Consider the following 126,459-nt stretch of genomic DNA (forward strand, 5'->3'; position numbering starts at 1 on the left):
GCACTAGGGCAGAGCATGGTCAGGCCAGCTCAGTTTTGCTGCCCACAGCCTTGCTATGGGACCACAGATGGGACGTGGCCCAGTGCTGACTTGCAAGATGCTCGGATCCCCAGTGAAGACCAATGGAGCCACCTCCTCCTCTGCTTACACCCTCCTCTACTGAGGCTACCAAGATGCTGACGTCAGCACAGACACCTGGGTCCCCTCCGCCACTGCAGGACCAACCTGCTGGTTTCTGCCCCAGGCCTCTGCTGACAGGTGGGTACCCAAAGGCAGCAAGGCTTAACAAGAAAGGTTCATGCAAAGGAGAGCTCAGAATTATAGGATGTTTAACGTTAATGGGGATCAGAGACCATAATGCTAGGCTCAGTTCTTATGCTAGTGGTAAAGCAGGCTTTTAAATCACAGAAAAATAATTATCCATAGTTATACAGTAGCATTGTTATTAATAGACTCACAAAATACCATGCCTAATTGTAATGTACCACAATACTAAATGTATGTGGGAAACTGAGGCACAGAAAGTCAATGTCAGAACTCATCAGTACTTTGATCATCCCTTCTCTGTTGAATTATCATGTGCTATCCTTGCAAGATGCCTAAAAGTCACTGCTGTCAAGGTCAGCGGGGTCAGCACCAATGTTAGGAATGGCGTTTCCCAGCTCTGTAGTGCCTTGCTCAAGCTGCAGCTGTGACCGCCCTCCCCACAGAGGCACAACAGCCCAGGGAGTCATTTTGTCATGCTGAATCTTTCAATGTAGCACATTCACACTTGCTGGTTGGATGGTCTTCCTCCGTCAGGCAATTTATTTTAGCATCTTCTCTAAGCAGTTTTTTCTTAGAGCAAATACAGCATTTTTTCAAATATTTTTACATTATCGCAGCAGAGCTGATCTGATGATAGCCAACTAATATGGGACTTTGCTTTTACATTTTGTGCAGTCTGCAATGAAATTAGATGGAGGGCTCCTGAGACATATGCATTTTAAGTCCTTGCATATTATACCAGATAGTGCCAACAGATATAGCAATGAATGAGTCAAATTCAGAAGTGGAGACTTAAGAGTATACTGCTGTTTCAATGAGTGGGGCAAAAGCACCATAATTTCTCATTACTCTTGCTCTGAGTCACGCATGAGAACTCTCCTGCAGACCCAAATGAGCTCATATACCCCTCAAGTGCAAATAGGAAATGCAGTCCTCTCTTCTGGACATCAACTACCAATTTGTGTGTTGCTTCTTACTATTCAGATCATATTGTGAGCTGATATCATCACTTTTGCCATTAAGTTTATTGTTTTTATTTATACCAGCTGGAGTAATTCTTTTTAACAGAGGCTATCGCTGTTCTTTATAAATCTTATCACAAGGATAAATCAAGAGTAAAATATATTTTTTGCTAGTCTACGAATCCATAATTGTCATTTACTCTCTGATGGTTTATGCAGATGAGGATCTTTCCCAATACATTTCTACACATACAAAAAAAAACAAACAAAAAACATATGCTTCTCTAGAAAACCCAATGAATTTTAAATTGAAACCTTCCAGATTTTCTGTGCATGAGGGCTGATTTTATTTGCACATTGAACAAACTCCTGGAAGAGAAACACATTCATTTTAATACCTACTGCTGGATCTTAAACCACATTTTCTTCTATATAAAGGAAGTCTTCAGGAAAAACAAAATTAATAGAGTATTTGCTCAAAAGCCCTTCTGGCTCCAGGAACTTTCTCTCTAAAACACAACATGCTTAATGCAGCTGGGCATCTCTTACAGTTGTTGCGGGGGTGCAGGTGCCATTGAAGGATGCTGTGTGACATGGGGTACGGGGTCCCAGCACCTCAGGCCCACATGCCCCCACCCCTTGCTTTTCCAAGCATCAACCCAGAAACTCCAGCTGGGCCACAGCTCAGTGATGGCTCCAGCTGGTGCAATGGTCACCGGGACTTGGGCAAAACGGCAGCAAAGGCAGCCTCACACACCCAAGCCCTTGCTTTTAGTCTGGTGCAATGTAAATCTTCCTAATGTACCAGTGCTTTAGGAGAACATAAAGGACCTTATTTTAATCTGAATCCATAGCAGAGAAAACAAGGTTTCATGAGCGTGGTACTGTTTGGGGGAATATTGTAGCTTCTTCTTTTTCCCCTAGTGTGATATAAAGGTTCTATTAAAAGAGAAAATATCAGTTTCTTAAAAAAAAAAAAAAAAAGTAAAATTGATGCCCTTTCAAAATGAATAAATGTCAGTCCAAACTGATGGCTTAAGTTAAATATTAAAGATTAAAAAAAAATAATAAATCCCCTGAACTAGAGTTTGATTTATAAAGTACTGTTCCTTCAGAGAGGATTTGTGGAAGCAAGAACTCACTCTGTGTTGTTCTTTGTAAAAGAAAAAGAACAAAATCAATTTTTATAAAGCAAGATTATTTTAGGAGTCAAGTTATCAGAAACACCAGCTGTATCTGGGACATCTGTTTTTCTCTTCCCCATCCTTTCTCTCATAAGGCAGCGACTCCGGAAAAGACTGAAAAGGAGACCAGAGCCTGCCCAAAACTAGGTTATTACTGCTTTTCTTAGTGTGATTAGGCTCATATTTATTGAAACCTTACCCATTTTCAGCTAACCCGAGCAGCAGAAGCCCAGCTCTCTTCCCCAGACCCACGTATGCTGCAGCCAGCAGCATCCCTGCTCCCACTGGCTCATCTTCTCACGCTGTCCTCAGACCAACAGCACCACACCATTGGGCACATGGGCATCCACCACCCAAAAGTCACCTTTCTCCCGAGGGGGACCCTGCTGTGTACGGGAAGGCACTTGTTAAGAAAGCAAAAATACTTAATTATTTCTCCAGAAAACCCTGGACTCCCGAACAGTTAATTACAGGGTGATGTATGATAGCAGTTATGAACCTTGTACCCCCTTTTCAAAACCAACACAGGCACAAGACAATTCTTATTGGACTTTGAGCTCCTTAATCTCCCAGGCTCTTCTGGAAGAGATATTCACAGCATCTAACACTGTTACACAGGCTTTTGGAAAACATCCCCATCTTTCAGGAGCATGTATCAGGTCACAGCCCAGGAGACAGCGATTATTAAAAGCCCTTTATGCATGGCCAGTGGTTTACATCATATGGGTGGCCTGGTACCAAGCCTTCAACTGCCCAAAGCAACCCAGATCCACTGGATCTGATGAATCAGATCCGGATCTAAACTAGGTGAGGAGGTGACCCAGGTGCCTAGGAGCAGATAGGAAAAGATGAGTGAGGGGAGCTGTTGTGGGGCTGCAAAAGGCAGCATGGAGTATAGGAGAGCTTAAAAGATGTACCTTGCTTCTTCGTGGTGGACACAAGCTGCCCATGGTAGTGGAAGAGTTAATCAAATGATAGCTCCCATGTGTGCATGTCTCACAAAGACTGTCTTTCACTGGTAGAAAAAAATGAGAAAACAGCTGCTAAAGAGAGAAAAAACATGCTATATGGAAGCAGCATTAGAGAACTCCTCTGGGCTTGCAGTAAGTCACTGGAGCAAGTTTGTTCTTAAATGTGTCTGAAATGCCTCCAAAGTGAAACATGTTATTTTAGAGAAGGATGTTTTTATATGGAGCATAAAAGGTATTAGCTGCCAATAGAAGAGCATGGCAAAGGAAAATACTGAAGAACAACTGGAGACTGTATTAGTGGTTATCATGCATGTCAGCAATCAATATTAGAGTCTTGTTAATGCTGCCATGCATGAATTTAAACGTATTAAAAACTCAAATGGACTAAGGGAACCCACATGAGTATAATGAAATCAGTTCATTCACCTGCCCCCAGACAATTTAGAGAGCAAGTTTTCACTCCTTCCATCCTGAATCTGCAGCCACTTGTACAAGTGAGATCACATCAGGATTTCAAACATCTGGCAAAACCCAGAAAAATGTTCAGATCAAGTTGGGCTTGGCTCTGTGGCTGCAAACACAAATCCTGTTACATGTTGCACACTGACAGCAGGATAGAAACAGCACGAGGAACTGCTGGGACCTTTGGTAAAGCAACCCGCACAAAACTTGGCCTGGCTTTCCACCAAATGCTCATGTTTTCTCTGAGCTCAGAAAGAGAGAGGCCGAAGGGCTGTCCTTGACTGTTACTGTTTTCTCCATGTTTATTTTCTCTCCAGAAAATGTTAAAATACTTATCCAACTGCTGCATTTTAGTGCTGTCTATGCCAAAGGGTCTGGGACTATTTTACAGCTCTTTCAGAAGGTTGTTTTTTTCTGGAGGAAAAAAAAAAAAGCACAAACTGAAAGGAAATTGAGGATCTGAACAACTAGGTACACTTCAACTTGAACTTATCTGAAGTGCTGTTAGGCAAAACAAAGGGAATTTATTAAAGCAGAGATGTGCCTCTTGCCATGTGCCTTCCTGAATGCTCCCAGATGCAGATGCTAAGGCTATGGGAAGTGTATCAGGGATCCAGCCTGATCCACGCTAATCAGCACTGGGCAAAATACCCCTTAAAAAGAAACAAAACCCCCAACAACAACAAGAAAATCACACTTGGAAACCTTGAATATTCCTAGGCAAACCAACCCAAAGTTTCATCTAGCTCTACCTCACCAAATGAGCCCAAAACCTTTAAATCTTACAGAAAACCATCAGCCTCCAGTCACAGACTTAGAAAGACAAAATTCACTTGCTTTTAAAGGTTAATTTCTAGCCATATTGGAAGATACTTTATGTGGATGGCTCAGTTGGCTCCATTATTAATTTAGCAAGTTACAAAACTGTTGGTACACCATGCTCTGCACTGGACATTCAGCTGTGCAAATTTTCCTCTCAACACTGGCATTTCATTACCTGCTTCTGTTGATTATTCAAATTGCATTAGATGTCAAGGCTTGCTAGATTCAAAGACCTAAGATGAAGGCAGTTATATCCATCACAGACAATGCCAAGGAAATGAGTACAAAAGCTAAACCATCCCTCAGGATAACAAGTGAATAGTATGATGTAAAATATATCCATGCAATGCTTTATTTAAGTCTTTCGAAATGTCATGATACCTTAGATTTAATAGGGGGAGGTGGGGAGGAGGGGGAAATCCATCCAGTTTCAAGATCATGTCTATAGCCAGAGCTCAGCGAACTGCACTGTTTTTTGGTTCTCACATATATAATTCATACCTAGCTCACCTCTGCAGTACAGACACGCTCCAACCCTGTGAAATGGGAGGCATTTTTACAGTAGAGAAGCAAAGGAACTGAGAAATCACACTTCCATCTCCCTCTCCAAAGAGAGAGCCTGGTGCAAGTGTAGGTCCAGTCCCCAGCCGCCCTAGCAGCTTCAAATGTCCTCCCCGGACAAATAAGAGCTGAACCTGAAGATAAAGCAGCCCCATGGCTGCTCCAGCCCGTGCCCACCCAGCCTTCCCTCCTGCCTGGGTCTTCCCGAGGGAGCTCCCTTCCTGCCCAGGAGGTCTCCTGTGCCAAGGGCAGCCTTGCCCAGGGACCCCGCCAGCAGCACCTCAGTGCCCCCTCCCCTGCCAAGGCTCCCTCCTGCCTGCCGGCGTTTAGAGAGTCTCTCCAAAGCAGAGGTATTTGATCCCATGAACTCACTCCGGCACAAACAATGGGAAAGAGCCTGCACAGACAAAAAATTGAATTTGCGTTTGTTTAATTAAAAAAGAAAGAAAGAAAAAGTGGAGATTGCCTAGTTACTTTCTCAGCTAACCATTTTAACCTCATTTTCCCCTACTAAGTAAATACCTTATGCAATTTCTGTGCTAAAAGCAGCTGAATGTCAGAGACATTGATATTGGCTCCAGCCTTTGTTTTTGTAGGCTTCATATCTACTGTTTTGGCACCACACTATTGGTTCCTATTAGTGTCAAAGTGCCACTTTCTGTTTTGGTTTTGCTTGGTCACAGAGCTCAGCCCTTTGGAGGGCAAGTGCCAGCCAAAGTACTTGGGGCAGCTAAACTGCCACGAGAGGAGACATTCCTCATGTCCCTAGAGCATCCTCCTTGTGCTTTCAGGGCACATAGAGGTAACCAATGTGATGGGGAAATTATTCCACATTAATTCACTGCCTCATTTTGTACTGAAATTACTATGAACATCATTGCCATCAGGTGCCCATCCACCAGCTGGTGGTGAAGTAGCAGGAGTTACATCCCCACCATCCTGGCTTGCAACCACAATTTCAGTTTGAAAGATGACAGTTCTGTCAAATGAGAGAGGGAAAAGCCTTTGCCCTGCACAAGCCCTAGGCTCATTAAAAGATCTTTTTTGTGATAAACTCCTTCTGTATTTAAGGCATCCCCGTCCTTTTATTTCTGTTAACTTCTCCCAAAATACTGGATACAGTCTCCAGGTCCCTGCATGCTCTCTCAAAAAAATGTATAAAGCATTTTTTCCCCCTTCTATGATGATACACTGTGTAAAGGTACATTAATCACAGAGTTCATATTCATTTATTCATGCCATTACAGACAAGAAATATTCTTTGGGTTTGAAGGTTTCTTTCTTTAACAAATGAAGGCTGAGGTGCCAAAAAAGAAAAAGAAAGAAGAAAACTGGAAAAAAAAAAAACCTACATCAAAATATTAAACATAGGAGAACATTGAGCCAATGCACTCATGGATTTCTTGCCAAAACCACTTGAAAGACTTTCACAACTGAAACCAGGATAGAATAAAAGGACTGTAAATGCTAAACGCACATGCTGAACAGTTAAAAACAAAATAAAAGGTGAACAGAAATGCTGACTGAAGAAACTTAGCTGTGATCCCAAGGCATTCCTGCTATCCACAAGAGCCCAAGCACTTCTCAGAGGCTGGAGTTACCCTTCCCTTGTCAGGCAGTGTGAGGACAGGGGTCCTGTTTGGGTCACAGACAGTGAATGACATGGACAAATCCTCTTCTCTGTCCTCTGCACTGTGACAGGGTGAGCAGACAGGGGAGAAGGCAGGAGTGAACTCAGATAACTTTTTCCCTACTCCCAAGACCATAGGACACCATGGGAAGGAAAAAAAAAGACACCTACTCTCAGCTTCTGAGCAAGGAGGGTTCTCCATAGGCTCTATATCTGGGCAGTGTAGGTTCCCCTAACAGGGAAACCACTGACCTCCCATCTGTCCCTTGCTGCTTTAACCAGACAGGGACATGTGTTTCTTCCCTCCGAGAAAGGTCAGCCAACGAAGGCCAACCCAAAGCATGCACTAACCTGGAAGGACGACAGTGCCCCAAGCCCACAGCTCCTATGGAGTCTGGCCGAAGAGGATTGCTGGCACTTACCCGTATCAAGGACAAGCAGGGAGTTAACAACTCAGACAAAACCAGGTACCAGCATTTCTTGTAGCCTCCTGGCCATGCAGCTCCCCTTGGCCAGCTGAAGCAGAGGTAGGTGGTTTTAATCGAGATCTGGATTTGGGAGAGCAGAACACCCTCGCCCACAAGCTGCCAAGCCACAGTTAATTCACAACCTTTCCCACCACAGGGTCAGGTGCAAATCACTGTCCTTCTGGGAGATGTTTTAGGAAATTCCTACTCCGGAGCCATCACTCTCCTCACTGCCAAGAAGGATGTTTTTACAGTTCTTTATCCTTCTCACGGGAAGGGTCAAGTGTGGTGGTAGCTGGGAATTAAAACAAGCAAATGGAGATCAGTTCAGATTCAGGGCTCAGGGAACAGTCAGCAACTTCCTTCCCAAGGAGCAAATGGGGTTGAGAAGTGTGAAAGCAGAGAGGCGTGAACAGAGCCAGCATTAGGTCCACACCACCTGCCAGCTCAGCCTGATTTGAAGATGACTCAACACCAGATTTTGACTCAAGAGCACCAAAGACAAGTGACCAATGCAGGTTTGGAAGCAAACAGCAGGCACAGCCAAGAAGGTGCAGTGAAACGCAAGAGCTTCTTCATAGAATGGTTTGCATCAGAAGGGATCTTGGAGAGTCCAACCCCCCACCATGGGCAGGGACCCCTCCCACCAGCCCAGGTTGCTCCCAGCCCCATCCAGCCTGGCCTTGGGCACTGCCAGGGATGGGGCATCCACAGCTGCTCTGGGCAGCCTGGGCCAGCGCCTCACCACCCCCACAGTGAAGAATTTATTCTTTGTATCTAAATCTACCCTCTTCTAATTTAAAGCCATTCCTCCTTGTCCCGTCACTACCTGCACTTGCAAAAAGTCCCTCTCCAGCTTTCTTGCAGGCCCCTTTAGGTACTGGAAGGCAGCCATATCTCCCTGGAGACTTCTCCAGGCTGAAGAACCCCAACTCTCTCGTCCTGCCTTCACAGGAGAGGTGCTTCAGCTCTCTGATTACCTTCATCACCCTCCCCTGGACTCGGTTCCAACAGGTCCACGTCCTCTTGTTGTCCATACTAAGAGGCTAACAAGGCAGAGTGGTCTGTGAACACCTCTTGCAAGAAGATGTTACCCACAGGAATGGTGATCACTCTCAAAACCTAATTAGGTCTTGCCTACACCAAAATGTCAGAGTGAAATAAAGGTGTCTGATCCAAATTTGCCAAGTGCCTCCCAGCATTTCCAATAACAGACACTGTGATTTTTGACAGAACTGTTATGTGTGAAGTTGAGATCTGTTTGCAAACTGCAGATGATGAAGACATGATTAAGGGAATAAGAATCACCCTTGGAGATGGTGGTCTTAATCTAATAGTTTCCATTCCTTGAATACTTGCCAATGTAAAGTCTGTACTACAGGCCATTTGCAAGTGACCAAGGAAACTTAAGTTGCCAGTAATTTCCTGTAACAGCCAGAAAACACAGTAACCAATAAAACAGAAGGAGAATGCAAATTATTAAGTCTTCCAAAACTTCTTCTTCAAATTCCAAGTTGGCCATTATTTTATAGTTAATCTTCTGTCCGTTTGTGGTGATGAGGGAGGCAGATGTTTAATTAGTTTTAACAAAAAATTCCATTAAAAATTGTCTTGCTTCTACTGAACTAGATTTATAACCTGTGTAGACAGGGACAATTGAAAAGCCAGAGAAAAATATTCTGTGGGGAATCCAAGAAAATCTGTATCTCAGAACATTTTCTCCTGCACTCGGGGACCTTCAAGGTCTGTACAATCGAATCTACAAAACACGTGCATTTTTCAGCTGTCACCATCACTTATTCACTTAACAAAGGAAAAAGAATAGCATAATTACTCATGGGTCCCTTTTTTAATTTGCAGGGTTAGTGATGTTTAAGAAAAAAAAAGAAAAAAAGAAAAACACACTGATGTATTACCCCTGCACTTAGAAAAGTAAGAAGATCGCAGTGTTTCCAGGCAGGTAGGTCCAGAGGGGAATGCTCAGGAAGCATTACAACCCACAGAGTTACCCCAGCCTAGTGCTAAGATCACAGGGTAGCATTCAGTTTGCAACACTCTGCAGTTTTTGTTTGCATGTTTTCAAGTAATACTTTGCACAGGGACTTGTTTCAATGTTATTCTGCCCAAACCACCTCATCAAGGCAATTTGTACACTCATCCTCCTCAAGTACAACTTCCCCAGCATCCTCAATTCAGCAGATGCAGCAAGCAGAAATGTTTCTTTTCTTTACTGTACCAAAAGTACTGTACTGTACTCAGCTACACTAGTGCCACTTTTTAATAAAAGTGTCTTTTCATCACAACCCCCCCAGCTGTAATAGGAAAACCCTCCACACACAGACAAACTGTTTTTAATAACTGCAAGCAGTTTCAAGCTAGTGTTTCAGAATCATTTATTTTACTATTATTCTGTTGAGCACAGAAAGACCTACTGTCCCAGTTATTTTGCATCTTCAGCCCTCCCAGTGCCCCACAAATACTGCTGTGGCTGAGAACAGATCCATTGCCAGGAGACTGGTAACGTGATTTTCCACTTGTTGCAATTTTCTTTCCTCTTCTGCTAATTAACACTGCTATGAAACTCTGTATTCTCCTCAACCTAAAAAATTTTAACATATGCAATAACATCAATAAACCTCACAATTAATTATTTGCAAATACCAATAAAAGCATATTTGGGGGCACTGAACAGCAACATCAATGTAAATTGGGCTTAGATATTAAGCAGATAGGGAGCTGAAAGGACTTTCTTTTGATCACAGAAAAAGCCTGTAAGCACAATGAGACATGGGCCTCTTTCAGACTGCATTCTCATGTTTACCCATACGAAGGGAAAACAAAAAAAAAAGGAGAAGAAGAATTACAAGCACATTTCTTTCAGGGTAGATTTCAGCCTTATACAAAATTGAAATTGTCTTCTTTAAATAACACTACCCTCTTTGCCACAGTAAGCAGCAAACTACATTAGCCAAGACTATTATTTTAAAATGCTGTTAAGAAAAATAGGTTTTACTAGTAAACACAGTCCTGTGCCTAGACTGGGCCTGAGAATCACAGAATTATTTAGGTTGGAAAAGACCTTTAAGATCACAGAGTCCAGCTGTTAACCCAGCACTGCCAAGTCCACCACTAAACCGTGTCCCTGAGCACCACATCTACACCTCTTTTAAACACCTCCAGGGATGGTGACTCCACCACCTCCCTGGGCAGCCTGTCCCAGTGCTTGAGTACACTCCTGGTGAAGAAGGATTTCCTAATGCCCAATGTACCCCGCCAGCCCCTCAGTGTCCCCCCTGCAGTGAGGGCCCAGCGCTGACCCCAGGATTCCAGGGGCGGCCGCACCAGTGCCCAGCGCAGGGGGACGGTCACTGCCCCGGCCCCGCTGGCCACGCTGTGTCTGACACAAGCCGGGCGCTGCTGGCCTCCTTGGCCACCCGGGCACACGGGGGGCTCATGCCCAGCCGGCCCAGGCAGCCCCCCAGGCCCTTTTGTACCCTGGATGTGACCCCCCCCGCCGCTCCCTGGGCCCGGCGGCGTTTTACCCCGGACAGAGCCCCCGGCCCGGCCAGGAGCAGCCGGGCTCTCCGGGAGAGGCTGTGGGAGACACTAAACAATCCAAAAAAAAAGCTGTGGCAACGGTAGAGCTTTCCTTCGTGCAGCTCTTACCTGGAGCTAAATTCTCCCCCCAGGCTCAGTCTCTTCAGCCCTTTCCCAGGGGGTTCAGATGCATCTAACTGGAGATTTTGGCCTCTTTTTCAACTGGAGTCAGGCTTCTGTAGAGTTATTGCAACACCCAGCACACTGATCACTAATTGCATCATTACAGGCTGCATCATTATGTGCTCACAACCTGTCCCCAGTACCCCCTTGCCCTTCACTAACAAACCTCACCTGGCTCTGGGAGGCAGCCTGCGAAGCCTCACACCTGACCAGGGGTACAAGCCGTGAGTCAACATACACAGGAGCAAATCCTGCCAGAAAGGGGTCACTGCAAGGAAACACCGTGAAGATCTTTGCATTTCCACCAGAGCCAGGTTTCCCCTGGTCCTCAGGAAAGGGTGAGCATGGAGGTGGGCTGCAGCCACAGGGCTCAGCTCCAGCCCCTGGATCCTTACCACTCCCCATAGCTGGCCTGACCTGGCAAACCTCCACTCACCTCGAGGCCATTCCCTGCTCAGAAATGCCTAGACAGTTTAGATTATCCTCCTTCCTTTCTGAAACGTGTCTTGTACTTGTGTCCTGGGCAGGAACAGTTTAGATAGCATAAATAGAAATAACAGATAACTATAAAGCAAATAGCAGCAGCATGGAGGGAACTGCATCTCCCAGAGCGTGTTAAGGCAGTGTTAAGAAACACGGAACAAGCTGCACTGAATATCAGATCAGGAAGGATGGCTTTTTTCTTCCTCCTCTTCTCCCTGGTGAAACCCCAAGGCATTTCTTGCTCAGTTCTCCAGCACACTGCCAGTGCCTCTTTTAACAGAAACTTGTTTTCAGGCCAAGCATGGGAATGGTAAACTCTGGTTAGTCAAGAAAACAACCTGCTCTCAATACTCCAACAGGTGCTGGGGTTTTCTAAACTTCTTTACTTTCCATGGCAGCAACCTACAGAAAGTCCTAGAAGGATGACTCTGTTTTCCCCTCCCTTTCCCCAATTACAGTCATCCCTCCTTCCTCATCAGCTCAGACACAGGTCCCCTTCCCCTGAGCACATCCCATTTGCCAGCCTTCCTCAAAGACACTCCCATCCTCTTCCTTTTCTGTATTTATCACTCCCATCTAGTATCTCCCACTTCATCACTTAAGTAAAGGTTTATAGGAAGGAGTACAAAAGCACGTTGTGGGTATGGTATAATGGCCTAAGGAAGCTGTGAAGAACCACTCATCAGAAGAAAGAAAAAATATTTTGCTACACCATGTCACTTACATGTTTGGTCTAATCAGTGGGGATGGGTGGAGAGTGTTGTTTGCAGAGGTTTCAAGTGCCCTGCATGGGTTAATACAGCAGGACATCAAAATACAAGGGAGAAAACAAATGCAAGATGTACAGTGATACTAACGCCACAGCAGACCCAGGAATTTCCTGCATCTCAAACATCACTTTTCAAGGGGTGGGTAGATTCCCAGAGTGTTGTTTTGCTCCACTCAAAGCAGAGCTAGGGTCCCTGAATATAGAGAGGGGAAGTGAAGAAAAACCCTGGGGATGTTGCAAAGAAGCATGTTCAAGGTGGTGATGGAGTTAACAAAAGTTCGGCCCATAGAGGAAATTGAATGGGGCCAGTGAGAAACAACAAGGAATCTTCATAATACAAAGATGCTGAGCAAGTACATTCAGGATCTAGACGACTTTGGCAGGATCTGAAGCCAGCCCTAGGGTAATAGAAACGCTGCTGCCCAAACAAACTAGAGCAAGCACTGAGATGCTGTTGGGCATATAAAGCAGACAGCAAAAAAAGGGACAGGGATTATTGTGGCAGCAGGCAGGTTCAAAGTAAATCACTAAAGACTGGAAAATTATGCCAGGAAAGAGTCACTGCATGCCCTGCTTCTCTGTAATCTCTGCACAACCTCCGTGGGCCACCGTCTCAGGCTGAGGTCTCTTCAATGCAGCATCTACCATGGGGGAGCTTGTGCAAAGTGGGGATGGAATAAAAAAAAAAAAACCAAAAAAAACCCAACACACTTCATATGGTCCAAAAACAAAATGAACACTTAACTTCAATTTGCACTCAAAAAGGTGGACTTTGAGCTCTCAAACACAAATAGGGTGACTAATATGAATGAGTTAATAAAAATGGAAATCACCTCCATCTGAAGTGGAAGTAAAACTCAAAGCTTAACGCACTGAAGTTCAGGGGACTGGGTAATTCCTGAGGATAATGATAATTAAAAAAAATAAATCTATCAAGGCATAAATGGCAGTGTGCTAGGAAACAGCAAATGTAAAACTGTGTTTAAGAGAAGCCCATTAATCTGACTGCAATAGTGTGCAAGATTTCCTGAAGAAGTTATGAAGGAAACAATAATTAAAAGATATGGTGGTTAATGGAAAGCAGTATAAAATGTAGCATGGGTTTACAAAGGGAAGCTCATGCCAGACTGAATCCAATATCTTTCTTTAAAAAGATAACTGGTTTTCAACAAGGGAAATGTTGTAGTCTAATCTATTTGGATGTCTGTAAGGAGCTTGGCAATAAAACTGCATGAGAAATTGCTAGTCTGAACTAGAAAAAAAGAGGGGGTGCAACAAGAATTATTAGCAGGTGAGGAACTCACCAAGGAGGTGACCAGGATACATGCAGAGGGGTTATAGCTCCTGGAAGAGGCTTGGATCTCCTGGACTGAGCTTGAGGACAACCTTGTCCGGCACTTTTAGTGCCAGCACTGGCTCAGGCAGGTGTGAACTATGAAGGCAACTTGGGTGAGAGACCAGCACCAACAAGGCTGAGCTTTACTGCACAGGGGCCACAGAGTGATCTCCAGGACTGTATTAATAAAGTAGGTTTCTAAAAAAAGACAGATCTCTAAATTCACAGTCATGCATTTGGGTGTTAATGAACATCTGTGGTCTGACATGAGAGCTCATCAGCTGGAAAGGGAGGACATTAGCCTATCTCAGATTAGACAGGTGACACCAAATGAGAGGCAGCCATGAAAAAGAGAAACTCAGTCCTAAAATGTACTAAGTCTGGAACTTCTACTAGAAGTTACCCAAAGCCTTTGTGCAACATTACAGAAGAAAGCAGCAAGATGCCCATTGAGGATGTATGCACCATATTGTTGCTTGCATTTTGGAAAGTTTGAATGTCACACATCAGACATGCATGATGACCTTTCCAGCCATGGCTATAAAACCACCACCTTGAAGTGAGTAATACTATTCTTCAAAAAGCAAAAACCACCAACCAAAAGCCTCCTCAGCTTGTGTTTGGCTGAAAACAAACAGCCAACAGATCCTTCCGGGTGCCACACACAAGTCTCAGCCCAGCATTCACCAGCTGATAGCTGCATCCCACCCGCCACAGACTGCCAACAAAACTTTTTCTCCATGTTAAGTTCTTGCCCTCCCATCTTTTACCTTAGACAAACCTTAAAAAATAAATTAAGGCCATTGCTGGGTTTCTATGGTTGATGAAATTCAATTCTCACATCTCAGGTACTTAATAAAACTACACACAGAATGAGCTTTATTCAGGGAATGTAACAATTTATTGTCCTTTGAAGTAGACAAGGACAGTGGTGTAAGTGTCCTTAGCTTTGGAAAAGTTCTGCAGAAGTTTTATGTCATAAAACATTCAGTTTCTGATGTTCCCCGAGCCTGCAGTTCTCTCCGTAGCTGCAGAACAGCTTTGTTCCTTCACATGGCTTCAATCTATCCTCTGTCTGTTCTCTGCAATCTCAGTCACATCGCTGCAAGTGACAAGGTGTGAAGTTTGCTTCATACGGACAAAGAGGAGACCCAGATACTCTGTCCCCAGCTTTGAGCTATGGATACTGCTAGGGCACTGAAGATGGACATCAAGCATGTGGCAGACCATCTACCCTACAAGGATCAGCAGCGTTGGCCCCCACCCACAGCTGGACTCACTTCAGTGATGTTTTGCAGCATTCAAGGCTGTTCTCCATAACTGAGAGGGAAACCCCTTGAAATCTGCTATGAGTGTAATTTAGAAAAAGACACCCATTGGCAAAGGAAAGGATTTGGACCACTTCCTGCCATCAGACAGGGAAACAGTGTTTATTTATTTTATAGTGTATATTATTTGTGGCTGTTGATCAATACTGTACTGGCACCAGTCAAACCCAGCACCAATCTACTGTGGAAAAGCCCAACACAAAACTTCCCTGAGCCATGCCGGCCAAGTCCAATACCAAAGAGGAAAGACATTGGTCTGGACCATAGCTAGCTGTGTTGCTGCTTGGGAGACTTTTCCACAAAGACACCTTCTCCTTGCATTGGAGGAGCATGCTCCCACCGTGAGTTTTCCCCAGGCACAGTGGCTTTTCAGCTCCACAATCACAAGCCAGTGCCTAGAAGGCACAATTTTCCCTATATTAGCAAAGTGCTAGATACTTCGGCAGCATAAAAGTGTCTATATAGCTATTCAAGAAATAAAATCAGGAAAGGCTGCACACACGAGTGGTACTAAACTGCCATAAAATTGAAATCAGGCTGCATTACATTGCACAAACTTTCCCCCAAACCCACTCCAAGTAAGGTTATTAAATAGAAGTGACTCAAGTGCTGCAGAGGAAAAACAATATGAAAATTCCTGAGAAAGCCAATGTATAATTTTCCCATCTCAAGGCCATAATGTGGCAGTGCTAGGAAGGTTTCCTATTTTGGAAACATCAGGCAGGCACATTCTGTCTTCATCCCAGCATGCTCTAATCAAAACCATCCCAATCTCAGGTTCTGCAGCTATTTGCAGGAACAGCCAGCAGCATGCAAGCGATCAGAGAGATTACAGGAGAGATGAGTCCCAACCAAACAGCCTTAGCTGGGTCTCTTACCCTCCTGAAATGCATGTGTCTCTGCTTTAATATCTTTGTCCACCACTGCACAGACCAGATGGGAACAATACAGGCAAGCTGTGAGCAGTATGGCCGAACCAGGCTTTCCAGGCCATCAGTCTGGATGCTAAAGATAATGTGGTTTAACCGCACTTTCTGTGGCATGTGTTGCAGCTTCTGGTACAGTGAAGAAAGCAGGGAGGAGGCTGGGAGCAGGGTGGGAAGGTGCTCAACCAGCCTGGAAAGCACCTGCAAAGAGCAACAGAACTTAAAGTTAGAAGTTTGCTTTCCAACAGGAGACAGAAGAAAGTCCAGGCCTGATGTAATTTATGGTTTAAACTGTTTTAAAGAGGCTCAGCTATGCACCGACGCATGCCTGTGCCCTCCCTGAAACCAGAGGTTTAGACATTGTGAAATGGAAATCAATGCCAATGAGCCAGAGCTCACTTTTCATTACAGAAATAATGAATAAACAGCTACTCCTCACAAAGGGCAATAGAAAACTTTACAAGACCATCCACAATTTGAATCTTAACAAGCTTAAAATATATGAATACTACAAGCATTTTATCTTTTATGAGAGGGGGAAAAATATTAATTTACTGCTGAAGAATATTCTGATTTTTAACCTCCTGTGATGAATCTCTCAGAGAAAATCAAATCACTTTGCATTACTACATGTATATCATCATATCATACGGAGGTACCATTCAGAATATAATTGAATAAAGTTTTTAATCTTAGATTACATTCAAATATAAGTAAACAGTTTTCTCACTATTAAAAAATATCACTCTTACTTAACAGGCGGCAGATGCAATGACAGCTTTTAAAGAGATTGTAGTATTAAGCTGAACAAAATGACAGAGCTGATGGTATCTCTTCAGTGGTCTTTAGAAAACAAAGCTTGCTTGCAAATATTTAAGTCACTGTCTCAAAAGCTCTCTGGGAAAGACCAGCTATACACGGAGATGGTCAGAAATTTATAAAAGGCAATTGAGTTTCATATGCAGAAAGTTAAATGTAAGGTTTCAAAAAGCCACAAGAAAATTGATACAGTTTATCAACCAATCTCTTACCATTTCTCTTAATTATTCTCTTACTCCTATTAGCTTTTTGAGGAGAATATGGGCGGCAGGAGTGTTGGACTGGACATTTAAAGGTCCCTTCCAACTCAAACTATTCTATGATTCATATGAGTAACTTGTCCTGAGAGCCGATATTTATTTGAAATTATTATTATGGGAAAAGGCAATATAAAACCTTGGTAATCAGTTTGGGGTGGGTTTTTTTAATTATTTCTGCTCATCTCCATAAAAGGATACCTTGAAATACTTCTCTTGAAAACCTGTGATAGCTTTCACCAAAAGCCTTCTTTTAAAGAGATGAAAGAAGTGCTTTGTTTCTGGCACAAGGGCAGCTTGCTCAGATGTCCCCAGTCCCCCAGTTGCCCTCTCCGGTGTCTGGTCCAGCTGGACCCTCACAGCCCTGCAGAGAGCACAGCCATAAGCCTCAGTGAAGCTTATGGAATAGCTAATAAAACACAATTAAAATGCCAGTTTTCTTCATATCCTGCCTGTAATCAGTGGTTTGCTGCCCACGGGCCCCCATGCCCACCAAGCAGGGGGAGGATGGGCTGCAGTGCTGACACAGGGAGATGTGCCACTGAGCCACAGGGCAACACAGCCCCAGCACCCCCAGACTCACAGCAGCCATCACAAAAGCAGCACCAAAGAAAGCCTGCTTAAGGGTGTTTTTTCCTCTCTGGCTCTCGGTTGAACCCCCTTAGGACACAGCTCTCGCTTCATCCATGCCTGTCCTCTCACTAAGCTGAGCCCCCCAGAGACACTGGGGCAGCTCAGGTGCTGGTGTTCAGCACTGCCTCTTTTCATCACCTTTTTGGGCACATCTGCCCTTCCAAGGATTTAAGGAAATCAATATCCTCGGGTCTGTGAGTATAAGCAAGAAACAAGGTTCCTAGGAAGAAGCACTATATTTCATTAAAACAGTGATGAAGTTAGGGAAAAAAAAAAAAAAAAAGCAAAATGGAAAGGAACATACTTGCCTAGGAGCCTTCCTCACTGCTTCTTACCTTAATACAGATACTGCAAACCTCCTTCTCTAGACATACAAACATTTAAAGAGTTTGCAGAATTTGCTGAACACAGTGAAACTGGCTCCACCTCAACACAAGAGGTCCCACAGTACAACCATCCTGCAATAATATCCACCTGAAAAAGACATTGCTTTCAAAAACCAGCATGCCTGCTAAACTGAATGGTATTGCAGAGACCGCAAAATTCCCCCAAGATGGAGACAAAAATGCAATCGTCCACCGACAACCAGTGGCCTCCAGGTTAGTGCTGACTTCACCCAAGCCAAGATCCCCCAGGGATTTCTTTGGGTGTCTGTGCTCCAGCCCCCCACCTCACTGCCTGATCTATACATCAAAATATACCCTATGCTGCTGCCCTGCACCAGGCTTAGTCCTGCTTAATCTGCATGGTGCCCACTATGTCCCCGTGAGGTTGGGAAACCCCTGCTGTCAGAATTGCTCTCTGTTGAGAATGGTTAACAATCCAATTAGCTGAAAATTAGCTGGTTTTAAGGTGCAAAGCAAGAAGATATTTAAGTCAGGAGGAATCCTCCTCTTAATTAACTTTGGTGGAAAATAAGTTTGTCAGATCAGGTATGGATGTTTGTTTTGGTTCACTAGGTTTCTTAATAAACACATTAGCCATAACATACTATGCTGAGCTTAATTGCACAGCTATAACAAAATTTAATAAAGGACATAGTTAACAATTGCTAAACTGCAGTTGCCTCTGTTATTGCTCCCAGAGTTATTACACACTGTAGTGGTCACCTCATTACCCTGGGGTCCGAGCAGAGCAGGGACTGCATCAACCCGTAAGAGGCAGAAAAGGGGAGAGACTAATATACACTTAAATAATTGTGTAGCAGAGTTTTATAAATTTCAATTTCTGTTAACACTGCTTCCTATAGAGAGCAAACAGCTTCAGCTGGCATAGCCCATGCTTCTCCCACCCAGGAGCCATTCTGTTCCCTCACCAAGAGCTGAGATCACTGTGAACTTAGCTGCAGAGATGCTCCAAGCACTGAGGACCAGTCCTGCTAAGCTCTTCAGCAACACACCAGGATGGAGGATCACAGCATCAGTCGCTCCGGTAGGGCTCTCATAGGCCAGGGAGGAGTAATGAATCATTTCACTTCAATCAGTACATGCCTTCAAGCATTTCTGTCCACAAGCTGCTAAATTTTGGAGCCAAGAGCAGAAGGAAGAGGTACAACCACCACCTCCCTACCACCATGGGGCATGCCATCACTGCTGTAAGGATTATGAGGGTTTGCCCAGTTCACCTATCGGAAGGGCACAGCCAAGCAAAGCACATGCTTTGTTGCTCAGTAGCAGCATTACTGGAGCCTTAGACAGTTTTTTGAGTAGTACTTGCCCATGTGCTGAACAGGACTTGAATAATGAGGAGCACTCATTTAGCAGAAAGAGGAATTAATACCTCCACAAGCATGATCTTCCTCTGGCAAGAGAAGAAATCCAGACTGGGGCTATTGGGGAGCCATCCCAGCATGGTACTAGCACAGAGAAACTGATGATGCAGGAGCATGGCAAGGGCAGAATGGGTGAGATTCTACAATCCCCTGTGCCAAGAGCAGCAGGGAGCAGCTCTGCACACATGCTAGAGGAGACATGTCCCACCCCAGGGAACCCTCCAGGCACAGCCCCACCACGCACGTTCCACACTCAGTACAGGCTGACCCAGCCAAGGCAAGGAGCAGCAATGACAGAGACACAAATAATTCTGGTGCTGTCTGACACAGCTTCGACTTTCTGTTCCTCCTGATAAGCTGAGCAGCAGCAGTTGATCCCAACACATACATACAGATATATAGATAGTATATGTGTACATATAAAAAAACACATGTTCATGTGATTCATGAGATGGACATCTTCCTTCTCTACCCATATCCCTCAGTCAGCACACAAATTACCCACAGTCAATCAATCATTCTGCTATCAGCACCTATCACCATAGATTAACTCCAGTGATAAGATGAAGTTTAGATATAGGCCTCCAACCTCTGGCTGGTGCAAATGAGTTTACACAGCCCGTACTCTTGCAATCCCATGAGAAGCAATAATACCTACTACCTCTGGTTTAATGATGAGCACAGACTGCATATCCATACTTTTACGGATACCTTGGAGAAAGGTGAAGGGAAAATGTACTCCATAAGCATACTGATGAGTTATATAGAAGTGCTCCCAGTACCTATTAGACCGTCTAATATGATGTAGCCTATTAAGGGGAATGCAGGCTGGATGAATTACTGTACTCCGTTCATTTTATGAGCGGCAGGCAGCGAGGCTGTGGACAGAAGGAAGTTCTCTGACTAAAATTTAATCAGACAGAAGACAGTGCAGAGAGTTTTTGCTGCTGTTTCACCCATCACCCCTCAAGAGGAGATAAATGATCTTTGCTCAGCTGTGCTGGTGGAGAAGAATTACTGCCACACTGAGGGAGAGGGTTGAGGGCATTTTCTCCACAAAATAGACTCCAAGAGCTGTTCATTTGCTTTTGCCTCTTCCCAAAGGCCAATCGTGTCCCAAGCCATCCATTGCACATGCCCTCAAAATGGTGCCATTTGTTCCACTCCTTGGTAAAGTCCATTTTGGTCTAAAACAGCAGCAATTTAACAAAGCAAAATAAATTCAACTTTTGGTAGATGAAGCGTATTAGTCATGGAAAAGGTCTGCAGTTTTCCTCCCTCCACTTGGAATTGCAGCCTGTACTTGTCCTCAGGTGGTTCAAAGCATTTATGTTTGGAAATACTGGTTGTCTGCAAGTAAAATTATGCATCGCCATTCAAGGGAAAGGGCAAAAATTCTCCCCAAAGATTTTGCAAGGCATCTGATTCCTGGCTGACCATACACCTCTCCAGACCACACAGGCATCACTGATGACTCAGCTAGCATTTCCCCACTATTTACTGAATATTCTCTATTCAAAGGTGGTAACAAACAGCAGAAAGAAATAACCCGTTTCAGTTGTGTCACAATAGAAAGCCCGAAGAGCATCAATTAAGGTCAAAGGAAAGATTTAGGAGGACTAAGAGCACAGGTGCAGTCAGCAGCAAAATATTGCCAATTAACAAAAAAGTGCACAAGATGTTCATTCTATTTAAGGTAGTTAAATATTGAGATTAAATGTTATGAACTATTAAACAAAATTAAAGCCAAAATTAACTGTCATGCATGCTATGCTTCTCCTTATAATGGTTTATTAATGGTGCTGGCTGAGGAGCACCACACACCACCGATGCTGCTCCCCCCCAGGGTCTGCCTGTTAGATCTCGTGCACTGGGCTCCCCAGCAAAGCTGCTAGGCAAGTGCTTGCGGTTCAGGAGCCCAGCCTTGTCCATCTGAGCTAGAAACAGCTGGCGATGCATAATAACCAGCAACCATCTCCAGAACATTTCAAGTGACAGCTCTTTTCAGAGTAGCCTTAAAATCCCCTCCTTCCACATGTTTGCTAATTAGTCACTCCTAAAAATACATCATTTGCCCTGGAGACCAAGAGGATTAAGTCAGATTATTTTTTTTAAAAAAGATGACATGATATTTTTATAGGAAGAAAATCTGGAAAATATATGGAAATGAACAAGCTCTCCAAAAAGGTTCTCTAATTTTAAGTGAAGACTGTTCTGCATCACCAGCTGTTTATATGCACTGACTGAAGGCTTAATTGACAAGGGATAATTGCTTATTCTTCCTAATATATGGTGGATTGCATTTTTCTGATTCAGCACATCGTGCTGATGAGAAGCCTGGCAAAACATTTGTGACAGAATCAGTTTGGAGAGCAGGAGCGATACACACTTTTCAACGGGAGCAGGTCACTTGGCTACATGACTGCATCTGCCTTGCCCCAAGCACTGGAGAGCCATGCTGAGTCTTGAAGGAAGCCCACGGCATCACCCTTGAGGGCTGGGTCTCCATGGTGCTACAGAATAGTTCAGCTGGTAGCGCTACAGATGTACCAGCAAATCGTCCCTGGTGCAAAATCTACCATCAAGGAAGCACAGATGTGTTCTGACTGTACAGCAGGACCAGAGGTCAAAACTGCAAAAGAGTTTTAATGTTAGGAGTATTCACTAGTCAGGTGAATGTATGATCTACTTAAGACTACAAGCATTTAATAATGCTGTTAAAAATTAGCAAAGGCCGATAATTGCTTTGCAGAAAATATAGCACAAGGAATGAGTGGGAGGAGGATTTAAACCTCTGTAATACCTGAAAGGAAAAGATATTTGTCCTTAAAATGCTCCACAGCACTTTAAGCTGGGAAAAGGTTTTTCAGAAAGGCTCTTATGGATTTGAGAAGTCCATTTCAAAATCTTTCCAGAAGACTTGGAGATTAAGTTGGAAGAAGTTATTGTTGGGTGCCCTCAAGTCCAACCGATTTCCCAGGCTCAGCCTGAGAGCAGCAAAACTCTTCCTCAGTTTAGCATCACTTCCAGGGTAGTACAAGGTCTTGTCAGCGTTGATGGAGAGGTCCTGTACAAGACAAGAGGACAGAATTCTTCCTTGATCAAACACCGGGTTTGGTGCTCAAGCAATTGCTTCAGGCAAGTGAGGCAGACCATGGTAGTACTTTACGGATGTTCTCACAACCCACCCCAGCCCTACTGACTTCAAAGGTTTTGGATGAGGCTGTAACACTTCAGGAGTATCTCCAGCTCTATCTTACCAGCCGAGAAGCTTCTTTGAAATGTAAGGCAAGGATATTCTGAAGCTTGTCATTTTCTGCATGTTCAACTTGTTTCAGTGGGAAGATATTTACCTAATCCTTTTTAACTCTGGCTACAGAGAATAATTGGCCAAGACTGGCAGATAAGCAGTTAAAATTCTCCAGTTCCTTTTTCAATTAAGGCTTTCTTGAAAGTAACCCATGTCACATTTAATGAACTTAAAATAATTAATGCTTATTCAGTAAGTTTCACTGGAATTAATTTTTGCTTTATATCCAAACAACACTTCTGATAGGTTGAAATACAGTATCTCTTAAAATCTGCTGTTGGGAGATGTAATCTATTTCCTTCAGATTAATGCCAACATTAGTGAAAACATTTTTTTGAGCAATGTCGCTGTTCAAAAAAACTTTTAAAGGATGGAAAGTAAGTTACATATGCAGAGGTCCAGGGTTCATCTTCTCTTGTGGGGCACACAAAGGTGTCTTCTTGCTGGCTGTCATCACCACATGTGCTTGGGATGGCTGCTGGGCACACATGGGTCGAGGTTCACCTTCCTGCCTCATGATGGGACAGGGCTCACTGCATGGCCACCAACTGACCGAGTCAAGGTCTTTTTGCTAAGTCTGCCTCCAGTGCGTGCATCCCACATGATCACTTGTTGGGTTGCGCTTCACAGCTAGATGATTCCTGGCCACAGGCTGTGCCCAGATTTGCACAGGCACTTGAAAGCATCCCGATGGTCAATTCTTAAGAAACACCCTTCACACAGACCTGTGTGGGAGTTAGTAATAGCATGCAGCAAAGGGCAATGGCAGTCTGTCAGCTAGTGTGATGTTTTGCCCTGGCATAGCTTCAAGTCAAAGCTGGACAAAGAGGAATCAACGTTGGATGTCATCACCTAGATGTTAAGATTGAGTAATATTGTCCTAGCAAGTGACACTGAAGAATCTCAGCAAAAGGCAGAGAAGCACGAACAAGATGCAGATTAATAACCACTTTGGCTTATCTGTTCTTACCTAAGAGAAGGAAGAATCTGTAACAGCAGAGGAAGTGGTCCCAAGCAGCAGCAGAAGCTTTAGGAAGCCTTCTAAACACCCACACCCCCAAACCTCTTTACCCATACTTTGGCAGTGTGTTTGTCTTGATGGAGAGGTGGGATACACCCGCTTCAGCACCCCAAGGACGGTCCCTTATTCAGTGCGACTCAACATGCAGCATTAAAGTCTTTGCAACACGACATGGGAGCACAACACATGTAAAACATCACCATTACAGGTTTCTGCTGCTCAAGTCAGGAAGACAAGAAGGGAATAGTGGAAAGCTATGAGGCTGGATTGTGTCTTCGAGGCATTTTAGGGCTCCAGCAGTGATGCCAAATTAACACGAACAGCCAGTGCCAAGAGCACTCCCAAAGCACAAGGTACAGATTACTCTGCAAAATACAGACATCAGCTTACTATCTCCATGTGGTGTGTTTTCCAGAGGCCCTGCTGCATCTAAGTAGAGCTGTTTTCTTAACCTACTGCTGTAGGCTATGGGTTTAGAAGCAATACAACAGAAAAAAAGGGAAAGAAAAAAAAAAGGGGGGGCATAATCCAAAGAAAATAAACCTGCACTTGCTCTCAAGAAAACTGCTGGCTCATTCATCAGCCAAGAATTGAATGGCAATGGCTGCTCAGCTTGGGTTTCACTGTGCTGCCCCATGAAGAGGCACTTCCAGCCTGAATTCACTTGCTCTGCGCACTAAGGGGTCATTATAGATACACAGTTGACAGAAGGCAAATAGTTTGAGATCCATTGAGCACTCCTGCTGCACGGAGGCTATGCAAGCTGTCATTCACAAGACAGGGGCGTGATTGCAAGACACAGTGTCTCTCCCGCTAGCACAGATAAGATGACCAGCCAGGACACAGCCCGGAGTCCCTGTAGACATGTCCTAGCCTCCATCTGCACCAAGTCCATATTGCAAGGCATACTTCCCTGAACTCCAGCCTGGAGGTGGGCCCTCTGTGCCCATCGTGGCCTGTCATTATTGCTGTCATCAGAGCCCAGTGCTTGGAGTAGTGACAACACCAGCATGGTTCTCCCAGCTTGTACTCAAGTTCATCCTCAAAGGTACAAATGAGAGCTGCAAGGTGAGGCACCTTCAAAATATACAGATCACACCAGCCCGTCAAGGTGAGGTGTCCAGAGTCAGCTGCTGTATGAAAACAGATTTCTCCATCAAACATTTACTTTGATCCTATCAGTCTACATTCAGCCAGTCCTGCTATCTGCCAGGGACAGTAAAAGAGGTACAAGAGACATCAGGGCAAATAGGAAATCAAAGATGTTTCCTCTGCACTTCAGAATATAAAAATTGAGGTACATCCGTAACCTCAAGAGCTCTTCAAGTGATACTCAGAAAAATGAGTTACGATGCACATTTAAGTCAAAGAAATTACTCATGGCTGCTGAACATGAGATACTGTTAAAGCCCAGTGGCACTGCTGAGCAGCTTTCCATCTCCCCCGTTGTAATGTCTCTTCATGCTGCAGTTAATGGGTCACAAGGATGGAGGCTCACACCTGTGGGTTAGTCAAGGTGCTTGACATCAACCTGTGAGATGGAAACACAAGGGACAGGTGTTTGGGGGGCAGCTATGTTGATTGGCCTCAAATTTGTTTCTTATTTTGTACCTTACTGATGCAAACTAATTTCTGCAGTGATTTGAGTGATGGTAGCTGGCAGCTGAGGGACAAGGGAACTGGACTGGCTTGTCCACACTGGCCAGGATGGATATCTGCTGCAAGAGGATCAGGTGAGCTATTAGGTGATAGGGAGCAGGAAGGGTTAAAATTCAGGCATATTTGGCATTACAGTATGGTACCTCTAATTAGGATCACACGCTGGAGACAAGAGAGGGACAGCCAGTTTAAGACCCAGCACAGCAAACAGCTCAAGTCAAACTGTTCTAGTTTACAGGCACTGCTGGTCTTACCCAGGGTTGCTGGGAATACACAGAGCAAAAGGCTCAAAGAAAGCTGAGAAAATGAGTAAGGAAAGTAAGTGTGCTAGGGATGCAGACCATGTAATTACAGGCAGAGACACCTGGCTGGCTTAAAGACAGAGGTAATTGAACTTAAGTTCATTAAGGGTCTAACACAAGACATCCAATGAACTCAAGTGTCAGTACTAAATAGAGAGTAGGAAATTAGCTCTTCACATTCAATACCAGTTTGTTTTTCACATCAGGATCCCAACAGAGCGGCTTGGGCACAGCTGGGAATGGGAAGTGAGCAAGAACATTTTCCTGCAAGTTCATCTAGAAGGGACAACACAAGGGAGACCAGGAGACCAGTCAAGGCACTCACAGCAGGGACTTGCAGTCACAAACCTCTGTCAGCTTTGCAGCAGCTGGGAGATGCCTCTCCATGCAGCAGCTCTGGCTTATTATGGCAGCTTTGCACAGTGCTACACCCTGCCTGAAGATGAGTCTTCCTCGTATCTCCTGCCAACACTGCCCACAAGCTCACTGGCATGCCTTAGCCGGGGCAGCAAGGTCTCTGCTCTGCTTTGCAACAGCTGAGGAGTCATTCCTTTAGATACACCACTGATTTCCACCTTGGAAAATTTAACTCGTTTAAACCAGTGGTGGTTTTCCTTTGCTCTCCTGGGTTAAGTCTCTTCACTGTTCAGACTCTTCAAGCAACATCAGGATTAATAAAAGAGGGAAAGAAAGGAAGGACATATATTAAGGTTTAAAGGCAACTTTTATAGCTGGAGACTTTGGAAGAGAGTAGAAATCCCAAACACACTGCTTCATTCTTCTAGGACAATGGCTTTTGGATATTCAGATTGTACCTACTTTTTGGTCACCAAAAACATTTATTTAAGAACATAAGGGGACCCTTGTTAAGGGCATTCCTTGCCCTAAAAAACCAGGAGACACTCTGCCTCTTGCAACCAGCTCCACATTCAGACAGAAAATAGCTTTTTCAGCCCTAAGCTCACAGCGTCCAAGAAGCCATTGACTGTGCTGGCCAACCCCTACCTAATGGGTCAATGGGGACAGCACAAGGATCTTAGTGGGGCAGAACAAAAAGGTTTGCAGAGGCACTAAGCTCCAGAAACACACTGGGTGTCTTGTACCTTCTTCACACTACAAAACTGCCCGGGGGGGGGACACAACAAAAAAGACCCACCATAGTCTACATAGATTGCAGCAGCATGCTTTGGACCAACATTCAGTTTGTGCTGCCACCTTGCCTATACGAGTTCCTAAACAGAGAGAGTTTTCAATCCCAACCACCACCTAAAGCGAAGACACACTGCAAGAAGGCAGAGAGAAAGCCACTTCCCTAGGCTGTATCAAAGCTGTTGGCAAAGACAAAGGGAGAACCTGAGCCTCTTCATGCAGGAGGTGCTGAACAAACAGCAAGCTGTGCCCAGGAGCAAGGCCGCTGAGGGCACCAGCTGCTTTGCAGAGCTAGACAGAGCCATGCGTGGCCATCCCACTCTTGGTGGCAGCTCATGTTCCAGACCACGGTTGGAGCCACCCTCAGTGTCACAGGTGCTGCCTCACAGCAGCATAGGGATGCACGTAGTGCTTCAGAAGAGAACAAGCTGCCTCAGACAAACAAGAAAACTTGAATTCCTGCCCAGCAAATCATCCCCTTGAAAGGGAACTTTCAGATCAGCATTTATTAATTCTGGAGTGTGATTTTGTTTCCAAGAAACTTTGTCGGCTGCAACAATAAAAAAAAAAAATTGCTGGTTTGGCAAAGTTTCTGATTGAGAATTCAAGTGACAGCATGAGTGTTTTGCTGATAACGAAATCATATACTTTTTTGTTTTATAGCCACTGCTATGTGCCGCACAGTATTTATGGGATGTGCAGACAAAAATCTATACACTCAGCACAGCTCCAACTTCTTTCCCCTGGACAGACCTTTTCCCTACCAGAAGTTTTATCTGATCAAAGTACAGATGTTACCTCCCAGAGGTCCAACAAACCGACAACTCTGCTGCACGCATGTGGGCCAGCTCGCCCCTTCTGCGTGGGACCAGGACAGCCAAGAGGCATGAGGCAATGCAGGTAAGAGCTGCACAAGGCGCATCCTCATCCGTGTCCATGAAATCCTGTTAGCTGGGGTGCAACAGCCCCTGAGGGCTGAAGTCAAGGAGGCAGAGGACCTTGCAAAGGGACATGAGCTAACAGGGCTACTGCTGCTTCAAAACCCCCAGGTTCCCCCCAGGTCCTCACAGAGCCTCAGCTCAGCCACGGCAGCCCCAAGCCAGAGCCTTCCAGCCACAGCATTACTTTAACCAGCATACAACAAAGCCTTCACCAAACGAATCTCACTGGGGAAACTGATCTGAAATTTAGTTTAGCCAGGGAAACACACAGTTGTCTTGCTCCTATCACAAGGCACATAAAGACACACTTAACAGCTCAGTTTCCCTCCTATATTTTAATTTAAATCAAATCAACATTAGCCCAAATAGATGCTCTCATATAAGGTGTTTCTAGGCAGCCTAGTTTATGAGCATTGTTTTATCTGACTTGAAAGTTTTTTGTGGTTTGTTTTTTGGTGGTTTGTGTTTTTTTTTAACACCTCTTGCAGTTAAGACTGGAAGCTTAAGGCAATTTCCAGCTCTAGCTCTTGCATTGCTCAGTTTGCCTAATAGATCTTTGGGCAATGCTGCCGATTACTTGATTGTTACTAGATCTCACGTTGCCACCTCTGAAAAAACAGTGTGTTGACAGACACCATTGACTGTAGGTCAGAGCAAACAGCTGGCAAATGGCTACTAGTGTTTCTGTGGAGGAAGCAAGACTATCAAGCCTGGAGTATTTGTCAGACTGCAGGAGAGCTGACTTGCCTGCTAAACAGGGTGGGTCAGGGATTTTTCCTCCATTCAGACAAGGAGGGAGTAGGAATCTCATACAGCAGTTTTCTGGAAAGGAACAGCTTTCCAGTCTAGCAATAGCAGCTCTGCCTGAATTACCACTATCCTGACAGCCAGGATATATTGTCTTACTACCGTGAGAACAAAATTCATCGATTTGCAGCTACAACCCATACCATTAATCATCTAGGTCCAGAGATTTTACTTTTGTGCATCTCCAGCAGAACCCTTTGATATTTAAAAGATGTCTTTAGCCCCAGGTGATGGCTCTGACATGGAGGTTCAAGAGCAAAAGCCAGGACCACATGTTTCCATTTAGGCAAATGACCATGGTATGAGTGGGGGGCACGGTGAAGGGCCTCGACACCCTCTTTGATACCTGCCTGCCTTAAGGACATGTACATGCTAGAAATGTAAAAGTCTTCAATTCAATTGAGAATTGCAGCCTACATGCACGAGGTCAGGATACCCTGCTGAACTGTTCAGGTCCATGTTTGCCAGGTAAAAGCATCCCAGGTACATACAGGCAGGGCACTGCTCAAAAGTTGTGATGTATCTGCAATCATTACTGAACACAGCTGGTTTCCTTCGTTTCTCAGTTAAGCTCATCAATCCATAGAGAGGCTATTACTGTTATTGATGTGCCTCAGACCCCAGGGGTCCTCAGACTTCCAACCCCAAGAACTTTAAAGTCATGAATTAAGCCCTAAGAGTCATTATTAAAAGAGCTCCAACCATTGCATTATTTTCATCTGCCGTCTGTTTAAATGCTTCAGGCTATACTTAGCTCAAGGTTTCTCTCCACAAGAGCTAGAAATGTACTTGCTCTTAATGAAAAAAAGTCCAATCATCCTGGAGTTATGCAATGATTTGTATTAAAGTTTTCATTATTACGATACTCGCAGTGTAGGCAAAACGCTCCAGTGCTTCCAGCTTGCCCTTGAAAACATATTGCCTAAGGTGGGGAAGGATGAAAATCCAGGATCTGGCCACAGCTCATCTCACATAATTTGTTCCCACATACCTGTGGAAGACAGAAGTGAGGCCATGCCACAGTTCACATCAAGACAGTGATTTTCTTAGGTGTTTGCCTGCACTCCTCGCCTTTGGTTTTAAATCACTAGATTGAGACGAACTTTGTTTACTTAACTTTTCCACTTGGATTCATTTCCAAGCCACCAAAAGTGAACTGCAAAGTAGACCACAGCTTCAGTTTCCTAATCTGCTCCAATGGATCCACCCCACTCCTCACAGAAAACAGCCTTCATCCACCTGCTTTCAGCAAGAGCAACGTTAATGGCAACAAACACGCGGAAGAGATAATATCTGCCTTCAAGAATAAAACCCTTTAAATTTTGCATTTTCCTCTTTATCAGACCTCATTTCCCCCAAGTCCTAAAGAGGAACAGAGCTAAACTACAGCTGATTAAAAGATGTTCCCTTCAGCGGTTACAGTATCTGAAGTCCATAGACTCCAGCCAGAAGGAGCCCCTTTAGATTTTAATTACTTCTTTAATTCGTGTAGTAGAAAGTTTGTGGTTACAAATTAGGACCCAGTACTCCTTGAAATCAGCAGAAAAATGGCACTAAGATCAGGCTTGGCCTTGCAAGGAGCAGGGTGGTGGGGTGGGAGAATCTTTTTGAGAAGGCGGTGGGGTGGGAGAATCTTTTTGAGAACAGCCTTAATTTCTATATTCAGTAGGAATTCAAGAAAAATCCAGTATATTTTTCAAGCCAGACAGCGCTAGTTTATTTTCTGCTTTATAAAATAATCCTATTGGAAACATCTCTGTGCATACATTCAGTAGCTCTATTTCAACAGAAAAAGAAGCCCTACCCAGTATTGTAGATAGCTTTAACAAATATTGAAAGGACTGCTATACAAATACCATGGCCCTGCACAGCACAAAAATCAAGAACAGCAGCTGGAAGGTGGATGCATCATCTCCATACATAAAGCACCCCACTCTCCTTCCACAATACCCTCACTAGTTCCCTCTATACTGGGACCAGCTTTAGTCAATGGCAATATAAAGCCGATTTATAGCAAGACATCAACAAAAAAATGTGAGGAACTCACACATTCACATTTCTGGTAAGATAATTGCTTCATTAAGGAATGACACCATTCACTAAAGTCAATAAAAATGGTCTTTATTTGTAAATGAAAGCCCACCAGAACAGCTGTGCCTCGTACTGTGCTCTGAGCAGCTCCATCTTGCATGGATTGACTCCGAAAATTATGGACTATGACACCTGGGGGTCTTCACATCACTGACAAGGACCAGGCACTTTGCACAGCGCCCGCTGCATTTTTTTGGTGGCTAGACAGCAACACAAAAACCAAAAGCAATACATTTATCTTAAGACCATGAATAAACCCTGAGTTAAAGTAATTTGCAGATTCAAAACACACACGTCCTGGCTGAAACAGTATATCCTGCTGCTGATATCAAGGTCTCCCTTCTGAGCAGCACTGAATGCTCTAAAGCAGCTGTATCACTCACAAGGGCACTAACAATTCCTTTAATAAGTAATTTTCAAACCACCTACCACACTCAGCCATTCATGTCACCAGTGCTCGTCCCCTGCTTTACCCAGGCCCTTTGTTAAGGCACAAGGTGACTGACTGGAAGCTCTTTCGGGTGAGCCAGTTTTCACAGAATCTGGCTTCAACAAATTCTACATAGCCAACCGGAAAATTAAGAACTGCCTCTTTTTGTCTGGGATATATTAAGGCTGAAGTGGTCTTTATACTCAACATACCAGTGTTATCTAATCAATTGAAGATAAATTTAGAGTTTGAGAAGATTTTCTTTCCTAGGAATTGACCTGATAATTAAAGATGATGTCCTATGCGTTACTTCATCCAGTGCAAGAAAAAAAAAAACAGCTGTAGCTTGCTATGAGTGAATTTTGGGTGCTTGAGGCAACCTGACCTATTAAACACCACTCAGTACTACTGTTCACCAAGAATGACTATATAACTTATTTGCTTTTCATTTGACTATGCGGGAGAACTGCCATAGTTATTATTTAAATACCTTTAAATTGTGTGAGCTTGAAGTGCAGAGGGGCAGACTGGACCATGCAAACTCCAACAGCTCCACATAGCTCCCTAAGGTCATGATGATGCCTCCTCTAAAGTCTTCCTGACAAGAGACTGAAACACCTTTGGATTTTTCTTCTCAAAAAGACAACAGCACAGTCTCCAAGCAGTCAAAGGTAGTTAACAACAGTAAAACCAGATCCAACTACAGGCATTCAAATTCCTGTTTCAGGTAACCAGCCATTTCCTAAACCAGGTAGAAAAAAAAAAAAGGCTGAGAAGCCCACGCCAACATTCCCTCCAGAAACCTGCAGGGTCTGTAGAAATACCCCCACAGGGACAGAAAAAGCATCTTCGTGGAGGCATCTTCCCAGCATCTCCAGAGTAAGCCTTCAATCTCTTACTGTGCTAGGCAGCCAGAACTAACTTTAACACAGCTGCTTTGACATGCCAGTGAGGCATCAGAATTTCTGGGCAATATGGACAAATCTGGCCCGATATCCTTCACCCTCCTAGTTGCTAGAGTTGCTTCTCGGACACATGGTACTGATTGGCTGCAAGTCTCCCACCTGCCTGCAGAGATCCTGAAACAACCGTGTATTCATTTCAGGGAAATCATTGAAATAGGGACAGGAAAAATTATAGCCCACCAAAAAAACAGGTTTTATTTGAGCGTAACAGATAGTTCCCCCCCAGGAAGATGACAACCTTTGCGTATTTGTTGATAGAACAAGGCGATGATATGACTGGGACACAGGAGAGGCTAATGAGTTTATGCAATTATTACAGAAGGTCTGCTCAGGAGAAGCCGAAGATTAGTGTCATGCTCAGGCAGCAGGTAGGGGATCTGAAAAACACAACAAGCCCAGGCATCCCAATTCAGGAAAGATCTAATTCAGACTGGACCAGGTACAAAGAACCAGAGATGTTTAGTTAATCTCACAAAGGAGATTAAAACCAGCTCATTTTGGTTTGCAAATGAAAGACCAGGGGTACAATTACAGCTTTGAATAGATCAGGGAGATTACCAGCATCAGGCCCTGCCTGCTTTTACATTGAAAGCCCCGAGAGCTGGGGTGATCTCTGCCTCCAACAACAACGTGCAAGACAAAAAAGCAGTTATGGCACAAGAGGAATTTTTGCCCTTAATTTCCAGCACAAACTCACTGGTTAAATGTCTAAGTGTTAGATGAGGGCAACCCTGGAAAAGCTTCCCCATAGGAGGAGAGGGAGAAATAAGCATCTCCCATTAAAAGGCATCTTATCTTGTAGAGAAGCTGACACAGTGGCACAGGCAGTAGCAGCCTGATACGGACTTCAATTGCTCTTACTTCGACAGCAATGTCTACATCAGCCTTGTTTTACCCCTTCACTGATGAGTGTCTTTCCCCCAGGAGGCTGTCTGAGCACATCCCAGCAGCAGCACCTGCTTGCAAGCTCCCTGAACAGGACGGGGATTCTTCCTCAAACCCAGACACTCAAACTGCTTCCTTTTTTCCCTGACCCCACACAGCGATTTGTGTGAACACCAAAAGCCCCAGCAGCATCTGCAAAGCTGTTCATATTTTTCAGTCTTCTCATCACTGAATATTTCCATGAAGCAATTGCAAGTTTTTCAGAAGAGGAAGGGGGGAAGCAAGCTTTACATATTGAAAAATTAAAAATTTAGGGGCAGGATAAAACTAATTGAATCTTATGTTAAATTATACAACTGCAGGAACGCCAGTGCAATTTTATCATTCATACTTAGTCTAATAAAACCCTCAGGCCTTTAATTTATCTCCACTCCAGTACCATTCTGCATCACAAAAGGGTTTTGCCATGGAGCAGAGGTCAGACTCGCTGCAGAGCACCACGAGCTGTAAGTACAGCCAACTGGCTTCAGCTGCTTCCCCTGTGAGACTGACATCAGGATGCTCTTTTCTAAGGATAAATCAGAGAGAAACACAGCACCCGAGAGCTCATTTGCTTTCATGCTCTGTACAACTGCTTCGCTGTCAAAAGTGGGAACAAAACCATGCAAAGCTAGAATGAGCAAGTCTCAGCTGGGTTTGCAGTTCAGCACAGCATCCCCAGCACACAGTGATAGTTCAGGGCTTGTGCAATTGCTGCTCATCAGCAGGACAGGAGGAACAGTTTTCCTTTTTCCAGTGCCCTGGTCCATCCCCTCACGTGTCTTTGCATGGCATTCATCCCAGCTGCTATGATGCCTTCTCTCCCTCTTTCAGCTCCCCTATTACCATCTTGATTGCCTTCCTCAGCATACCCCAGGCTCTGGCCACACAGCCCACACCCAGTGCCAGCACCCACCAGCATCGCCACCCCAGCCACCGCAAACCAGCCCATCGCCATAATTCAGCAGCTCCATCACCACCACTCACTCTTGGAGGGATATCCTAACAGCACAAACTGCATTGCTATTTTACAGGATCTCCACTTTCTTTTTAAATTGCTCTGAATACAGCAAAGCTCAGCTAATCACCCCCCTTCATCATTCGTCTCACCCAGATTACTTGGGGAGCAGGAGGTGGCACCATAGTACAGAGAAGAGCAGACAGCACAAGACAGGGAAGAGAAATTTTTGCCCATAAAATGCTTTAGCTATCATTATCCTCAAAGGCTAAAATCTTATAAGGCCCTGGAGACACAGATACCTTTAATTTCCAATGCACTGAAGCAGATGGCAGTAGGTAATGCAGAGGGAAACAGGAGCTCTCAGACCTCACTGAACATGGTTGGAGAGCAACAATATTACCATGATAGCTCTTAGTGCCCTGTTTAAATCCAAGTTGTTACAGATATCATCCATTTTCTGGGGCAGTAGTAAGCACAGCATAAAGGCAAGTCAAGCTTTGAGACAGTCAAGAACAATACACTAATTTTTCCTTTTGGTAACCTGCATTTAGAGGACCTCCTGTAGACAACAGGCAAACTCAAGCACTGCAAGGTGTTTAAGCCAGAGAAGCTGGCATCCTCTGGATTTACCCAGCTTCCTCAGCCTAGTCCAAAATTGCCTGTAAAAGGGCAGGGCTGCATACCAGACAGTTGTCAGCAGCACAAGAGAACAGCTAGCTTTGAAGCTTGCGTAACCTGCAAGACCTGCTGTACTTCAGTCCCCAGACCTGTACAGATACAAGACAGATATTCTGTGCATTTTCTGGACTAGAGATTTATTCCATAGTTACTTGAGATCAGCATGCCAGCTGATCCTTGTTAGCCCCATGACCCTGTACGCTTCTGAAGCCTTGTTTTGAGTTAATTGTCCCAAGATGGGAATTCAACATGTGGAAGATCCACATGGCTCCACCTTCTTGAAATCAGGGTGGATTTTGATTTTACGCACCAAGTTGCTCAGTGAAACCTTTCTACCTCATATCTATTTCCCAGCAAGATTCGCAGGACCTTGCACTTGAAGGATTACTGATCCCTGTCAGTCACTCACCCCACTCAGACCTCAAGCTCAGCCTGTGTACCACCAGTCTGCCAAAATTGGGCAGGGTATAAATTCCACATTGCATTTTAAGACAATTTCAACTATAAAAAACGAACGAGATATCAAAGAGCTGACTAAACAGTGGCAAAACCGACACGTTGCATGGTTTTGAGGAATTAAATAATTTCCCTTATTGATACAAGCTATGCATTCATAAGCAGCTCAGTGCCTCACCAGCCTCCTGCCAGACTGAATCATTTCAGCTGGATGATGAGAAACCACAAAAGTTCAAGGTTGCCACAAGAGCAATCAGGCTTTAGGTCTGGAAATACTGTAGACAAGTAAGCAAAATATCTCTCAGCCTCAGGACATTCGGGATTTAATTTCATCTAATAAAGCCAGCCGTGTGCGATCCATGGCAGCGTTTGGCAGCGTCGCAGGCAGAGCGAGGCACATGCTGATGCTCGCTGGAGGTGGCAACTGCCCAGCAGGGTGGGTCCACGTGAGCTCTGCAGGGGCCACAGCCTCAAATGGCACAGGAGCACAGGGCTTCAGCACCCGTGGGATGGAAAGACTCACCAGGTACCAAAGTGAAGTAATGAAGAGATCATTACTTTGCTGCAAAGATGCCCTTTAGGTAGTTCTTACCTAAAAAGTTTTAGCCTATCCCAGGATGAAAAGGACCACCAGAGCATCTCCCCCAGACTGAGAAAGGCAATGTGACTGCACTACCTTGCTGCCTCCACAGGCACATCTCAGCCAGCAACTTGTAGAGCTGCACAAAGAAGGTACATATGGTCAGGGACCACCTTCAAAATATAGCAGTTTTGATTATTTTTTGTTCCTGTGCCAGACATATGGCATTTTACCTTTTGTTTAAATGCCATCAGCTTCTATTCCCATATTGTTCCTATCCAAAACTTGTTCTCTCTCTCCCCCTTCAATACTTTAAGCTGCAATGGAACTAGATTTTTTCAAAGGAAAAGTTCATACCCAAATAAATACGTCCATGTCATAAGATGAGTGATTATACAGCTAAAGCAGTGATGTTTTCTGAATTAATCTTACCTAAATATTTCATTTCTTCATTTTGAATTATGAACCTCTTTTTACATAAATACTGGTAGGCTTTATGGATCATTCTTGAAAGCAAAGTTTGATTAAAAAAATGTAGAAAACCGCTTGGAGAAGAGGACTTCAGTCTTTATCTAAAGGACAGGTTTTGCTATCTACTGAAGAACCCATGGCAAGATGACAGATAGGTCACTTATTTTTGATAGTGTTTTTATTTTGACTAAGAGGACTATCATAAGTCTTATGCTACTTTTGCCATTGTTAGATTAATATAATGAAACATTTACTTCAGTATAAACCCACTAGCATTGCCAGGGGCTATCTGGTACCTGCTGTTCTGGAAGGATTCAGCACTGCATGCACCTCCTGTATTGTGGAATTCATTGAGAGCTGTCAATACATATTTCCTTCAGAAAATCAGAAAGCAAAAGATACCCTGTGGCAGACAAGATGCACAACTGATGAGCTGCAATCAGTATAAATTAGCACCTGCAAAGGATAAATCCAATACACAAGGAAAGAGAAAATATCAATTATGACTATCAGAAAAAAAAAAATCCAGGTGCAGCACAAACTTGAGGAAGTCACAAGACTTGTTTACAGCAAAACCTGTTCAGCAGCCGAAGCTTTGCAAAAAAACAAGACTCTGCTCATATCTACTGAGACACCACGAAGACAGGTATACACCATTACAGCTAGGCAAACCCAGCTCCCTTGTGCACCATGCTAGCTTAATCTACACTTACAGGCTCTCTTCCTGGCAGAATCACTCATCCACAAAAGGTGGATGTATCAGAGTCCTGAGAAGCAGCAGCACCTACCCCAGCTGCTCAGAGCAGCAGCACCGTGCAGGCAGCAGAGGCTGTAAGGGTGGCACAGGGGCAGGCAGCCCCAGCACAACACTCCGTGCCCTCCATAAAGTAACGGGGTCCCCCTGCCTGAGCTGCAGCACCCACCGCAGCAGTCTCCTTGGGGCCAGCAGCTCTTCCAGAGCCAGGCAAGGTGGCTTCCCTGCTGGGGCAAGCTTTTTGAAAGCTTGGGAGGGTAGCAAACCTTCTGCTGCATCTTTCTTGCACAGCCTGTCTCTCCAGCCACCTGCCGGTCAGGGCACCATCTTTCTCTGCTATTAGTTAACATGTAGGAGCTCCTGGAAAGCCCCCAGATAGCACGAGCTGCTGGAGAGCAGCCTGGGAGACTGCAAGGAGACCCTGAAGGCACACCCTTTCCTCCAGTATGGGACACTTGTGATCTGCTTTTCCTGAGGTCCCTGGTTTGGGATTCTCATCAATCTTCCCCACAACCAGCACTCCGTGTTGTCTGTGCACTGGCCCCTGCATCCCAGGTGTTTTCCATCTGTAGTCTGATATGCAACCTTGCTCCAGCCACCAGGCAGGACTGTCCATGCTCCAGTGTCTCCCACCTGCTCTGACAACCATGAGGTCAGATCCTGCAATGACCTAGGATAGCTCTAGATCTTGGTGTCTTGCCTTAATAATCCAGCTAATATGGAAAGCCTCTCCCACATGATGCTGGATGTATCTGGTCCCCAGGTCCTTTCCACTTTGCTTGGACCAAAGCCAGATGCTCAGCCTCCAGCTGAGCACCATCTCAGAGGCTGTTTCAGGGCTGGCTGGAAAGGAAGAAGTGTTAGATCTTCCAGAGGACTAGCTCTGCAGGAGGCTTCTGCATGTTGTACAGGTCCAACAAGGTCTATTTTTTCTCCTGTGGGTTGCTGTATGGCCAGGACAGAGACCCAAACTGGGCTGGAAGTGCTCTAATAGACCATGCAGATGAAAAAAAGGAGATTGGCATCAGGAGAAGGACAAGCACAGCCATGTCACCAGGCATCCCAGCAGGTGACATAAACCATCTTAATTACAAAATTCATTTAGAGCTCTCTGTTCTTACTACATCCGCATGATCTGGGTAGCAATCTCATCCAACAGCTCTTGTTAACTAGGACATAAGTACTACTAATTACCAGCAGGCCTGAGGATGTCTCCTTTCCCTACTACCCCACTTTCCCAGGCACTTTGATAAATACTGAATTTCCTCTTGCACTGGGAGGGATCATATTTGCAAACCATTTGTAGTCTAAGGCCACTTTCAAAATAGCTTGTACCACCTGATAAGTTTATCCTACACCTTGACACTTCAAAAACAGCAGCTTCAAACATGTTTTTTTCCTGACCAGTTTATCAAGATTTATATCAGATTTGGGTTCTCTATTCCAGCTAGACTTCTGCAATTTTTCAGTATTCTGTTAATCAAACCCCAAGAGGCCCATGAGCCCCAGGCATGACATCTGAGATGCTCCTGTGTTATGAAGCAAAGAGGTAACTGTGTCAGGTAACAAGCGGGAAGAGAGTAGTTTGTGAATACAAAAGAAATAATTAGAACTCAGCAATTTATTGGGAACATGTATGTGCTTTTGTTGGCAGGAGAATGTCCCTGGCTTTTTTAATCTTGGGATGCGTTGATGTATTGTGACACTTTGTGCTTTTCGGTGCAGTGCATTTCCATCCATTTCATTCCCTCAAGTGGGGCAGGCTTTCCAATGGATTGTCACCATTTAGTAATTACAAATATAAATGTCACCGCTGTCAAATAATATAACGCACCTCACGCATCAGGACACAAGCTGTTTAAAATCAAGCTATTATAGTAAAGCTGCCGCCGTGTGAATATGCCCTGATTAAATTCACAGACATTAATCATCTTTAATAAAAACTGAATTTTGTCAAGGCAGCAATGAACTTTCCAGAAGATGTAGGAGCGAAATGATGTTTCCAGAAGGCACTGTTCCTCCAGGCATTGCTTTAGCACTGGAGAACAGCTTGAGTACATAATGTATAGCATTTTATGAAAAGTGACTTCCACACAGCAGTTCAATACTGCAAAAGCCCTGAAAGCTGCAACCCTCAACATATGGCAACTGCTCACCTGAGCACAAGTGGAGCCATCGCAATCCGTAGCGTTGTCTGCACAAGCGCAGCCCTGGCAAGCTGAGGCCGGGGTCCGCAGTAATTGGTTTTACCACGCTGTCAATCCCACCCCCCAGGAAGAGGTTTCCCTGCCAACCTGCTCAGCACCAAGACAGTTTCTATTTTCCACGCTGTCAGTCTCCAATCCTATCAGATTTCAGGCTGTAGAAGATAGATTATCTCGGCAGCATTACAACGGATGCACTGCTGAGGTTGTCCAGTTACGCAAAGAGAAAAGGGTAAATTTTCCCCTATGCCTTTCTATCCGTGTCAGACCCATCTGCCATCGACTGCTGTGTTCATCTTTGTCACGCCTGGGAACTGCAACTCTACCGAAGGGTCTGCAGCATGCATTAATTAAGCGGAAACATGGTTTGACAGAAGGATTTAGTTTATCTTTCCAGAGAAGGGATATCCTGGGAAAACAAGCTATGATTATTTCCCCTATATATTAAAGAAGTTATTCTACATCAGGATCAAATTGTAGTCACAGAGTGGAGCAGCCACTGGGCACAATGATAGATTGCTGTATCAGTTGTACCTGTGAACCTTATTTACAGAAGCACCACAAAAATATTTGAGCTGGCAGCCATTCCATTTTGAGAGGAAATAACAGCTAAAAATGTTTTCTATTCTGCAGAATATACAACTTCTTAAAAAAAAAAAGCTTGTGCAAAACATGTCTTTCTCCTCACAGTCCTTCAGCTCCTGCCTGCCTTCATCAGTAAAGAGAAGAATCTTAAAAGCATGAAGTATTCGCTAAAATACAGACGACAAGTAGATTGAACAGTCACATCAACGTTATCAGAGTCTAATTCTGAGACCAAGAGCAGATGAAAGAGGATGGAAATCTCTTTCGGAGCCAGATGCTGCTCAGCCTCAGCTTGCTGCATATCCAGCCAAGTCAGAGGCTGCGTTCTGGATGTACACCATTGGAGCTGGGTTACACCACCACTGAGCCAGCCTACTTGCACTTAAAACACTGGTTTCCCAGGTGGGACTGAGCCTTCCCAGTTTCGGGTGAACAGAAACACTGGTGCCAGCCATGGGGACAGCAGAAAATCCCTAGTGACGTGGCAGAGCTGCAGCAGCTACCCAGGGTCAGACCAGCCCCAGAGGCTAAATTTATCACCCTTCCCCCCCACTTCAAACCCAAGATGAGCTCAGACCCCACACACAAACTGGGCACAGCCACAGGGACCTCCCTGCTGCTCCCTACCCTGCCCTGTGCTGCTCCCTCTGCCACCCCAGTACAGCTGCACATGCAGCTGCCCAGCAAAACCAGACTGAGGAACTGATCTGAGCTAAAAATAGGGGCGACTCTTTGCAAAGAGTCTCTTAAATTTAGCTTCAGAAGATGCAGCAAAATTCTGCTTGAACGAGGCTGGTCCACTGGGAATGAGATGCCTCCTGACAGGAAGCGCCCACTGTGGCATGCTCGGCTGCTCCCAGGAGATGTGGGATTTCTCCGTGCTGCCCTCGTGCACATCAGCATCACACGCTGCAGAGCCTGTGGTCCCCAGCAACACCACGGTCCTCTCCTGGGCCACCCGCTCCCAGGCACAGCCAGCCTCAGCACAGACACAAGGCGCTGCAAGGCAGCTCACCCGACCTGCCCCAAGGGCACCTGTTGGCTTCATCACATAGTCTTAGCCAACAGCAAAACCTCCTAGATTTTGGTGTTTGCTATTTTTTTATAATCTTTCCTGATCAGCTGAAATATGCATCCATACATTCCACAAAAGTCATCTCTCTGCAGCCAAAGAGAAACAGACGGGTAAAACACAAAGGCGGCAGCGTTTGTTATAAATGTAACACCCAGAATCCACAGCCCTTCTGCTTCCAGCCCCCCTGCCCCAAGCAAAGCATATTAACAGCTCCACAGCTCAGCCATCTCTTCCTGCTATAAATGCAAATCAGAAGAGAAACTGTGCCAGGACACAGACTACATTGCCACCTACCAACAGAGTCAGGGCTGCACATGATACATTAAAATCTCTCTTGGGTGCTCATTACAAACTCAGGTCAACATTCGACTTCCCTGGCACCAATGGAGCAGCTCTACCAAAAGATGCTTGAACCACAAAAGTTCACACTGGCACAGCCCCATCCCCCCAGGCACACACCCTGAAAGACCAGAGAACTTCTTCATATTTAAATAGGTTTGTTTTCTTGCTTGGTTTGCCCAAAGACAAGCCCTTTCCTGCTCCTCAGCTCCCCACAACAAGAGATTGAGTCCCAAAGCAAAGCAGCTGTTTCCAGTACAAACAAAACCAGAGTAGTCACCACTATAACCTACGATCCAGGCTCCCAGGCAGCTCGGTCTTCCCACAGCCATCCCCCTTCTCTGCAAAGGCTCTTCATCCTGAAAACCTCCAACCTGAGCTCCTCACCCACCATCACCCCTCTGATGTGGGGAAGAGCCTTTTATGAACTCGTGGCCCTTTACAATTTTCAGGTGGCCTGGATTCAATGCACCAAACCAAGCCCATCTTCTCCACCTGAAAGCACTTACCCCAGTCTCCTGGATTGCCCAGGGAGGGAATGTGTGACTTTTATGACATATCATTTGTGTTCCTTCATGGGAGAAAGAGGAGAGGTCAACCCAGAGGCAAGGGCTGATAGAGTGTCCAAATGGAAATACTTCTGGTGTTTTGTTGGGTTTTTTTTTCTTTCTGGACAAAGAAACAAATTTTTCTATATGGTAGAAATACAAAAACATTAGGGGTAGATTCAACAGCAAAGCACACATCTTCTGCCCAAAAAACCCCATGATATGTGGGTATAGATGTAATGAAAGCATCTGTATCTCACTCTGCACTTCAGCAGCAGGGTGTCACTGAAGCATATCTGCCTATGCCACCGATGACAAACCAGCACTGCTGCTCCATCTGTACAGCCAGGTCAGCAACGGAAGAACAACCTGAGTCTACTCTGCCTCATAAATCACCTGCAAAACTGTCCCGTGCAGAAAGCCCCTGCTGCAGCCAGGGTGGGGGAGGCAGAAGGAGCAGAGCTCGGCATCGCCACCCGGCCACGGGGGCCCGCGGGGCTGGTTAGCAGCCACAACCCATCAGAATCTGATCTTGAAGCACGGTGTGCTGTCTTGCCCTTCACTTTCCAGCCCCTGTTTTTAATGTGCAGAGTTAAATTAGTTTGCATTACTTTCAGAAGAGAGAACAGGTCCTCGGCAGCCTCCAACGCTACATACCTGTCGGCACTCGCTGCTGTGGTGTGACGAGGCATCCCCTACTCTTATCCATACATTATAAATGAAAGCCACAGTAATAGCCGTGCTTTACAATCAAAGGGAACCTTCTCGTGGACCACTGCAGTACAGATGCTCTTCAAACCATGTCTTTGCTGTGCACATGCAAAATGTGAGCTCACTGAGCTCACACGGGCATTACTTGCAGGACTGGAGCCTCGAAACCCCTGCGTGTGGCCAGCTCGGGGCAGCTGCAGGGGCTGAGAGCAGCGTGTCCGCTACAGCATCCCCCAGGTGGTTCTAACTTACACCGGGGTGTATGTGCACCTGGATTCTCCCTCCCATGGCAATCCAGAGAGCACAGCATCCTCCTCATCTCCATAACCCCTGCACGAGAGCAGGAGTGGGCACTGCCACCTGTTTCTGTGGGGCTGGGAGAGGCACTCACCCTGCTGAGAGGGCTCCAGGAGGTAAAAGAGTAGTTTTGCCAAAGCAATGGCTGTACACACAGTCCTTTAGTGATAACGCAGCCATAGAACTGAGCTCTGATCTCCACAAATATCCTTCTGATCTGAATCTGAAAATCTTTTCAAAACCCTTTCACACACCTCAATTATTTTAACCACTTGGCCATCAGGTTATCGTATCGATTTGAACACATACCGATTATTTAAGTCAACTGCCTCTTAAAATTCATTTTCGGTGAAAGGTCAAACCTGCAAATTGAAACCAGAAGCAGCACATTATGCCTATCGGTATTGTGATCCGCACACAGGTTCATTGTTATGTTTCTGCAGAAGTAATTTCTCTTGTCAAATTTTGCTCTGTATGCCAGTGTCACTGTTACAAGCTCTATTAATTAAGCGGGCTTTTCATTATTATTAACAGAAAGCTTTAAATACCGCAGTCTCAAATAAAATTACATTAAAAGACATTGGGGCTTACCTACCTATAGGACACTGCTCCTGATGTTCAGAGAGAAAGGAAAAGAATTAAGTTTGCAGCTGGATGTGCATTTTATTCAGCTACAGAAGATCTGAGGAGCTTTCAGGCTCCCTATAGAGAATAACAGTGATAAGTGGTACCCTCCTCCAAAGCTGACAGCAACATCCCAGTCACACAGGCAGGACTGCATCGCTTGTAAAGCGTGGTGGCGTCTGTGCAGCTGTGAATCCACTTGAAGCCCATCAAGAGAAAGAGGCCACAGGAATGGCCTCTCCATGTCACCTTGAAACTTCTGTCAACTCCTGATGAAAGGAAGCAGGAGTATGACAAACCTCAAAGTAGCCTCAAAGCATTTACGCTGCTCTCTCCCTCAGCAGGCAGAGCTGGGAAATCCCACCTTGACTTGCTTGGGGTTGCCCTGGGGGTAGCATCTGATTTTAAGTTCCAAGACAATTAAAAGCCAGTTACTCATGGTTTGTTCTGCCACTGCTTGCACATGTCTTGCACACCCCAACACACCCACTGCCCTTTGCATCTTTCTTTTATGTAAAAGGATAAAAGTAGCTTATGCAGTAAGGGTGGTGTTGGCACACAGGGGGGAAACATGGCATTTCTCCCAGCGTCTCCGAAGTGTTTTTTTTTCCTGTGACACTGACCCTGTAACTGTCCCAAAAGGAAAATTATTTTATTCCTGACTAAAAATTATTTGAAAGGAAGTCAGCAGTTCAAGTGGGAAAATGCTGGCATTCCCCTCGGGAAAACTGGAAACAAGCCAAAATGGAAATTTTCATTTTAAAACACTAACTTGAAATAGGACATTTGCATTTCTGCCCTCCAATAGCAGTAATAGTTTTCCTGTTAAGATGTTTTTAAAAAGGTTGTGTTTTGGTGGAAGGAGGGGGTGTTTGATACTTCTGATAAGAAAATCTGATCTCTGACCATCTCTGAACATCTGAAAGTGTTTTGAGCTCTTTGCAACACAGCCTATATTCTCATTTCAGGGTGCTACACGTTGCACAGATCAAGCCAACACATTTTAAGCATCTTACGAGTAATTCAGTTCATTGTGCCTCTCCCAGCCCATTGCACATTGCACCAACACAAACCAAGGCTGCACATTAATTGCAGCTACTTCCATAGTTACACCAAGATTTCCTAATAGCTCTTTAAGACAATTGCCAGCAAAAAGTGGAACAGAAAAGCCAAGAGAAGGCGAGGCACTGTCGGTGCCAAGCATAGTCGGTGGTTCAGCAGGCACCCACGGACAAATGAGCTTTTCTTGCTAAAAAGTTTAACCTTTTCTTCTTAAAGTTCTCATTACTTTCTTGTAAAAGAAAAAAAGATCAGTGGCCATCTATAAAATCTTTTCAATTTTCTTACATTGTATTTGCTGAAGAAAGGAGCCTGCCAGTCCCCAGCGGGTCACGCCAGAAGCAAGTGGGAGTGTGAGGGTGTTGCAGGGAGGGTTGGTGGGTGTCCTGGGAGGGTGTAGGTGTCACAGGGAGGGTGCGTGGGTGGGTGTGACCCTTACAGCTCCATCCCCAAATGTTCTTTGTCCTCTTATCTGTCACATCCAAATGCATTTTTGTCTGCTGTTGAGCACAGTTTGGTTTTCTTACTGCATTTGCAACAACAGTGGAATGGCCAAATTTACTCCACAGTCACCTCTCAGAAACATCTGCTGAGGGATTTAACACTTGCATCCTGAAGTCCATGTTCCCAGTCCCACAGAGGGGCTGGACACTGCTGCCTGGCTGACAGCGGGTGAGAGGCACTACGTGACTGCTCTGAGCAGCATCGCTTCAGGTCCCCAGTGTTGGCACAGGCTGGAGAAGGATCCCAAAGGTGCAGGAAGGGAGAAAGGGAATGGCAGGATGAGGACAACAATTTTAACAGCTTGCTGAAGCCATGCAGAAGTGGTCTGGGGATGCGGAGTGACATCCCTGGAGCTCCAGTCCGCAGCTTGCTGTTAGGTAGCAGAAATACACCTCGCTGGGGAAGACAGATGAGAAACTCCATCCAGCTCTATGACTGGCTCTAGGTGTATAACCAGGAAAGAAAACTCACAGGGAAATGTTTGTTCCCTTGCACTCACCTTTCTGGTTAAAACTGAGACAAATGTCACTGAAATGAGAGGAAAAGTTTTCATCCTCAGCTAATGTTTGGAACAAGCAGAGCAGCCAACTTCCAGTTGGTTTCGCTTCCCAGCTACTCGTTTCCAGGAAGGTCTAAGATAGTGCGACTTGCATAACGCAAAGGGCATGGTTTTTCTTATTCCTGCAAAACCTCCCTTGAAATTAAGCCCAGGGAAGACTATACTTCTTGTTACAGAAGAGTTGGTATCCTAAGTGGGAAGTGTTGGAAAGCTGCAGGTGAAGGGGCTGCACCCGTAGCAGATGTCTCTCTGCGGCGCATCTCGTGGGAAATGAGGTCTCTCCTGACACCAGGAGCACAGTGCAAACAGCCACAGGAAAGGGGGTTCAGGATGGTGAAAGGCATCAAAAACCAAGAGTCCTGTTTGAAGGGATGCAGTGTTGGTCCTGCTTCTGGTTGGGTTGGGCTTAACTTGTCTCTCTTTAGAGTTATTTGAAATACCTCTGTACTCACTGCCTCCAGAAAGGGCCAGTGGAGGGGACGAAGTTGCTTTCTCAGTGCCCATCAGATTGCCGGTTCAGCTGCAGGGGTGGCTGCTCCAAAGGCAGGTCGGGGCCTCTCTTGCAGCAAGTTTTGTGATGCAGGCACATATCTACCAGGAAGAGAGCAGTGTGACCAGGCCAGCAACACTAGCAGATGGTGAGGATCTTCCACCTCAGCACAAGCCACAGGGCCATCACAGGAGGAGGGGAGGCTCAGCACCTGCTCTTTGAGTCTCACATGGCTCCATGCATGTAAAGGGATGATCCAGGAGCAGGAGACACACCACCCAGGGCATCGCCTCCCCCTACCATGGTCTCTGGAGGCCATCACAAGCTTTTGGAGGTCTTCACTGGGGATTGAAACTGCACCATTTGGGCAAAAAAATCCACAGGAAGGACTAGTGCCTTGGAGCTATCTAACCCAGTGGTCAAATTCCAAATTCCAATATCCCTTCTCCACCTCCTTTCCTTCCTTAAAACAAGAATAAGCAAGAACCCAGGCCTGGGCAGAACTTCACAGCCCGTGGCAGGCAACTGCTGCCTCTCTGTATGGGATTCGCAAAGGGGAGGCATCTCAGGGCCACTTCCAAATGACCAGCATCGATGTTACAACTATTTGGCTGAGCTCATCCCAGTGCCAGTGAGATGGTCCCTGGGCAGGGTACGCAGCTGATGCAAAACTGATGCTACACTTGATCTTAGCTGAAAGGCCATTAAAAAGAAATCAGAAGAGACTGGCTGAAAGCAATTTATGGGGTTACAAAATGATGTATTACATGCACCATGGCTCCAGGTTTGCAGTAATTTAGGCTGGTATTGATTGAGGAGAGACTGGGGCATATTCCACCACCTTTTTAATTTCAGTCTGATTTGGCCGCTGCTTGCAGGTCAGCAGGCAATTTGATGAGACAAAAACAAACCAAGCATTAGAGCAGCCTAAATCACCCGCTTTTAGAAGTACCTTGTAAATAACTTTTAAGGCTGAACAAGGAGAACAAAATGAAAGAACTGGCTATTAAGGAAATCGAGACTGAAGTTTCAGGCTGAGAAAAAATAGTTTCATGGCACAGTTAAGAAGGAATATCATTCACACATACCATCGTTGCCTGCCTTTATTTTCCCAAACAAATATGCTGTCTTTTTCCTCATATTACAGTGCTAATTCTGATTCAATGTGAACTGATTGGATACCAAAATAAAGCCAAAGTACACACAGTTTCTAACAAAGGCCTCTAATCATATCATTGCGGCAATGGGATGGATGTCTTGGTGGGATTCCAGATTATTCAAACCATGTAATGGCATAGGATTGTCTCTACACGCTGAGGAAAGGGATGGGCTGTAAATGTGAGTGTAAATCTCCTCTAAGGGTAAATCTGGGACCGTTTTTCCCCTGGAGGTAGTGATTATAGTCCTAGGTGTACTGGCACATGGGAGGTGTTAGTGAGTAGTGGAAACCCATCAGTACTTGAGGTGGGGAAATTGCCCATCAACTGACATCAGGGAAGAAAACTTGCCACGTACCAGGTGATATTCAGGAGATGAAGCACAGGCAGAGGAAGTGGGAGGAAAAGGTCTTTTAATTCTCCATTAAGTCCCTTTGATTCTGGGTTGAAGTGGTCCCCTCCTCACAAAGCTGCATTTACGTGCATGAAATCCCAGTCCCTTTCCCCTCTCCATGCTAGAAATCTGCCCCATGCGTTACCCCTACCTTCCCAAACACATCCCCAAACACTTCCACAGTTTCACAGGGTGAGAGGGTGGAGGAGGGATGTGGCAAAAGGGAAAACTGCTTCAAACCGACGAGTGTGCCTGACTGCAGACTGCCTCCAGTGTCAGCTATGGCCCCCGCTCACCTCTTCTGTGTTTGCATATTGACCCTGTGTGGGTCATAGGCAAAGGTCCAAGTAAAGATGGTCGATTATGTAGCTTATACCTGCCATAAGGTGTTGGATATAAATGGATTTCCCAAGTTTACCGTGACTATCAAAAGCTTGTGCACAGGTGAAGAGACACAGAAAGCTCTGATCAGACTAATTAGCACTTTCCTGCAAGAAGGCTTCTCTGATCTCTAATCACATGCTCATTTCAGTCTTTTAAAATTGTGCTTGTGAGGCTCTTTTCTACTTTCTGCAGGTAAAGGGAGATGTGACCTCATATTCTGTCACACATGTTGAGAGAGTAGCAGATGTGATGTCCAGCTTTGCTGAAGCTCGGGAGGGAGCAGGAAAACCTGCTTTATTCAGGTTTTATTTCAGACCAAGCAATTGCTGAGGACCCAGTTCTTTATTTCTGCCTAGTGGGGCGTTCAATCAAATAGCATCCCAGGCAAGATGAAGTCCCACAATTTTGACTCAAAATAAAATCGAGTGGAGTGAGGGAGGATAACATCTCCTTCCATAGACCTCTGGAAATGATAACCTGCTCCCAAATATACACATGTGTTGGGAAGGCCAGCCTAGCCAGGCTCTGATGGACCCTCACAGCTAGCATGGAAACTGTAGGCTCAGCTGCCAGTGAATCTGCTTCCACCCTTCTAGTAATTAGTTGTACAATCAAATGAAACCACCTGAGCATCTTGTTCCTTTGCTTCAACTCCAGAAGTCAAAGACCTCAAAAGTTATTGGCAGTTTTAATTAAAACTAGCTTTGAGATATAGAGCAACCTGTAATGGTTATGGCTCATTCTAGATAATGCTGTAATAACCCTCGCACATATTAAATATAGCAGCAATATTGTCCACCAGAGATGAGGACATTAGCACAAATAATCAGCCTCTCTGTTGCGGGGAGGGCGCCGAACCCAAGAGTGGGTCTAAAACAAATGCATAAAAGGCATTTGCTCCTGAAAAATAGATATCCTGCAGCTCCCTGCCCCCTTCAGCATCCTTCCCAGAAAGCCCCCGAGTCTCCAGCAGATGTAGTTCAACCCCTTCTTACTCCCCGAACAACAGGCTGCCAGTGGGAGGCAATTTCCAGGTTCCTGCCCCTGCCCGGGCACTGCTGGACAATCTCATTCCCAGGAGCCACGTGCCACCGGCACAGCGCTTTAGCAGGGAGGGCTGCAGGCACCATGGCAGGTGTGCCCACAAGTTCAGCCCTGCTCAGCTTTTCTGACTCGAGGCCCCTGGCTCTGCCCAAGGGGTTGCAGCGAATGCAGGGCTCAGCTCAGTTTACCCAGAACTTAATGTTCAAGCAGGCTGATAAATAAAAAAAGTGCTGGTTCGCCGCATTTCCGATCTGGGATGGCCATGCTGCTCCAGCAGAAGGGCTTTAGTTGGAAGCCCATGAGGCTCTGCCTTGGCCTGGAGATGCAGAGAGCTGCTGCAAATTAGCAGACCCTTGCTCTGAAGCAGCAAAGCCCAATGGCTCTGCAAACATACCCAATGCAATGCCAGAGGGACATAGAGAGGGTACTTCAGGAACACCCACCTTCTGCTCACCTATAAATCTGCAGCGTGGCTGCAAGTAACTAAAGTTCCCTCCTGTTGGTTTAAAAATTGGAAATGTTTTTCTCCCTGGTGTAAATCCACTGAAGCCAACACATTCAAGGCAGCCACACAGGGAGTGAATTTGACCCAGGAAAGTTCATTGCACAGTCTCAGGTGGGCATTGCAATTGTCCAAGTCAAATGGCCCTTGCAGCATTAGTCTGGTGCAATTTTATAGGGCAATGGAAAATTTAGTTGTTCCCTCACATGAACAACAGCCAAATCTTCAGTGCATTTTCTAGGGAAATAACTTGTGTTCATCTGAAAAACCTTAGAAGACTGATTTGATTTGAAGCGCGCCTTTTGTGGACAATGAAAACAGTCCATTGGAAGGAACTCTAGTTGAGTATCACTAGTAAAGGCATCCAAGATCACTTATTTCTTTTGAAAACTATACCTCTTATTTCCCAGAATACTGAGCACATGCACAGAGCTCGCTGAAACAAGTTTTTGCTTAAAAGACCATTTCAGTGAAAAGAATTGTGTTGGTTTTGTTTGGGTTTTTTTAACTAATGAAACAAAATATGGCAACACTTCTCCTTTGAGAAAAATACAAAAATAAAACCTACTTCCTTAAGAGTTCTTATTCCTTCTTTGTCCTGTGCCTCTAATCACGTAATAAAGACAAGTGAAAAAATACTTTTTTTTTTTTACTCAAACTTTGAAAACATCTTCACAGGATTTTTTTCAAACTTTCTAGGGAAATGCTCAGCTTTCCAACAGATGATAGATACATACCTTACTTATAGAACTATAAGCTCCTACTAACTTGAAATCTCTCACATATGAAATGCACTTCACTGACCATTCTGTTAGGAACAGTTCATCCTTGGGAAAATATTATTGCTGGAATGCTACACGAGTCCACAGCTTAGAGCTGGAAGATGCATTTAAATTCTCTGAAGAAGCTTTAGGAATTCATTACTTGATATACCTTTGGGGGAGGGAACACATCTTTTTTGTGCTACAACAGCTGAAAGGATTAATTGATTCTTTTCACCAACAATTCATTATATTTCATCATGTGCCTTTTATGTGTCTGTTCTGTTGCCCCACTGCCTTGGTAAATATTTCCTAGCTGCAGGATGGCATCTTTGAAAGAAAGAGAGGGGCTCTAGCCATTGCTCTGTTCCCAAAGAATGAAAGTAAAGTCAAAATTAAATGGGAAAACAACTGTCACCGCAACGACAATCAAACTGCAGACTGTATTAGCACTTTTCTTCTGAAGCTCTGGAATAAGGCAACAAGATGCATGCATTTCAAAAAAATAATTATAATAAGACTGTCCTAATGTGAGCAGTAAGAGAAACTGTCATTACAACTGACTTACATGGAAGCGCACAAGCAGAACAGGTAGCCTAAATGACAGACTTTTTATTTCCTTCCCCAATCTGAAAGATTAGGATCAGTGTGGTCATAGCAAAATGCAAGTGTAAAATCCAGAGCTGGATTTCAGTTTTTCCCTCCAGAGGTGGAGAATATACAGAGGCAGGCTTTTGATTCAGATTCATTTTGTAAAGGAAATGTGTAAGTCTCTAGCTTTATCTGTTCACTCTGGTTCCAACAAGTAAATAACCTCAGCCTCCCTGATCCCTGAGGAATGATGATTTACAGCACTGGTAATGTGCACTGAAGAAAAATACAACTTGTTCCTGAAAACCACTGATTAAAGTGATCATAGCAAAGCCAAATATCCTTTTATCACTCCTACCTGCTTTACCCCTTGTTACTTTATCCAGCAGCACTGGCTCCGATTTAATCTGCAGGAAGGGTGCCTGTCTGCAATGCTGATCAACACCATTCAGCCTTTGCAAACATTTACCAGTGCCAAGGGACCTTCTGGTAATGCTTTTAGCAGAAATATTGTTTAAAAAATGAATTGCTAAAATATGAACTTCCATAGAGAAAGCACCAGGAGAAGAAAAAAAAGGGACGACAAAACCATAGTATCCACTGCCTACTCACTGTCAAGCGGCACTGCGAAGGGTAAGAGCTGTTGAAGCAGGAGGGAAGCACAGCCTGGCAGATCTGTTTAGTCCTGTCTCATCCACCATCACTGCTGCAGTCCCTGCCAGGAGCCTGTCATGGCAGAGATCCATAAAGGGCAGAAGCCACTAGTAATGGAACTGAGCATTCAATTCCCATTTGGGCAATTGCAAATCTTTTTCCTGGTCTGTCTCCCCTCTCCTGTTGCTGCTCTGCACTGCCCCATTTCACCTCTGGGTGAAATGTTTTTCTCATTTTCTCCCGTCACACTAGGAGTATATATGTTATAGCCTTCATGGAGAGTAAGGACCATACAGAATGTATGGGGAAGACTTCAGGAACCCAGACCATTTCATTTCTAATAACTGAGAATGACAGGAAATTTGGGCTAGAACAAACTCAAGAGTTCCCCCTGTATTAGTGAATGTCCCTGGCCAGGATGAAGTCTATCTGATTCACTCCTGGCAGGTGTTTGAGAAGGTTTCCATCAATGGACCCTACATGACTCCCCAGAAAAACTGCACTAATTCTGCCTCCACAGCCAGCACAAGTGTCCCCTCATATCTAACCCAAACCCACTGCTTTGCTCCACCATGGACACTTGAGAACTCTGTAGTGTCCCTATGTCTGCTTTGAATGCAAGCATGGCTTGTAAGTCCCTCCACGCAATCCACACCTTTGGCTAGCGGGGTCTTCTATCTCCCAGAGATCCAGCAGGGTCCAGTGGCTGGAAGCTGGAACTCGGATTAGAAACAGGGTGCAAATGCAAACAATACAGGTAGTTTAACAGCTGGGACAATTTACCACAGGCTGTGCTGGCTTCTATGATGGGCAGTTTAAAATTAGGATACCGGATGTTTTTAAATGATCACTGTGCTTCGCTAAGGAATTAATTCAAAAACAACCTCTTGTCGTTTCTTAGCGTTTAGCCTACATTACTGTGCTATATTATCATATAATTGGTTGTTAGGTCAGGATTGCAACCTGGCAGGTTCCTCTTCCTTGCCTAATTAGTGTTTCTTCCTCATTGCTCAGCGTGGGACTTGGGGTTTTTTTTCCCCTATAGATCTCCATCTCCTGTGCACACCCCCTCACAACGCAAACTTATTCCCTTTCCCTCTGACAACGATCCAGCCCTCCACATGCAGAAGAGCTGCCGTTTGCTCACGCAGCCTTACATGAAGTTTCTAACAACATGAGCTGTTCAGTCTGATGAGCTTGAGGCAGTCAGAGTGTTTCAAACTTGGCAGCCCAGGCCAGCTCACCATTCAAACACTGCACATTTCCCTCCTACCTCATCGGCAGCCCTCCAGTGACATTCTTATGGGTCCCTTCCAACTTGAGATATTCTGTGACATGAGTCATTTGCCTTCCCTTCCTCTTAAAGCACAGACTTTCCTGGGGCCAAGCCAACACATGGCACTGCACAGAGGCGTGCCACATGAAGACCTAGCTCTTGCAATGACAAATCCTCCCCTATGGCATGACTGGTCTGCTGCACTACACCCCAGCCCTTGGCTTACTTAGGGTGTGAGCTCTTCATAGCGCAAGCCCTGCCTGTCTTCAGCTGTGTACAGTGCTTGTAAATCCATGGGGCGATAGCCAAAACAGCATCACCCTAGTCATAATGCAAATCTCTTATTTCTCTAGCACCCTCAGCTAGGCTCAGCCAACTTCCTCCTGTATTTTGGCCTCAAAAACACAGCTTATTTCTCATCTCAGGCACTGGTCCTGCTTTTGCAAACTCAGGTATGAAGGCCAGCAGAAACTGGCTCCCTGTGCAAGACCACATGTGAATATTGTGCCAGGTCCTAAACAGAGCAGCACCAGAAACACTGGACAACAACAAGCTGGAACAGAAACAGGGACAAACTCGAAGGGGTTTGCAGAAACCCCAAATTAAAGCAGACTGAGATGTCTGGCACGATGCATCAGGGAAGATGAAAAGAGTTAATCTGCATAGCCTGGCTGGACAGCACAACTTGACAGCTATAGCCTGGACTCGAAGATGAAAAACTGTACCCTGGTACAGGGAACTGGTATTAGAGGTAATGAGGTGGCACTACTTTAAACAACGAGAGCTATTTGAGCAATTAGGAATGGCGTGCAGTACCTGGTTTACTTATACCTAGACATAAATTTGTAGAGAAGGGAACCTGACCTTGTGCTGCCCCTACGTCCAGAGCAAACAGAGCAAGCACTTGCTGGGACTGTGCTATCCTAGGCATCACTGCATGTCCCACAGCGTCTTGCAGGGACATTATTTGCCCCAAATAGGACACAGATGTCTTCACAGATTCCTCCTTAGGATGGCTTCAGGTTGTATGTGGTAAGGCATTACAGGATACATGGGGGTGTTGCATTAAAGCTGGCAACACAGGTGCAAGGAGTACAGCTCCTGGAGCACACAATTCAGCTCTTCTCGAGAACCACGCTCCTTCCAACAGCACAGATGTGGTGTACCCAAACAGCCCAAACTTTGCTGGCCCCGAGGAGTGGGGGAACCTTATCAGATCAGCCTCTGATTTCCTTTACTTCCACAGCACAAGAAAATATGCAAAATAAGATGACATTTGGCTTCTTGCAGAGAACAGCAGATAATTTAGTCAGATTAAAGTACAGCCTGGTCTCCCACAGAGACGGTCTCTGCATGGCTGGGCAGCAGCCTGGCTCCACTGGAACGACGCTGCTCGAGCGCCTCTCTGTGGATCTGGGCTCCTCTTCCTCCCTCTCACATGCCTTCTCAATCCACTAACTGATTTTTTTCATTTTCTTTTACTTTTTTAGAATAGAGAGCCATATTGCTCCCATTATCCCCTGGTTGCACCTCTGAGTTCACTGAACTTGGCACTGAGCTAGGAGTTGGCCCAGCCAGAACTCCTACAGTTCCATCTTTTGATGGTGATATACATGATACCTCCCAAGGTCTTTCCATAGTTTCCAGCAGTAGAATAGCTCAAATTGTTTCAGGCCTGCAGCTGCCTAGTGCTCACGGAGTGACCGGGAGTGGAAGAACAGCTGGCAAGGGCATCATCTCTGGAATAAGCAATGAGGTGCCTCCGGTGCTCTCCAGAACGTGCTGTGGAGCTCAGCACACAGCTCCATCACCAACGCGTGTGTCAACACACTGATCATACCAATTTTTCTGCATCCTTTCAAAGAAGCAGGAAACAAATGGTCCCCTGCTGAATTCATGAGTAAAAACAAAGGCTCTTCATCAGCCTCCTGCAGCTGCTTGTTGTTTTCCTTTCTCTGTGGAGCCTGCCAGCTCCTGGTTATCTTGGCCAAGCACATGATTAGAGTTTTAGAGCAAATTCAAACTGCAAACAAATAAGCACATCTTGAGACAAATACACACAAACTGGTGGATGCACAGTACATCTAACTGCTTAGCAGATTCTGTCATGCCTCTTCTTCTGATGCGAGGCAAGCCCTACTCCTCTTCTGGATGGAAAACAGATGGGGTAGGATTAAGGACACAGATTCCCAAGCCCTTTACTTTTGCACAAAAAAGTAAGAGCTAGACCCAGTGCTGCTCAAGGGGCCACTATTAGTTGTGCTGGGTCTCTGCAGCATGGGAACCAATGTAGGAATAGGAATTCCTGCCCTGAGTAATCCCCTGTGCCCAATTATGACAGAAGATCCATTGTTTCTTAAAATACCACAGAAACAAAATAATTAAGTTGTTACTGCCACCACAGAAAGAATAGAAGAAAGGATCAAGGATTGTTCCTTGTTCACTTCAGGGCTGAACCAGATGGCTCCGTTTAAACAGGCATTGAAGGTGGTTTGAGCTAGCCTGCTTGACTTTGCACTGAAGCAGATGGCAAGTGCTCACACAACCCAGTATCAATATCTGTAACAATCAGCTGAGCTGTGAAGCTGTAATCTGTGGCAGATGGAAAATGACAGCACAAAAGGCTTTTCTAGGGCCCTCAAAGCCTTTCAAAAAGGTAGCAAATAGGAAGGTTTAATTCAAATAGCTTGTCCTTCTCCAGAGCAAACCAGGCATCTGAGACTGCAGAACAAGTGGAACGCTTCTCCCCTTTTCTACCTCCACAATGGACTGGCTGACTTTGTTTCCAGCGGAAGAGTTAAGACCTGTCATCAAAACTCAATCCAAAACAAGACAACTTGCTATGAAAAAGTGAAATAGGACCTTGACATGACACAGTGTCTACACGGCACAGTCTGTGCTGAGTCCCTGCCACCCTGCATTGATGCTTTGCTGAGCCTTTGTGAGAGTCACTTGGGTGAGACCTGGAAAAAATACAGCTCACCCATGCACACAGATTGCAGTGGTTGCTGGCAGATTTGTCAGATTCTTTGTGGATTAGGCAGTCATCCTGGAAGCATGATCAGCTGTAAGACGACTGAAGTTTTCTCATGGTTTTGATGCTCAAGAAAGCCTGTTTGCTGTGCTTGAGAATGAATATTTGGGGTCACCTCCCCTAAAGCTCCTCAGGTTCCAGGGGATCCCCGAATGCCTGAAGAGCGACAAAGATACCCAGTGCAAAATGCAGGTAGGCTGTCACCCTCCAAGTGGGTAATCAGACCCTGCAATTAACATCTAGATGCTGCCAGTCTCCCACAGGACCTGAAAACACCAACAAGTGAAAGACTGACCAGGGAGCCTGCATACTTTTTTGCCCCATCTGTCAAATATACAGAGCAAGTTACTAACTTAACACACTTCTGGAGTAAGAAACAAATACATGGATGCTTGGCCTTGTATCGTCCCTGCTAGTTCTTTGTCCTGTGTTGCCCATAGTAGGGATGCTTCAGCTTTTTACAGCCTTTGGCCAACATGCTGCCCATGCTCCTCACCCATCTTTGGCTCAGCACAGCCCTGACTTCTTCAGACCCCAACCCCCAGCTTCTGTCCTGCTTCTCTGCAACATCAGTTCTTGCCTCTAGCACCAGTTCTAGCCTGACCTTAACCCAGAGAGCTTGTCTGAACATTTCTAGGCTGCAATTCCTAAGCAGGCTTATGCCACAACTGCCTGCTTTGAAGGCAAAAGAAACAACTAGGCTGCAGAACAGCCTAGGTCAGGCCTGACACACTCCGCAGTGTCACTGCTGGTTGGCACCGCTATGCTCTGGGGGATGCCACCTTCCTGGGTGATTTGCTGCCTGGTCTGAAAAGACCAGGTCTCTTGCTAAACACAAGGATGATGCTGCCTGCCCATCTGGGTCAGAGCAGAAAATGAGACAAAATGGTGAGCCCCCACAACAGAAAGACAGTACATTAGAGTCTCATACAACGCCAGTCCTATGAAGAGCAAGAGACTTTTACTAGAGAAAAGGCTTTATTAAGGAGGGACATTGTAACATACCATATATACTGCTCTGATGCTCCAAGTCTCTGGGAGGACTCAGACCCAGCGCAAATACTTAGGTGTTGGGCCTGCCACCTTGCTGAGCCACCTTTCCTACCTCAAGACTCTTCCATCAGTAGTGTTTGTCTCTGATGAGGAGGTGCTTAACCCTGCTGAAACAGGCTGAGGGTTAAGCAAGGAGAGAGGCAGGGTGCAGATACTTGTGGCTGAGCAGTGGCAGGCAAGCAGCTACTTCGGATGACAAATTGCCCCTGGCTGGAAAGCAGCAGGATAGATTGGAATAGAGTTGCTGTCAAAATATCAGTGCTGGATTTGGGGTCTGCAGGACTGTGGTAGCGCAGAGCCTGACCCTCAGGATGCAAGGCTGACTACAGCTTCTTCTGTCCCTTTACTTTCTCTCTCTCCTTGTCCATGAGAGCTGCTTGTGCCTGCAGTCGACTCCAGTACTCAGGCAACTGCTCCCCAAGTCCCAGCAGGCTCTGCTGCCTAATGAGGGAGAAAAGGGTGGTTAAAAGCGTCGCAGCCATTCTCCCGGTGCTCAGACAACCTTAGCCTGGTTCCCCCAAGGGTCCCTGGGGCTCACTACAAATTAAGCAGTTCAGACTTCTTGTGTCCAAAGAAACTGAGATTCCCTCATGCCACTTAGCACTCAGGTTTACCGCTTTTGACAGCAATGACCTCCATATTTCTCTTTGCCTGTTAGCCTCTGTAAACACAGGTCTTGCTGCAGCTGTATTTGGTCTGCTCTGCCTTCAGCTCTCGGTACCCAGGGAGCAAGGTATCCCTGGAAGTGATGTCTCCCCAGTTTTTCTCATCTGAGGCAGACAAGAATCTCCTCTCCAGCTTTATAAGAAGGCAGGACAGAACTGGTGGCTGGTAGCATAGGATGAAACCTTTCCACACCCAACTAACCAAACGCCACCACAGGATTCACCCTGGAGGCAAGTCTTCCCTTAGGGGGAAGGCTACCAGGTGACATGTGCTGTAAGGTCATACCTGCACCCACTGTTCCAGTTCGAATTAGATAGTGAAGATGTAGTGAAAAGAACAAACAATACTGTTGACACAGATCTGGCTCCAGGTCCCCAAAAGAAAATAAAGGGAAAGGGTCACCCAATAAGAGATGTCACATTGCCATCTAGTGACGGCGTGGTCACAATGCATCAGCCTCACCAACCTCGGCCGGAGGGTACTGGGGACCTTCTCAAACCGAGAAACCTCCAGCACAAACCCACTTAAACATCACATCAACCCCGGAATGGAGGGGAGGAGCAAGGTACAAGGAGATCCCAGCTCTGCCTGGCTATGAGATCAAAAGGAAGACACAGACATGTAAGTGAGGATCACATTCCCTGACAAGCTTGCAAAATGTGTTGCACAAAAACACATTAGAACTAGCAAGCCCTCTACCTGGAATGACAAGCCTGCCCCAGGCATTCCAACTTACAGTTGTTAAGGTGTTCTAGGAAGGACAGAAGGGAGAGGAGGAAGGGTTCTGGGTGGCTGTCAGGAATCCAGCTACCTGAACATCAACATTACCCAGACATAAATCTGTCACAGCACACAGAAGAACCCAGGAGCTCCAGGGTGAGACCTCACATGAACCTCAGCAACACCACAACTTACAATAATGCAGGTGCACTTACCTACCAGGCAGAAGGAAATCCTTACCTATCACGTAAGTAAATGTTACATCTCTCAGTCCATGGCAGGTTCTGCAAAGATTTGAGAGGCAAATCTGATTCCTTCGGGAAAGCCTCCTTCAGTGGGTAGGAGTTGAAGTCAAAAAGGAAGATAGTGCTGTGACTGTCTCTGCTCTGTGCCAATGCACCTGCCAGCTGCTGCTTATCTCCTAGACAGAAACAAGAACCATGAGCATCAGGAATCATCCAACAAGAAGAACGATCAAGGATCAGTGCACAGCTGAATGCACACAGTGACTATATATCTAAGACCACTCCAGGGTGCTACCTACCCACCTCGAAGCAGCAAGCAGCAATTCACACTATCCACTACAAACACTGGCTGCCAGGGAGATGCTACAACATGAGAAGGTGGAGTACTGAAGCAGTAAACAATCTGCGATGTGGCAGTGTTCATCAGAGAAACTGTGCCATCCCAGGAGAAAACAAGGGCCTGAAACAGCAAGCTGACACTTAGAAATAGACATAAAAGAAGTGCAAAGCGTTTCCTGGAAAGAACATGGAACGACACTCAGGACTGCACATTTTCTTTGCCTTCCCAGTAGTCATAGAGCCACAGCAGGTCAAGAACAGGCCATGCAGGGGACTTGGGATGGACTTGCTGCAGGTTGGGATTGGAAAAGGGCAGCAAGGCAGGTTAGAAATGAACTAGATCCAGCCTTCTGCATGGCTGGCTCTGGCAAATGGCTTTCAGTCCTTTTCTCCCCATGCCTGAAATCTTTGAGGCCACTCGAAAGGTCTGCCTCAACTCGTGCTTGTAACTTCTCCTTACCATGATGCCCTCTCATGTCTGAGCCTGATGCCTGAAGCTTCGTGGCTGAACCCTCTCATTGCAGTTGGACCTGTCCATGTGCAGAGGGCCTCCAGTGCATGTCCCCCCGCAGCGGCCAATTAGAGGACATGGGTGCAAGGGGATACTAAGACCATGGAAGATAAATCCTTTGGGAGTGACCAGCTACATACAGACCTGCAACTGGTGCAGGAAGTTCCCATGCTAAAAATAGCTGGAGGCTGGGAAAGGATGTGAGGGCAGTACCATATGTGATTGCCCTGTTCTTTATCTTCTAGGCACCCAGTTACAGCCATCACTGCAAACAGGATGCTAGGCCAGAGGGACCCGTGTTCTCACCCCGTTCTTAAGAGAGCTGGCACTGATACTCACCGCACTGGGGTATGTCAGGACAGGCACCACTGCGCTGACAGCAAGATCCGGATCTTCAGGCCTGTAAAAACAGAGCCAGGCTTATGCCTCTGTTTCGTGGACGTGGCACGTACTGAGAGGCTGTGATAATGACAATAACAGTTTGTGGCACACGGGCTAGCATAAGGTTCCAGACAACCCCCTTCCCTGTGGGGACAGAGCTTGCCTCCTCCTGGGCAGGAACTATGTTGGAGATGTAAATCCCCTGCATGTCACAGAGGCATGAAACCATAGCCTTCAGACCAGCAGCTTCCCCAAAGTTGACCCTTATCCTCAAACCAAGGGGATAAACGAACATCAAGTTGATAGAAAGATGGTAAGAAATACTTATTCTGACTTCTAGGGGGAAGTTATTCTGGCAAGGGCACAAGAGAGAAGAAAAAAATTCCCCCGGGTACCTGGCAGAGACCCAGCTAGTTGGACGTCAGTTCTGGAGTAGTGCTACAAGCGCTTGTGTTCTGGTGCATAGAAGAACCCAGAAACACCCCTAATTCTGGCATAACCATTGGACTGTAGCACTGGAACTGACTCATAGCAAAACCACGTTTGCTGGTGACAGCAGCATGGCAGAGCTATCTGGGTAAAAGCCGTAGAAAGTTCTCTACTCCACAGAAATCTGGGGCTCTGTGCTGGACCTGACCACTACACCACATGGTTTCTTTGGCTGGGCTGAGGTCTGTCAGAGCCTGCCTCACCTGTCTGCCAGGAGCGTGATGCTGGACTTCCCAGCCCTGGGTGCTTTCACCAAATAGAAAGAGCTGTCTGTACATAGCACTAGAAGCTGCACAATGGGACAGGCAGGATCTGTACCAGGACAAGGCATCTCATCACTGGCTGTTACAGAACTCCGCAGGAAGTGGATACTATGGGTGACACGTTCCTCTAGAATGGCAGTCACAGACAGTGGGTATCCTGGGGAAAGAGGAGGAGGGGGGGAAGGAAAAAAAGGGGGGGAAAAAAAAAAAAAGAAAAAAACCAAGGACACCAGTTTAGGGAAAAAAGGGAACCAGCAATTTATCCAAGAAAAGCTTAGCTTGGACTGCTCAGGGACAGCAGCCACCAGAACAATTCTGACAGCTGAAGATTCCTCTGCCAGAAGAATCCCTACATCATGGCAGGATAACACTAGCAACTGATGGCAGCCTGGACCACAATACCACAACAGCCTCAAAGATGACCTGAGGGCACAGTGGCAAAGCAGTGGTGACTGTCACTGTCTCAAAGCCTCAGAGCAAGACTGTCATCAGCCCTCACTGCAGCAGGTCACAGCCCCTGCATTGCTGTGGATGGAAATGGTTCTGCAAGCGCTAGGGCAGTCCCGCTGTGTTGGCAACTTCTGGCCAAGCATCTGATAAACAAGCAAGTCCAAACTATTTTCAGACTTGCTTGTAAACTCACTGCTAGTCCCTTGTTCACACCAAACCAGAGCCTCAAACTCCTAAGGAAGGGAGCAATTTACCCACAGTGATCCCAATATACAATCCCAAAGGGCAAGCTCACCTAGGCGATTATCCCAAATAGTTATTGTTGCATCTTCACATGCCAGTGCCAGGTACCTGGAGCAGGAACTGACAGCTGAGCATGCAATTGGAGCTGCACAAGGCCACACAACATCAGGTTTCAGATCAGAGTCTAAAGAGAAGGACATGAAGAGACACAACTGTAAGAAGGCGCAGAGCATTCTCTTTCTTGATACTAACATTCAGTTTCCCAATAAAACACGCACCATTCTGCGGTCCCCTGCCAGAGTGGCTTCACTAAAAATACTGCCAGCCTGTGCAACATGAATCCCCACAATCCAAATGCCAGCCTAACCCACAAGATATGAGGTAGCTCTCCTCCCCTTTCCTCATTTCCCTGAATAATGAAGCTCTGTGTGAATGACAGCTGCTGGCCACTGAATACTCCCACTCCCCACAGAGTGCTCTGCTAAAGAAAGCAAGGCTTTCTTACCCACTTTCTCCTTGAGTGGACGGTTAAGTAAGTACAAGCAGAGATTGTGGCTTCCATCCCAGTGCACACTGATGCCAGCTGGAACATCTGGAACAGAGAAGGGGACAACAAAAGAGAAGAGACTGAGAACAAAGAAAGGAACAATCCAGGACACAAAAAACACCATTAGAAATCTCTCATTAGAGCTCTCACTGTTCCTTGATGGGGCTTACAGAAACTCTGTTCACACAGAAACTACACCAGAACAAACTCTCTCCTCATTCGTTACTTTTATCTTTCCTATGTGCCCCTTCATCTCTTTCTGTGGTTTTGGGAGGTGGGCGTTGTTGTTGGGTTTTTTTTTTAACTGCGGAGCTAAGTTTGTTTGACTCCATGCTGGTAACTGACTTATAAGTCTTAGGGCTGGCATTTTTATCCAGGCTTATGTACTTGGAGGTGGAATTTATATAGTGAACCCAAGCCTCAGCCATTGAGCTCTAACTGGAGCTCAATGTCATGCTACAACATGCTTCATAGGTTAAAAGTTTTTTGCCCATTTGGATTACCTGGCTGTACTTTCATTTCAGGTCCCACCTGTAGGATCCGGCTAGGCAGGAGAAAATGAAAAGTAGCATGTCTGAAAAAAAGGAAGAAAAATATGTAAAAGGCAGGCTTTGGTAAGTAAGCAGCACTGTGGCAAGACATGCAATGGCTCTAGCCTCCTGCCCTAAAGCCCTGGGAGGAAGGAGGCAAAGCTAAGACAGAAACTTCCATTTACACTCTAAAAGTGTATTGTTCTGATGCCTCATGGACTGAAATCCTGGTTGGTGCTCCCACTCACCTGGGGATCTCCTCCTTGCTCGCTGTCTCACCCTCAGCCTCCAGATAATCCCGATAAGTATTGCGGAAGACAGCTTCCTGCTGCTCCCACTGGGAATCCTTGATTAGGTGGTTGTACCCCAAGCCAAGCATGCTGCCATCATCCACTTTCTTCAAGGCATCCAAAGGGCTTTTGAAACTACTGCCTGCATTAGGAACACAAAGGGAGAAGGCAGAGCCCTGGAGGAGCAGACACCATGGAGTGCTCAGAGGCATTTTGACCATCCCTCCTTCAGGGTGGCATTGTCTTGAAAAGGGACACACTGCATCTTGTGGTACTTTCCATATCACTAGCTCATTTTCCAATATTTGAAGGCAGGGACTAGAACAAATCATCTGAGGACTCGGCTGACCATGCCTTACTGTGCCATTCTCCCTGACAAGTGTCCCAGCATAAGGTCTGCTCCCTCCTCATCCTCAGCATTTTCCTATAAATCACTCAGAGATACAAATTAGGGGTGCTGTCAGGTTGCTAGGGTTTAGGAAACAACCTTCTCCCTCTCCAGTGACAGCGAAGCCACGTGTGTACGACACCCACTTCAAGACACACTGAAGTATTTTGTGCTAACAAAGGTGACATGCAAGACTGTCAGGTAAGAAGCAACTTCCACTACAGGATTACATTTAACTATAAAGACAGGCCAGGAAGGGACCAGGGAGCACATTACTGGAATTTTCTGACCTGTTCTGTACGCGTAAGGGCCACGATTCCTTTGCCACCTGAAGGAGGCTGCAGGTTGCAAGTACAGAACCAGTTCTGACCTGTAATGGATTTGGGTGGCTTCACTTTCAGCAGCAGCACTGGGAGACTCAACTTTGCATTAGCTTTGTTTGCAGACACGGGAGACTCCTGCAACAGTAAAATGTCAGCCTGAGAACTGTGTCGTACCCTCCACTTTAAGTTTTTACCTGTTCATGGGAATCAAATGCTTCCTAAAGAATGTATATGCAAAGATTGGCGGACACTGCCTAGGAGATAATGGTTTTAGGCTCATTCTTCAGGCCAAAACACAGAAGTTTGAGGGAGGTCAGTACTTTTGCAGTATTACAAAGGAGGTCCTGCCTCCACACCTCCCGTCTTTGTGCCCTAAGTAACCTCCACTTCTGATTTTATTAACCTCTCTGAATTACTCTTGTTGCAGCACAGGGCTGGGTGCGGCACAGCAAGGCTCAGAATAATAAAAAAAGGGGGGCGGGGGAGGAGGGGGAAAAAAAAAGCAGGACTAGAGGCTGTAGAGTGCTGCTGCATACAAGAACCAGATCTTATTTCAGCAAGCCCAGCGAGGCAGGAAGTCACATATGTGCTTGGCTGGGAATAGAAAATCCTAACAGGAACCAGCACTGGTGTGTTCCCACCACCACCCCACTCCACACACATTGACACTTGCTAAACAGAAAAGGTCTGACTAAATAATCAACCCTGTCTAAGAAGGAAGAGTCTTGTAAACTTGGGTAGTTTACATGGAATCAGCAAAAAGGGAATGCCTGGGTGTTTGCTTTTGGCTTAGCTAAATTAAGCAGGAAGTAGCTCCCTCTTAAATGGCCAGGAATGTATTTGCTGGAGGAAGAGGGAAGAGTTATGAGGCAGGTATCACAGAAGGTTAGCTGGAGGTACTGGGCAGAAGGTGTCTGTCTATCGAGAGGTGAAATATAGCAGGGTAAAAGCAACGGAGGAGAGGATTAAGCACTGACTTAGCATCTAAAACTCCTAAACACAGCTCAGGTTCATTGAGGCAAGTTACCATCTCTGCAGAACCATCTCCATGCAGCTCCAGACTTTTCTGCCAAAGAACCAGAGGTGACAGTGGTTAGTGCAAACAGGCAGAGACCCTGCCCTGCCCAGGCAGGTTCAGCCATGACTCCACCAGGCTCCTCTTGTAGGTTATCTAAAACACAAACCCTCGTTCAGGACCAGACTCCTAAGTGGAGGTATCAGGCCTGATTCCCACTCATCTTCACCTTCCCCCAGTAACATAAGGGAGAAACCCTGTGGGAATAACCTTACACAGGGCCTCCACAGATGGGGCAATACTGCTTGGAAAGGAGCTGCCAGTTTCAGGGAGGGGCAGCAGGAACACTAGCCCTGGGATCAAGGGAACCTCACTGGAAGGCCTGTCTCGGGAGACTGAACATGTCCCAATAACACAAAGGCCTTATGAAATGTGGGATGGGCTGCTGTAGAGACACATACTCCATCCCCCTGAGCCGACAGACTTGTTCAGCCTGTATCTTGCTGCCACTGTCTGCAGGAGCAAGGCTTGGGGAAAGACCTGTAGGCAAAAGGACATTAAAAAAAAAAAAAAAAAAGCACAGCGGGAGATGGAACTGTTTTGTACCGCAGATGTCCAGCTTGACCTCCTCTCCCTGCAAGCCAGCCCTGCTGCAGCTCCTGGGCTCTTTTCCATCTCCTTCAGCCAGGAATCCTTAGGCAATCGGTAGATCTCCAGCCAAGCTTTTGTGCTGTCTGCATTGGGAAACCATGTTGAGCAATTGGAAATGAGGAGAAAAGGTCTGTCAAGCAAGCAGCTTCTGTTATCTTATATTCTTAAAAGAAGATCTGGATAATTTTTGAGATATAAAATCCCTGTGAACTCCATGCAGCCCACCTCTCCTCCCACTTAAGGCTTGACATGCTTGACTGAGACCAACATCTGAGCCTCCAGCTCAAGTCCTCAGGGTCCCACATCCACCAAAGGAATTCCATGAAGCGACTCAGTCAAAGATTTGACTTGTAGCCTCTGAGATAAAGTAGAAAGTGAGACATGGTCTCACACTGGTTCTCTGTGGATGCTACATATCTCATTCTCAGCATATGTCCAGGCAGATAACACCAAACACAAGTCCAGAAAAACTGCTACCAGAAAATGGATTAATATAGACAGCTGCTATGAAACAGAAGAATGTTGTAGCAAGGAGTTTGCTGCAGTGTTTTTAGAGACTGTCTCTGTGCTCTCTGGCTTATGTCTGCAGAGAAAACTCTTCAGGTCTACACATTTCCAATGTAAAACTGAGCCTTAGCAAAGCAGAGGAAGAACTGAGTTTGGTACTTCTGGAGAGAAGTGGGAAACCTGCTTTTGCCAAGCCTTCTGGGAGCTGGGAACTACACTGACCAGCTCCCGAGAGCTCACTTTTAGAACCAGTCCTGATCCACACAAACCTTTTGGAGAGGACAGGAACTGGCAAGAGCAGATCTCTAAGCTGGAAAAAGGACTGGGAGGGTTAGGAATGAGATCTCAGGCAACACAGAACACTTGGAATATTTTAGAAGAATGGCTGCTGGCCGTTCTGCTAGAACACAACAGCCATCACCCAACACACCATGTTCCTGCACTTGCCTTGCAGCAGGACTCCCGTGTAATCACCTCCCGGGGACACCACCACCTCCACACAAGTACTTTGCTTGCTGATATCCTCCTACCAAAGAAAAACAGGCTGGCATCAAAGCAAGATCACCAATTCAGACAGCTCCATGGCCTTATGCAGCTGTCAACATGGCAAAGGCCAGACAGATTTTTGGAAGAACAGGAATAAATATCGGTCAGCACCCTCGGAGCGCTGCTGCCCATGACAGAAATTCTTGAGGGCAGTTAGTACTCCTCGTGATTGATTACTTACCAGCCTGTGCCCAGTGTCTATGGAATTAACTCAGTACATACCACTTCATTTAGGATTTTAATGAGTAGGAAGCTTTCCTTGTGAAAGCAGAAGAGCCAGACAAGCCCTGCAATAGAAACACAAAGTAGCAGCAGGAGGAGGAGAAAAGTGAGCAGATTGTAGCCATGCTCTAAGGAGATGGCTGTTAGAACACCTGCATGAGAATTAATGGGACTACATTTTTTCCTGGGCTCAAGGAAGAATATCCCATCGTTTCCAGCACTAAACTTTTGCTGGCTTCCTTATGCCAGCACCAGCAAACATTCAATTGTACATAGAGAAGGATAAGCCAGTTTGAAAGGTATCTCCACCAGAACTGATAGGGTTCTTATGAATCAACAAGCTAACCTATTTAACCACAGGGCTGTGCAACTACAGGTGCAGAAACAAAGCATGGGTAGGGGGGGTCTTACCAAGCAATGGTTCTTTCTATCCAGTCCAAGGTATTCCTAAAATTTACTGCACTTCACCCTCAGCTCTGCATCTGCTGTGCCAGAGAGGACATCAAACCCACACCCTCTACTAATCACAAGGCCCTAGGGCTACCCTCTCACCCTACAACCTGTTATCTGACATCCTCTTTGCAGGGCTTTCTAGGAAAGCTCTCAGCCATTCTAATGTTCCTCCTGATTTAGCACTCTTCCATAACGCAGCTGCCATCTCCTCAGCTCCAGAGCACAGCTATCCCCAGCTAGGTCAAGGAAAGCCACATCACACTAACCCATTTCATCCACAGCAAGCAGGATGTGGCGCTCATTCCCCAAATCCGAGGCATGGATGGCACAAATCTCTGTCTTGACCGCATCCCAAGCACAGACTTCCTTACAGTCAGACATCTCGAAGGCAGCCAGACCCACGGACAGACCAACAAAGATGTATTTTCCAGACACTGCAAGGCAACTGGCTTTTCCTGTTACCTACCAAGAAAAGAAAAAGAGGAGTGTACCCCCAACTGCTCCTCCAGTAGGGATTACATCAGCCATACAAGCAACATACCCCTAGCCTTTTACTAGCAGGAAATTATTCTACAGGGAAAAAAAATATTTGTATGAGCTTTCATCAGAAGAACAGGGGAGAGACTCATCTGTCACAGAGATTGCTCTGTGTTGGGAGTGAAAAAGGCTTCTCCCACCTTTTCCCTCCTGATAAACAGAAGGGGTTTTAAAGACCAAGAAGAACTCAGGGGCACTCAGCCCTCTCACTGCTAACACAGAGCTGCAATGGGACACTGGGGTCCTCCAAGCAGTGACAGAACACCAGCGGAAGCCAGCACATCCTCCTGCATATCTCCATGTAACGATGGGGAAGGCAGTGCTGCCCTTCTGCTCCCAGTGCTCCCATCGTGGTATTCACCATTAACACAGAGCTGAGTTTGCCCATTTATATGCTACTGACTAATTAGCTTCTCCTTAGCAAACAAGGGTGGAGCTAGCGTGAGAAGCAGGTGAATTTAGTGCTGTTTAATATCTGCTTCTCTCTTTTCAGAGGTGTGATAGATGGGTGGGAATCAGAACCTGTCAGACAAGCTTAGAAGCTGCAGCCTTTTGAAGTGAAGCAGTGAGATGGTGGTGGATTCTGAGAAAGGTGATGAACAGAAGAGTGTAAAATCAACTGAATGGATATTCTCTAGAAAAACTGCTACAGTAATTAGCGCTGTCTCTGCTGTGAGGGTCTTTGTACCTGGAACTCCGCCGTAGGAAAGCATTTTGTGGGCTGGACCTTTAGGTTTTGCGCTTCTTGGAGCATCTCCCTTTTTTCAATGATTGCCATAGCATTCTCAAACACCAGCATCACCAGTTTGTTCATCATCCTGAAGGGCTGAGGCAACACATCACGCTTTCGATCGGGATCCTGCAGGAAGAAATCTTCCTCATCATCCTTTGGCCAGTCCTTCTCAGATGGTGGAGGAATCTCCAGGGGATGCTTCGGGATGTACACAGCCATGGTTCTGCCCTGCCGGATACAAACCACACCACAGGTGCAGGAATCACTGTAGGTGCAGAATAATGAAGAACCGTGCAATATCTGCTGTAATGAGGTAATGGGGGGAAAGATGATTAATGACCTCTAAGAGGGAAGGGGGGTTCCTTTCAGCGTAGACAGGCATATAGCTCGTTTGTGCTGGCTGCATTGCCCCCGTTACAGGCTGCCCCAGAAACGGAGTGTCAAAGCCTGAGCACCAGACTGTGTAACAATTATGACTGACCATTAGCCAGCTCTTCATTAAAAGACTTACTCGGCCTGGATAAAACCCCAACAATTAATTCGGAAAGCGGTTGGCGTCTCTGGAAGTTCTGAGCTTTATTCCCAAGCCACCGGGTGCTTTCGGGGTTCTCCCCTCTGCGCCGGGCCCGCACCGCTCCCACCCCGCACCGCAGCCGCGGGGCCAGGCCGCGCCGCTCCAGCCCCCCGAGCGGAACCGCCGGCGGCCGTTACCGGTCAGCTGCGCCCGGGGGGCGCCTTTGGCGGGAACACCCGCCCCGCTGTTGACGGTCGCCGTGGCAACGGCGCGGCGCGGCCCGGGCGGAAGCGCGCACCGGAGCGGAGGGTTCCCCCGTGGGGCGGGACGGGGGCGGGGCGGCCCCTGCACACCTCCCGCACACCTCCCGCACACCTCCCGCACACCTCCCGCACACCTCCCGCACACCTCCCGCACACCTCCCGCGGCTGCTGCCCTTCCGCCGCCGCCATGGAGGGCTTCGTGGACTTCACCAACCGCAGCCAGGGCCGCGACCAGCTCTTCCGGTGAGTGCGGAGCCGGCCGCCGGCCCGGGGGCTCAGCCCGCCCGGCAGCGGCCCGGTGGGGCACCCCCGCGGGCCCAGCGGCGCCGTGGGCCGGAGCATCCCCGCGGCCCCTGCGGGTGCTGGGGCCCTCGGTCAGCCCCCGCCGCCGTCGGGCTGCCTGTCTCCGGCAGGAGAGCTGCCGGTAGTCCCCCCGCGGCGGACCCAGGCTCCGGGCGGGCCTCGGCCCCTCCTGGCCGGCCCCCCGCCGCCCCCTGCCCCCGCCGCCCCTGTCGTGGGGATCCTCGCCCCGGCACGGCCGGGGGACCAGAGGGGTGGCCTTCAGCTCGGGAACAAGCACTGCCCTCCTGCTGCCATTCCTGCCGATTGTCCGTGTTTCACCTGTGTGCCGTTTTCCTCGTTTTTTCCATTCCAGAGCCACTCAGTACACATGCATGTTGCTTAGCTATTTAATAGAGCATAAGGCTGGTAAAGAGAAGCTGGTAATGAAACTCAAGCAGTTGGAATCTAGCATGAGCTCTGGCCGGAAAAGTAAGTACCTGGTGTGTAGAGGGATAAGTCCTTCTTTACTTGCTCCTTCCAGCAAAACAGCTCCTGGCCTTGCGTTTTCTGTAATTAACTTGCCTTGAGCCACAAACCCTCTTTTAAGTATATTCACCAAATTGTCAACAGACCTTATCCCTGCCTTGACTTGCCAGGCTAAATAGGGCCAAACACGCTTTTATTACTTCCTCGGCCTCCTCTCCGGTCAGGCGACTTGAGTAATCAATGGGAGAACTAGAGAAATAAGTTAAGAGTCAGCTGTTGCTGCAGAGATCAAGTTGTCATCGCTGTTCAAGGACAGAGTTATATGACGCAAGGCTGGCTCACTGCACTCTCATTAGTCCTTCCAGCTAATGGGTTGAGATGGCCTAATGCTAAATATCATCATCCCAATAAAGTGACCTCTGAAGGACCATCCTTCAGTATGGCTTTTTATATCCTACTTTGCATATTAATTTTCTTTAGCATTTATACCATACTAAATCATAGACGCTTCTGTACTTTTCTCCTAATCTAACCGTTTGCATCACTTCATCTGTGTCACAGTTGCATCCATTATTGTTACACGATTGCAGTGGTTGTGTTGCTTGCTTTCAGGTTGATCTTACACCTACTTATCAATTGCTTGATCCTGGAACAACTTCAATATATGAGGCAAATACTCTGGTTTAATGTATTACCATGGTTTTGTTCTATTACTCCAGTTAGCTCCAGAGTATGGTAATTTCTGGCAGAGAGGCCAGCTGGTTTATCAGCACAGTTGTAATTCTCTTGCTTCTGCTAAACAAATCACTAATAGACGTCAGGCCTAAATTCAGGACTCTTGCAGTTCCACTAAGCTCAGATGCTGCCAACATCTGTCACTGTGACAGTGCGGCAGGTTATGAAAAGTATTTTGCATAATATTGTATTAACATTCATGGAGCAAAACCTAAACTGTGCAGCAGGTGAAATCAGGCTTGCCATATATTATAGCTTGAAACAGAATACACTGTTCCTGTTTGCAAGGAGCTGCATGTACCTCTGACAAATTCATGGCTGAGGAAGGACTTGGGTCTCAGTGTGCTTGGTGCATGAATCACCAGCTTTCACAGAAGCTTAGGAAAGTTGTAGCTCGTGGTTGCAACAGGGCTAGTGCAGCAACATCTCCTGTCCACAGGGTTAGGGGAAATCCAGTGAAGTATACAGCTGAAATTAGAGGCTCTGTTTGTGTCACCCTTTGACACTGGAATACCACACTCGTTCAGAGCCATGGGTGGTGTTGGTCCAGAGGGCACCCAGGCGCTGAGAACAGAACAGCAGGAGAAGGCTGCAAGTCCTGGCTATTGACAAGATTTGTGTGTGTGTCATGGGCTGGTGCAGGACAGAACTGAGATGTTTATATGCCTTTCCTCACTAATACTAGCTTCTCATGAGAAGAAAATACTTAAGCATACAAATGCCCAAAGCTCGCCAAGATTTTTAAAAGTACATGTGGACAGTGACATGCCAAGTTGCCCTGCGTAGGGCTGTGTCTCTTCTGTAAAGGCCACACTGTGCTAACCTTTGTGGGGTTTCTTGCAGTGTTCAGACTGGGCAACATGGTACATGCCTTGGTAGCAGCCAGGAGAACTACACAGCTGCCAGATGCGGTTCCTCGCTTCTGCCTTACAGCCTCCAACCTGACCCGTGCCATCTACTTCGTCTGCGATGCAGTCCTGTGGTTCAAGAGCGTTGGGCTTCAACCTGACATCGATAAGGCAAAGTGGCGGAATTGGGCTACCAAGTGTTACTACTTTTCACTCCTGATGAATCTAGCCAGGGACTGGTATGAGATCTCCTGGAGGCTGGAACAAGCTGTACAGGAAGAAAAGATAAAGGAGAATTCCTTCTGGGACGAACACAGTCAGGAACGAAACTGTGCAAAATGTGATAGTTTGCACGGTTTTCTCCTCCTGCTATTTCAGATACTGAAAAGACATCCTCCTTTGCTGCTAGACTTGGTGAAGAATCTCTGTGATCTCTCAGGTCCTTTGGATACGCTAGGGATCTACAAGACCAACCCAGGAGTGATTGGTTTCTGTGGCGTCATCTCCTCCCTTGTGGGGATCCTCATGTTAGCAAGCCCACATCTGAAGCTGAAACAATGACATAACAGGAGCTGCACAGTATGCAGCCAGCCAACAGCTTTGATCCTCTGATAGGTTTTTATCCTCCATATGGCACTTTCAAAATGAACATGTCTTACAGTAACCTCAAGATTAATTTTGTCCTCTGGATAAGTGAATTCTACCCTTTTCCCTTCCCTGTGTCTTCACAGATGAGTTTGGTGCTATGACACGCTCCCTGATGGAGCGCAGGTGGGAGAAGACAGAGTAGTATTTCACAAACAGGAACAGGACTTGAAACATGGCTGCTAGATAAGGAAATACTGACGTTCCTATATTTTAATACAGGGTTGTGAAATAGCTGCATAGAAAACTATAACAGGTATATGACTCATAAATAATCATGTTTACACTGGGAAGCTGGAATTCACCAATTCAAGGTTCCTACAGCCAGATTTTCTATAGTGGGCTCAGGCAACTTAGGAACTGCAGGTAAAATGGCCTGAAGCCAAGTACGAGTATTCTGATGGGTTTGAGTTGATGACTCCTGTTATCTGTAGGCAGTGGTTTGAATGCAGTGTGATGGTAACCGAAGAGTGGTGTGAACTGACCTCCCGATGACCTCTGTAGTGCACTGGTGATGCTGGATCTGTAATCTAGGGAGCGCCAACTTGTGTCCCAGGAAATCAGCACTTTCTTCTTTTCCTTTAATAATGTGAGCCAAGGGCTGTTGACCACCGGCTCTGACTTTTCCAGCGGGCTATGGCTGAGGAGTTCGGTGAAGGACAGTGTGTGGGAGAAGCTTGTCTGAGTGCTGATGATGCTGTGATTTGTAGGGAACTAGGTTTCCAAAGCTGTGAATCTGGAACCACTCACAAGCATTAAATTTCCCATTATACATGCACCTTAACTCCCAAACCCCTGTGATTCCAAGTGCAACAGTTTTCCATTAATCATATGGTGATAAGGAGCTTGTTTTGCTGTTTTAATTTTACATTAAAAAATCCAGTATAATAAGGAGCTTTAGAACCTGCAGTTAAGGAGAGAAGCCTGGCTTAGAGCTCGTTGAGTCAGAAAAACTGCAAGGGTGTGTTTCTGGTTGTGTAAGCTCTGGGAAGGAAGGGAATGGAGTTGATCGTGATGATATCGGAATCCCCTGTGAGAAGAAAAGCTGGATTTGGGCATTCGTGATTTATATTTTCCTCTCTGGTTCTCCCTATCCTCCCACCTCATGACCACGAGATTTTTTGCATGTTCCCTCACGGGTTGAATGAGTTCTACTATTTGAAAATGCCTTATATTTGCCCTGCAACTGCATTATTGTTCATCGCTTATCTTGCTAGGAATGATTGCCTGGCAGCGTAATCTAAGTTAAAGGAGAAATGCTGCATCGAGCTGTCTAACATGTCATGCAGTTGCTCCTGACTTTGCGGAGTACCAGTTCTGACAACATCTGAGAAAAATTTGCACATTATACAGGAGATAAAATTACCAATTTTTCTCCATCAGAGCTGGGCCTGTGTGTTCTGCTACTTTCTGGTGCAAGGGCTCCTTGTTTAATCTGTGAGTAGATGTGTACAGATACTACTCTAACCTTGACCAGGGTACTCGTTATTTATGGTGCTGTCTGGAAACAGAAATTAAAAGGTGCTGATCTCCTTCATTAAAAGGCAAAGGCTATGGAATTGAGTAGGCATGGTAAGGCACTGCCGCAGTTTATCTTAAGTCATTGTGGTCAGGCTTGAAATTACTTCCAGTTTGAATCTGAAGTGTTAGCCTGCCAATGAAGTGTTTAAACAAAAAAGACGTTGCTGAGCAGGGTAATTAAGTGCGCTTGAAGACCAAGTGTGGCCTACAGCAGCTCTTCTTTTTAATATGGAAATAAATACCACTAAAAGTGTAGAGTGTACTGGCAATTGAGACCATAATGGAGCATTATATGGGATTGTTGTCTTCAAGAGCTTCCTCGACTTTTTAACAATGGAATTTTTTTGTTTCTTTACTCCATTTGTCTTTGAGCTCCCGGCAATGCGCAGCCCATCCCTCCCTTGGTCAGATTTGATCATTATCCCAGTGTGTGGCAACCCCTGTAAGGAAAGAAGAGGAGCGCTGATGATCTGGCAGGGGAGGTTTAGCCATCTTTTCTCTACAGAATTTCATCTTGCAAAAACTATGTTTTGAATTCCTTTCAGGGATGCTCTCAGATACAAAATACTTCTTTCACTGGTTTGCAAAATGATTTCTCATTTTCTCTTGTATGTTGTGGGTAAAGGGAAATGGATTAATATAGTGATGTGGCCCCTAGTCAGCTACACCTCCCTGTGCCCTGAGGGGGGAGGAGGGTGGGTTTTCCCTTGTGCCAGGCAAACACTATGCAAGGCCATGAGCCAGGCTTTGATGTTTCTCCTGTAGGGACTAGTGTGGATTAGCAAGTACAGGCTTAATGCGGGAGGTGGGGCAGTGAATTTTCAGCCTGTCTCAGCCTTACCTGTCCCATTCTACATGATGTGTGTTGGAACATACAGGAGTAACTCTTCTTACTGGATGTTGAGCACTAATACTTGCCTTCTGCTCACCAGCCGGAGGCTAGCAATTTAATGTATCTTAATGTAATGTGACTGAAGCCATAGAATCATAATCATATGGAGAAAATCCTTTTAGTGCCTTTTTTCTTTTAATATCTGTTTCTAATACAGCAGTTAGAATAAGGACAGCTGTTTGAACACAAGCAATAAACTGAGATAAGTGTGACACCGTGTCTGTGTGTGTAACTTGGAAGATGGTGTAAAGAAATGCTGAAGGAGGAATCCTCCCTCCCATCTCTGAATTTTATGAAGGATGATACTGTTAAAGAGACATTGCCTATAGTTGCATTTGGGTTATAGAACTTTCCTTTTGCAATAGCAAGGTGGCAGCCAGATTTGCCTATAGCTGCACTGGGGTTATGGAGCTTTCCTTTTGCAGTAGTAAGGTGGCAGCCAGATTCATCAGACTAATTAACAATCCCCATCTCAGCTGCAAAAACATGAAGTAACTATATGAGTACCAGATAAAATACATGAAATGCCCTGAAACGTAGTGACATTTTGAGAATTGCCATCGGTTGCCCTTGAGTACCTGTAGTGAGAGCTGGAGCCTTCTGCCCAGCATAGGCAAAGCTACAGTGCAAGGAACGGGTACACCAGCATTTTAGTATCTTATAAACAGCTTTTCATTTGGCTGGATCGTGGTGTCATAGGGCGAATCACTGCAGCTGTTTAAAAACAAGTGCCTGTTCAGGGCAGGGAGTGAAGGGTAACATCTCCAGCTGAGATGGCGAGGGATGGAGCCAGGGTAACCATTAAAAACAAGCTTACTGTTGGCTCCTATCCCCTAGAGTAGGAGCCTTGCAAACTTGGAAGCTCTAAAATGTCAGTTCCTGAACAATGTATAAAGCATTGCATTCAGCAATGTTTTAGCAAGAGTTTCTGAATTACTGGTCTGATACACATTTCATAATGGAAACAGTTAACAGGAGAGTGGTCTGTGTGAGATGTGCGAAGTAGTTTTCTATTATATTTACAGGCAAGGCCTTCCTAGTGTTAAAACCATGCTTGGCGTGATATTTCAAGAAATACGTGAGCCATTCAGGATTCGCAGGTGAGCAGCAAGAACAGTCAGAGATCTAAACACCAGCGTCTCCAGGGAGGGACCAAATGAACCAGTTCTGTAGAGGAAAGGTGACTGGGGGAGGGTATGAGAAGTCTTCAAGTGTTCAGAAGGTTGTCTGCCAAGAGGAAGGCGATAAATCAGTCTCTAAAACCATCCAGGAGGTAATACATTTATATTGCAGCAAAGGAGAATTAAATCACACTTTTTTTGAACTGTAAGTAAAATGAAAGACTAAATGGATTGCCCAGGAAGGGCAGTCCTTAAAAAGAAACCGGACAGAGATCTGCCGGCAGTGGTTTAGAGGGTGCTGATCCTCCCACAGAGCATGGAAATGAATTGGTTACCTTGCCAGCCCCCTTCCAGACCTAAGTGCAAAGATTCCTTTCAGGTCTTTGGGGATCTGGCTCATCCCCTCACTGTGGTTTTTTGAGGGATATGGAACAGACTGTGGAGACAAAGGTGTAAAACGGCTTCCAGCTCATCCAGTGAGCTCTAAATATTGCCTGGAGAAACACAGAAGGTGTTTCTGGTGTGAGGTGAAGCAGAGGCGGGGTAGAAGCAATGGTACCTTTGCACTGCAGAGCCCAGGGCTGGCACAGCTTTTGCCTCAGAGGAAGGGGAGGGGATGAGCAAAGGCGTTAGTAGGGCAAAGGCTGTGTTGTCTGTTGATCCCAACTCTAGCCAAGGCAGAGAGAAGCTTGGCACGCACCCTGCACTTTTAGCAAGGCCAGTGGGGCTGGAAAAAGTGTCGGTGCCAAGAGAGCAAACTTTTGGGCAAGCTGTTGCCCTTTGTCCCGTTGTCTGGATTGCAGTGACTCACCCCACCACCGAGCTGGAGACAGCCCAGGACACTCATATGCCTCTGTACCCAGCTAGCAAGGCAGGCCTGCAGGCTTTGCAGAGCTCTGGGGTGGAAGCAATCTCCAGGCTCTTTGGGGCGAAAGTGGGTATTTTCCTCCCACGCATGGCTTTCTCACATCCCTGGGCAGTCTCCCACCCCCATGTACGAGCAGCACAGCTGGGAGCCACAGAGTCGTGTTGGGTGCACACCTCTGTGTCCTGCACATGAGTGCCAGGCAGGTGCAGGTGTTCAAGGACTTGGCTCTGGTGCTTGGGCTTCCCGTGATGCCGAGATGCGTGCCAAGGGTCTCCCTGCCTCGTGCCAGGTGGTCCAGGACACACAGCAGCCTTGTGTCAGCAGGCTGCTTGGGCGGGTCATCTGCGCTGAGCCCCTTGGTTATTGCTGTGTCCTCTGGCATTTTTCTTTCCATCATGTTGTCCTTGTCTTATCAGCGTGGCTTGTCTGTGATCTCTGTAGTCAATAACCAGAACCTATCATGTCTCCATACAGGTGGTGTCTTCTTTCTTCTCAATCAATACTGCAAATGGATTTGTTAATTATGACGTGAGTTGGCAGAGTGCCTCCTGTGCACCAAGACAGGCTGGCCACGAAACAGCTGCAGTAGTGAGAGCATTGCTGGCAGGTCAAGGGGAGTAGTTGTTCCTCTCTGTGAAGCACTTGTGAGGTCACATTTGGGGAGCCATGTCCTGTTTTGGCCCCACCAGCACGGGAGAGATCTTGACTAGAGTCCAGCAGAGGATCGTGGAGAGGGTAAGACATTTAGGCGCATGGAGCACGTGCCATACCAGCGCAGACGGGATCACAGACCTTGCTCAGAAGTGCACAGAGCAAGGATAAGAGGTGGCAGGCACAAATTGCAACAGAGAAACTTCCAACTGGACATAAGGAAAAAAATAGTTTACCGTGAGTACGGTTAGCACAGGAATTTGGCTCCAGAGAGATGGGAATCTCACCCTTGGAGATTTTCAGGACTGGACATAACCTTGAACAGCCTGATCTAGCTTCAAGGGTAGTCCTGTTCTGAGCAAGAGTTGGATGAGGTGACTTACAGAGATCACTTCCAACCTGATTTTTTCCTCCATTCCTGTCTACTCCAAATGCCTAGAGCTTTCATAATGAAGTGTCTGCCCTGACCCTCAGCTAAAAGCCTCCTTACCAAAACCCTCCATGAATTCTCCTAGAAATTGTAGAGAAATCTGGCCAAACCAGATTGGTTTATGCAGGATGTGACACCCACATCTGCCGTCTGCTCCTTGTGCTTAGTAAACTCTCCTGGGGAGAAACTATGTTCTTGGTCTGTGTTGTGTTTCCCAACATGATAAGGTCCTGTTCCACCACGGGGCATAACAGGCTACAGAAATACAGGAAGGTTTTAATTTCTTAGGAAATACTGCCTGACTCTTCACCTTCTCCCTGGCTGCTCATGATCTGTTGCTTTTGAAGTGGTGAGGTCCAAGGGCACTTTTTTCATCTTCTCTTGATGGAGGGGTGTTAAACCCTGGTGCATCCCAGCTGTGCTGCAGCTTCTGGGCTTTGCAGGGAAGACAACAAAGGGGATTTTCTGCCATCATCTGTTCCGAATTACGGTGGCTTCAGGGAGCTCTTTGGCCAGTTTCCACCACAACCCGCCAGCTCCCAAACCCGTGCAACTGGGAGGTGGGGCCTCGTGGTGGTAGGGGCCAGGGCACGGTGCATCACTCTCAGAGGACCCGGGTGAAGGGACCGTGCAGCCACCATCCTCTGCTCCTGCTCTGCTGGGGACGGGCTGCCCCTCGGTGAGTAGCCTGTCTCCACCGGGTGCTCGGGGGACAGCTTCAGCGGGACAGGCAGGGTGAGAGCAGGGATCACCCGCTCTCCCTAAATCTCTTGAATTTCATCTGCTGCTAAGAAAAGGGAGTCTGTGCTGGGAGCTAGGGTTGTGCTTTCAGCTGTTACCCAGCTGGGAGCAGTGGAGACGGGTGTTTTGCGGTGCTTTTGTCACCCGCATCAAGCTGGGGCTGTGCAGGGATGGGTGCTGGCATTGTGAGCAGCAGAGCTGCAGGACAGATGTGCAGGAGGGGGATGCTGACCGCAGCTGGGCAGCTCACCATGTCCCTGCCCGCAGCTCCTCTCTCTGCTCCTGTCCTTACCCCTCCCCTGCCTGCATCTCAGCCTGGCCTTTGCGCGCGTCTATTAACATCCTGGTTGCTCTGAGTTTGCTTTACAGCTCTGTCGGTGCCCTTTATCCTGCCTTGTACGGTAGCTCCTCCAGACTAGATGCCTCAACTAATTTTGTGGATCTTTGGGTGTTAAGACACACTAGCAGAGGAGGGCTGTGTGGAGTCATTGGTTTTACAGCTTAACTGGTAAAAAGTCAAGCGTTAGGCACTGACACATCCGTTACACCCATGGGAGGTGCATGTCTCAGCCCAGCTCCCAGCCCCACTGTGCTTAGGGGGTGCAGGCGTGAGCTGGGGGAGGCCAAGCCCAGCTCTGCCTTTACAGCGGGGTCTGCAGCTCCCAACTTTGCTTTACAGGTGGATGCATCACGATGACAGCGAAGAAGAATCAAACTGTGCAGAATGGAAGTGCCAAGGTGGGTGTGGGAAGGGGGAGAGAGGGGAGGGCAGAGGTTTGCCAAGGGCGCCAGGTGGTGCATACCAACACTGCCAGATGAATACAAGCCACATCTCACACTGTCCCTCGTGCTATATACAGCATATATAACCCCTGTTATCTTTATATGGATCTTTACCTGCAATAATATAGAGCATCATCAAAGGGAAAGGATAAAACCTTTCACTTGCTTGAAATTAAATAGTTCAGAACCAAGTTAACTCTGAGCTGACGCGAGACCTTGGTGAAACCAGCTGGCAGTGCCTGTCCTCCTGTCCTTTGTCTGTGTCCCTACGGTGGACCCCAGACCTCAAGCAGTCATGCTGCTTGGATGCAATGCTGCTCTGAACAGCTAGAGCCCCTGGGATTGCTGAACTGCGGGATTTGTGAGAGGGCTGGCTCCACGTCAAGCCAAAATTAGCACAGTGTAGCACAAAACAATACAGTTTTTCTCAAACATGCAAATTCACAGTCTGGTCATGGTTACAAGCGGGACATGAAGCCAAACTTGCCTCTCACCCACTGGTGATCAGAGGAAAGCTCAGCTTTGCCTTTTTTTCTGTCCTGTGCAGCCCTCATGGCTGCTGTGGTGAGACAATGCTCCCTTCGGTCCTCCCCTGGAGCTGCAACATCTCCCTCAGTTGTCCCACCTCACCAGCTGGGTACCAGGCAAGAGCAGCAGCTGGAGCACAGGCTCATCCTGCTTGCCCAGCTTTGAGGGACCTACCTCCAGCCATGCTCTGGCACTGGCAGTGCACACAGGTGTCGGCTGTGCTGGTTTATACTGGTATCCCACATTGCCTGTGCTAGCAGGGTGTGGGGGTGCGGTGCCTTGCCGCCTCGAAGAGCTCTGGTGCCCTTTTCTTACAGCAGTGGCTCCTACCAAAGCCCTGTGTGCCCTCAGGGACAGACTTATTCCTCTCCCCTTCTTTTTGAGGTCCATATGCCTTATTTGCCACGGTGGTGACAAGACAGACAGGATAGAGGTGCCACATAGGCACTGGCCAGTGCTGGTCCAAGGATAGGAGCAAGGGCTGGGTCAGATAGAAGGAGCAGGGTAGAAAGCCAGAGGGACCACCTGGACAGTTGGGCTTGGGAGATGGGGGGAGTGGGGACCGTCACCGACACTGCCTGTGGTGTCCATGCTCCTTCTGCGGCAGCAGCCAGCGTGCTTGTCCATGGCTGTGCCATACACAACGTAACTGGGAGACCCTCAGTGAGGGTTGAGAAATGCCCTCCTCCTCCAACGTGAGCTGCGGTCCTCTGCCACCAAGATGTGGTCAAGAGGGCATTCTTCAGGGAAGAGCTGTTGGCTGACTGATGCCCATCTGCCATGCATAGGAGAATGTACTGCAGAGGGTCCTGCAGCTGCCGGTGGTGAGCTCGACCTGCGAAAGCCTCCAGCGGACCTACGCCAGCACCAAGGAGGCCCACCCGCTCGTGGCCTCAGTGTGTGAGGTCTACGAGCGGGGTGTGCAGGGTGCCAGCGCCTTGGCCATGTGGAGCGTGGAGCCCGTGGTGCGCAGGCTGGAGCCTCAGTGTGAGTCCATCCACGGGGGGGAACACGGCAGGGGGGAGCCCACCAGAGCCTCCCTTGGTGGGACAGCACTGGCACTAGCATGAGCCTAGCACAGCCCAGGTGCTTTTCTTACCAACCCACCCCATGCTTTTGCCCAAGGCAGTCGCTGTGGCCAACAATCTGGCTTGCCGGGGCTTGGACCACCTGGAGGAGAAGATCCCTGCCCTCCAGTACCCAGTTGATAAGGTCAGTCACAGTCAGGACATTCTAAGACACCCCCGACCCCTCTGCAGAGCCCACATCTCTGGTCTTGTTTCTGGATGGTGATGGGCTACTGGGGGAGAAACAAGGCAGCACCTCCAAGCAAGGGCTCCTCCAGGGTTCCTGCAGCCCAGGGGATGGTTGGGGTGCTCCCAAACATAGGTCAACAGTGTCCTGTGTCCCATCCCTGCCAGCTACTTTCAGCCCAGGCTCAAGAGAGCTGTTATGCTCCTCCTGGGGCTGTCTACTTGCATAGCTGCCATGGGTTCCTGTGGTCCCTCTGGCTGTCCCATGCCACCCCAAGCACACCAGCAGGGCTGTGTTCTCTGCCCACAGCTCGCATCTGAACTAAAGGGCACCATCTCCTCCCCCCTCCAAAGTGCCAAAAGCACCATTGGCAACTCCATGGATAAGATCATGGAGCTGGCAGCCGAGGGCTACGAGGTCACCAAGAACACAGTGGAAACGACAGCAAGGTACACGAGGAGGAACTCAGTGAGCCAGATGGCAGCCGCAGGGGTCGACACGGCCCTGGGAGGGCTGGAGAAGCTGATGGAGTACCTGCTGCCAGAGGAGGATGAAGAAGCAGGTAGTCCTGATACCCAAATCCCCTCATCTGGTAAGGGCTGGATGTATCTGGGGTGACACCTCACTCATGGGGTGCAAGTGGCAGGAGAAAAACACTGGATTTTGGTGTAGGGATGCCTAGAAGGGTCATCCTGCCAGGACATAAACCTTCCACTGCTCTCCTGCCTTTAGATCAGAAGCCCAAAGAGACACGTGAGTCAGCAGCAAAGGTCTCCCAGCAGCAGACCAGTGCTCCCAGCACCCTGGGCCGGATCAGCGCCTTGGTTAGCACCGTCTCCCACCGTGCTTACCAGCAAACCACCCAAAGCCTCCAGCATGCCAAAGCCAAAGGGCAGGAGCTGGCCACCTGGATCCCTGTCTTGGTGAGTGCCAAACCCATCTGCCAGGTTCCTCCTCCCCCATACCCTTTTTGGGGCTGATTCTGCTTTCGGCTGAGACATTTCAAGCTCCTCGGAGCACGTCTGAGGGCAGGCTGGTGGGCACTGCTGTTTCCCCCACTCAGCAAGATGAGCCGAGGGCTGGTGGTTCCCACAGCACGTTCACACACAACTTTGTACCATATTAGTGGGACAAGTTATTTTTAGCTGGCTCCCAATGTATACTGTTGATTTATGGCCTTGCCATAACATCCTTCCTAAAGCAAAAAGCGCCTGCAGAGGCTCAGAGAGGATGAGGAGAAGGAGGCACCTCTCCTCTTCCACCCAGCGCTGCGGCAGGAACCCCTTCCCTGGCCTATGCCAAAATCCTGGACCTCCCGGCTGCCCTCCGGATTTCTTCCGGCATGCATCAATGAACCCCTCTGCTCCCTGTGCACCCCAGGGACCCTGTGAAATCCTCAGGCTAAGCAGGATGGGGCGGATGGGACCTGCCAGCTCCCCCCAAACAGTGGCTTTTTGTTCCTCTTCCAGGGCAGCCTGGCCAAGCCGAGTGTACCTGCAGCGCCGCGGGTCCACGGTGATGGGCAGAGCACTGCGGGTGGCTGGCTGAGCCAGCGGCAGAGCAAGGTGCCAGAGCAGAAGCAGGAGAAGGTGGGGAAGAAAGATGACCACACCAAGGAGGTACAGAGAAAAGGGGAGCAGTGAGCCAGGGGTGCCCCAAAGCATCCTCCTGCCCATGGGCCATGTGGGGGATGTTCCCCCCATAGCTGTGGGGGTCAGGCCCTCATCCCCACTCAACCCTGAATTTCAACCTGGAGGAGGCAAGGGGAAGTTGGCAGGGGGCATCCCCAGCAGCCCCCTTCCCTAATGCCCCAAAGCTGCAGGCTGTGGGCAGCCCCTGAGCTGGACAGGGTCACCCTGGCTTGTATATTCAAGACTCCTTTGCTGCTGTGGGGTGTCAGCACCGAGCTTCCTACCGAGCCCCTGAACACCCCCGAAAAATCTCCCTTCGTGGTCCCAGCAGCGAGGGGCAGTGTGAGCCGGGGGTCTGGGAACAGTCCCCAGCAGCAGCTCCGCTGGGACGTGGGGACGGGAAGCAGCAGGTTGGGGTCACTGCCCTTCGCCTCTGCCTGCAGCGGAAGCACAGCCCAGGGCAGAGGGTCTCCAGGGGCCTGGGCAGGGGGGGCAGTGGAAGCGACAAGGAGTGACCCTGCTGCAAAGGGCTGTGGTGGCTTTTGCAAAGCAGCGAGCTGAAAGCACTCTGGCTGTGAGCTGCAGGGGGGATGGGGAGCCCAGGTCCACCCATGTCCTACCTGGAGCAGCTGCTGGGGCCAGCGGCTGAGCTGGTTTCTCTTGACAGGCAGGGGACAACCCTGGGCTGGTGGGCAGCGTGGCTCACAACCTGCAAACCGCCTGTGCCTCCGGCATCTCCAGCGTGAAGAAGGTTCCAGCCGTGGCCTGGGATGCAGCAGAGGGGTTGATCCTTTTCACCCCCCGCAGGCTGTCCAAGGCCATGGAGACAGTGGATGCTCTCGGGGGGACCCTCGTCAGTGCCCCCAAGCATCTGCTGGGCACCCTGTACAGCTACGTGCCGGTGAGTTTATCCCCAGCCAGGTCCCGTCCATCTCCAGCGAGCCTCATTTTCTCCAATCATGAGCACCCCATAGCTCCAGGCAGGAGGTACCAGAGCGGGGAAATGGGGTGCTTTCAGGACACCTCAGTCTCACCCTCCTCCTGAGCATCCCCCAAGCCATGACAGTGTGTTTCCCCCGACAGAACCAGCAGGTTGGCTGGTGATGGCACCTTCACACAGTTCATGCCCAAGCCAGGCTGTGACCACAAATTCCTGGGAAGGTGAAAGTTCAGGCTGAGACCATGTCCCCTCTCCTTTCCCCCACCCTGCTGCTCCCCTGGGACCACCTCTCCACTGCAGGTGCCTGGGCTGCACCCACCCACTCTCCTCCACTGTGGACCCTTCTGGGTGCAAATTTGCTTGTCCTGAGGTCCCCCGAGTTCTGAGGGGGCTGTGTGGCACAGGGAGAGCAGGGCTGGCCGGCAGGTTCAGCCTGGCTGGGTGCTCACCCGTCTCTCAGCTCCGCAGGCAGTCAGTGAAGGCAGAGGAGCCAGCCGGGGGCAGCAAGCCCAGCCCGGAGACGGAGCAGAAGGAGGAGGACACCAAGCCTGCCCCCCCCTCCGCTGAGGAGAAATCCCAGCTGAGGGGCGACTGGCGGCTGTACCGTGGCCATCACCCCCTCTCCTTCCTGGGGCTCGAGGACCCCCTGTTCCTGCGGCACAACCTCTACCGCAGCCCTGCCTTCGAGCCCGAGTGCCCCCTCCCACGGAAATCTGCCTTTGCCCCCTACAACAGGCGGGTGAGCGAGGGCTCCTACCGCTTCAGCCCCGAGGCCATGTACAGCCGGGCTTACTACACCAACCTCTACGCTCCTGCCTTCAAGAAGGACTGAACCGGTGGGGAGGACGATCGCAACCTGGCCCCACTGTAATCCCCCGCCCTCAGCACGCTTTGCCCAGCCCCCGCCCCCCCCCCCCCCGCCAGCTGCCCGCATGCACCCCTGTAGCGGGACAGGAGCTCAAAGTGGTAGACATGCCGTGGGATGTCATCTTCTGGAGTGTATTGGGGCTAGGATGGGGGAATAAAGGCAGCCAAAAGCCCTGTCGGTGGAAGGAGAAGGTAGGGGGAGGTGGGACCAGAGGGATGAAGGAGATCCGGAAAGCATTGAGACCAGAAAAGAGAAAAAGGGACCAGCCAGGCCTGGCACTGGGCTACCCTGGTCCCTGTGGAGCATACGGTGCGGACCTTAGATGGACTATATGTGGAGAACAGCACTGAGACAAAGCAGGGAGGACAGCAAAGCCATCATGTTTGCATCACCACAGCAAGCCTAGTTCCCCAGTGGCAGGGCCCATCCCTGGCCACAGAATGTTCTTCTGTGAAGGAGCCAAAGGTCCCCACGGACCAGCAGGACTCATGGGTAGGAAAGCCCCCTAGGCACCCACACCCAGCTGGTGGTGGGATGGATGGTGGGGTCAGGAAGACCAGTGAGAACAGGTGGAGCTCCTGGAGCCCCTCTCTCCCGCAGGACCGCCTCGCTTCCCACAACACCTTGTTGTATCTGCTGCAATAATAAACCTTCCCGAGCTGCTCTGCTCAGCTGCTTTATGAGAGCGAGCCACCAAAATGAGGGAGCGGAGTGGGGTGAGTCACCCAACCCAGGGCTGAGGGAGCAGGTACGGGAAACGCATCGCTGGGTCGCTGCTGCAGCAACGGTGGGTGCTCGTGCCCAGCACAGTACGTGTCTCTTCCCATGCCCCGAGTACAAATTCACAGCCCCAAGGAGCTGGGGGCCTCCTGCCAAATACAATTTATTGCATTTCCAGAAGAACACAGCAGAGAAATCAGTGTCCGTACTGCACACACAAGCCCTTTCCCAGGCATACAAGGGGGAGGGTTTGGGGAGAGGCAGGGAAAAACTTCCCAGCAGCAGCAGCAGAGTTCGGCTACGAGCCCGGCAGCCCCTTCCCCACCTCCTTTCCTCCCCGGGGACAGGCAGCCTTACAGATGGAGCAGCTTGGGAAGGCGCACGGTGCGATCCCTGTCCTGGGAATGAGCCACGTGTCTGTTTTTTCCCAGGCACAGTCTGTACGGTGCTTGCACAAGGGGAACGGCTGCGGTTGCTGGGAGGCTGTGGGAGAGAAGACCACAAGCAGGAGAGTTCAAAAGCAAAACGGGTGGGATGGGAGGCGTCAGCCCTCCCTGAGGTCCTCTGGGGTCGGCCAGTGCTGTGGGCTCTGGAACACTGACATGGTGATGCACAGTTGGGAACCGCCAGTGGCTCCCCAGTGGAGAAACTGCACCTTGCCAGTTCATGGGGGCTCCAGGGGTTATCAGAGGAAGACCCTGATGCGCATTAATAAGGATCCCAGGGTAGAGGCAGGGGGACAGGGAGCCGCGTGGCTGTGCAGCAGCGTGTCCTCACTGTTCACCAACAGCTCAGGCAGCTCCTGCTGAAGAAGCTGGGGATGATGCTGCCTGGAGCTGCGGCAAAATCACCTGGTAGTTTCCAGCATCAGAAGATGGAAGGAGAAAGCAGGAGGCACCTAAAAAGCTGGTACAGCAGAGTGGAAACTCTGCCCCATCACAGAGCCAAGAGGAAGGCACTACAGTCCTCAGCTGCACTGGCTGCACATGGCAGGACACCCAGACTCCGACATTAGGAGGACAGCAAGGAACCCATCATACTTATGGAAACACACCATCTCCATGGGCATCCGGGGGGAGGCTGGGTCCAGCTGGGTAGCACAGAGAGAAGCAACACTCACACTGTAGCTCAGAGGGAGTCCGTTCGCTTACGGGCAAACACAGATGACATGGTCTTGACGATGCCGCGGATCCCTGTACCCTTTTTCAGTGCCAGTTTGGTGTCAGGGATGCGCTTGGCCAGTCCATGGAAGACCATGAGGGCCCCATGATAAGCCTCGGCTGCAGAGACCTCATAGAAACCACAGTCTAAAGAGAGGGCCAGGAGCCGACCCTCCTCACTGGACACCACCCGTCGGTGGTGCAGGTCCCGTTTGTTGCCCACAATGATGATGGGCACCTTCTCCTGGCTCTGCCCCTCCTTGGTGGCCTTGATGAACTGGATTTTAGGGGGCAGGATGTTGAAGCTGGCACGGTCACAGATGCTGTAGACCAGGACAAAGCTGTCTGCCCACTGGATTCGCTTCTCCTCTGAGGAGCCCTCCTCTGCCTGTTCCTGGGGTATGAGAAAAGGAAGGGTCTTTTATCCCACCCCCTCCTTCCCTCCCTCCATGCCTGCCTCCTAGCACAGGGTGCAGCAATCCGGAGCCCATTGGGACAGGGACAGATAGCAAGCAGCAAAAGGAAAGAAAGAGGAGTACTGAGGAAGGCAGCCAAACCTCATCTAAGAGACACAACTCAGGCTTCAGCATCATTGTCCTCAGCTTATCACCCAGCCACTGTATCACCTGCAGCCTGTAGGTGATAACAACGTGGGGACCTCAGAGTGGCAAGTCCACTTCGTTAGCACAGTCCTGTGCTCAGCCTGGGCTGGTAATGTTAGTGCTCCAGCTCTAATGTCCTCAGCCAGAGGACCGTGGGCTACGGTGACTATTGCTACCCTGCCAGCGACGCTGCTGCCCTGTGCTCTGCAGGCAAGAAGGATTTGGCTGCCTACACACCATCTGACACGAGAACTTTGCTCAGCTGGAGCTCCCTGCCTGTGGTTCCTTATAGTCAACTTTTAGTAGAGGGGTTTTTTGTCCCTGGGGTGAAAGCAGGTGACAGGAGTGGAGCCCTCTCACCTGGGAATTAGGGACATCCCAGATGTGGAAGAGAATCTCTCGACCATCCACGGTCAGGTTGTGGCTGTAGATGAATTCTGCCAAAAAAAAAAAAAAAAAAAAAAAAATCATCTTCATAGACCCAAGAGATAGCTCCCTCAACCCTGGTCTTCTCTTCATGGCGACAAGCCTGTCACATCCACCCTGGCAGACCATGCTCCTCAAGGCAAGGTCCAGCAACAACCACAGGGAGCATGGTGGCCCTCACAGTTGTGACTGCCCCAGCCTGCTTCCACCCCAGCCCCACCGGTGCCACCAGCTGCCACTCAGGACCTTCTGCACCCCAGAGAAGCAGTTGTGGAACAAGAGATGGGTCGCTGAACAGATACACTCATCGAGCCCCTCAGGAGCTGGCAAAGGCTCTGGAGAAGAGCAGGAGTGGACGCGACGCAGTGAAACGCAGCAGGCAGGAGCAGGCGCGCCTCCTGCACCCGTCGCTCACGGAACTGGCCGGGCTCTGGCCTGGCACTCACTCACCCATGTCTCCGTACTCCCCGATAAAGCGCCGGGTCAGGAAACGCACAGTCAGAGCTGCAGAAGGAAGGATGGAGATCACCAGAATAGCCCTAAACCTGACGGATTTTTCTTTTTACGTGCAGAGCAGAGTCAGGCACCGTTACCCTGCACACTCACACTAGCAGGAACGACCTCTGGTCTCCCCCCAGCCACAATGACAGCAGGTCTGCGGGCAGAGCACGAACCACCGGGCCGTCAGCAAACCGCAGCGTAGCAGAGCCCACCTTCCCGCACGGCTCGCCCGCTGCCTGCACGGCTGTGCCCGGCCTCCCACCCGACGGCTCGGCCTCATCCCACCGGCTCGCTGCGGGGCAGCTCCCCGCATGCTGCTGCAGCGCCGGCTGCTCGGTTTGGTTCGGGGTTTTTTTGCCGGGGAAAAGGACACAAACAGGTCTCCCCGCCCGGGGACCCCCCCCGCTCCCCCCCGGTTCTTACCCGATTTCCCCACGCTGTCCGCCCCCATCACCAGGACGTTCGCCTCCGCCCGGAGCGCGGCGGGGCCGGGCGGCTCGGCGAGGGCCGGGTGCCCGGGGGTGAAGCTGGCGCTGCGGCGCAACGGCAGCCGGAGCCCCATCGCGGCCGCGGTGCTGCCCCGCCGCCGGCGTGTGCGGCGCCTCCCGGCGCGGCCGAGGAGCCAGCGCTTCCCACGGCGCCCGGGGGACCGGCGGGGCCATGCCCCCCCCCCAGCCGCAGGGGCGGCGCAGCGGGAGCTGCGGGCGGCCGGATGAAGAACTTTTGTTACGGCTCAGACGCGGCTGCCTGCGCCAGCGCCGTCCCGGGGGGCTGCCCACGCCCGCACCCCCGGCGCGCTGGCCCTCGGGGGGGGGACGCAGCCCCTCGCCCCGCTCTCCGCGGTGGCCGTGGGAGCGCCTGCGAGCGGCGGGGCGGCTGGAGCGCCCCACGCGTGGCGCAGCGGCTCAGGGGCGGCCGAGCATCCTCTGGCGGGCGACGGAGCGGTGTCCCCGGGCGACGGAGCGGTGTCCCGCGAGCGACGAAGCGCCCCCCAGGGACGGGGCGCCCCGCGAGCAGCCTACCCCTTGCCCCCGCACCGCTCACGCGTGTCCCCCCCCACGCCACAGCAGCCCCCCCGCCCGCTCCCCCGGGGCGGTGCGCACCGGCCCGCCCCGAGCCCGAGCCCGACCCCCAGGGGCGGTGGCGCCGGGCGGAGCCCCTGACGCCATCGCGGCGCGCCGGGCCGGGCCCATCCCGCTCCCCGCGGCGGCCCCGCCATGGCGGCGGAGGGGGCGGCCGTGCGGGTGGCCGTGCGGGTGCGGCCGCTGCTGCCCCGGGAGGCGCTGCGGGGGCACCGGCCCTGCCTGCGGGGCGACGCCGCCACCGGCGAGGTGGCGCTGGGCCGCCGCCGCCGCTTCCGCTTCGCCGCCGTGCTGCCCGAGGCGGCGGGGCAGGCGGCCGTCTACCGGGCCTGCGTCCAGCCGCTGCTGCGGGCCTTCTTCCGCGGCTTCAACGCCACCGTCTTCGCCTACGGGCAGACCGGCTCCGGCAAGACGTACACCATCGGGGAGGCCAGCGTCGGTGAGTGGCGGCGGGACCGGCAGCACCGTGCCCGCCCGACGGCGCTGTCCCCGACGGCACCGCCTCCCCCCGCCCCACGGCGCCCCACGGCCACCGGCCCCGCCGCCCCTCCCGGCCCCCCGCCCTCCCCGGTGCCGCCGGCCCCGCTTTGCTCTCTGCGCCCACACCCGCCGGCATCACCGCCCGCCAGCCCCGCCGCCTCCCGCCACCCGCTCGGAGCTCGCAGCGGGTGGCTTTGCCCCTCTGGCACCGCACGACGAGCCTGGCCAGGAGGTGGTGGCGACCTGCCTAGGGCACCGCTGCCTTCTGCTGCCTTGGATCTACCAGATCTGTCCTGAAATAAGCCCGAAGGGGGGCCGTGTGGGGTTGCGGGGGCACATCCTCTTAGTTTGTTTATTTGAAGGGGACTGGGAAGGAGGAGGCTTTTCCCTCCTTTAACTGCTGGTTTGATGGCGTTATGGTGTCTTACAGAGGGCATAGCTTGTAAGCACTAAATTGTTTCCATGCTTTCCATCTACCTCTGTATGCAGTTTCCCAGTTAGCCTGGCATTGTGCCCAGTTTGGGCATTGCCCCTTTGCACGACTGTTGGAGGCAAAAACAAAACAATTTAAAATTTAGACAGCAGAGTGCTGTGGCCAGGTACAAGCAGGCTGCAAAGACAAAAAGAAAAAAGTACTTTTCGGAGCTTGGAAAGGTTGTGAAGCCACACTGCCTTTGACGGGCAGCACACTGTAGCATCAGGCAATGTGTTTGCTACCTGCTGAAACACTAATGTGCTTTTTCCTTCTTGAGGAAGGGCTGGAACCAAGCAGTGTCACTGGAGTCCAGCACAGCAACGGGACAGGATTTGCCCCAAGGTCCTGTGGCTTAGAAATACTCCCAGGGATATTTAATCCGGGCTGCAAGGGCTGAGCTGTGGGAGGGTTTGTGAGGCTGCTCCTTTCCAGCTGACGTGTGCTGCAGGCAGGCTCCTGCCCGTGGCTCTGACCCCAGCCAGCACGGGCTGCCCACGTGTTCCCTGCTCCCCGTGACCACGTGCATCTCTCTGCCAGCTTCCATCAATGAAGACGAGCAGGGCATCATCCCACGAGCCATGGCTGAGACTTTCAAGCTTATTGATGAGAATGACCTGATTGACTACACGGTCCGAGTGTCCTACCTGGAAGTGTACAAGGAGGAGTTTCGGGACTTACTGCAGGCGGATACAGCCAGCAAAGACATCCAGATCCGGGAGGATGACAAGGGGAATGTCGGTATGTATGGCTCTGTGTGGGCTCCCTTTTCTCCCATGCCTCAGGCCAGAGTTGGGTTATCTATCCCTGAAGGCAGGGCCAGTCCTCCATCCCTCCATCCCTCTCCTGCAGCAGATTGCTGTTCTTAGTAGTCCAGTTTGGTTTTGGTGTGGAAACCAGTCTGTGTGTGGCACGGGATGGGCAGGGCAGTGGCACCGGGCTGTGCAGAGGAGCTGCGTCCTCAGGCAGCCTGTCCCTCCCAGTCACAGCTCCATTTGCTGTTGCAGTGCTCTGCGGTGTGAAGGAGTCAGAAGTGGAAGGGCTGGACGAGGTGCTGAGCCTGCTGGAGATGGGGAACACAGCCAAGCACACGGGAGCTACCCATGTCAACAGGCAGTCGAGCCGCTCACACACCATCTTCACGGTGACCATGGAACAGCGGCGTGGGGCTGGCCGCCTCCCCCTGCACCACCACCCCTCCTCTGTCCCTGCCTCGGGCCAGGTCCTGGTTTCCAAGTTTCACTTTGTGGACCTGGCAGGCTCAGAGCGAATTGTGAAGACGGGAAACACAGGGGAGAGGCTGAAGGAGAGTATCCAGATCAACAGTGGCCTCCTGGCCTTAGGCAATGTCATCAGCGCCTTGGGAGACCCTCGGAGGAAGAGCAGCCACATCCCCTACAGGGACTCCAAAATCACCAGGTACAGATTGGGATTGGGACCCCCAGGTCTCACGGGCTCGTGGCCCGGCAGGAGGGATGTGATGCTGCTCCCTGCCTTTCCCACGCCCAGCCTGCCAGGTTTGGCGGCAGAGTCCCCCAGCTAGCTGAGAGGAGCCTGCAGGGCCGGGTGTCCCTTCTGCTCTCACACCAGGGCTCTTGGACCGACTGCTTGGTGGTACGGGGCCAGCTGACCCGCAGTGCCTCACAGCAGCTTACAGGTCCGCCCGCTGTGCAGGTTTTCACGTAGGGAAGCTTGAGGAGCAATGAGGCCAGGACAGAAATGACGGTGCGGTGCTGCAGAAGGCGAGGCTTGCATAAGTCATGCTGCCGGAGCTGAGATGGGGTATTACCATGGGTTATCCTGCCCTTCCTGCCTGGCAGTGAATCAAAAAGGCTTCCAGTAGGCTGGTTTGACGGTCTGCAGTTAGTTTTTAGCTCGAGCAGGCAGTCTTGGCAATCTCCAGCAGGTTTCAGCACAGCACATGCCTAGCAGTGATGGCAGAGTTGGGGGGCTCCCAGCCTCGGGAATTACTTGGATGGAAACTTGTCACAGTGCAGACTGGTATTCCTCTGCTTAATGATTCTGCTCACTAGTGAGTGACTCACCAGTGCCAAACTGGCCACAGAGCAAGAATATTGTTTCCCTTGGGCTTAGCCTCTGGAAAGGGTCGGAAGTTCCTGCATTATTTTGTATTTGAGCTACTTTAATCACTGTGCTCTTCCCTAGGATCCTGAAAGACTCTCTGGGAGGGAATGCCCAGACTGTGATGATAGCCTGTGTCAGCCCATCCTCCTCCGACTTCGATGAGAGCCTCAACACGCTGAATTATGCCAACCGGGCTCAAAACATCCAGAACAAGGCCGTGGTGAACTGCCGCAAGGAGACGGAGCACGTTGAAGAGCTTCACCTGCAAATAAAGAAGCTGCAGAAGGCGCTGGAACAGCGGCACCGCTCCGAGACCCGTATCATCAACCGCTCGGCCACCACCAAACGATGCGTGCCGGAGCCCACGGCTCGGCTGCTGGCTGAGTGCGCGCATTACCGCACCTGCACCGATGCTGCGTACCGGCTGCTGATGGAGCTGCAGGAGGACAGCAACCTGACGGTGGAGCAGATCCTGCGGGTTAAGGAGTGGCTGTGCGCGGTGGAGAGCGAGAGGAGTGAGCTGACCTCGGCCGGGCTGGATAGCGGTATCGAGAGCACCTCCGCAGAGGAGCAGAGCCTCGAGGCACAAGGCTCAAAGCTGGCAAGAGCCCAGGTAATGGCTTGGGGTGTTGCAGCTCTGAGGTTGGGTTCATCTGATGGCCACTGAAGGCAGCAACCTCAGCACGGCGTGGTGGAAGGGGTCAGGAAAGGGAGAGGAGAAGCAACCTGGCCAAGAGGCCAAAGGGAGGCAGAAAGACATGGTCCTCCCAAGCAGGCAGGGGGAAGGTGGATTCAGCTGTGGCTGAGAGATTTATTTCACAGGAAAAATCTGGATCTGCAGAGCTGCTGTGCCCTTGCAGAGTCCAGCATGGGAAGGGAAGGACAAAGGTGGTGGATGCTGATGCTGCCTGTCTTCTATTTTGGGGGGGACAGGTGAACACTGAGAAGAGGTGTGAACCCATCAAAGATGAGCAGGTGGCTAAACTGCAGAGGCAAGTGGAGCGCCTGGAGGAGGAGAACCGTGATTTCCTGGCTGCCCTGGAGGATGCCATGGAGCAGTATAAGCTGCAGGTATTTTGGGGCTCTGCTCTCTTTGTAGGGACCTGCCCTACTCCTCCCCTTCCTCCCCCACAGAGCGCAGCCCAGCTTTTGGGTTCCTCTGCAGCACATCTGGGATCCACGTGTACATAACCACATTTTTCTCATTGCTTCCTAGAGCGACAAACTGCGGGAGCAGCAGGATAAGATCTCTGAGCTGCACGTGCGCCTTGAGATGGCAATGCCAAACCTGTGTGTGCCAGGGCTGCTGGAAAACCTTCACTTGGTGACTGCTGGCCAGAGACCTCACACAGCCCCGCTGGACGCTGCCCCCGTCCCATGGCCTCAGTGGGGTTCCCTCGGGGCTCCTTCCCGCTGAGCAGAGTGGAAGAGCCCGTTGCAGGAAGGTGAGGGCACCAGGCTGTGCCATTGAGGAACTGCTGCCTTTTCACTTGGGTGCCCTCCGGCAGAGGAACTGCTTTTTCCCCGCTGTTGAACATGACCCTTGTCAGAGGTGTAGTCCACAGGAGTGTTCACTGTTCACAACCAAAGTGTTTCACAGCTCTGGCAAAAGCAGCCCAGCTTCAAAACTGAGGCTTTTACTTTGATGTTATGGGCAGGTCCCAGATTTGCTCAGCAGCAGCAGCAGAAGGCAGGAGGGCAGGCAGCTGGGTCTAGCAATGCACCCGTTCTCCTGAAAATACACTCAACTCCATTTTGTTGCTTTTCTTTGTGTCTAGTAGCGATGCCCAGCTGAGAGCTGCTTTTTCTAACACCAGCTCTCATGCAGTATGTCTCCTCTCTTTCCAATTCTCTGCCCCAGCATCTTGACAGCGACCCCTCCTTCCAGGAGGAGGACCTGGCCAGCTGGCACCTGAACCATGCGCAGTGCCTGACTGGCAATCCAGAGGTCAGAGACGCGGTGCTGAGGAGGGAGCTTAGCCAGGACTTGGAGAAGCCATCAGAGCTGTCCTCAGGAGAGGAGGAGGAGGAGTGGGAACAGAAACGGTCCCTGTTGCAGCGCCGGTGAGTTGAGGCTGTCCCAGCACTGCGCAGTGTCCCAGCAGTCGCATGGCCTGGCTGTCCCACCTCCGCAGCTCAGCTCTTGCATAGGATGTAGAAGCAGATGCTGCCTTTGGGGTCAGCGATTCTGCCGAGACAGCTGCCTGCCCGCTGGGGAGCTAATTACCATCCTTCCTGACCACAGCTAACTGTTTCTGTCTCCTGAAGCCTGTGGATCGTGAGGGTCCTTATGGAACAGCTCTAGCAGTGCCCAGACCCAACCAGACCTAATTGATTAATGTACTGCTCCTTCTAGAAATGGGATCCAAAGCTGGAGCAAGAAGGACATCTGCAAGTTGAAGGAGGAGCCGAGTGGAGACAATGCTCACTCGATTCAGGAGGAGCAACTGGAGCTGTCAAAAGGCAAGTGGCACCCATAGGTTGTCGGACAGTCTTCCTCGGGTTGGCAGTGCTTTGTTGGATGCTGTTGGTGTCCCATGTGGATGAGCCTGGAGGACAGAAGTGGAGCAGATGGCAGCCTAGCTGCTTTTGTTAAGGAGAGACTTGAACTGCTGGGGTCTGGCAAGAGCTGCCTGTTGTGATAGAAGCTGCAGGTGACTGGGCGATGCTGTGCCAGGTCTTGGCTACAGCTCTGATGTCAGGTTATCCTGTCACCCAGCTGCTAAGACAGGACCTTCCTTCCCTGGGAATCTGTGTTGCAGAGGTCTGTAGAAAGCGGGAGCCAGTGCTTGGTCCCTGGGAGCGCCTGCCAGGGAAGGACTCGGAGTGGAGGCTGGTGCAAGCACAGCAGAAGATCCGGGAGCTGGCGATCAACATCCGCATGAAGGAGGAGCTGATCACGGAGCTCATTAAGACAGGTGCAGAGCTGCTGGCAGGAATGTGGACCCACTCCCCATGAAATCTCTTAGTCATGATGCTTGGTCTTTACTCCAGTCCTCACCTTCCCTCCCTGCATTGCTGGTGCTCGCCCCTTCTCCTGTAGGCAGCAGGGCCCTGTTTCTCCATCCCTCTGGCTGACTGAGACCCTTCCCATTGGTTTCTCCCTTCCCTGGAGTAGCCGAGGGAAAGGGAGCATACACTGTCTGTAGGCAAAAATACTTGGGGAGAGCGAGGAAAGTTCCGTCCCTCGGCAGGATCCTGGCTGCAAGGGAAGGGGGGCTGGAGGTCATGGTGCAGGGGGTGTGTTGCAGGCAAGGACGCCCAGGCTCTGAACAGGCAGTACTGCCAGAAGATCGGCGAGCTGGAGCAGGAGGCAGAGCAGGTGCGGGCAGAGCTGAGTGACAGCCAGAAGCAGCTCCAGGAGCTGGAGGGCAAAGAGACGTGGGACCCCGGGGAGAAGCACAAGCTGCAGGAGTACCGCACACGTGTGGCGGCTGCGCAGAGCAAGGCACGGGTGAGTGGGAAGGGCTCTGTCCACCCGGCAAGGTGGGAATGGGGCAGAGCTGGGGGCATCTCTGCAAGGGGCACAGGGGAAATGCCGAGACCAAGGGCAGCTTTCGCCCTCCGGCAGGTTCTGTGCAAAAAGAAGCAGGCGACGGAGAGGCTGGTGTCCCTCTCAGCCCAGAGCGAGAAACGGGTGCAGGAGCTGGAGAGGAACATTCAGCTGATGCGGCGGCAGCAGGGCCAGCTGCAGCGCCGGCTGCGGGAGGAGAGTGAGCAGAAACGGCGGCTGGAGATGGAGGTGAATAAGCGGCAGCACCGAGTCAAGGTAGGAATGGGCAGGAGCAGCTGTGCTACTGCGGTGTTTGCAAGGGTGGCGATGGGTGGGCTCTGCAAGCTGCTAGGCAGGCCAGGTAGCTCTGCTGGGGTCTGTGGTTGTCTCGGAGAGCATGGGGTGATGGAAAGAGGATTTTTTTAAGAGTATCCAAAGAGCTAGCAGAGAACATAACCTGTCCCTCAGCCTCTGGCTGCAGGGCAAACAGCTTCCACCCCGTCGATGCTCATGGCTGCTCTTTCCTATGCAGGAACTGGAACTGAAGCATGAGCAGCACCAGAAAATCCTGCGCATCAAAACAGAGGAAATTGCAGCTTTCCAGAGGAAGCGGCGGAGTGGCAGCAACGGCTCCGTGATCAGCCTGGAGCAGCAGCAGGTACAGACAAAGCGAGCCTGCCTCTTTTCTGCTCAAAGGGGACTGCTTGGCAGCCTGCAGGCTGGCAGGGGAGATCAGGAAGCAGGGACCTCAGCTGGGGATGGGACAGAGCCCATCCTGCCCTTGAGGAGGACAGTCCATAAAGTCACTTGCATCTAGTAGCTAGCCCAGGATCTTTTCTAAATCCTGGCATCAGTAAAGAAGCTATGAAACCTTGTCTGTTAGCAGAAGGGTGCTGGGAGTTGTGGCCCCTCAAGGACTCCTTGGCAGCTGGGAGTTTAGCTTAGCTCTGCCTGTTGGAGGAGCTGGAAGCATAAAACCGGTGAAGTCTGGGCTATAGGGCTTGGCAGAGATGGAATCGAGACTCTAGCTCTGGTCTGAACCCTACTGCTCTTTAGTCTAGCAGTGCTGGGCATTGCTGCTATGATCTGCATGCGTGCACATGCCCTTTGCCTCTCCCTCCATCAGAAAATTGAGGAACAGAAGAAGTGGCTGGACATGGAGATGGATAAAGTTCTCGAGCAACGCCGGGCCCTGGATGAGCTAGAAGATGAGCTGAGGAAGCGGGAAGCTATTGTGGCCAAAAAGGAAGCCCTGCTGCAGGAGAAGAACGGCCTGGAGAGCAAGCGACTGCGCTCCAGCCAGGTGGGACAGGAGTGTGACGCCTCACTCAACCCCTTGCTTGATTTCCAGCAGAGGCCGGAGGCTGGAAGGCCTGGGTGCCATCCTGGGTCTGGCAGAGGGTTGCAGGCCAGGATGAGGTGGTGTTGGATAGGAAATCTGCCGGTACAGAAGAGCCTGCTTGTGCTGTGCCTCTGAGCTAGCTGGTTTGATAGCCCTCAGCTTATGGGGGGGGGTTTCACTTGACCTATGGAGGGGAGTAGAAGGGAGCTGAGGGCCTGGCTTGGCTTTAGAGCAGATCCCCTTGAGCATCTTCTGCTGCAGGCTCTGACAGATGACATAGTGCGTGTGTCCAGCCGCCTGGAGCACCTAGAAAAGGAGCTGACTGAGAAGAACGGGCAGTTGCGTCACGGCAGTGCCCATGACCAGCAGCAGATCCGCCACGAGATCAACAACCTGCGCCAGGAGAAGGACCAGCTGCTCAAACAGAGGTTGGAGCTCGACAACAAGCTGCGTCACGGCACCCTGCTGTCCCCAGAGGTACCTCTTCTTGGGCTGGGCTGCGCTGCTTGCAAGTGCATGAGGTAGTACGAAGTAAAGACCTGAGCATGGGGTCATTAGTGGATGCTCCCCCACGTCCTCAGGCTGTGCGTAGCCCAACTTCTTGCCGGCATCATTGAGATGATGCTGAGATGACAAGGGGAGGTTAGGGCAGAGTGAGGCAGGGCGAACCGTTTGCTCCCTGGTAACTGCAGCTCTGCCCTGGCAGGAAGAACGGATCTTGTTCCAGCTGGACGAGGCAATCGAGGCCCTGGATGCAGCCATCGAGTACAAGAATGAGTCTATCACGTGCAGGCAACGAGTCCTGCGGGCCTCAGCCAGCCTGCTGTCCCAGTGTGAGATGAACCTCATGGCCAAGCTCAGCTACCTCTCCTCCTCCGAGACCCGCGCTCTGCTCTGCAAATACTTTGACAAGGTGAGAGACAGCTGCCCTCTGTGCTGGTGGGAGCTGTAGTACCTGACCAACCTCTCGTCTTCCTCAGTTTCAAGCTTCCTCCCTGTCGCCTGCTGTACTTTTGCCCTGTAAAGTCAGGGCACAAAGCCACAGCACCCTGATCCCCACCTGTCCCAACACCTGGGAGAGGGGCTTAACTAGTCACAGGATGCGTGGATCCCCACAGTGGCTCTGCCACATCATTGCAGCCACACGTTGCTCTTCCCTCCACGAGACAGCTGCGACATCCCAGAACTACTAACCTCTGTACGCTGTACCAAAAAACTAACTTGATCAGGCTCGGTGGGGCGGGAAATCTTCCTGGGCTCTGAAGTTGCTGAGGCGTTCCTTGCTTTTGGGCCCTGGCCAGGTGGTGACACTGCGAGAGGATCAGCACAGGCAACACATTGCCTTCTCAGAGCTGGAGATGCAGCTGGAGGAGCAGCAGCAGCTGGTGTACTGGCTGGAGGCGGCCGTGGAACGTCAGCGCCTGGAGATGGACCGCCAGCTCACCCTGCAGCAGAAGGAGCATGAGCAGAACATGCAGTTACTGCTCCAGCAGAGCCGTGGTAACCCCCCCAGCTCCTGAAACGGGCACCAGTGGCACTGTGTTCGTCTTCCGCAGGCTTGCAGCTTGAAATGACCTGGTTTGTTGTTTTTTTTTTTGGCAGAGCACATGGATGAGGGGCTGGCCAGCAGCAAGCTGCAGTATGAGGCCAGGATTCAGGTGCTGGAAAAGGAGCTGAGCCATTATATGTGGGCAAACCAGGAGCTGAACCAGAGGCTGAGTAACATGAACCTCCATCCTGGACAGACCAAAGGTGAGAGGAAACTGCTGTTCCTACCAAGTTAAAAGGAAGGGAATTTAAATTCCTTTCCCTGGCAATGAGAGCTTGGAGCGGAGGCAGGAGCAGTGCGGGTGGAGGTCATTGCTAGCCTTGAGCAAGTGCTCTACGGGCACTGATTTTGATGAGAAAAGTAGAGATCCTGGTACTCATCTCCCTGTACCCCCAATCTTTCCTAGCAGGGATGGAGAGAGGCATTCACGGGGCTGGGGACAGAGCTGCCCCTGCCCTCGGGACCTGTGAGGAATCCAGCCTTGGGGAGCAGCCCGTGCCTCTGGCCGTCCCTGAAGAAAGCCATCGGGTCAGGGATGAGAACAGGGACCTGGTGCATGCCCCTTTGCCATCGACATGGAGGCGTTCCTCCCTGCCCAACGACAGCCCTGGGGACCTTCGGCAGAGGGATCCGGAGCACTTGCTGAGAGCGGGGCAGCCTCATGAGGTGCACCCACCACGGAGCCTGGCTCCTGCCTCCAAGCCCCGCCGGGAGCTGCGCAGAGCCAGCCTGAACGTGACCGCCGTGCCTTACCACCCAGCGATGATAGATGTGAGGAAAAACCCACTCTAGACACAGGCTTAACGCTTAACCTGGCCCAGGGTGGGCAGGAGCACATGTTACTGATGTGAGTTAAGAGCCTTCCTGCCCTTCAAGCCAGCCTGGCTACAAACCTGTTACATTTCAGAGGCCTGAGGAAGGAAAAGACACTTTTCGTAAGGGCAGTAAACATGTAAGGTGTGGAACCACCAGCCCGTGTTCTCCGCGTTGCTGCCAGTGCAGACAGCACTGACTAGACACCTTTCCTCCTGCACCATCAACAGATTAAACACTGGGAAGTGGGAGATACCTTCCGCCCTGGCCTCTAACACTAAAAACTTGTTTACAGTTTGGAAACCTCTGCTTCAGGGCTTGCTCAGCCCTAGCACCTGCAAGGGAGATGCTCTGCAGTCCTGCAGAACTTGTACATAGATTTTTGAAATAACATTGGTTTTTTACATTTCTTATTGTAACTTTTCTAATAAAGAAGAGTGAGTTTTATGAAGCAATCACTTGTCAGAGGTCTAGTGGGCACTTACTCTGGGTATGTAGTTTTACTTAAACCTCACTGCATGGGAAATCAGCTGCTGTCACAGTGTTGTCTTGATGTTTAAATATCTGCTTTTGAAGTGCTCACGGCTGGAGCTGGTAGGCTTCCTACATTATGCTGCTGCAGGAAAAGCATCTCCAGCCAGCAGCGGAATTGTCTGGAGCATCCAGGATAAAAGTAACTGGTTATATTTTTCTGTTGCAGCCTTAAGCTGCTTTAAGCAGCGTTTTTGTATTCTTGGGGAAAACTTCCAGTCTGGATGTAAGGGAGATTAAATACAGTGCTGGAACTTAACACTGACACCATCCACCTCAGGAAGGGGGACACAATGTTAATGCTGACAGCAAGAAGCAAAAGCCGAGGTGCCTGCTTTAAAAAGGGCTGTGGGGGAAAACAGCAGCTTGGCTACCTGACCCCCAAAAGCACAGCACTGCTTCAGCCTGAAGTCACAAGCACAGCTACAACAACCACCATTGGAGGAACAACACACACCAAGTTAAAAGCCAGCAGCTGAAGCAGGAACCACCTTCTGATCTTCCTCTTACATACTTGACCTTGCCTGTAGGGTTGTGGCTTTGAGGGGGTGACTTTACCGAGGGCTCTGGGGTGGCTGAGCTGCACAAAATTTTTTATGTTTTCAATGACAGAAAATAAAGAAAAAAGATCTTCACTAGGGAAAAGAAGAATCCATCCTACTTGGAAGTCAGTAGTAGTCTTGGAGCTCCATGCCTGTGTTTCAATCGACATCCCTGATGCAGGTACACCTCTCCAACAAAACCATCACTGGTAAGCCTGCCATTCCTCCCCTCTTAGCAGAGGGAAACAGCTTTCCTGCAACAAGTAGTGTTTCCAGGAAACAAATGGCATTCAATACCATCCAGCCCCTCAAAGCCTTCAAGCCATGTAACAAGCTTCTGCATTGCCATGCCTGGTTTTAGGGCGACGCTCTGCTTTCTGTGCATTCACTGGACACAGTGGGGTGGCTTCCCTAACATCCTGCCACGTGCAAACGGATTGCTATCCTAAGGGAAAAAACTGTCCTTCCAAAACAATGCACAATTTTAGCTCCTTGTAGGCTACATCTCAGACACTGAATCACAGCTCCTGCTGCCTTCTTGTGGTCAGAATGCAAGCATGTGTGTCACAGGCAACTAAGTCACTGATCAGTGACTCAGTTTGGTAAAAAGTAGTCTTCAAACTGTCATCTCCAGTTATTCCATCAGAGTTCTGCCTCCAAGGAAGCTTCTACCACCAGTCCTCCCTGGCTCACTGCAAGCTTGCAGAAAAGGACAACGAAGCTACTCCATCAGCACCTGCTTACCCAGCAGTGGCCAGGAGCAGATACACCAAACCATTTGTGATCTACAAAGAGAGAGAATCAAACTCCTTCCCTGGTCCCAGCTAAGTTACCTTTCCCCCCCTCTGTACTCTTCTTGGCATTTGTCAAGTGGCTCTGTATATTACGGAGGTTTTGACAGCCTAAAGCTTAATGATGGTAACTACAAGGTCAAATGTTTGTGGGATCAAGGGAAGGCCAACGAGGTGGATATCCTGGTGGGAGTCTGTTACAGATCACCCAGCCAGGACGAAGAGACAGATGAAACATTCTACAAGCAGCTGGGAGAAGTCTCACGATCGCTAGCCCTTGTTCTCATGGGAGATTTCAACCTACCAGATGTCCGCTGGAAACAGAACACAGCAGACAGGAAAAAGTCTAGGAGGTTCCTGGAGTGCGTGGAAGATAACTTCCTGACACAGCTTGTCAGTGAGCCAACCAGTGGAGATGCCCTGGGAAGAACTGGTGGGTGTTGTGGTGGTCAGAGGACATCTTGAGCATAATGATCATGAGATAAGAGTTTTTCAGTTCTCAGAGTAAGGAAGGGGAGTAGCAGAACCTTGGACTCCCTGAGGGCTGACTTGGGCCTGTTCAGGAGCCTGGTGGACAGAGTCTGTTGGGAGGCAACCCTGAAGGGGGCAAGGGGTCCAGGAAGGCTGGGGAATTCTTCAAAAAGGAAATCCTAAAGGTAGAGGAGCAGGCCATCCTGACATGCTGAAAGATGAGCCAGAAGGGAAGAACAACAACCTGGCTGAGCAGAGAGCTGACTGGAACTCAGGGGAAAAAAAGAGAGTTTATGACCTTTGGAAGAAGGGGCAGGCAACAAGGGAGGACTACAGGGATGTTGTTTGCAGGGCAAAGATCGGAGGTGAAACTCAGCTAGAACTCAGGCTGGCCACTGCTGTAAAATATAACCAAAAAATGTTTTTACAAATACATTATCCTTGGTCCTCCTTTTTTTCTAATCTGCATCCTTTATTGGATGCGGCAGAGAACATTGCCTTGAAGGACAATGAAAAGGTACTTAAATGGCTTCTTTACCTCAGTCTTTATATGACCAGTTGTTCTCTGGGATGCAGTCCTGGGTTACAGTTAGACTTGATGATCTTAAAGGTCTTTTCCAGCCTAAATGATTCTGTAAGTATTTCTGAGTAATTTACCCTTTAGTCCAGAGTTAATCTGCTTATTGTTTTTGGCACAGTTTAGCGGGGAACTGGATGCAACTAACCGAGGGATCTGGCTCGTATCAAAACAAGATCAACAGCAGAAGCACGCAGCTTGTTTCGTACCCATTCACCCCCAGCTTCCTACAGCCCCAACCCCTTGCCCCTCACGTGGGCTAAATACAGATTTCTGATTAAGCGACACAGTGAAAATTCACATCAGTTTATTTTACAAGAAAGCTGTAGAAAAGTGACAATTCTCCCTCTTTACCTAGCAGAACTGAACCTTTGCTGCAGAACTCAGCTACCACATGCAGAAGTGCTAGGAAGACCAAGCTGGGCTTTGAACAGTTGGAGAGATGCTGCAACTGAGGGTATCAAAAAACCCAAAGAAAACCCTACAAATTAGAGTGGTCCTCAATTCCACTGTCATGTGCTTGCATCCAGTCTCCTACCAACCAGCACAAGACAGGTCCAGTCCAACACCAAATATAAGGTCCTTATTAAAAAGGGTGTTGTACAGCTGGGATAATGCAAAGTTTTCCATACTGTTCTGGCTCCAAACTTCAGCTGAGCAGCTTTTTCCGTAGGTAAGTCCTGCTAATGGGATGCTTCCTGGAAGCCATGATGTGGAATGGAGACAGCTCCTGGTTGGCAGTAACTTGGAAGGCATCAGACTCCTCTTCTACAAGACAGAAAGAATAAGTTAAAGCCACAGTTTGCCAAAGTTTACTGGTGACTCCAAGAAGCCAAATACCAACTGGAAACAAGCACTTCCTGCAGAGCTACTCTCTTTCTTCATTGCTACCTCCCCTCCCTTCCAAACTTCCCAATTCGTGCCAAGCTTCTTGGAAACACATGGGATGGAGACACTGAATACAGAAGTGGCAGATACAGCCACAGGCTTTCTGCACAAAGGCCAGTCCCTAGGACAGTACGATTTTATTTTCATTTCATTGCAGACAAGCAGAGAGCACATCTAGTCCGGTCGAACCCAGCCTTTCCTTACAGCACAGGTGGCTTTACCTTGAGCACACTTTCTCCGAGATGGCGGTGTCTGTCCCTGGCACAGCAGTGGAGACTGGGTCAGTGCTAGAATGCTGCTAGCAGAGAGCACGTTCTTCACTGGTGGAGTTGAGCCTGGATAAGCACAGCGAGATGCTACAGCAAACTGGTAACTCAAGGGTGCTTTCAGGTAAGTCTCATACACAGCCTTTATTCTACCTCAAAACTTCCATCAGCACAAGTGATACTTTGAGTTTATATGAAACAAGATTTTGGCTGGCACAGTGGCTTTCTGACATTAAGAAAAATAAACAGCAGTCTGAGATTAGCTCTTAGCGCATTTCATTTTCTTAGATTTAGTAGAACAGTGCTTCGCTTGTATTAAACATAGTTACTCTACAGTTAACTCGTGTCTTGGAAGAAAACTTATAATCATGAAGATCTGTAAATACAGAAACAAGGTCTGTAAGTACAGAAAGTCTCTTACAGGACCAGCCTAAGGCTAAATGCTGTTGTTACATGTTGCAGATATGGACTATGTTGCTTTAAAGTTTGTCCGTTTTTCTCAGTGATACCTGTTGACCGAGTAAGACATTGCCTCTGTATACAAACCCTTCTTACAAGAGGAAACAAGACACTGAAGCTTAATGCTTCGGGGCATGCAATGACTGTAGAACATCTGCTATAGTCTGCCGCAACATGTAATTTCTAGAACAATACTGGATTAAGTGTTTGAAACTCACAAGGCCTTGTTTACACAGCTGAGACAGCCTGTTTTACTAAGGTCAGCTGAATCATCTGTACCCACAGCGAAAGCAAAGAGGTAGTTTAAACTTCAATACCTACCAAGGCAACATTACTGCTAGCAAGGCAATTGTTCCCGATACCCACTTTGAATGGGCCTGCCACCACAGGCAGACAGAAGAACTGGATCAGCAGTAAATACCAACATCCACAAGATTAACCCCACCAAGGGTCTAGTCTATACTGAAGCAGCCCAGCTTCAGACAGCTGGCTTCAGCGCTGGACAGTAGACAGAAACAGCTAGTGGCTGGCATCAAGACAAACAAATAAATTGCCAGTTTGGATGCAATTGGGATCTTCCCTCCCCCAGATCTCAAACTTCCCTTCCAATTCCTCCAGCCTCCTGCACTTTCATATTTCTCTGATCTCTCTCCCATCATCAGTACTCCATGGATGAACTAGCTCCACACATCTAGCCTGCCTCTCCACATAATTAACTTCCATGTCATCTACAACCCACTCTCCCCTTCCACCTCATTCTCCCTCAGACAGACAGAAAACAAAGGCATTCTTGGTTTTGTCTACCCTACTTTTTTAACCATCTCTGAATTTCAATAGAGCATCACTTGTGCCACTTAATTACCTGACAAGAGGAAGACATCATCATCTACACGACTGTGCTGCTCAAGAGTTATGAGAGCACACGCTCCTGGTGTCTCAGGAAGTACAGAGTCCATCCTTGATTTGCTCCTGTTCCTCTCATCTGTGGAAAAGCCAGCAGGATCCAAATCGCACCTGTCAGTGCAAGATCTCTTGGCATCATGATTCTCCTTTTCTGGTGACAGATACGTAAATACCCGCTTTCGAGACTTCAAGCCAAAAGCTCCCATGGTAGAGTCCTCATCAGCCCTGGGTTCAGAGTCACTAGGAGATGCCTGATCCTGGAGCTTGCAAATCCCTTCCAGTTCAAAATCCCCAAGAATATTTGTTACTTTACTGCTGCAATGCTCAGAGATCTTCACTTCTTCTCTACCTGTTGACACTCTCTTCTGTTCATCACCATTCTTCTCACTTTGACCACAACTGGCATTAGCAGCACTGCCTGCTGCTCTCTTTCTCCGAGGCCAATCATTGATAGCATCAGGGGTAGTCTTGCCCTTCTGCTTTGGAGAAGGCGTCCAGGGAACTCCTGCTTCTAAGGAGGATGGGGAGGTGGCACTAGAGGCACAGCTTGTTGGAGTGTATGACTGGCATATGTAGGTCTGTCCTCCACCTTTCCCAGGTGTACTGTGGAAAGAGCGACAGCAGGAGGGTGAACCACAGGCAGCTGCTAGTTTTCCCGGGTGTTTGCTACACCAGGTCATAGCAAGATCACCAACGGGACCTTCTCCTCCATTGGGTTTGCTGGCAGTTGTTTCAGGCTGAGTTTCCAAAGATGAGCAAGAGTCAATCTTCTTAATGCGAAGTTTGGGCAGGCCTGAAGCCTGCATTTCAAGTTCAACTTTGTAAGTCGGTGGACTAGCAGAAGGCATTTTGCAACGACTCTTAGAGGTAGAGACCTTAGCTAGAATCTGAGGATTTCCCATCCGTGCTTCAGCCTCCCGCTGCCTCCTGTCTGCAGTGCAGCGTAAAGAATAGGGAGGAGCAGACTTTGGCATAGGAGGTGAAGTATTCAGGGCAAATTTGAAGAGTCTCTTCAGACCTGGAGCCTTCAAACCCGCATAGTCTTCTCTCAGCAGGGTTCTTGGTTCCAAGTCATCACTAACTGTTTGAGAACCACTTAGGAAGGACTCACAGCTGTTTGCACTGGAGCTCCCCTCCTTAACCAATTGCTCAAACCCTAGCCCAGCATTCTGGGCATGTACTTGCCCTCCAGGAGAATGCTTTGGAGACAAATGCTTTTCCAAGTTTTCCAAGTCCTCTGTTGGAGAAGATTTTTGAGATGCTACATCCATCTGTGTATTTTTCTCTGATACAGGGGTATTTTCAGTAACTTGGGACTGACAAAGCTGAAAGCTTTCTACATAAGAGTTACCACCATTATCATGACAGTTGTCCTTATCTTCAAGGGGTGCTGCACATGCAAGTGTGAGGTTCTCTCCTCCAGAATGTGGTTCACATTTGGCCTGCTTTGATGTGTGAAGCAGGGACCTCAGTGAAGTGCCAGTAATACCTGGCGATTTTTGAGAAGATTGTTTAGATGCACTGAGTTCCCAGTCAGACTCCCCACCCTGTGCATGGGAAGCAGAGCAGATTGTCATGGAGTCTGTGGAACTTTCAGAGAGACCAGAATTGAAGGAAAGCTCTAGCCTCACGCCGAGCTCTGGTATTTCTGCATGCAGTGGACTGGTACACAATTTTGAACCTGGATCTTCAGATTTCCTGGGAGGGCTTTCAGTTGCTTGAGGTAACAGGTCTGACTGTGCCCAAATTTTGTTTGGAAGGATTTGCCTCTGAGTATCAACTGGAGATGCTAGTTTTGAGAGGTATCTCAAAGAACACCTTTGAGTTTGCAGTTCTGTAAAACATCTTTCCTGGTCAGCAGAGGGGGAAGAAGCAGCTGGATTTGAATCTGTCAGAGGTAACGAGGCATTCAGCACTGCAAACCCTTCATGTTCTGGTATTTGTAAGTCAGCCTCTTCGTAAGGAGGGGAAAGTCTTTCTGTGGGAGAACAATCCTTAGAAGTCACTTGCAGTAAGCAAACCCTCTTACTTTCAGTCAATGCAGATGGTGACTTGACCCTTTGTACAGGATGAGAAAAGTACTTTCCCAAACACTTAGCTGCAGTCTGCTTAGCAGCTGGATTTTTGCCAGGAGTCTTCTCCAGCTTCTGTGGTGTCCTGTGGAGAAAGCGAGGTGATCTCCTTGGTAGTTTACTGGCAGAGTTCTGTGGCTTCTGGGCAACTTTATGAGGTGTTTTTCTAGGAGTCTGCAGGGAAAGAAAAATAAAGAATCATGCTTGTTCTATCCCAGTAGTATTATCTACCACCTTGATATTTACTTCTCAATATTTAAACCACAAAACACATTTGATCAGACTTAGCAGAAACACTACATTTAAAATGTGTAGGTCTCACTAAATATGACTAGAAGAAGAGGAGAATGGGAAGAAAGAGAGAGGGGTAAGCATTTCTACCTGATCAGCAGTTGGCTCCTCTAAGTGTAAGAAATCTTTTCCTGTTCTCCTGCTTCCAGGTGAATGCTTCACTGCAGAACTGTATGTGTCAATGACCGCTCCAAAGAAAAATCTCTTGGGAGTCTGGACAGTGGGGCCCTCTGAATGATGCTTAATGCCTACAAAGTGGAACAGTACAACTCAGCTAACACCATGCAACGTGCCACAAACGTCCATACATCTGAAGTGATCAAGACAAGTAGTGCATAAAGCCTATAGCCCTGGCATGTTCTTTTCTGGCCAAACATTAAAGCTTCACCAGAATTATTTCCCAATATGAAACTAATATCCGTCTATAGGAAGAGTACGCTAGCTGGAAAAAAGTAGCAAATAGCTCAGCCTCTTGTTCTATGTATAGCTTGTAGCTTAAGAAAATTCTGGTTCATGACTAAATATTCTTGTAATATGTACAATATAAGGAACTACATGTCACCATTTATAGCTGTTAATCCCACTGAGAAAGCCAGCAAAGAAGATCCCATCAGTCACTGCTTTATGCTGCCACAGAGCAGACTGAAAGTAAGCTTTAGGATTTCTGTCCCATATTTTACAGGGATTTCACTGTGTTTAAGGAATGCAGAGTGACAATCAGTGGTATTCTGTTAGATGGGCCCGACTGGTTTCTTAAGTTGGCAGTGTATTCATCACAGAAATAGCTGCCTTACTGTCCTCCAAATTCAGATTCCCAATTCAAAAATAATTACTGGGGATGAATTTCTGTCTACAGAAGATATTATATGATAGCTCTTAGCTTCTTACAGTCTCTTATAAAGCAAAATCAAATCAAACTCAGTTATCCATGCCAGCTTTTCAGATCAGCAGTATCAGCCTGCTCAAATCCCATTCAGTACCTTCTGCATCCTGCAGTGTACAGCTCTCCTCTTTCTGTCCCTGATGGACTTGCTGTGACTTTTGTGAGCTGGACTGTGTAGTGGAATAGAAAACACCAGAGCAGGTCCTATTCAAAGACAGCTGTTTGATGCGTGGGCTTCTTCTCAAACCTGCTTCTGAAAGGTAAGGATATTGGAGATTGAGCCTTCTTTCTGCCTCAGCAATGGGGACATTCAGGAACAGTTTGTAACTAAAAAGAACACTACACTCTAAGAAGAAACTTTCATACAGCTAACTATCTCATGTAAGGAGGCAAGCACACGAAGAAGAAAGCCTCAACTTTCTTGGAGATTTGGAATACTGACACACAAAAAACCCCTTCCAAACCACGATGTCCTCTCCTCTAACTCATGATTATTCTTATCCCTCCTTTCCATATAATTTCTAGAGAATGCTAGAAGAGCCATCTTCAATTCAAGTTACATCCAAGTTAAATTAGTTAATCTCCTGTCTCTTTTTGCTAGCGATTTCATTTTCCTGATTGCCCAACCATTCTGTTTTCTTCTTCCCTCCTGGGGATGAGAAACAGCAGTAGCCAACATAATATAAGACACTCCACAGAGCCAGGTGGCTATCTGTTACTGTAGAAATCAGAGCGGTATTAGGGTCACAGCACAATATGTTGAAGTTACATTAAAAAAAACCAACCTGCGTGTTCTGGTTTGGCAGTAATTATAGCAGATCAGAATCTTGCTCACCCTCAAAGCTTTTCATGTATTTTCATTTAAAAGAGTTAAGGTATAGTAACTTCTACTATACAAAGCTGTCAAAGCAGAGAGCAGCAAGGGGTTCTATCTGAGGAGGCTGTGCTCCACCAACAGAATAGTACAATGTTTTTGTACTGACTCTTCATGAATTACCTAAATTGAACCATGCTCATCTTACAAGCTACAACACAACAAAACCACCTTTAATCAAGAATCAGTGCTTACCGTTTATGTCCTTATCTGGAGATTCTTCTACAACACCATTAACGCAACCTGGATCAGAAGACCTTGACGAAAAGCAGATATTTTGGACTTAGCATACTGTTCACATTTACAGAAACAGAACTTACCACACAGAATGAAAAGCAGTACTCTATTCTACAACAATATATTGCTTTGTGAGCTAGAGTGAGCAATTAATAAGCACTTTGCCTCCTATTAACATAAAATTGAGTATGGGTAACTGTCCGGCCGTATAGGTAACAGTTCTACATGGAAGTAAACACTAAGTTTCAGCTGAGAGTCCATAAAAGCACAGGCCTTTTCTTCAGAAGCCTTCAAAACAGCAACTGAACCTAAACAGAAGTCAGATGAGGAAATTAAAGCACCCTAACTTACATAATGAAGTAAGCAGTATTTCTCCCCACTCAGACAATGGAACTTAGCTGAAGATGACACTTTTGACCACAAAGAAGATACCTCATTCTTGTGCTCACAACCACTAGACATCCACTACTTATTGAAGAAATTCAGAAAGAGTTTACTCACCGGCCTTTGATCTGCTTATGTAGTAGTCTCCTGGACACCTGCTTATGTAGTGGCGTTTCTGCAACTCTCTTAGTCAATAATATGTGATGATCTATAAAAATCAAGCAAGAATTGTAACATCACACAATTATAAAGCAGTTAGGATGAATAAATACAGTAGGAGAAATAGTTTTGTATCAGCTTCAGTGTAAGAATCACTGTGCATCAGTCTCCCACCAGTCATAAGCTATCATGATTTTAGAGTCTAGTGTCTACACTTCCTTCCCACTCTCTCAATATTATTAATAGTACCGACTTTGTGTCGGACATAATTAACCTACTGAGATCAATTTCACTCTTCATCTTTCATTCAGAGATCCTTTTTTCACCAAGCATTTTCAACTCTCTACATCTCATAAAGAAGAGTACTGTTCAGTATAAAACCGGTTTTGGTTTCAATACCATCCTATTCACCCTCCAAACACCACAGCAATGATCTAAAGTATTTTCTCCTTCACTAAAAACATAGTAATTGTTGCATAGAACTAAGGACACAAGAATAGGAATTTTAACAAAATCTCTTCCACAACAATCCTACATGTGTTAAGTCATGTCCTATGTCCTACCTTTAGGGCCTTTATCACTACATTTGTAGCTTAAGCCTTCCACAGCAGATACTGACTGACTTCTAGGCATCTTTTTCATAGACCTTTTTGATGATGAATGTATCTCTTCATTGAAGAGGTTCCTCCTCACCTTTGTAACCTCTGTGAGGCAAGATAGAGAAAGAAATGATCAGATTAAAAAAAAAAAAAAGAGGGGAAGGGGGAAAAAAAAAAAATCACCACAGGAAGGTAATTTTGTCAGGCTACTAGAGATGGGAACACACATACCAGCATAGAAAAACAACTTTTTAGGGGCCACAAAGCCTCGAAAAATTGTTTTTCTGCTACTGAAACATGTCCGGCTTTAAATCCATCCTGGACTTCTCTTACAAATCTGCATTATTCCAGCAATAGGCTAAAAGCAGATGCCACAGCAGAAAAACCAACCAGTCAGTGTCCTAGGTAGAACAACATTAAGTGAGCTGCAAAATCTCAACTGAAACATGTTGGTTCAGAGAACCCATGTGGGATTTAATTTTATAAAGTATTTTGCAGAGATATATGCTGTTTCCAGATATAGAAGTTCAGTCTTGTCCTCATTTTCCTTTCAGGACAGAGAAGATTAAAATAATTGCAAGATTCATGGAAGAATGGAAAGGTTTTCTTTTCAGGATACCTAATTTAAGTTTTCTGCATGTGAGCACACAGAATACAATGATTATTTTTTCCTCAAAGTTTTTGCAGAATTCAGCAAAACTTCCTTCAGATTTCCAGCATGCTCACTAGAATTTCTAGTGAGAACGTGTGCTGAAGATGCACCGTTCCATGAAAAAGCTAGAAGTCAATATACCTTGCACTGCTGCTTTCTGCAACACTGGCATCTGTTGGGACTTCTCAGTGGCAAGGTAAGAATGCAAGTTCTCCTGAAACAAAAAAGAAGTTAGCCTCACTGGCAGTTTAACGTTATGTTTAACTATTATGAATAGTAACTGTAAGCTCTGAATCACACATTATTTCAATTTCTCCTTCAAGACAATTCTGATCTCTCTACCACTGATACAGGGCATACTTCACTACATGAATACAGAGCAGGAGTTTTTGCACTCATGTGTCACTTCACCACGTTGCTGCACCCCTGCAGGAGCAGCCCACAGACAGAATTCTTTTGGAAGAGTTTTACCTTTCTGATGGGATTCTTGGCTATCTTGGGAATCTCAATTTGACGCAAGTTCTGTGGTGCTTCTGTCATGCTCCTGTGTCTGGCCAACACATTATTCCTTTAGAAAGTATACAAAGATTAACTTAAAGTACGATCAGAAGCATAGTTATCAATCTAATGACAATTAAACTTAGGTTTGACTCAAGAGATAGGAAGTCTACCTAAATTCAGATTGCCAGTTGCATTGGTACCTCACTTATGTTACAACACTGAAAGATGATTTGAAATATAATAGCTATATCTAAGGATGGTATTAAGACTCATTTAGCAATTTGTTAAAATTCACACAGGATCCCCAACGGAGGCCTACAGTAAATCAGTTTTAACTTTAACAATATAGGGTCACCTACTGCACAGTAGAACATCATCTTCCACTCATGGAAGATGCTCAGGAACTCTGCTTTTGTGTAAGATACACATACAGAATCGAGATTACACTTTCATATAGTCAACAATGGCAAGTTAAAATGAAAAATGGGAGCCCTTAATGTTTGTCTCAGGCTTGCAGACCTATCAGCAGATGTCAGCTTGCCCCAACCAGCTATCCAGCAACAGAAACAAAAACAGAGATGTAGTTTAGGTAACTCCTCAGCCACAGCCCAGGCTGAAACAAGCTGCCTCCTATTTGGAATTATTACCTTCTCTTTTTGGCAGATCTGGTGCGCAGCTCCTCCAGCTGATCACTCTCGGTGCATAGGCTTACAGTGCTGGGAGTTAAGGCAGATGATAAAGACCGTGGAAGGCCTGGAGATTTGCTATCCACAATCACAGAGTCATCACTGAAGAAGTCCGCAGGCAGAACAGATGTCAGCTTCGGGGGTATTTGTGTACCAAGACCATAATAAATATCTCCAAGGGTCTTTGGTATAGAATTCATATACCTAGAGCATCAGAGAGAACCCACGTCAAATACAATCCCCCACAAAAGCGTCCATTTCAATCCCAATGTTTGAACTAAATCCTTGTCCTTATGTGTCAATTAAAAAAAAACAACTGAAAATCAACTAGTCTTTTTCAACAGTTTACTTGCTTATCAGCTACTTTTTCTTCAATCAAGATAAAAAATAGAATGTGTCTAAACCTGAAAATTACAAAGATGCAGTAAAACTGTAGATTGCTGTTTACTCAAAGAAAACATCCAACCAAAACCAGTCCCCAGTAACACTTAGGTCACACTAAAGAACTCACAATTCTAGTATTTCCTCCAGAAACTTTGTAAGATACCCTGGGTCTTCAGTCAGACATAAAATGCGTAGCATATCCGTCATCTGGAAAAGAAAGTTGCAACAGTTGCAAAACCAGAATTTAGCAATGACTATAAAATGTACAGTAAAATCAAGGGAAAACTACAGCTTCCAGGTCTGCATTTCTAGTACCATCCAGAAAGAAAACTTGGCCTATAGTTTACTTACCTCTTCTAACAGCTGCTCCATTTCATCACTGTTGCTTTGCAGTGAAGGGCACTGAAGACATAATTCAAGGCGCAAAAATACCTGAAGTCGGCACCTAAGAAAACAAGTAATCATTCACTGCTGTTTTGGGGTTTTTGTTGGTTTTTTTTTTATTATTATTATTATTTTTTTTCAAAAGAGCATATTTACTGCAAAAGTTAAGTTCAAAAAAGCAATAGGAAGGGAACTGGCTCCTTTTGACACAGCATAATTTGGTTAGCATAGATCCCTTGTTTCAGATATAGACTGCAATGCTTACCACACAGTGTACGTATATCTGCATTTAATTAAATGTCTTTACTGTGACCAGAGATTCTCCTTGGAATGTTTACTCCATATGTATACTTTTTCACTAAAAGCCACCATTAAAAATTGCTAACTCTACAGTATCTCAGAAGCTGAAGTAAATAGTGTCTCATACTCTCTGACTTTGGTCTCCTTCTGGGAGCCATGCTGTTGCCTGAGCATTTTACTGGTCTTCAGGAGATGGTTTCTGACTCTTTCCACACAGGCCACCTGCAGAGACACATAATTACAGCATAAACTTCAAGTCTGTTCTCTGCCTGCAAGGCAGGTTTTTTCTCCCCATCCCTCTTGACCCATTTTTTGGCAACTAGCTCAGTTTTTTTCTTCTCCTTCAAGGAAAGGAATTCTCTTTTTCTTTCAGTAACAAAGTCACAGTAACATGAGACATAGAACAACGTGTATCTTGAAATCACAGAGAAGGTTACTTGCAGCTTCAGGCCTTCTTCAGTAACTGTGGATTTGGCTTTCACAGTATTTTTTTCAATTACTCACAAGTTTACCAATTTTGGTTTCAGTGAGTTGCTTTAAGTCTATAAATAGTGTTAAAGATAGGAAGAAATACCTTGAGCTATTTCTCTTTCCTGGAGAAGCAGTAGGTTTAGATTTGCCATGTAAAGCAAGAGTAGGAGACATTTTTAAAATATGGTTTGCAAGAATATCTTTTTTAAAATACTGTCTTTGAATAAATGAAATTAGAATGAGGTCAATGTAAAGGAAAAAGACATTTGTTGCAATATTTAGCAAAAGTGTAAACTGATAACTGAACTGGATTTTCCTACATTCTTTACAACTACCTATAGTTTTCCCACCATTGAGTTGGTACAGAAAGATGTGGTTGTGGGTTTTGACTATGTGCAACTGTGCATAGAAACTTCAGCTAAGAAGGAAAGGTAGCCTAGAATAGTAAGTAACAACCCTGACAACACACTCTTACCTACCTCTTTCTCTTTGGCATCTTGTACTTTCAAAAACCTTTTAATGGCCATGATCATATTCTGGGCACACACAGATGAAAGAATTCCCTCAGTCACAGCCTTCTGGTAGCTTGCAATTAAATGGGACTGCAGTTCCTCCTCAGTTTTGAAGTCTGCAAGAAAAGTGATCTAAGTTAACAAAATGCCTGTTCAATACAGGCATTTACTAATAAGATACTTGTTCCAGCTGAGGAGGGGAACAGATGTGGTCATTATAAAGATTTTCTCCAGCAAAGATGCAACCAGATCACAGAACACTAACAGAAGCAGTCCCAGGTCCAGACCCATGACAAATTAGTCTTAGTTCCAAGTAGATCAGCAACCTTTTGGGCTACTGTAGCAGTCAAGAAATGCCCTTTATTTCTGCATAATTAGTAAATAAGACTACAATTCAAGTTACACCTTGATGGGTGCTTCCCTCTACTTTTGGTTGACAGAGAAAAAAGATAATTCCTTATTACTTTTTTCAGATGGAGACAAGGCAGGAAACTAACCCCAGGAGTAGTTGTAACTACTAAAACTATAGTAACTATAGAAACTAAATTCCATAAAAATCCCATATGACCTCCTACAAATATCAGGACTGATAACTCAACACACACCTATTGGTATCTTAAGCGCTTTATCCTTTTCTTCCACCTTTTCATCCAATCTCCTTGCTGAAAGCTTCTGCGAAACCTTCTCATTCACTGTTGGTGGTGCACCCTCAGGTTGAAACTTCTGAGCTTTTACATTCAGTCTTGCTACATTGAGCATCTGCAGGGATCTTGACATAGTCTTCATCTTCTGCCTGACCGGAGTTCGGGGAACTACACCTGCAACACCACAAAAAAAAAAAAAAAAAAAAAAAAAAAAAAGAGTTCTACCATCAGACACACTGGGGCAGGAACTCCATAGCAGAGCATAATACTGAATTCTGTGTTACTGTCAAGTGAGTGTAGCAACCCTCTAGTGGAAACCATGGCCCAAAAGGTTTTATTTCTCCAAGAAATAAGTGTAAGGCAGCACAGCAGGCAGCTACTTCTCCAAGTAAAAAGCTGTTGCTCTGTACAAGAATTTACCAAGTATAATCAGAAGTTACATATATAGGAAGCAATCTTATGTCACAGAAATAGAAACAGCTGACAGAGCAAGACTTAGGGATACCTCAGGTTAGCCTATAATCAACTGTGGGCAGCAGACTGAAATGCAATGAATAAATTCTTCTAGAAGTGTTTTATTTCTCCAAATAAGAACAAAGTTGAGAGGCTGCAATAGTTAGTAGTAGCTGGAACGATCCCTACTTGAAGGGACCTATAACAACTACTGAAACTGCGGAGCTCTGCATACTGCTTTTGAACAGTTTTACCAGTCACTGCACAGCCTTGAAAGTCATTTGGGTTGTACCAAAGGACAATCCTAATATTAATATGTAAATGATGCTGTCTCCAAATAAGAAAATCTAAAGCACGCCACTACTCAGGGGAGTACAGATCTCTATGGTTCCTGCATTAAAAAGGCCTAAGAAGTCTTTATCATTTTTAATTGACAACATAACATGCATATATAATCCCAAAGTATACATACGTCTCCTTTTGTTATTTCCTGACCCAGCTGCAGCAGATGTTTCACTGGATTTTCTCTGGTACAGCTCACATAGACTTTCTGAGAGTTCTCCTTCAGATTGGTCTGCATCATCCTTCCCATTAGCACAAGGAACCTGCAGGAGCCTATACATGGGAGAGCCATTCCATACAGTTATCAAGAAAAGATAGGAGTGGGAGGCACATCCCTCATTGCCAACAGACAGGAACCAGGTTTTTCTAGGTGCCAGTGCACAGCAATATAGCGGAAGGAACACATGCTAGTACTCTTCCAATGCTTGCTTCCCAAAATTCTTTCTTAAGACTATAAAAAACCCCAAACCACCCTATTAAAAGGGTCACACCAAGTTGGAAACAAGCATAGTAAGAATTGCCTGACGAACAATGGATATGCCACTGACCCATGCCACAAAACTACATGAGCAGCTTTGTGTTATCTAAGCTATCCTGCATTAAGATATTTTTTTTAACATTTCAATCAGCAAGCTCTTTGAAGAAAGCAGGCTTATTCGTTCCTACTAAATACCAACTGTGATAACACAACTACTATCTTCAGCATCTTGCTAATGTATCTTATCATGCCACAAGAGCTGAAGTCTGACATTTCCCCAAGTAGCTCAGGTCATTTTAAGTCACCTCTATCGCTCCTGAAACTGTCAAGATCTTAATCCACACAAACTGCTACCCAAACTTCCTGTTCCCAGTTCATTTTATCTGTACACCAAGATATAATGAAGCAAAAGAACACAGTAAACTGAGCACAGAAATAAAAGCACCAAGAGGGGCACTCAATTCTAGAACTCTCAGCAACACTACAGCTATACTCCCTTGACAGGAAGCAGAAATCCTTGATTATTATGCAGACATTTTAGAAAAATACCTGAACGACTCCATCAGATCTGAGCTCGCCCCACAAGCATTTGATGCAGGATACCATGCTTCAAGCACTGAAGGATACCAGCTCTCTGTACGGGAAAGTTCCTGTTGGACCCACTCTGGCATGGCAGTTTCTTCTCCTGTGAGCAGACACATAAAAAAAACCTAAACAAAGTGGCAGGAGGTCCCAGACTTCATAGAGGCTCTATAGCAGAGGTTTTCAAACTTTTGGTTCTGGAGGGGCAATTTAATAGCCAATACATCAGGCAGGGAGACTCCTAAGAAGACTCACTCTAACACAAAGCAGGTGAGCTAAAAGCCACCTCCCTGCAGCCACAGCAAAGGCTCTACTGGCCAGGGATGACCTATGTGACACATTTTAGGAAACCTCATTCTAAAAACTTGTCCCCAAGCACAAGTAGCTGTGCTTTATCTACAAGCAAAAGGCAACTAATACTTTGTCAATAAAACAGAAAGGCACACCAGTGCAGATTCCTGCGTCACATAAGGCCTGAGCCACAGAAGACAAGACTAAATAAACAAGTCCTAAAAACTGGAGGCTCCTCACTGAGGAAGTTAGCTTTAGATTTTTCCACTCCAAGTCAGATCCAGAGATGATCAAAAGATGGTAAGTTTTGCATTTCTTGACCTACCCATAGTGGCCACAGAATCTTCCACCACTGTGTCAGTTTCACTCAGCACAGTATTCACAATATCTGGAAGGTTAAGAGCGTGGTCTTGGGAAGAGCTCTCCACTACAGCTCCTTCAAGGTTGCATCGCTGAACTTCAGCGGTCTTCTCAGTACCAAGTATAGTCAGAACTGCAGTACTCTCAGAAAGTGGTGATAAAACAGCAGTGCAGGGGCACCAAGCTTTAGATAGAGATACTTCAGCGACCTACATTTAAAAATAAAAAAACAACCAAAAGAGAACAGTTTACATTACCTAGAAATACAGAGACCTAAGAACTACAAATACTTTACAAAGAGGTTATAGACCTACATGATCTCCTAAAGAATGTTCTGAATTTAGCTCCAAATGGGCAATTTCCAGTGCGACAAATACTATTATTGTCTTTGCAACATAATATGCTGCCACCCCTTTTGTCACAGCTCATTTCAGAACAGCTATTAGTTTAAGGCAAAAATAAAGATTTACCATGTGTAGTTCTTCAGTCACTAAACTCCTTAAGAGCTGATGAAAGAGTGATCTGTTATGTTCTGCCTGCTTAGCCTGTGAGCACTGCAGTATCCAGCTCTCTGTGAGAAAGTGGCCAGCCTGCACCAAGCTCCAACCCGTCAAGCTACCTTTCAGGAGGATGTTGACTGGACAACACAGTTGTCTCTGACTCATGGTGAGTGGTTCCAGGATCACAGCACAACTTTCCTGCTTCTTTCCTCCTGTGCAAGGGTAAAATAAAGCAAGAGTCCTAAAGCAAGTAGAATAGGTTTTTCACCTAAGTGAAGGGACAACTTTTTTTTGCATTGAAGTTCAAGATTCAATTGGGAATAGTTCTACAGTAAGAGCACTGCAGAACTAACCTACCCAAGCTCTCAAGGAGCTGAGTGCACAAAAGGACTACTAAAGAAAGAGCCAATGTACACTGCATGTTGCTTCAAAGCTAATTTGTTTTCTTTTGAAGTAACTTTTTGTGTTCTTAGTTTAGCTAAATTGAAGCTGAGACAAAGCATACCTAAGAAAAGGGTGTACACCCATATAAGGTGGGACCAGCAAAGAGCTCTTCATGTATCCAAACTTCTGGAAGCATGTAAACCTGAAGAAACTACATCAGAAATACCAGCCAATAGCTCTCATATCAGAGGAACAAGAGCACACACAGGACTTTTTTTTAAACTTAGGCTCTTAAATATCTGAAGTTACTTCTACATACTGTGTACAAGAGAAGCTCATCAAAGACCCTACATGAGAGATCACAGTTACTACTATTCGCATTTATCTTTTACTACTTTTTTTTTTTCTTACCAGGCATGCCAAGAAACAATGTTCCTTCTTGCTGGGGGAATACCGCTTGAAATAAAGAGCGCTTGGAGAACAAGCAGTTCAAAGTTGCATCCAATGGCAGAAGCGTGGTCCAAGGCACAACCTGTGGCACTGGGGAACCTGAGTCTCCAAGAAAGCCATGAGCAAGGTCTGCCCTGTGGTGATTCAAACAATGCACTAAGGTTTCAGCCGGCAAAATGGTGCCTCCCACCTGACAGATCAGCTCAAACATTGTCCAGTATCCAACATGATCTGGGGATTCAATCAGCTGAAATAAAGTAACAGAGAGGTCTCAAGTTAATGTTAGCAGAGACAGCCTTCATCTGAACAAATAGTAGTTGTGTGCTTTCAGAAAAACTAGCATACAAAACGTATACAAAACATCTAAATGCAGTGTTTTCCAAGTGTTTTTATGGACTCATTAGCCTTCACAGGAACCCAAGAAAGAAAACACTATTCCCACTGAATTAAGAGCTAGCCAACATTTTCAAGCTAAGGGTTTTAAATCTGGTATGTAGACACCTGACCTATCAGATGGCTTATTGGCAATTCTGAAGAGCTATAACTCCCACCTAACCGGAAGCACAAGATAACCCATCAATAAACACCGTACAGTTCCTCAATTGCAAATACAGCTCAGTCTCCACCTGGACAACTACTATTCCAGCTTTCCATCCAGTGCTGAACAAGATCATGTGACAGAAACTGAAGACCCCTCCCTTCCACTCAAAGACTACAACATAAAACTACCCTCCCTTCTCATGAAGGGAAGCAGTATAGAAGATGGGCTGCTAGCGCTCACAGCTGTGAGATACAGTGTCATTACCTGAGACCACTCGGCAGTGTCCACCCAGAACAGCGTGATCTTCTGCTCCGCAATCAACTCCCTGACACTCCTGGGCAGGAGTTTCTCGACCAGCTCCTGAGCCGCGGTCGGCTCCCCAGGGGAGGAAGGGGCGTCGCTCCCCGACACGAACCGCCGCAGCTCCCTCCGCGAGTGGGGACAGGGGGAGAAGAGGAAGACGGCGTTCACAAAGCCTTCGGAAGGCGCCTGGCTCTCCGGGGGCTCTCCGGCGGCCAGCTCCGTCCTCCGACTCCTGCGGAGCGGCTTGGTGGGGGACGCGATCTCGGGGCGGTCCCACTGGAAGTCGAGCAGCGTCTCCTTGAGACCCTGGTGGGTGAGGGCGGCGCGGGGCGCCGGCCCGGGCAGGACAGCGGCGGGTCTCCGCGCCCCGAACCGCTCCCCCAGCTCCTCCTCGAAACGGGCCCAGGCGCCGGGCCCCGGCGGGCGGAAGCCGCCGCCCCACGAGGCCCGGCCGCGGCCCCCCCAGCGAGTCGAAGAACCTGAAGGCCCAGCGGAGGCGAGGCAGGCCGAAGCGGCAGCCCAGGTAGTTGAGGAGCCGCAAGGCGCCACGCTGGAGCCGCTCCCGCCGCCCTGGGCTGGCCGTGTCCAGCAGGAACACCACGCTGTGGGAGCACGCCATGGCGCCCGCCGCTGCACCACGGCCCCGCCGCCGCCCCCGTCAGAGCGCACCCGCCGCCATCGCCCGGTACAACTCCTGGCGCCCTCGCCGAGCGCGTCCCTATTGGTCACCGCCGAGCGCCCGCCCCTCCCTTCCTCGCTCCCCATTGGGCAGCAGCGGCGTGACGCGCCTGCGCAATACAGCGCCCGCGCTGGCAGTGCAGAGGGGCGGAAGGGCGGTGCGGCGACGGCCGCTCGAGCGTCACTCTGCTTTGATTGGCCGGCCGCGGAGCGTGAGTGGGGAGCGCGGCGTTCCATTGGCCAGCGGCCGTGACGGTCGAGGAGGGCGGGACCGGCGCCCTCAGCCAGCCCATTGGTTGCGCCGCCAATTTAAAATTTAAAGCCGACAGGGCGCACTCCATGGTGACGCTGTTGTCTTCCTCTTCCTCTCGCGGGTGTGAGGGTGGTGACGCCACTGTGATGTCGCCACTGTGATGGTGGGGCCGTGACCTCACCAGGGCGGGAAGCGCGGCCGGCGGATCCCCGAGAGCACGGCGGGGGCGGGCAGCCCTGGGCTGAGCCGCAGGAGCGTCCCGTCCCTGCCCCACGGGCCCGCCCCGCCGGGGGTTGAGGCCTGCCCAAATGCTGCTGGCCACCGCAGGCTGAGCCTGGGGCGGATGGGCCAGGCAGGGTCCCTGCTGGTCGCCCAGAGGGCCTTGTGGACCCGGGGGAGGTGTCAGCCTAGGGCTTGTCCTCCCTGAGCCTCCTCTGAGGACAGTGGTGACAACCCAGTGCCCGTGTGGGTGAAAAGGGTAGGGTCAGGCACCTGCACGTCTGGGACTGGCATCTGGGGAGGTGGAGGATGAAGACCCTGGGCTGTCGTCAACCACCTTACCCCCAAGAATCGTCTCCCTGCAGGTCTTGGAGCATGTCTTACCCTGTGGGTGTCAGCAGGCAAGGCATGCTCCGTGTGTGGATGGATCGCAACGGGCAACAGGGAGGAGTGGGCCCTACAGACCAGAGCTGCCCAGATGTCCACACCATCCTTCATTCCAGAGCTTGAATGCCCCAGCCTAAACCAGTGTTACCAGCACCCAGTCATATTTATAAAGCAACAAAGATAAGTGGGCAATAATCCACCCATTCAGCTTTGCTGGTGACTATGAACACAAGCCAGTTTAATGAGCTGGAACGAGGAGCTGATCCACTTGGGTGCGCAGGAGTAACCTGCCACCAAGAGCAAGGGAAGGACACCAGGTCTCACTGGTTGAAAGAGTGGCAGGTAGCCTGGGTCTTGGTTATGTGAGCTCCCTGGGGAGCTATGGATCCCTTCTCCTCTTGACTAGGGGTTACTCTTGGTCCCATGAGATGTCTCATGCTGCTTGTCAATATATTGCTCTCCTGTATGAGCCCTGAAGAAGAGTCAACCCCGCCGTGCTGCCACTGCCAATGCCCAGCCACTGATGTCCATCCCAGCAGCCTGCTCTGCTGAGGACGCTTAGCAGAGTGTGACCAAAACCTGCCTTATCACAGTCCACCTGGACAAGAAACAAACTTGGGGCATGGAGGAGTTTCCTAGCAAAGCCTGACAGCTCGCAACACAGGAATTGCTGCTGGCTGCTCAAGCCCCTGCTCCTTTCCTGCCCACTCGTGTATTTGATCTTGAAGTCCATCTAGCTCGAGGGAAAGCTGTCAGAGACTTTGGCTGAGCCCTGGTGACCTGCATGTTTCCTATTGTGACAGCCAGAGTTGCTCAATCCTCTGCTTCTTACGCTGTCCTGCGCTTGTGCTGCTCACAGAGATGTTCGCCCTCTCTGCCTGCTCTGCAAGGACACTAACTTCTCTCTCAAACAGAGCCCTTGGGTTCTTTCTGTATAATCATTTACTTGCCAATAAATGTGGTTTCTTGGAAGGAAGGAGAGGGCACAAGAAAAATCATTTGTAAATTGGGCTCACGTTTGGTTGGTACTTTGACCCAGATAGGATTTTTTTTAACTTTAGAAAATCTTGCTTTATTTTGACCTTTGTCCAACATTTCTCTCTCTCTGGGTGATATTTAACAGTGAGGGCTGAGATAAGGGCTGAGAAAACCCAGATTTAAATGAACTGTTGATCTTCCACCACACCACTCTGTCCTGCCCCAGCAGAAAGTTTGCCTTTCTGCTGAGCCAGCCAAAAAATGTTTTGGTTTGGATTGACTCAGATCCTTTGCTTTCAGGACACTCCTCAAGGACCTGCACAAGCGAGTCATCTTTGAGGCTGGGCAATGCCCAGAGACTCATTTGTTCTGTGTAAAGGCTTCTGAGCCTCCTCACACCATCATCCTCCAGTGCCCTCTCCACCCCAAGTACCCAAAGGGTACTGGTAGTGGCTGCTGCTGTTTTGCTCACTAATCCTGGAGCACAAGTCAAGCTGGACAAAGGGCTCCTTGGTGGATCTCCAGGCAGTCATCTGAGAAGGGAGGGAGGTGCAGAAAGGGAAGGGGGCAGCTGGGAGGGTTGGCTGTGCTTCTTGGGCATTAAAGTCCTCAGAGGTGGATTTGGCCTGGGTGTAGCATGATGTGGGAGGTCACTAGTGCCTGCAGGGGAGGCAACTTTTTCAGTTCTCTGTCTTGATGGAAGAGAATTTAATCTGCTTCCCTTCTGCTCACCAGGAAGCTAGGTGAGCCAGTGTGAGCTCTGGGGTAAATCCAGACAGGAGCAAGGATCGCTGCCTGCCATAGGTGGGCAAGCCCAGCCTCACATCCCTCCCCTGGAGAAATTCTGGTATTACCTGGTTTTATCTGGTTCTCCTCACTCCAGTGAATCCTTGGAGCTGCCAGGAGATAAAAGGTGAGGGTAAGCAGGCAGGGACTGTCAGCCCAGCACCCACAGTGCTGCAGACAGTGGAGATGGTGCTTCCAGCTCTGCCCTCCCTTGAGTTCCTGCAGACCCCCAGGATCCTCAGCTTTGTGATCACCTCTCAGAGCCAGCACAGTACCTTGATCCAGTGTTGGCTGCAATAAGATCTGCCGAAACAGTTTGCATTGATGCCTCCAGGCAAGAGGCAGGGATTTCTGTGTGCTTTCAATTTTGCTTTTACATCTCTCAAATATTTTTAGTGCTCATAAAAGTGAGAAACTGGGAGAGACCCAGCTTGGACCAGTACTGTACAACCCTCACCCAGAGCCTTCCCAAGATAACAGACCTGACCACTGCCAGCCCTAGTCCCATGTTTCCAGACCAGAAGGGTAAACATACCTGCCTCTCTTCCTCCAGCATCATCCCGCTGATTTTTGGAGGAAACCTTGCCACTTTTCCAGGTGCTGGACATGATGGGCCAAACTCAGTGGTGGAGCAGGCAAGCATTGCCTCCAGTGGGCATGGACACTGGCTCACACTGGCATGGTGTTTCCAATGGGGCTTTTAAGCAACTTGATATTTTTGTCTGGGGCATGGTGAAATCTGGTCCATGTGTCCTACCACACAGTGAGGTATCTTGTAGGATGGATGCAAAGGACTTGGTCTAACCCACCATAAGAAGCACTCCCCCAGCATTGCTGCAGGCACCTGTGCTGGCACAGCCGCATCAGCCTTTCCAGTGTTACCCTGGCCCTGCAAAGGAGCCTGGAGAGAAGCTGATTCTTTAATGGGCTCTCAAGGCATGGGCAGCTGGTGGAGCATGACAGCTCTGATGGGACTGCAGCAGCAAAGTGCTGATCTGCAGGTCGATAAGGAGGGGCAGTGCAAGGCAGTGCAGCAAGGTGAGACTATCAGGCCAGCGGAAAAGCCATTAGCCTTTGTCCTCAGCCTCCAGACACAGGGAAGGGGGGCTGGGGACAGCAAGTGGGACAAAGCTGCTGCCTCCTGGGCTGTGCAAGGGCCTCACAAGCTGCTTTTCTGGGGACGCTGCCATTTCAATGAGACCACGGATTAGAAAAGCTCGGCAGTTTGGTTTCTTCTGCTAAAGAGTAATCACAAAGCATAATTGCTGGTGGCTACGCTACCTTAGCAAGTTCCCTTGTGTTATAAAATGCTCCTCTGTGCCTCCATATTGCCTTTCTTAAGGTGTCTAAGAGCTGCTCTAAGGTAGGGCTGAAGACTGGTCCTACCACGTAGCTGGCAGGAGAACAGGCAACTATCAACAGTGCTTCTAGCGATTAGGGCTCAGGTATTGTTTAGGGATTTCGGCTTCTTTCTAGCTGAGATCTCTTCTTTCCTGGTGCATACAGCTGAGACTGCCCTGCACAAGCCATGTGTAATAGGAGACCCAAAAACGTAGCAGGCAGGCCAGGAGCACTATCGCTTGAGGGAGTGCCTGTCCTCAGGACAACAGCAACATCCACTTGCTTTAGGTGTACCCACCAAGTGATCCCAGTCCACCCAAAGCCAGCTAAAGCTTTGCTGGTGTAGGGTAAGGGCTAAGTAGATAGGGTTCTCTTTTCCATGGCCCCAGCATGGTCAGGAGAGGAGGGGTGCTGGTCTGGACCCTTGCTGAGACAAGCACAGCACTGGTTTGTGGCCCCAACCTCCCAGTGCTGCCCCAGGGCTGCAGGAAGGAGCCTGCACCCCAATGCTCTCCTGTGGTCTAGTGTTCACTTACTATCTGGGTTCACCCGCTATCTGACACTCATCACTAGCTGGTTCCTCTGCCATACAGAAGTGCTCCTGAGCCGCACCTCCCCAGCTCTTCCCAAAGCTGCCTCTGCCCTGCTGCCTGCACCGGGCCCAGATGGGGTTGGAGAATGTTTTTGTGTGGCCATCAGTCTCTTCAAGACCATTGACAGCATTTTTCTACCATCTGTCATTCTGAGAAGAAAGCAAACAAGAAAAAATAATACATTCAAATTATTGCCTAATCAACACAGAAATCAGTGCTGCTTGCTCAGCCTGCGGGCTGCAATTAGATGCCATCAGCAAATTTGGGCAGCTTGCCTGGGCTGCAGTCTTTTATCTCTTGAAGACTGACAGGCATGTCAGGGATCTGCAGGCAGAGGTGGGAGCTGGGATCCATCTGAAGGACTTGCCCAGCTCTTTGGGGAAACAGCACATGGTTCAAAACCATGGGGGGAAAAAAAAAAAAAAGAGTATTGTGTTTATGTTGTTTATTAATTAAAGGAAGCCACATAGCAGAGGAGGGGGCGTTTAGGCTGCAGCACTTGAAGTCTCCAGCCCCATCGCTCTCCAGCACCATCTCAGAATACTGCCCTGGTTCATGCAGCCCCAGCCCAGCTTGTCTCGCCAGGAGGATGTGCTGGGTAAATCACTCCATGAAATTATGGGACATGTGTCACTTGAACATCCTGATACGTATATGGCAGCCTTGGTAGGGCCATTGCATGTCTGTTCACACATGCAGGATCTTGGCATTTGGTTTGAAGCATCTATCTTCCTCCTGGGACTGCCCCACAGACTGCTTTTTCAAAAGCAAACAGCAGGATCCGCACCCAGCACAGTGACTCAGGCTGCCTTGGCAGGGATGTGGGGAAGCTCCTCAACTCATCTTCTCCTGGTCATTGGAAGGGAGCGTGGGCCCTGGGCTCAGCCCCATTTGCCCTTGGTCAATGACAGCCAGCTGCTCTGGTTAGGGGTTGGGCAGCCCCATGCAGACCCCTGCTACAGCAGGGTTGTGTCCCCCCACCTCTGCAGCCAGGACAGAGGCTCGCGGGAGGAAATGGACCCCGGTGACAGTTTGGTGTTGCCCAAGAGGCTCTGGGAGTTGCCTTGTATGAGGTGGCAAACCTGTCCCTGCTCACCTCCACCCTGGCTCACAGCGTGCTGTTAACTGTCTGGATGCACCCTGCAAAGCAAGGAGCGGGACAGTCTTACCCGGGGACAAAGGGCCTCCTGGGGCTGCTGCGGTGTCCTACAAGACAGGGGGGACAGCTGGGAGCAGGGAGCAAGAGGCACCCTGCCTTCACCTTTGGTGCCAGCTGGGGAAGGGCGCTTGCGGAGCCGAGGGGGGATGTCGAGGGGAGCACCTTGTGCAGGGAGGGACAGCACTGACAGCACTCGGGGTGGCAGGGGTCAGGGTGCTCCTGCAAGGGGAAGGGAAGGGGTGTGCGACCAGGCAGAGCAGGGGGCAGGACACTCGGGCTCCACTCCCTACTCCCACTGGCCTCCACATCTACTGGTCTCCAGGGAGGCAGGGCTCAGAGGTGCTCTGAGCAGCTTGGAGAAAAGGTGCTGAGACCTGTCCCTCCTCCCAGGGAGGAAGGAGGGCGAGAAGAGCAAGGCTGCCAAAGCTCCTGTGCTCTGAAATGTGATCCTGCCGCAGGCACCTCCCTGGGCCCCACCTCACCCTCTCCAACCTATATATGTTGCTGGCCTTGGCTGGGCACTGGGATGAGGGCTCACACGGTCTGCCTGGCCCCCGGGGATCCCTGTGGATGGAGCGGCCAAGGCACCAGGGGATGGCAAAGAACACGTACATGCGCTGGCGGCTCCCGCTTATATGCCTCCTCTGGGAGGTGGCCATGATTGTCCTCTTTGGGGTCTTCGTGCGCTTTGGCCCCGAAGCCGATGCGCACTGGGAGGAGGAGAAGAGAGAGATGAACCTGACCAGTGACATAGAGAACGATTTCTACTTCCGATACCCATGTGAGTATTTGGAAAGCCCAGTCCTGGTGCTGACTGGTCCCCATCCCATCCCATCCCATCCCATAGCAGATCCTGTCAGAGGCCTTGTCTCCACTGATTACTGGAAAGTCGTTCTCTTGCCTTGAGGCTAGTTTGGGGTACACCAAAGAGCAAGAGAAAAGCCTTATGGCCCTCCAGTGCTCTTGGGGTCTGTCAGCAAATTACCATGACACCAGTGCATGATGTCTTTCTTCCAGGAATAGGGCTGACGTGTTCCCAGCACCCTGCAAGTCTCGGCTTGCTGCCCCCTCCCTCAGCTCTGGATCAGAGCGAGCTTTTCTGTGCATACGGAGGAACGGCTGTCGAGATCCTGTGACATCTTCCTCCCCTTCCTACGTCCTCCCCCTCACTAGTAAATTACCCTTTAGCTACTGGCATTTCGATGCCGGAGTCCTCCTAACCTGCCAGGTTGCCAGGGCTCTTGGGTCACTGCAGTGTATTGCCATGGGGATTATTCAGGTGGTTAAAGACCTTCTGCCCAGGTGGTGCTTTGGCCGGCTTTGATCTCCAGGGCTGGTCATCTTTGTGAGCCGTTCAGAACAGGCTGCTTCTGCAGGCAATTGTTTCCAAGGAAGCAACAGGCCTGAGTCATGCATCTATTTAGAACATTTCC

General features: G+C 48.3%; 7 protein-coding genes across 12 annotated transcripts in view; 4 read left to right on the forward strand and 3 right to left on the reverse strand.

Moving 5' to 3' along the window:
- Positions 1-56,638: 56,638 nt before the first annotated feature.
- WDR93 (WD repeat domain 93) lies at positions 56,639-68,521 on the reverse strand. 4 transcript variants are annotated; one of them, XM_027785252.2, is made up of 17 exons: positions 68,273-68,510; positions 67,717-67,989; positions 66,758-66,953; positions 66,039-66,103; positions 65,718-65,796; positions 64,719-64,846; positions 64,125-64,163; positions 63,145-63,232; positions 62,345-62,528; positions 62,070-62,140; positions 61,525-61,611; positions 61,072-61,203; positions 60,267-60,483; positions 59,533-59,593; positions 58,647-58,803; positions 58,339-58,519; positions 56,639-57,153 (listed from the first exon to the last, which is right to left on the reverse strand). In XM_027785252.2, exons 2-17 carry the CDS (start codon positions 67,978-67,980, stop codon positions 57,036-57,038), a joined length of 2,067 nt encoding a protein of 688 aa, XP_027641053.2. In that variant the 5' UTR covers positions 67,981-67,989; positions 68,273-68,510; the 3' UTR covers positions 56,639-57,035. The 4 variants fall into 4 exon arrangements, with proteins under 4 accessions (XP_027641053.2, XP_027641054.2, XP_055667858.1 ...); XM_027785253.2 differs by lacking the exon at positions 56,639-57,153 and having other exon boundaries at positions 58,386-58,519; positions 58,643-58,803; positions 68,273-68,513; XM_055811883.1 differs by lacking the exons at positions 56,639-57,153; positions 58,339-58,519; positions 58,647-58,803; ... (4 more) ...; positions 62,070-62,140; positions 63,145-63,232 and having other exon boundaries at positions 62,367-62,528; positions 68,273-68,520.
- A 157-nt stretch (positions 68,522-68,678) lies between these two features.
- On the forward strand, positions 68,679-74,159 carry PEX11A (peroxisomal biogenesis factor 11 alpha). Its single transcript, XM_055811921.1, has 3 exons — positions 68,679-68,781; positions 69,194-69,309; positions 70,885-74,159. The coding sequence occupies exons 1-3, from the start codon at positions 68,726-68,728 to the stop codon at positions 71,448-71,450; spliced, it is 738 nt and encodes a 245-aa protein (XP_055667896.1). The 5' UTR covers positions 68,679-68,725; the 3' UTR covers positions 71,451-74,159.
- A 95-nt stretch (positions 74,160-74,254) lies between these two features.
- On the forward strand, positions 74,255-84,442 carry PLIN1 (perilipin 1). Of its 2 annotated transcripts, none has more exons than XM_055811892.1 (10): positions 74,255-75,047; positions 76,411-77,696; positions 78,438-78,496; positions 79,858-80,056; positions 80,199-80,281; positions 80,633-80,885; positions 81,056-81,246; positions 81,793-81,942; positions 82,622-82,855; positions 83,355-84,442. In XM_055811892.1, the coding sequence occupies exons 3-10, from the start codon at positions 78,452-78,454 to the stop codon at positions 83,724-83,726; spliced, it is 1,527 nt and encodes a 508-aa protein (XP_055667867.1). In that variant the 5' UTR covers positions 74,255-75,047; positions 76,411-77,696; positions 78,438-78,451; the 3' UTR covers positions 83,727-84,442. The 2 variants fall into 2 exon arrangements, with proteins under 2 accessions (XP_055667867.1, XP_055667872.1); XM_055811897.1 differs by having other exon boundaries at positions 76,411-76,671.
- LOC101914220 (ras-related and estrogen-regulated growth inhibitor-like protein) lies at positions 84,249-88,214 on the reverse strand. Of its 2 annotated transcripts, none has more exons than XM_055811903.1 (4): positions 87,595-88,214; positions 87,121-87,174; positions 86,605-86,681; positions 84,249-84,965 (listed from the first exon to the last, which is right to left on the reverse strand). In XM_055811903.1, exons 1-4 carry the CDS (start codon positions 87,731-87,733, stop codon positions 84,249-84,251), a joined length of 987 nt encoding a protein of 328 aa, XP_055667878.1. In that variant the 5' UTR covers positions 87,734-88,214. The 2 variants fall into 2 exon arrangements, with proteins under 2 accessions (XP_055667878.1, XP_005236514.2); XM_005236457.3 differs by having other exon boundaries at positions 84,622-86,036; positions 87,595-88,211.
- A 133-nt stretch (positions 88,215-88,347) lies between these two features.
- On the forward strand, positions 88,348-98,942 carry KIF7 (kinesin family member 7). Its single transcript, XM_055811933.1, is given in 19 exon segments — positions 88,348-88,692; positions 89,746-89,946; positions 90,213-90,624; positions 91,372-91,903; positions 92,224-92,361; positions 92,507-92,659; positions 92,661-92,735; positions 93,152-93,354; positions 93,647-93,753; positions 94,053-94,208; positions 94,542-94,744; positions 94,862-95,059; positions 95,316-95,441; positions 95,910-96,086; positions 96,387-96,602; positions 96,832-97,038; positions 97,427-97,625; positions 97,728-97,877; positions 98,081-98,942. Coding segments are annotated over 19 exon segments (4,143 nt in total). The 5' UTR covers positions 88,348-88,388; the 3' UTR covers positions 98,467-98,942.
- A 2,747-nt stretch (positions 98,943-101,689) lies between these two features.
- Positions 101,690-119,334, reverse strand: TICRR (TOPBP1 interacting checkpoint and replication regulator). The gene is given in 23 exon segments (XM_027785241.2): positions 101,690-102,167; positions 102,509-102,622; positions 103,875-106,161; positions 106,369-106,526; positions 107,259-107,414; positions 108,231-108,292; positions 108,774-108,864; positions 109,379-109,519; positions 110,208-110,280; positions 110,538-110,634; positions 111,215-111,457; positions 111,765-111,844; positions 111,989-112,082; positions 112,449-112,543; positions 113,272-113,420; positions 113,910-114,122; positions 114,874-115,016; positions 115,771-115,906; positions 116,420-116,663; positions 116,925-117,166; positions 117,750-118,035; positions 118,594-119,094; positions 119,096-119,334. Coding segments are annotated over 23 exon segments (5,880 nt in total). The 5' UTR covers positions 119,252-119,334; the 3' UTR covers positions 101,690-102,048.
- Positions 119,335-125,555: 6,221 nt separating this feature from the next.
- RHCG (Rh family C glycoprotein) overlaps positions 125,556-126,459 on the forward strand; it is an 8,403-nt gene continuing 7,499 nt past the window's right edge. The window contains exon 1 of the mRNA XM_055815719.1: positions 125,556-125,807. Coding sequence (XP_055671694.1) covers positions 125,597-125,807 — 211 coding nt within the window. The 5' untranslated portion in view covers positions 125,556-125,596. The remainder of the gene's footprint in view (positions 125,808-126,459) is intronic.

This window comes from Falco peregrinus, chromosome 1, assembly GCF_023634155.1.
Source record: "Falco peregrinus isolate bFalPer1 chromosome 1, bFalPer1.pri, whole genome shotgun sequence".
In the NCBI taxonomy this organism is placed as follows: Eukaryota; Metazoa; Chordata; class Aves; order Falconiformes; family Falconidae; genus Falco; species Falco peregrinus.

Coding starts and splice junctions, on each gene's coding strand:
- PLIN1 (XM_055811892.1), top strand. CDS start 78,452: ATGACAGCGAAGAAGAATCAAACTGTGCAGAATGGAAGTGCCAAG. Junction 78,497..79,857: donor TGCAGAATGGAAGTGCCAAG/GTGGGTGTGGGA, acceptor TGCCATGCATAG/GAGAATGTACTGCAGAGGGT. Junction 80,886..81,055: donor AGAGGAGGATGAAGAAGCAG/GTAGTCCTGATA, acceptor TCCTGCCTTTAG/ATCAGAAGCCCAAAGAGACA.
- LOC101914220 (XM_055811903.1), bottom strand. CDS start 87,733: ATGGGGCTCCGGCTGCCGTTGCGCCGCAGCGCCAGCTTCACCCCCGGG. Junction 87,175..87,594: donor GGACAGCGTGGGGAAATCGG/GTAAGAACCGGG, acceptor TTCCTTCTGCAG/CTCTGACTGTGCGTTTCCTG. Junction 86,682..87,120: donor CGGGGAGTACGGAGACATGG/GTGAGTGAGTGC, acceptor TTTTTTTGGCAG/AATTCATCTACAGCCACAAC.
- PEX11A (XM_055811921.1), top strand. CDS start 68,726: ATGGAGGGCTTCGTGGACTTCACCAACCGCAGCCAGGGCCGCGACCAG. Junction 68,782..69,193: donor GGCCGCGACCAGCTCTTCCG/GTGAGTGCGGAG, acceptor TTTCCATTCCAG/AGCCACTCAGTACACATGCA. Junction 69,310..70,884: donor CATGAGCTCTGGCCGGAAAA/GTAAGTACCTGG, acceptor GGTTTCTTGCAG/TGTTCAGACTGGGCAACATG.
- WDR93 (XM_027785252.2), bottom strand. CDS start 67,980: ATGGCTGTGTACATCCCGAAGCATCCCCTGGAGATTCCTCCACCATCT. Junction 66,954..67,716: donor TTCCTACGGCGGAGTTCCAG/GTACAAAGACCC, acceptor TTTTCTTGGTAG/GTAACAGGAAAAGCCAGTTG. Junction 62,529..63,144: donor GCCACCCAAATCCATTACAG/GTCAGAACTGGT, acceptor TTCCTAATGCAG/GCAGTAGTTTCAAAAGCCCT.